Raw genomic sequence first — 121896 nt, 5'->3', positions numbered from 1 at the left:
AATCAACAGCCTAGAAAAGGAAACTCAGAAGGTTCAAGATGCTAAGGACCGGAGCCAGGATGTGAACTGGTGGCCTGACTTCAGAGCTCATGTGCTCAACCACGCTGCGGTTCCACCACCACCAGGGTGAGTGAAGGGCTTAGCACGCACCTGACCCATAGCTACCTGATTCTATTGAGTGTGGGGCTGTCCCCTCTCTTGGTGGACCATTAAGATGGGGCAGAGAGAGAGGGAGGGAGGGAGAGGTTCATCCTCCATAGAAATAGACTTTTTCACACACACACACACACACACACACAATTAGGAAGCTATTTTAATTTCTGCATACATGTACACTTTGTGTTTTACAGTTTAAGTATTGTTTTTATTTTCTGAATTACAGACTAGGGATGCGCCATGTAACTTTTTCAGGTTTGGAGCCTCCAAGGTCATCGTCTGGGCCTGCATCTCTCCCAGCACAGCTGGATGCTCTGTGGGACCCTCAGAGATGATGAAAATTCCATTCTTGTTCTGAATCCCAAATCTGACTCCCACAGCTCCCAGGGCCCCTCCCTTCTCTGCCCTGGAAGTGTCTGGCCCCTGAGACTTGAAGTTGGTGGTCAGTGGTCATAGGTCCAGCAATGCCCACAAGGTGGTTTCAAGTCCCCCTCCCTCCATGGTGCAAACTACCTTAAATGAACCCAGGACGTGTCAGAGAACTCATCAAACTTCCTAGACTTGCTGGTGGCCTAGACTGGAAGAGGAGGTACCACCTAGACTGTGTCCTGTGCCTGAGCCACCAGGGGGCGCCCGACTCCGACCAAACTCCAGTCTGGCGCTCAGGAATCCGCCTTTTCAAACTGTCCAAGGTGGTTCTAATACAGCCATTTCCCGGCCGCCGCCCCCCCCCCCCCCCCCCCCCCCCGCCCCACACCTCATCACAGCCAGTCTGCAGACCAGCCCACTGGGCTAGCCGCCCACCCGTTCCCTCTGTGGGTGGCATCAAAGCCGTTGCAGATGAGAACAGTTCCCTCCTCACTCCCACCAAATTCCTTCTTCCTTGGGCTCCCTGGATCATCTCAGGGTTTTGAAAAACCCTCTACCACCCATAATCTACCTCATCTGATTCTCACAGCTGCAGAAGGCGCTGGGGCAGGGGTTATAGTCTCCTTGGCAGATGAGACCAGGCCCACAAAGAGGGAGTGACTGGCCCAAGGAGACACACAGCAAGTCAGGGTGACACTTGGAAGGGAACCCAGGGCTCCTGATCACCAAATCACTCCAGGACCTGCCTGAACTAGGAGCCTATGAGAGACACCCTCTCCCTGCAACCATGTGCAGGGGGCATCACTGATTTTAAGGGACCCTTAGTGGAAAGTGTTTACCCACAAATAAGAGCACTGCTTTCCTGCTATTCCTGCCGGTGACCTGCTGTGCGACCATGGGCAAGTCTCTTCTCCTCTCTGAGCCTCTGTGTGATGATGGCCTCTGAGTCTCCTGACTGAGACTTCCTGTGACTGTATAACCGGTGCCTGAATCATCTCCACCCCCTGGGGCTTCCAGGGTGCTCAACCAAAATGCAAGAAGGCTTAACAGTGAGATAATGACAATGTTGTTGTGTGCCGTCGAGTCGATTCTGACTCACAGTGACCCTATGGGACACAGTAGAACTGCCCCATAGAGTTTCCTAGTCTGAAATCTTTATGGGAGCAGAGAGCCAGGTCTTTTCTCCCGCAGCAAACTGCTCCTATAAGGATAGGAGCTGCTGGTTGGTTCAAACCACTGACCTTCCAGTTAGCAGTCAAGCAATAACAATAAGACGACAAGTCTTCATTTCTCAACTGCTTTCTACTGCTGAGCTTTACAGAGCTTTGCCACTTAATGTAATCCTCATTACAACCCCAGACGTAGGTGCTATTATTATCCCCATTTTATAGATGAGGAAACTGAGGCTCACAGAAATGAACAGAATGACTGAGCCAGGACTGGAGGCCAAGGTGATCGGACCTCAAAGGACAGGCCCTTTCTTTTACTATACCTTGCTCAGAGAAACTTCTGGAAGTCTGCTTTAGAAATACAGGCTGTTCCCTGGAAGTTCTGTGGCCTTCAAGCCTCCCCTCCAAGATTGCCCCTCAGGAGGCACTATGGGAAGTGCAAGAGAAAGGGCCGGGACAAGCAGGACACACAGTTCCCCTGCCTCTCCCCTGCCCTCCTGCACCCAGTCCCTCATCCCGGGCCCACAAGCAGACACTGCAGCCTAGCCGGAGCCTGTGAACAGACGCGGGTTTATTATTGCACCGACTGCAGCATCTTGAACCCTCTCCCCAAACACCAGCCCCAAGAAGGCCCAGGAGCTCAGGCATCTGAAGGCTTATCCCAAGCACTGGACTAGACCCCAAAACCTGACCTCAGAGCCAAGACCTGAAGCCACAGCCCTGTCAGCCCTACGCAGGGCCCCATCCAACCCCCTCATTCCCCAGGAGCCCAGAGGAGGAGCCGGGGGCCTGGCTGGCTGAGGATGGAGAATCTGCAGGCTTCTCTCTGCAGAAAGGCAGTCCAGGACTCCAGCTACGCCACGGGGCCCCAGCAGTGCTGGCAACAGCCAGTGTGAAGCTGGAGGAGGAGGGGCCCATGTGTTGAGAGGGGAGGGAAAGCTGACCCCATCTTCCAGTTGCAGAGCTGCCTGGGAGGCTGGCTGAACTGCCAAAGCCCCCAAGATCCAGAGAGGCAGAGGCAGGAAGCAGCAGCCCCTCCAGCTCTGTGGGGTCAGGCAGCCCTTCCCTCCATCCTCCTCAGGAGAGAGGCACAAGCCCTCTCCACACCGCCCCCCCCACCTCCACCCCCCAGCCTCCACCCTCCCCCCCAGCAAGCACCCAGATGCAGAGGCCCGGCGTGGTACAAAACATCTTCAGTGAGGTACATGCAAGCATCGTCTTCTGCCAGGCAAGCCAGAGGGACACCCCAAGCACCCAGTGGGAGCCTCAGACCCTCTCTGGGAAATGCTTCTTGACAGGCAGCCTGTCCCCAGCACCCGCCTGGCAGTTTGCCCCAGGGACATCAGGCAGCTCAACCCCTGAGCCCGTGGGGGGCCTGGTGGGGAAGCAAACAAGCCAATCACAGGGCATTGTCGCAGCTGGACTCCACCAGCCTCAGGGGACAGCAGGGCGACCCCTCACAGTAGCTAATGCAAGCCCCATCTTGACCCAGACACACTCAGGAACAGGGACGATCATAACTGTCCCCTCCCTTCTTCCCACCCACGTTCCTGGCCACGCAGTCAGTGGCTTCCCAGCCAAAGGCTCCAGTTCCTCAGATCTCCCCTCTTCCACTGGTCCAGATGGGAAGCTCCATGGACCCCTGGGAGGAGAGGAAATGCAGACTACCTTGTCCATTCCTCTTCTGTCATCCAGGGCAAGTGTAACCAAGGGCAGGTGGGCGCGGGGTCAGGCTACAAAAGGCAGCGCGGGTCTGAGGGTGTCCCCCTTGTGGCTACAAGGGATCACATCACTCCCTCCGCTTTCCTGGGAGGCCTCAACCCGCCAGCCAGAGGTTTAACAAAAGCGGGGCGGAGGGGGGCATAGCAGAAAGAGGGACAGGATTTAACATTAATCTCCTGATTCAGTGGCTTCTCCCAAAACACACAAAGGCCCAGGGAAGGTCGAGGAAGTGGATGGGGACGAGGGACAGGCGCAGATTGGGAAGCTCAAAGGGCCAGGGCTCATCCCCTCAGGGCCTTCCCTGCGACGGGGTGGAGAGCTTCCGGGGTGGTCCAGCACATTCTATTCCTCTTGGTACTGTCCACCACCTAGCACTGGCACAATGGGAGGCCTCCTTAAACGTCTGTGGTGTAAATGTGAGCTGGACCCTGGTCCAGAGTCCAGTCTTCCTTGGCCACCCTGCCTGGTACTGCAAAAAGAGGGGTCCTGGCGTCCTCAGCAGGAACTCCTGGCTCTGCAGAGACAGCAAGAGGGTCAGGTGAGGGAGGAGGGTTCAGCTCGCTGCAGGCCTTGGGATTGACCTTCCCTGGGGCAGATCCCATAGCCTCAGGCCCCCAGGCAGATTTACTGCTCGGCTCTGAGGCTCAGCGAGATCAGAGACTGGCCCTGAGGGGTCGCCTGCCTCTGGTTATTTGCACGTGTTCTCTTCCATACCCCCTCTACTGTCTTCTGGTTCAGTCCTTCTCATCCTTCAGGTCCTGCAGGAAGCTTTCTCAGATCCCCTACAAAACACGGAATCTACAGGGTTCAAGCCCAGGGCAGCACCTACCAGGCTAATATTGTCATCAACTATTTCCATGGGCAGGAGAAAGATGTGGCAGTCTGCTCCAGTAATGACTTCATCCTAGGAAACCCTATAGGGCAGTTCTACTCTGTCCTATAGGGTTGCTATGAGTCGTAATCAATTCGACATCACCCAACATTTACATGGAACTGGGCAGGAACCCTCTGCTGTGTGTGGGGAGGGGTCTGGGGTAGGGGTTCCAGTCTGCACTAAGCTGGGCTGTGGGAGGAGTCTTTGGTGGGAAGGAGGGGAAGAAGCAGAAACTGTTAGTATCACCCAGCACAGAATTCAGGCTGTAAGGCTGTAAAGGCAGGTCCTAGCAGCAGAAAGGTCTTCTTTGCCAGGTAGATACTCACACTGAGGCCAGTGAGGGCCACTTCTCTTCGGCCCTGCTGACCTCCTTTTCTCAGGGCTGCACCAAGCCTCCCAGTTCCATTATGGGAGAACAGGGAGCTGGAACCAATAGGCTGGCAGCAGGGTTCCAGGAAGGGAGGACAAAGGGGTGGAGTGGGATCTGGGAGCAGAGGGACTAAAGACTGAGGTGGGGTGAGAAAGAAAGAACAGGCCATCCCAGGAGGATGCGTCTAGACCTCTGGGGGTTGTGAGGAGGGAAGCAAGAACCACTTTTTAACGACAGGACTTTTACATAATGAGCTATAAGCTAAGGGGCTCCTCTCACAGTGGTCAACTCAGTTTCTGAAGGCAGGAGTGAGGCCCTGCTGTATGCCCAGCTCCCAGCTGAGCAGCTGTTCAGTAAATGTTGGTCGAATGAATGAATGAGTGAGTGAAGTCCCAGTGAACCAAAGCCTGACAGAGCAGGTGCTCTGCAAATGTCGAGCTAATGAGAGGAGTGTGTAGTGGGGAGCAGGGGGTTGATCAGTCAAATCCCAACTGCTAGGTCAGTGTTTCTGTGGGGGATGTACCTCCATGAGCTCCTGGATGGATGCCCAGTAGGCAGTGGGCCCCTCTGCCCAACACCCTCGTGCCCAGAACTCCTTAAAGGCTACCACCCCATCCTCCCAGCCACACCTGGCAGACAAGGGTCAGGTCAGGAGGTGAACGAAGAGGATGGCCAGGCCGATGTTAAGCAGGATCACCATGCAGATGAGGACAGTGTTGGGGACCTGGGAGTGGTGGAGAAAGGCTATGTGAGTGCCCTGGGCCTCTTAGGCACCCCCCACCCCCACCCCAGGTCACAAGGCTGGACAGAGGAACAGTAACTGGATGGATCCTCCTGAGAGTATCCCCCGTTTGTTCACTGCTGTATCCCCAGCCCCTGGACCACACACCACCAGAGCTGGAAGGGTTTGGGAACAATGAACCCAGTGCCTCTGGGACCGAAGAGGGGCAGGAACCTGGAGAGAGCTGGGCCTGGACCCAGGTGCCCTGCCTCCATCCAGACAGGTGCACCATTCCCAGCTGCTCCTGGCTCACAACTACCTCCTTCTCCAGAAAACTGCTCTCTCCTGATGGGATGCCCAGGGCACCTCCTGCCTCAAGGCAGCGATGGCTCTAAGGTGGATTTATGCCCCAAAGTCCCTGTGGATCAGGTCACAGCTGCCCGTGGCAAAGCCCACGTCTCCACTGGGGTCTTCCCCCTGCCCTATCCTGCTTCCATTACCCTCTCTAGAGGTGGAAGAGGGAACTTGACCTTCCGAACCCTCCTCTGCCACCAGTCTCACCTCTGCCACCAACCTTACCTCTTCCACCTCGACCTCGGGCTCTGCCGCCTCTTTCCGAGCCTTCTTCTTGGCCTTGGTCAGCCCTCGGGCCTCCGTCTTGCGGGCCTTGGCCTTGGGGACGATGGGCTTGGGCTCCAGCTTGGCGGGCGGCTCGGGCTCGGGGTCCTGGGGCGCAGGGGCCTGAGCGGGGGCGGTGGCCGGGGACGAGGGTGCCGAGTCGGACCCGGAGACCTCGGCTTCGGGCTCGTCGTCGAAGGGCGGCGGCGCGGGCGGCCCGGTGCGCACGGCGTAGCTGTGGTAGCCGCGGTAAAGCGCCACCTCCGGCTCCCGCGACGGCGCGGGCGGCGCCTGCAGCGCCTCGATGGCCATGTGCTCGGTGGCCTGGCGCGCCGGGCTGCGGCGGTCCGCGCCCTCGGACGGCGTCACCGACCGGCTGCCCTCGCCGCCCGGCTCGCCGTTCCAGGCGCCTGGGCTCAGCAGGCCGTCCTTGGGTGCCCCCGGCCTGGGCCGTTTGGGCTGTGGGGGCGTCCCTGTTGGCGACGGGGGGCCACCCTCGGGCCGCGGGGTCTCCCGCTCATGCAGCTGCGGGCTCTCGCGGGGAGGCCCCGGGAGCCCCATGGCGCCAGGACCTCGGTCGGGGGGCTCCAGCAGGCTCTCCGAGTTCTCCAGGATCTCCTGGAGCAGCCGGCGCTTCTGATATTCCGGACCTGCCCGGGGCGGCGGGGGGGTGGGGGGGGGTGGAGAACACAGGGATGATGGATTCGAACCCGGTTCCACCTCTGGGTGATCTTGGGCAAGCCACTCAGCCTCTTGAGCCTCCGTTTATTTACTCCACCAGAACTCCCATAGCACTGACCAAGTGCCAGACACTGTTCTAAGCAATTCTAAATATTAACTCACCTTTTTAATAACCCTATGAAGTCGATAATTGGAGCCCTGGTGGCGCAGTGGTTAAGAACTCAGCTGCTAACCAGAAGGTGGGCAGTTCCAACCCACCCAGCCGCTCTGCAGGAGAAAGACCTGGCCATCTGCTCACCTGTCCATCTGCACAGCCTAGAAAACCCTATGGGACAGTTCTACTCTGTCACATGGGGTTGCTACTAGTTGAAATCAACTCACACGCACCTAACAATAACATGAGGTTGATGCCATTATTAACCTCCATTTTACAGATGAAGAAACTGAGGTTCTGAGAGGTCAAATCACTTGCCCAAAGCCATCCAACTGACCAAGGGCAGAGCCAGGACTAGAACCCAGGCAGGCTGACTCCAGAGTTTATGCTCTTAAGCCCAATACTGGTCTCTTTCTATTCCCTTATCTGTAAAAGAGGCCTAATAATATCTTTTATAAATACCATGGAAAGATAAAATGAGAAAATGCACGTAAAATGCTGAGCATCGTGCCTGGCACAAGCCTAGTTCCAGCTGTTACTGTGACCAGCCAAAGCCTGGTCGGCCCGCCCTGGTCATTCTTCCTGGGACCAGCAGGGGGACTGCCGTGATGGGACGTGACCTGTGTAAATCCCACTCAACCTCCCAGACAAGGTCTGTGCTCAGTGGTCTTTCATCTAGTTTTTCCTCCAGTCTCTCTTTGCTGAGCCCAGAATCATGTTTAGAAAACACAAATAAAATCATGTCGCTCACCTTAAAAACCCTTCCATGTAGAGAACACCAGCGTCCTGCCCCAGTGACTACCCGTGGCTCTACCCAAGTGTAATATCTGTATCAGAGCCAGAGGCTCCTTTACTCTGTGGCCTCATTCCACCACCCACTGCCTAGTTTACAGTCTAGCTTCCCTGCAAGCATTCTGTTCCCACTCTCTGTCCCTTTCCACTTCCAGTCCCCTTCTCTTGATTCACCCATCGTACGTAGCACTACCTACTGCAGTGGTTCTCAAAGTGTGGTCCCCAGACTAGGAGGCAGCATCAGCATCACCTGAGAACTTGTTGGAAATGGAGACTCCTAGGCTCCACCCTAGGCCTACTAAATCTGAAATTCTGGGGGTTGGCCCAGCGATCTGTGTCAAGTTTGCGACCCGCTGACCTGGTGAAGTCCTGTTCAGCCTTCAAGATTCAGCTCCCATGGCCTGTTCTGGGGGAAGGCCTCCTCTAACACCTCCCCTGGCCTGACAGGGTTACGTGCCACCTAGGAGCCCCCACGGCCCCTGCTCTAACCACACAGCACTCACCGTGCTGTTTGCAATTTAATCATAATAGTGAAAAAACAGCCAGTTACTAGGAGCTTACTGTGGACTACAACGTGCTGGCACCCTCCATGCATTTAGTCCACAAACCAAAAATGCAGGCCCCATTCTCACTCCCATTGTACAGACTAGGAAACTGAGGTTTACAGAGGTTAAATAACTTGCCCAAGGTTCCAGGACTGGTAAGTGGTGCAGTCAGGGTTTGAATTCACACTGAGTCTGTATGCCTCATCCCCTGCTCTGTTGTCTTTGTGACTCTGTGCCTCTAGATTCTGGATCCCTGCTATGTATGCCTCAGAGCCCAGCACAGTGCCTGACACTTGGGCAATACTCAATTAATGCTTGACTGCAACTGTTGAGCAATTGCAGGAAGGCTTCCTGCCCCCTCATCACCCAGAAACCCTTTCCTCCTCTAAGCCTCACCAACTCCAACTGTCTTCCCTGTTCTGAGCAGAGAGGACAGCCTGAATGGTGGCCAGTCCACAACTGGGAGCCTCGGATACCCCCATAACAATCTCAGTAAGGTAAAAGCAGGAACGTGTCTCCCCTATAGTCCCCTTGCGTCATACCATCCCATGTATGCACTATTGCCCAGAGTTTCAAAAGCTCACAAACATCCACAAACCTGCTTAGGCTTATCAGCTTTCCAGCAAGCAAAGTGCCCACCCATCCTGTTCTAGCTGGCCCTACCTGGCTGGTAGAAGTCTGGAGCCAGCTCCCTGGCCAACGTGCGGGCGATGTTGGACTCTTGGTTGGCGGCCAGGGCGGCCTGTTCTGCTGCCTCAGCTTTGGCCCTGGCGTGGCTTGTCCTAAGGAGACAACATGGCAGAGGCCTCAGGATCCCTCCAGAGAACCACACCTCTGCCCCTCTCCCCAGCCCACAAAGAGGACACCATAGATAGAACATTCATTCACTCAGGTTGTCAGTGAACATTTTTTGAGCGCTGTGGCCCAAGGTGCTCATTACCCAGATTGCTTCCTCTTCTTTCTGGACTTACCGATAGACTACAGTTAGGTGTGGTCAGGTGACTGACTGTGGCCAATGCAATATGGGCAGATGTGCCTATGTTATTTCCAGGCCTGGCCCATAAAAATCTCCCCTGTAATCCACCTTCCCTGTAATCCTCCATAGAGCACTGGTGGCGCTGTGGTTAAGTGTTTGGCTGCTAGCCAAAAGGTCGGCAGTTGAAATCCACCAGCCACTCCTTAGAAACCCTACTGGGCAGTTCTACTCTGTCCTACAGGGTCGCTATGAGTCTGACTCTATGGCAACAGGTTTGGTTTGGGTTTGGTAATCTTCTATGCTCTCTTCTTCCCCTCCCCAACAGCTGATTGAATGCAGAGGAGGCCAAGGCCCTAGAACAGGGTTCTTAACTTTTTTTGTTTCATAGACAGATTCCTCTGGCAGTCTAGTGAAGCTATGGATCGCTTCTCGGAATAACGTTTTCAAATGCATAAAATAAAATAAGCAGGACAATAATACTTTGGACATGTTCTCAGGAGGGATCAGTTCCTGGGAAAGGACATCATGCTTGGTAAAGTAGAGGACTGGTGAAAAAGAGGAAGACCCTTAATGAGATGGACTGACACAGTGGCTGCAACAGTGGGTTCAAGCATAGTAACAATTGTGAGGATGGCGCAGGACCGGGCAGTGTTTTGTTCTGTTGTGCATAGGGTTGCTATGAGTTGGACTGACTAGACAGTTCCTAACAACAACAACAGGACAATAAAGGAATACAATTATATTGACACACTGTTATCAAAATATTTCAAAGAAAAATCTGTAATGTAATAATGTATATCCTTCTTTATTAAACAAAATATCTAGCAGGTCTACTAACTACCATAATTTTATGAACATAAAGGATATTTCAAGAGTATCTGCAACAACAGTAACATGACATGAAAATATATGTGGTCTCCATTGGTGACAAAGAGATGGATACTGCTGATACCATTACGGTTTATTGCCTACTTCCATAATTGAAGAGAATGCTAAATTTCACTTAGAGATCAGTAGAAACAGAGACACAGTTTTTCCCATCTGCAGTGGACACTTAAGAGGGCAGTGGTAGTTCAGTGGTAGAATTTCTGCCTTCCATGTGGGAGACCTGGGTTCAATTCCCGACCAGGGCCACCCATGCACAGCCACCATCACCCATCTGTCAGGGGAGGCTTATGTGTTGTTATGATGCTCAACAGGTTTCAGTGGAGCTTCCAGGGTAAGATGGGACTAGGAAGAAAGGCCTGGTGATTTACTTTCAAAAATCAGCCAGTGAAAACCCTATGGATCACAATGGTCCAATCTGCACCTGATCGTGGGGATCGTGCAGGACCAGGCAGCATTTGGTTCCATTGTGCACGCGGTCACCATGAGTCAGGGGCCGACTTGGCAGCAGCTAACAACAACAACAGTAAACACTTTGGTGCCCTGGCCAGGTCCCTTCACTGGGCAAATGCCCCTATTCCCCAGCTGCTGTGCGTGCTGGCTGCTAATAGCTCACTGTTGCCCCAGAGCATTAGAGCAATGCAAGCCACCTTGTCCCAGAGGTGAAAACACCCACCCACCCACTCACTCGCCCCCATCCAAGCAGCCACAACCAATGGCCAGCCTTTTTGCCCAAAGGGGAACCAACTCTGTGATGTAGTTCCTGCACAGAACTCCTCATGGGATCAGCCTGAAGCTAAATTCCAGCTGAAACCCTGTTTTTGTTCAGCTGCTTCACTATCCTGTTCACTTCTCTCTCTTCCCTGCCTCCAGAGGGGTGAAGAATTAACTTTAAGCAAAGAGTTTGGCCTTGGTTCCTGGCTCTAAGGTGGTAACCTCTAAACCCTTGGATTTTCCCAAGAGGTTGGAGTGTCTTTGTTATACAGGGAAGGCTCCAGACCACGCCTGAGAGTTTATGCTAATGAGATGACTCAGAATGGGGGCTGGCCATGCCAGAAAGATCCACCTCTGGGGGGTGGGGAGAGCTGAAGATTGAACTCAATTACATGGCCAATAAGTCAATCAATCAATCATGTTTATGTGATGAAACCTCAAAAAAAGCTCTGGTGAGCTTCCTGGTTGGTGACAGACATCAATGCACCAGGAGGGTAAAGCGTCCCTGGAGACATAGAAGCTCCGGCTTTGGGACCCTCCCAGACCTCACCCTCTGTGTCTCTTCTTTTGTATCCTTTTCGCTATAAAAATATTGTAAGCTTTCCTGAGCTCTTTGAATCATTCTAGGGAATTATGAAACCTGAGGGAGTACTGCAAGCTCTCAAATTTGTAGCCAGCAGGTCAGAAGTATCATAGTCATATTGACTGGTCTTCCCTGTAGACATATGGATATTACCCTGTCGCTGACAGCATTGTACTTCAGGATATATCCTGAAATGTTCTTTCTGATGGTGAATGCTATACTGTTCCTCTTTAATTTGTTGTTCCCAGCAGAGTAGACCATATGATTGTGTCATAAAAAATGGCCACTACCAGTCCATTTCAGCTCACCAATGCCTAGGATATCGATCTTCAAGCTTTTCATTTCATTTCTTTCCATTCCATCAATTTTCCTTGATTCATACTTTGTACACTCCACATTCTGATTATTAATGGATGGCTGCAGCTGTTTCATCTCATTTTGAGTCATGCCACATCAGCAAATTAAGGTCTTAAAAGCTTTACTCGATCCACGTCATTAAGGTCAACTCTGCTTTGAGGAGGCAGCTCTTCCCCAGTTATATTTTGAGTGTCTTCCAACCTGACCGATCATCTTCCAGCACCATATCAATGTTCAGTGGCTATTCAGAAGATTTTCACTAATTTTCTTTTTTTTTTTTCAGAAGTAGATAGCTAGGTCCTCCTTCCTAGTCTGTCTTAGTCTGGAAGCTCCACTGAAACCTACCCACCTAGGCGACCCTGCTGGTATTTGAAATACCAGTGGTATAGCTTCTAGCATCACAGCAACACACAAGCCCTCACGGTATGACAATCCAAGAAGCTGGACTCTATGAAGAAGAACGTGGCATCGGGATTGGAGGAAGGCTCATTAACAACCTGCGATATGCAAATGATACGACCTTGCTTGCTGAAAGTGAAGAGGACTTTAAGAGGACTTCAAGACTATAGCCTTCAGTATGGATTACACCTCAACATAAAGAAACCAAAGGTTCTCACAACTGGACCAATAAGCAACATCATGATAAATGGAGAAAATACTGAAGTTGTCAAAGATTTCATTTTACTTGGATCCACAATCAAAGCCCGTGGAAGCAGCAGTCGAGAAATTAAATGATGTATTGCATTGGGCAAACCTGCTACAAAAGCCCTCTACAAAATCTTAAAAAGCAAAGATGTCACTTCGATGACTAAGGTGTGCCTGACCCAAGCCATGGTCTTTTCAATGGCCTCACATGCATGTGAAAGCTGCACAATGAAAAAGGCAGACCAAAGAAGAATCGATGCCTTTGAATTATGGTGTTGGCAAAGAATATTGAATACACCACGGACTGCCAGAAGAATGAACAAACCTATCTTGGAAGAAATACAGCCAGAATGCTTCTTAGAAGCAAGGATAGTGAGACTTTGTCTTGCTTACTTTGAACATGTAATCAGGAGGGACCAATCCCTACAGAGGGACATCACTCGTGGTAAAGTAGAGGGTCAGTGAAAAAGAGGAAGACCTTCAACGAGATGGACTGACACAGTGGTTGCAACAATGGGCTCAAACATACCTACTATTATGAGGATGGCACAGGACTGGGCAGTGTGTCGTTCTGTTATACATGGGGTTGCTATGAGTTGGAACCAACTCAGTGGCATCTAACAACAACAGGTCAGAAGTATGGGTGTCCAGCAGACCCCTGAGCTTGCAGCTGGTGTCATGAAGAGGTAGAGTGAACCCCCAAATTTGTAGCCAGTTGGTCAGAAGTGTGGATGGCCTGGGAGTACCTGAACTTGTGTTATGGATGGTGTCTGGCGGTGTGGAGGACTGTGCCCTTAGGCACGAAGTTTGATCCTAACTCAGTGAGGGTGAGATGACCTGACACTAACTCCCTCCGTAAATCACATGCACAAGAATCCCTATCTCAAGCTCCGCTTCTAGGAAGGGTGTGAGAAACTTACAGAGCTGGTAGGTGACAAAGCAAGGGTTCAAACCAAGGCCTTCTGGGATCTAGACTCTGTGCCCCAAACCACAGGTGACTTCCACTCAACAAGGAGGGGTGGAGGAAGATCTCAAGCCCAGAGTTGTCTGATTTCCAAGCCCTGGTCCTCTCCACTATGCCACACTGCCACAATAAGGTTTATTGAATGAAAGGATAATTGGATACGTATGGGCAAGGAGGCAGCATTGAGAACAGCAAGAGCACAGCTTTGGAATCAGCAGCCCTGGATTCCAGTTTTGGCTCTGCTAGGGAGAGGTGAAGGAGCCTGGTGGCACAGCAGTTAAGCACTTGACTGCTAACCGAAAGGTTGGCGGTTTGAACCCACCCAGCAGCTCCGAGGGAGAAAGACTTGGTGATCTGCTTCCTGAAAGATTACAGCCTATGTGGGGACCATGGTCTTGGGGAACATCTAGCTCAATTGCCATAACATAGTTTATACAGAAAATGTTCTATACTCTTCTTTGGTGAGTAGTGTCTGGGGTCTTAAAAGCCTGTGAGTGGCCATCTAGGATACTCCACTGGTCTCACCTGGTCTGGAGCAAGGAAGAATGAAGAAAACTAAACATACAAGGGAAAGATTAGTCCGAAGGACTGATGGACCACATCTACCACGGCCTCCACCAGGCTCAGTCCAATACCTAGATGGTGCCCGTATACCACCACTGACTGCTCTGACAGAGATCACAATAGAGGGTCCTAGACAAAAAAAAAGCTGAAGAAAAATGTAGAACGAAATTCTAACTCACGCACACACAAAAAAGACCAGACTTACTGGCCTGAAAGAGATTGGAGAAACCCTGAGAGTATGGCCCCCAGATACCCTTTCAGCTCAGTAATGAAGTAACTCCTGAGGTTCACTCTTCAGCCAAAGATTAGACAGGCCCATAAAACAACATGACACTAAAGGGGCGCAACAGTCCAGGGGCAAGGACTAGAAGACAGAAGGGGACAGGAAAGCTGGTAACAGGGAGCCCAAGGTCAAGAAGGGAGAGTGCTGACATGTCGTGGGGTTGTTAACCAATGTCATAAAACAATATGTGCACTAACTGTTTAATAAGAAGCTAGTTTGTTCTGTAAACCTTCATCTAAAAAGTACAATAAAAAAAAAAAGACAGAGTTTCCCATAGACATTTGCTAAACCAAAAAACAAACAAAGAAGATTACAGCCTAGAAAACCTTATGGGGCAGTTTTACTCTGTCACACGGGGTCAGTATGAGTCAGAATTGACTCAATAGCACCTAACAACTTGACAACAGGGAGAGGTGAGTGAGGCAGGCATCTCAGAGGCAAAATTTAGAGAGATGCCAAAAGCTTCAGTGATATTTTCTAAAATTATAGTTTATTATGTTTTCGGTGAAGGTTTACACAGTAGTTCAGGTTCCCACTCAACAATTTCTACACAAATTGTTCAGTGACGTTGGTTACATTCTTCACAACGCGTGAACATTCTCATTATTTCCATTCTGGTTGTCCTGTTTTCATTAATCTAGTTTCCCTCCCCCCTTACATTCTCATCTTTGTTTTAAAGTAATTGTTGACCATTTGGTCAATAAATACTATTTTAATGTAGTATTTTTAAAAGTTAAAAAAAATCCTTGGTGAACAAACTATGAATAAAATTTGTAGACAGATCAGACTGTGCACTGGCACAAATCACCCCACTAGCCTTCCCCTAGTCTCGGCCCTACCAGAACTCCAGGACCTGGCGGAAACCTCTTTATGCCTCAGTTTCCTCATTTGTAAAGCAGAGATAACAATTCTTCCCTCTTGGAGTTGCTGTGAACACTAAATGAGAGACGGCCTGTGAAAGTGCTTAGCCCAGGATGGGACCTCCAGGACGCAATCTACCTCCAGTAGCGATGACGATGATGATGATGATGGAGGACGAAGAGAAGAGAGTGGCATTTGTGACATTAACACTGTGTTTGGTACACGCATATCCCCGGGCTCATTTTTCCCTGCACATGAGTGGGTGTGAGACAGTGTCCTGCGCTTTTCAGAACAACTTCCCTGGGAACCTGAAACCCAGGTTGGGGGAGGAGGGCAAGGGCTGGGCTGGGCAAACCCTCAAACTGCAAAAACAGCCTTTTTTGGTAATGTGAGTTGGGAGACTTCTTTCCTGGTGCCCTGAGAAGCTGTGCTGCAGGGCTCTTTCTGCTGGAATGGCAGCCTCCACCTAGAGCCTGGAGGATTCTGGGGGATCAACTGTGTACCCTCCAGGGACAAGGGTGGGGCCTCCTGTAGATGGAAGGGTGGCCACCCAGCCCAAGGCAGTGCAGCTGCTGTGGAAGGGAACACGCTCCTCTGCCCTCCATCCACCAGAGCCTGAAGCCCTCAACCAGCCCCACCTGTGTTGTGTCTCTGATCTCAGGAATGTCACTCCAGCCCTCCAACCAGGAATCCCAGTGTTCTCCCAGACCCTGCCCATGTCCACCACATCCACATTCAATCAGTTGCCAATGCCAGTCTCCTCTGCCCCCTCAGTAGCTCCTGCATCTACCCAGCCTCCCCATCCCTCTGTCACTCTTCCTGTAATCCCCCATCCGTCTTCTCCCTGCCCCCAGCTGCTCCCGACAACCAATGCTGCACACAGCGCCACTGTGAGTTTCTTAAGCCATACATCTGATGGCCTCACTCCTTGCTTAAAATCTTTGCAAGGCTCCCTCGTTGTTAGCTGCCATGGAGTTGCCCCTGACTCATGAGGACTCTTTGTAATCGATGGGGTTTTCATTGGCTGATTCATGGAAGTAGACCATTAAGCCCCTCTCCCTAGTCTGTCCTGGTCTGGAAGCTCCACTGAAACCTGTTCAGCATCATAGCAACATACAAGACTCCACTGATAAATGGATGGTGGCTGTGCTTGAGACGTGTTAGACTGGAATCGAACTCGGGTCTTCCACGTGGAAGGTGGGAAATCTACCACTGAACCACTAATGCCTCTGTAAGGCTCTCTGTTGTTGTTATTGGGTGCTGTTGAGTCGGTTCTGACTCATAGCGACCCCATGTGAAGGGGCAGAATTGTGCCATAGGGTTTTATAGGCTGTAATCTTTATGGGAGCAGATCATCAGGTCTTTCTCTCTCGAAGCCGCTGGGTGGGTTCGAACTGCCAACCATTCAGTTAGCAGCCAAGTGCTTACCTATTGTGCAACCAGGGCTTTTTGCAAGGCTCCCTTCTGTGCTCAAGATAAAGTCCAAACCACTTAGCACAACACTCAAGACTCTCCAGTCTGGATGGGGTATGGGAGGCAGCTCACAGGCTGTTCCCAGGGACCATGACTCTAGTCCAGTGCTGCTCACAATCTGGTCCTCAGGCCACCAGCATCCTCATCACCTGGGAGCCTGGTAGAAATACAGATTCTCAGACTCCACCCCAGACCTTCTGAGTCAAAGTTTCTCGAGAAGGAAGCCAGGAATCTGTGATTTAACAAGCCCTCCAGGCTTCTCTGATGCTCACTGAAGTCTGAGAAGCATGTGCCAGACAGAGAGAAAGAGGAAACCCAGCTCCATCTGGGGCTACTCCCAGTCTGCCCAACCCTCCCGGAGCCTGAAGTACTTTTCTTTAAGTGCCAGGTTCTTTTCTCTAGAAGTTCCTGGGTGGTGATGGGTGGTGAAACAGTTAATGTGCTTGGCTGCTAACCGAAAGGTTACAGGTCCAAGTCCACCCAGAGGCACCTTGGAAGAAAGGCCTGGTGATCTGCTTCTGAAAGATCAGCCAGCCACTGGAGTACAGTTCGACTCAGACACACAAGGGGTCACCGTGAATAAGAGTTGACTTGAAGGCCACTGTTGCTGTTTTGTACTTTTCTTTAAGTACTAGGATCCCTTCTTGAGTTGAAGCCCTGTCAGGAAACGCCGGAACCATTTCTTCTCCTACGGCCACTTATGGTGTCTGGGCCAATGGCCCTGGGTAAGGGTCTCCCAGGGCGGCTCTGACCCTGCTGGGGGAAGGGAAGGGAGCAGGAACTGGGGCAGGGGGAGGGGCAAGGATAAGCCGCTCTTCTTGATTTCATTCAGCTTCTTGCTCATCAGCAGGGTTAAAAATAAGGCTGGCAGTTCTGGGATGGAGCAGAGCTACAGCACACCCGAACCACAACTGAGAGCACCCACCACCCTGGCCTCCGTTCCCCACCTCTGTCCCTACTGCATGCTATAGCGGGCCTGGTTTCCCAGTGGTCTCACCAGGCACGGGTCTCTTCATTTGGCCCAAGGCAGAAACTCACCGGACTTACCCCTGACTCCAGGCCTTTGCTCAGGCTGTTCCCCTGCCTGGATGCTCTCTCCTTTCCTTCCATCCTCCCAGCCTTAAAGGGCCATCTCAAGCCCTATGCCCAGGTATTGGTTCATTCATTTAACACCTACCTATCTGTGGAAGGCTTGGAGTCTCTGGGTGGTTTGAACAGTTAAGCACTTGGCTGCTAACTGAAAGGCTGGAGGTTTGAGTCATGCCTCTGAAGAAAGGCCTGGCAATCTACTTCCAAAAGATCAGCCACTGAAAACCCTGTGGAGCATAATTCTAGTACGACACACATGGGGTTACCGTGAGTCGGAACTGACTCAAAGGCAACTAAACACATTGCCATCGAGTCGATTCCGACTCATAGTGACCCTGTAGGACAGAGTAGAACTGTCCCATAGGATTTCCAAGGAGTAGCTAGTGGATTCATGCTCCCAACCTTTTGGTTAGCAGCCAAGCTCTTAACTACTGCGCCACCAGGGCTCCAAATGAGGGCAACTGGTTGGTTAAAATGAGAATATGTACAGTCCCTACCTCAATGGGTTGCTGGGATCATAGAGCAAGTTCATGTACATAAAGCATTTAGAGCAGGGTCTAGCACACAATAAGCTCCAGGAAAGTGTTTACAAAATTTAAAAAGTGAATTTATCCAGTTAATGTGGCGTGGTGGAGGAGGCTCTTAGTCTGGGAGGCTGTGCCATCCTCTCACACCCCTATACTGAACCTCCTACCCTGGAAGCCCAGTGGAAATCCCCAGACCATGGTGGTTTGAGGCCTCTTCCAGATTATGTTTTATGGTGACCCTTCTCCCCTTCTTAAAGAAGAGCCCCGGCCCAGCTGATAGGCTCCTCCAGTGAGTGAGCGGGTAGGTGACCCCCCCAGTCTAGAAGGTGGGAGGCATAGTAAGAGTTACTGTTTACCGAGTGCTGACCACATGCCAGACACTTGACTTATGTGATAGGCTGAATAATGGCCCAGAGACATTGAGATCCTAATCCCTGGAACCTGTGAATGTCACTTTATATGGCAATAGGGATTTTGCAGTTGTGATTAAATTAATTTTGAGATGGGCGGATTATCCTGGATTAGAATGGGGGAGCGCTAAATGTAATCACAAGTATAAGAGGGAGGTGGAGGGAAATTTGACAACAGAAGAGAAGACTATGTGATAATGGAAGCAGAAACAGGAGTGATGTGCTTTGAAGATGGAGGAAGGGGCCATAAGCCAAGGAATGTAGGCAGCCACTAGAAGCTAAAAAAGGCAAGGAAATGAATTCTTCTCTCAGAGCCCCCATAAGGAACCAGCCTTGTTGATCCCTTGGCTTTAACCCGGTGAAACCGATTTCGGACTTCCGATTTCCAGAACTGTAAGAGAATAAATTTGTAGTAATTTGTTACAGCAGCCGTAAGGAACTAATACAACCTCCATGTCATTCTCAAGACAGCCACATGGGGAGGTATTATCCCATTGTACAGGGGAGGAGTCCCTGGGTGTTACAAATGGTTCACGCGCTCAGCTGCTAACAAGAAGGTTGGAGGCTCGAGTTCACCCACAGGCACCTCAGAAGAAAGGCCTGGTAATCTCACTTCCAAAATATCACTGAAAACCCTACGGAGCACGGCTCTGCTCTGACATACATGGAGTTGCCATGAGTCAGAATCGACTTGACAGCTGCTGATTTTATAGGCGAAGCAGCACAGGTTCAGAAAATCATTTGCTCAAAGTTCGTAGCTAGTTAGTGCCAGAGCTGGCTCGAACTCAGACCCTCTAGCACCAAAGCCTTTGTTGCCCCATGCATTCTGCTACAATGCTTCAGCTCAAGTCCACTTTCCAGAAGGGCCCAGCAGCTGTGACTGGCCGCAACCCAGCCTCTCCCCCAGGGATATTGCGAGGCCCCAAGTTTTATACTCCCAGCATACATTCTGCCTGTCTGAGAGGGCCCAGGGCTGCTGGTTACTAGCAGTGATGCCTCCCACCCTCTTAAGGAAAGGCTGGTCCATCGGGGCCTGGGAATCGTCTGGTTATGTCAGTTGGTAAAGTTCTGGAATATTTTGCACCAATTACTAACCATCAGTGCCCTGAGCTCCCTGTGTGATCCCCCTGTTGCTGTCCTGTCCTCCTGGCCCCTGGCCCAGGACATCAGAATCTTCCCCAGGCTCCGGCAACTAAATGGTTAACCACCTGGAACAGCAAGGGGGCCTCCAGAGCCATTCTGGTGTAGAAATACACCCCCTCCCCCACACACACCAATTGTCAGATACTTTTAATATCTTCCCCCTGCCTGTATCTCGAAACATCAGAAACATCCAGAACATACTCTATTCTCTCTGGGCAGGGAGGACGTTAGGCTGGAATAGCCTCCAGACTTATCTCATACACAGCAGAGAGGTTTAGCGCAGGCTTTGAAGTCAGGCAGACCCAGTGTTCAGTCCCCACCCAGCACTTCCCAGCTGCGTGGCTGCCTGTGAATCATGGTCACGTTGCCTCTGGAAGCCTCATATTCCTGTCTAATCAGTGCATATACCTACACTTTAGGGTTGCTGTGGAATCCCTGGGTGTCGCAAAAGATTAAGCTAACTGAGAAAGGTTGATGGTTTGAGGCAGCCCAGAAGTGCCTCAGAAGAAAGGCCTGGCAATCTGCTTCCAAAAGGCCACAGCCTTGAAAATCCCACGGAGCAGTTCTACCCTGCACACAGGGGTCGCCATGAGTTGGAATCAACTTGATGGCAAATGGTTTGGGTTTTTTTGTTTTTAGGGTTGTTATAAGGAATAAATTAAACCATACCTCTAAAGGCCCCTTCCAGCCTCTTGCTCTAGGGAACCTAGAAGGCTTCAGATGGGCTGTTGGTGTTGTAGTTGTTGCTAGTTGCCACTGAGTCACTGCCCCGGTGAGCCAGCCTGCAGTGGTGTCCCCCAAGGCCCAAGGCAGCAGACAGCTCCTGACTAAATAAGGACAAGGCAGCCAGGAGAGCTTTCTGTGAGCCAAGGAATGTGACAGCCGAGCCCTCCCTGCCCAGCACACACTCCCCCGCCTCCGGCCCCTCCCCAGGTGGGGCTCAGGGACAGGGATGGTATTCCAGCTTTCACTAGAGCAGCCCCCAGTGCCACTGACAGCCCCTCTTGCCCCAAGCCAGGCTGCTCTGAAAACTGATAAGGAGCCTGGGAAGGAATTCTAGGCAGCTCCATCTGCTCCTGGGGCTGGCATGCCTGCTGCCACATGGAATGGGGAGGGAGAAGCCACATTTAGTCCTGGGGCGGGGCTGAGTCCAGCCCCCAACCCTGGAAAATTACATCCCTTGGTTCCAAATGTGATTCCAGAAATCCACTTGGCCCCAGGTGCTGTGCCAGCCACTAGGCCTCCAGAGGAGATTCCGACCCCTCCTGTGTTCACGTCACAAAACCGTGTGACAGCAGCCATGACTGGTTAAGGCGTGGCGGGGTGGCAGGGTGGAGGGGAGCCACAAAAGACACATTCAGTTGAGAGCATGGGTCAGGCAAGACCTCTCAGAGACTTTCTTGCCCAGGTAGCAGTTGAGCAGGAGAATTTTGGCACCAGATGACCTGGGTTCAAATCCTACTCCTATTTCTTCCTAGTTGTGTGATCTTGAGCAAGTTGCTTAACCACTCTGTGCCTCAGTTTCCCCATCTGTGAAACGGGGATGATAATAGTACCAACCTCATAAGGTTAAAAAAAGACCCACTGCCGTGGAGTCGATTCCAACTCATAGCAAGTCCACAGGACAGAGCAGAACTGCCCCACAGGGTTTCCAAGGAGCATCTGGTGGATTCGAACTGCCGAGCTTTCGGTTGACAGCCATAGCACTTAACCACTACACCACCAGGGTTTCCCTCATAAGGATTAAAGGAATTGGTATTGGCAAAATGCTTAGAGCAGTGGTTATATCCTAAGGAATCTGTTTGTTTTGGGTGCCTGGAGAGTTTACTGCTCAAACCAGGGCATCTGAGACCAGAACGGGGGCTGTTAATACTTACACGCACCATGAGCTAGTGCTGTCCCGGGTATGCAGGGCCAGGTGGTCACCTCAGCCTTGTTGGCCACACTAAGGAGCCAACTGAGGCTGAAGATCACGAGGGTGGGGACTACGTCTCCCTCTCCTCTATAACCCCTGCAGCAACAAACACCACATTCGACACATAGTGGGTGCCCACAAGGAGTACTGAAGTTTTGCTGGCTTTAACAGATCTGACCTTCAGATTGTCCAGGAAAAACAGATTACTCTTAGGATGAGGACATTTAAAACTGAGACTTGGCCTAGGGTCCAGAGGGAAATTAGGAAATTCAGTCCATTAATTTAGAGTTATCTATTTTTTTTATTGAAGGGGGCAGTGGTGGTTCAGTGGTACAATTCTCATCTTCCATGCAGGAGACCTGGGTTCATTTCTCAGCCAATGCACCACCCATCTGTCAGTAAAGGCTTGCATGTTGCTATGATGCTGAACAGTTTTCAGTGGACCTTCCAGATGACAATGGACTAGGAAGAAAGGCCTGGTGATCTATTTCCTAAAATCAGCCAGTGAAAACCCTACGCGTCACAATGGTCTGACCACACAACCCATCACGGATGGCAGCGTTTGTTCTGTTGTGAACGAGTCAGGGCTGACGACCGCAGCTGACAACACAAGTTACCAAGCAGAAAAAAGATATTAAGTCCTTCTTTTGGGTCCACGCCTGGTCCCTGGGATGGCTGGATGAGAGGGGAGGGGCAAGAAGTATCAAGAGCAAACAAAACAAAGAGGTACAGGATTCCATTCCTGGCGAGACCACAGTTGACAGAATAATGAGGAAAGATTTGGAGACAGGGCCCCAGACATAGAGAAGATGCCATCTGGGAGAGATCAGGTCTTGGGTGGGCCTGAGGGATATGTTCAGTGGGAACAGATCGAATGGGGGAGAAGGCACTCTGGGGGAAAGCGGGGGGAACAACCTGAGCAAAGGCAGTGAGGTGGGTGGGAATGGGGCATGCTGGGTAGGAAGGGGTATGTCATGATGGCTAAGAGCACAGGCCCTGGGACTGAACGCCCGGTCTGAGTTCCCTGTCCACCCCGTACCCCCTGGCTGATCTTCACCAACTCACATGACTCTCTTTGTCCTCACTTCCCACTACAGTAAGATAGCCACACAGAGATAAAACAAGATGATGCCTGGGAAACTCCACTCCGTTCGTGGAATATTGCAAACGCAGAGCCTACGCTTGTGAAGGAAGAGATTTCTGTCTGTTTTGTTCACGGTGAACCCCCAGAGCCAAGAACACATCCTGGCCCAGAAAAAAAAAAATTTTTTTTTGCCCAGAGGAGGTACTTAATAAAAGTTTGTTGAATGAATTAACAGTTGTTGTTGTTACGTTAGGTGCCATCAAGTCACTTCGCACTCATAGCGACCTTACGCACAACGGAACAAAACACTGCCCGGTCCTGTGCCATCCTCACAATCGTTGTTATGCTTGAGCCCACTGCTGTAGCCACTGCATCAATCCATCTTGTTGACGGTCTTCCTCTTTCTCACTGACCCTCTACTTTATCAAGCATGACATCTGCCTTGGTCATCTAGTGCTGCCATAACAGAAATACCGCAAGTTGATGGCTTTAACAAAGAGAAACTTATTTCCTCACCGTAAAGTAGGCTAAAAGTCCAAATTCAGGGCATCAGCTCCAGGGGAAGGCTTTCTCTCTCTGTCGGCCTTCTCATCAATCTTCCCCTAGACTAGGAGCTTCTCTGCACAGGGACCCCAGGTCCAAAGGACACGCTCTGCTCCTGTCTCTACTTTCTTGGTGGTATGAGGTCCCCCACTCTCTGCTTGCTTCCCTTTCATCTCTTGTAAAATAAAAGGTGGTGCAGGTGACACCCCAGGGAAACTCGCTTTACGTTGGATCAGGAATATGACCTTAGTAAGGGTGTTACAATCCCACCCTAATCCTCTTTAACATAAAATTATAATCACATGTCATGGACTGAATTATGTACCCCCAAAAATGTGTGTATCAGTTTGGCTGGGCCATGATTCCCAGTATTTTGTGGTTGTCCTCCATTCTGTGAAGTACTGGAGCTGACCCACGATCCAATTCCAGAATGTTCTGGCTTCTATAAGAGGGCGCACAGAAGAAAAGGGAGTCCCTGGATGGTGCAAATAGTCAATACGTTCAGCTGCTAACCAAAAGTCCACCCAGACGCACCTCAGAAGAAAGGCCTGGTGATCTTCCAAAAAATCTACGTTGGAAATCCTATGGAGCACAGTTCTACTCTGACATGGGGTCGCCGTGAGTCAGAATCAACTTGACAGCAACTCGTTTAGTCTGGGGTTTTGTTTTTGTTCGTTTTGCTTTGTCTCTAAAGTATGGGATGGTGTCAAGAATGTTTAGGTAGTGCCAGTTCATTAGGTAACACTGTTTCTTTAAAGCTATATTTCAACCATCCTGATTTCATCAAGAAGAAAGTGTCGCTCGGTGCTAAAAGGTCTTTCAACAGAGAGAGAGAGAAAGAAAAAGAGAGTGAAGAACAGCAAGCAGCCTTGAATCTGAACTTGTAGTACTGAGGGAAGATTTAATGATGTTTTGCTTCATTGTATTTTTCTTTTTTTGGCTAACTTCTTTTTGTCCAATACTGGACTTCTACTTATGGTAATGGTCTAAAGTTCCTTTGTAAAAATAAATCTAGGTTTCAGAGAGTTAAAAGATTTTAAAGATAGGAAAGGGATAATTATCCAGATGGCAAGTGGACCTGGCAAGGCTCAGGAAGGCACGTCAGTGACTGGCATGTGGAGAACCCTGCCTTGCCCCATGCTGTCACACCTCTGTGCCTTTGCCCAGGCTGGTCCCTCTGCCTGCTTTTCCATGCTGACCTCAGCTGCTGTCTTGGACTTTGTCCCAACTGAGGTCATCACTCAGAGCAGCCACAGTACAATAGCTCACGTGGCTGGGGCGTGGGAAAGGTCGAGCATGGAGGCAAATCTGGGAAGGCTATTTTTCCCAAGGACAAGACAAGGAGAGCTCAGAGCTCCAGGAAACACAGGCCCAGAGAGGAGTGGGGACTTGCCCAAAGTCACTCAGCAAGTCCCCAGCAGATGCCTTCTCCCTCTCAAGCAATGTGGATGGGAAGATAAAATGGAATGAGCAGCACAGAGAGCCACAATTGTGCTAATGTATTCCAGAGATATACGGCCCCTGAGTGAAATGATGTACGTACTTTATCTAGCACACCGTTAAGTCTAGAAACCACCCAAACAACCATGCTCTACAACAGGGGCCCAATCAAATAAATTATGGCATAGCTAGTACAATGTGAGTATTAAAAAAGAAAAGAGTCAAAAAAAACAAAGAAACCTGATAAAATATTCATTTTACGTTTTGTGAATTTCACTTCAATAAAAAAAATAATGATAAATTTCTTTGGAAAGATCTCCAATACATAGCAAGAAGAAAAAAACTAAGGCTCAGGATAGTATGTATAATAGACTACCTTTTGTGTAAGAAAGGAGTCCCTGGGTGACTAGACTACTAACTGAAAGGCTAACGATCCAAACCTACCCAGAGGTGCCTTGGAAGAAAGGCCTGGTGATCTGTTTCTGAAAGGTCACAGCCTTGAAAACCCTGCACAGTTCTACTCTGCAACACATGGGGTCGCAATGAGTCAGAATTGACTTGATAGTAACTGGCTTTGTTGTGTGTGTGTGTGTGTGTGTGTGTGTGTGTATAAGAAAAAGGGAAATAGGAATCTAAATACGCATTAGCCTATATTAGGTCGAATTGTATGAAGCTGCCATTTCATAGGTCAAACGTGGTCAAATATCAGTAATTTCATATGTTCCAACTTAATATATGCATAAAGTAACTTTGGAAGGGAAGGAAAGATAATAGTTGCCTATGGGGTGTAGAAAGAGCCCTGGTAGAGCAGTGGTTAAGCCCTTGGCTACTAATCAAAAGGTCGGCAGTTAAAACCCACTAGACGCTCTGTAGGAGAAAGATGTGGTAGTCTGCTTCCGTAAAGACTTACAGCCTTGGAAACCCTATGGGACAGCTCTACTCTTCCTGTAGAGTTGCCATGAATCAGGACTGACTTGATGACAAGGGGTTTGCTATGGGGTATAGAGGAAAGGCTCTGCGTGGTGCAAACAGGTTAAGCACTCAGCTACTAACTGAAAGGTTCGAGTCCACCCAGAGGCACCTTGAAAGGCAGCCCTGGCTTCCAAAAGATCACAGCCATCGACAGCCCTATGGTGGGTAGTCCTACTCTAAAACACGTGGGGTCTCCATGAGTCAGAACAGACTCAATGGTAACTGGTTCGATTTTTTTTTTTCAATGGGTGTGGAGGTGGAAACAAGATGGAGACAGGGGTAAGAGACAAGTTCTTTACATTTTTATGACTGTGGGGCTTTAAACCATGTGAATGCATAAACGATTTAAAAATTAAATTTAAAAAATAAAGGGAGAAATCATTAGGGCCTCCAGTCCAGATTTTCTGCCCCATGATGCTGTCTCTATATCCACCCCAGCTGGGGTCGTCGGGGAAGAACTGTGCAGGCCTGGAGCCCGGGGGGATGCCCCAGTTTAACCTCTGACAGATTTCCTTCTAGAGAACCATTTCCAACCCTCTGCCTGGTGGGTCAGAGCCCCAGGGGCCCCCACTCCTTTGCCGGGCTTCTGGCTAGGCGACAGCAAGTCCTAAAGGGGTCACATTTTGGGCACAGAGCTGCTGTGACCTTGTGGTAATACCCCTTCCCAGATAGGGTTGCAGGAAGCCAGGGTTGAAGGGAACAGTGTTTCAGCAGTAATGTGATAGGCCCCCTGCAAGGGATACGGCTTAGCCAAAGGAGGCTTTGGAGGTGGCTCCAGACTGCAGCCCCTCTTTCCTCTCTGTGTCCCGTGATACACCCATCTCAAGACATAAGGAGAGAGGGTCTTCCTGGGAAGACTCCTTAGGATGTGAAAATACCTGGGTGATCCTGGCAGAGAGGTCGCCCTGTCTGGCCTCTCTGATTCTCAGCCAGTAACACCAGAAATAATCATTACAGGGACACTAATAAAAGGAGTCCCTGGGTGGCGCAAACGATTACGCGCTCCACTACTAGCCAAAAGATTGGTGGTTTAAAACCACCCAGAGGCACCTCAGAAGACAGGCCTGGTGATACACGTCCAAAAGGTCACAGCTTTGAAAACCCTGTGGAGCACTTCTCCTTTGCACACGTAGCAGTCGCGGTGAGACAGAAGCAGCTCCACCACAGCTAACAACAACTAACCACTATAATAATAAAAACTATAACAACTGAGACTACTGAGTGCTTAGTGTGTGCCGGCACTGTGGTACGTACTTCTCTCACTTTGCCCTCACAACGCCACATTTAACAGTGGGGAAACCGAGGCTCACCAAGTGACTTGCCCAAAAAATGAGTGCTGCTGACCCCAAAGCCTGTGCTCCTGACCACTAAGTGATTTCTGTGCCTCTGTTTTTCCATCTGGAATATGGAGACAGTGAGAAGACCTGAAAAGAGATGCTGAGTGAAGAAACTGGGCATATTTTGACCAGAGAAGACTCAGGAATGTTAAGGTGACAATCTCTAAACCTCTAAAGGAATGTCCAGGGGCAGGCATTGCTAGCTGCTCACAAATATCCATTCTCTCCTTCGTCCCCACTAACACAGCCTAATTTTTTTCAGGAAGTGTCTGCCTAAACATATTCACCTTCCCAGACTCCTTTGCAGCTAGGGAGGGCCATGTGACTCAGTTCTGGCCAATGAGATGTAGGAGAAAATCCCTGGAGTGGGGCGTTACTTCCTATGAAGAGAAGCTTTTACATTTTGTCCTCTGCTCTTCCCTCTTCTTCCTGCCTGCATGCAGAGGTGAAGCTAGGGGTGCAGCAGTCACCTTTTGAGTATGAGGACAAAAGCCACATCCTAAAGCTGGCAGGAGGAAGAGACAGGTGCCTGAGGACATCATGGAGCTGCCACACCAGCCTGTCCAATCTTCGTATGTGAGAAAATAAGCCCAATGGCTAAGACACTATTGTCGTTGTTGGTAGCTGCCGTCAAGTCAGCCCTCAACTCATGGCGACCCCACGCATGATGGCATCAGACTATTTTGCTACACAGGGTTTCCACTGGCTGATTTTTTGGAAGTAGATCACCAGTCCTTTCTTCCTAGTTTAGGGCAGGTTCTTACATGCAGCCTAACACAGCCCTAACTGATACAGTCCTCAAAAGCAGAGCTGGAACCAACAGGTGGAAGCTACAAAGAGGCAGGAAGTTCTTCCAATTTTTAGCAAATCCAAAAATTAAAGCAGCCCAAATATGGCCTGAATTGTCTTGAGAGAGGTGAGTTTCCCGTGCCTGGATGTCATAGGCTGGACCAAATGACCTTGAATGCTCTGATCATTCCCACTTGGGGAGGTAGGAAAAGGATCCCAGGATGTGTGCCCAGTTAGGTACGGCCAAGCTTGTCTGCCCCACAGTGACCTGCAAAGCTCTGATACAGCACTGTCCAAAGAACTTTCAGCAATGGGGGGAATATTCTAGATCTGCGCCATCCAGTGCAGGAGCCTCTAGTACCACTGAGCGCTTGAAACATGGCACTTTTCATTTATTTAATTTTAACTAATTTAAATAGCCACAGCTGGCTAGTGGCTACCATACTGGACAGCACAGAAATATGCCCTCCTGTCCCCACCCCACACTCTATCTGGCCTCTTCTCCTGATACCGTCCTCCCCCTCTCTACTTTGGCCACACTGCCCTCCTGGCTATTCCCAGAGCACAGAGACACATGTCCACCATAACCTTTTACTTGTCTTCTGTCTGCTGAGTTGCTCTCCCCCAGATGTCCCCAAAGCTAACTCTTCCAATCCCCTCATGTCTGCTGAAGTGTCACTTTCTCCTTGGGGCCTACTTGAGCACTGACAGTAAAACCTGTGAAAGCTGGAACCAGTGTAAGGTGGAAACCTGTCAGAGAAGGAAAACAAATATTTTCCACTAAATAGCGAGAGAAAAGTGGTGACTGCACCCTGTCAATGGCAGAAAACTTGCAGGACCTGGAAAAACCAGGCAGTCCCGTCAAGTCCCAGCACTCACAGGTTTCACTGTATTTAAAAAGGCAGCTTGACCCCACCACCTGCTTTCAGCCCCCTTGATCCCCAATACTCTGCTTTAGCACCCTCTAACATGAATATACCATGGACTGCCAGAAGAACGAACAAATCTGTCTTGGAAGAAGTATGGCCAGAATGCTCCTTAGAAGCAAGGATGGTGAGACTTTATCTCATGTACTTTGGACTTGTTAGCAGAAGAGACCAGTCCCTGGAGAAGGACATCATGCTTGGTAAAGAAGAGAGTCAGCAAAAAAGAAGAAGACCCTCAATGAGATGGATTGGCACAATGGCTGCAACAATGAACTCAGGCATAGCAACAATTGTGAGGATGGCACAGGACTGGGCAGGGCTTCATTCTGTTGTGCCTAGGGTCGCTATGAGTCAGAACTGACTCGACAGCACCTAACCAACAACATGCTCTACACCCGATATATTCTGTCTGCTGTCTGTCTCCCACTAGGATGTAAGCACTTTGTTGAATGCGTTTGAAGTCTTAAATGAGTAAATGGAGGATCATGCCTCTGTACTCTGGGTTTTCATTATCAGATGATCAGATGTTTGAGACCTAACATTAGTCAGGCAACAACCACTTCCTGAGCCTTCCTGTGTGCTGCATGCAATGCTAGATGTTGGCACCTGGCAGTGAACATGGCAGGCTGGGTCCCGATCATCAAGGAGTTTACAACCTAGCAGCAAAGACAGAATGAGAACAGACAATGGGGTGGGGGGTGGGCAGTTGAGGCAGGAGAGCACAGAGTGCCAGGGACACATACAACATGGAGCCTCAACTAGATGGGAACTCAGAGCTTCCCTGAGGAAGAAGCGTTTGCACTGAGCAACGCTGATGAATGAGCAGGTGTTGGCGAGGTAAAGAGAAAGGGAAGAGCATTTCAGCAAGTGGAACAGCATGTGCAAAGAACTGCAGACAGGAAAGAAAACTGCCATTGGTAGGGACTGTGGCTGAAGGGACATGATGGGGAGAGTGGGAGATGGGGCTGGTGGGGTATGAGGGAACCAGCCATGAGGGGTCTTATGGGCCAAAATGAGGAATCTGGAATTTCTCCTAAAAACAGGCATTCCTAATGTCCACACCACATCTCCTCACTCTGCCTCTAATTCCGCCCACAGCTGCGGCAGAGACTTGCATGTGAAGTCAGATTCACCTGGCCCTACCAGCACCCCACCCCAAGCACAGCTTTCCACTTTCTGCCCAGAGCCTTCCCTGCTGCTACAGGAGGCCCCTCACTCATCCCACCCTCTCTTACCCCCAGCCCCATCCACGAGCAAGTACAACCCAGAAGTGGAGGAGATTGATACCTGCAGGGAAACCCTCAGTGAATGGGGGACCAGAGCCAATGGATAATCCTTCCCGCCCTGAAAATCTGAGAGTAGTCTGTACAGAGGTCCCAGACAAGTCCAGTCCCTGTGGTCTGCAGCGATGCCTCAATAAGACACATTCACCTTGGCTATGGAGTCCCTGGGTGATGCAAACGGTTAACACATCTGGCTGCTAGCCAAAAGGCTGGAGGTTTGAGTCCACCCAGAGGTGCCTCGGAAGAAAGCCTGGGCGATCTACTTTCAAAGATCAGTCATTGAAAATCCTATGGGGCGTAGCTCTGCTCTGACACCCATGGGGTCACACATGGGATCACCATGAGTTGAAATCAACTAAGTGGCAACTGGTTTTTCCTTTCACTTTTCCTTTTTCCCTGTGTCACTCTCCCGACTCACTCCCTCTCACCTCCTCCTTTCCTGGCATCGCCTCCCAAATAAACTACCTGCACCCAAATCCTTATCTCAGGCTCTGCTTTTGGGGGAACCCAAACAAGGGGCCCCCGAAAGTTTTACACACCAGAGTGATGTGATTAAGTCAATGTTTTTAAAAGGTCGATCTGATTGCTATGTAGGTAAGAGTGTAGGGGCAGGAAGAGAAGCTAAGAGGCTCTGAGGGGCCCTTGCAGGGGTGCAGAAGAGAGGGGATGGTGGCCAGCACCAGCTGTTGTGGAGAGAGAGAAAAATCAGGGACGCTTGGTTCCCCCCAAGTTGGGTAGACGTTGAGGCCTGGCCTGGCTGCAAGAATCACCCTCACCTAAGTCCATCCCTCAAGCCCAGCCTGGCCCCACAGACTTATTTCAAAAGGGCTATTTTTAGAGAGCTGAGTGTTTACTTGAATGATTTGAAGACTGGGCTTTATTTTTAACTCCCCTCCTGGTGGCAGGGACTTAGGAAGTCAAGTGGAAGTTGGACTAGGCTTTGGAAACCCAGGGAGAGAATGGCCTGCAACTGGGGGAGGTTGAAGTCTGGAGGAGGAGCCTGAGTCTCTGGCTAACAAGAACGATGATGGTAAACCTGGCCATGGCCTCCACTTACTGAGCACCGCTGAGTGCCTCCAGCATGCGAAGTCCTTTAAAATAGCCCTCTGAGTGACCCCACTGTCCCCATTTGTCATGGATTGAATTGTGTTCCCCCAAAATATGTGTCAACCTGTCTAGGCCTTGATTCCCAGCATTGTGATTGTCTACCATTTTGTCATCTGATGTGATTTCCCTATGCATTGTAAATCCTACCTCTATGAAGTTGATGAGGCAGGATTAGAGGCAGTTACGTTAATGAGGCAAAACTCAATCTACAAGATTAGGTTGTGTCTTAAGTCCATCTCTTTTGAGATATAAAAGAGAGAAGCCAGCAGAGAGACATGGGGACCTCATACCACCAAGAAACAAGAGTCAGGAGAATAGCGCATCCTTTGGACCCAGGGTCCCTGTGCTGAGAAGCTCCTCAATCAGGAAGACTGATGACACGGACCTTCCCCCAGAGTCAACAGAGAAAGCAAGCCTTCCCCTGGAGCTGGCGCCCTGAATTTGGACTTCTAGCCTCCTAGACTGTGAAAGAATAAATTTCTCTTTGTTAAAGCCATCCACTTGTGGTATTTCTGTTATAGCAGCACTAGATAATGAAGACAGCATTCTATGGACAAGGAAAGTAAGGCTCAGAGAGGCCCAGGACACCCAGCGAGCAAGTCACAGAGATGGGATTTGAACCTAAATTTCTCAGTCTCTCCAGCCTACGCTTGCAGCGGCTCTGCCATACAAAATGGATGGCCAGGCACCAAAGGATGGCCAGGCACGGTATATCAGACTGCCAGCATAGTAACCTAAAACGTTAGCACTGAAAGACTTTCTCTTCCAACAGTGGTTAATCAGCGAATTTGAAGCCAGTTATTTTGTGTTCATTATTCTGTGACTTTGGGCGAGTTTCCGCTATAATGGGTTAAGTATATTATGGATTAATATGGATTAATATAATTAATAGCACCTTCCTCATAAGGGTTAGGAGTTCCTGCGTGACAAAAATGGTTAAGCTCTCGACTACTAGTCGAAAGGCTGGAGGTTCAAACCCACCCGGGGGCATCTTGGAAAAAAGGCCTGGCAACCTGCTTCCAAAAGGTCACACCTTTGAAAGCCCTATGGAGCACAGTTCTACTCTGCAACACATGGAGTTGGAATAGACTTGATGGCAACTGGCTTTCTGGTGTCGTAAGGATTAAGTGAGATGATGCTTATACAAGGGGTCTTAGCAGAAAGCCTGGCCTGGGTAGTCAGAATGGGCACTGATTCTGTGCCAGGCACTGTCCCAGGCATATTTGTGAATACCTGCTTGATCCTTGCATACACCTCGTGAGGTAAGATCTCTTATGATTCCCATTTTAGAGATGAGGAAATGGAGGTACAGAAAGCTTAGGAGGAAGCCACTTGCCCAAGGCTATGCAGCCAGCTAGTGTCCAGGACTAGAACCCAGGCAGCCCAAACTCTCAAGCCCCACCCTAGGGCAGCCACGATCGTTGCCATGATGATTGTTATTCCGACACTCTCATGTCTGGCCCTTCCAGCGCTGACCCCTGCGTCTCTGGAGCTGCTGAGGCTCAGCTCAGGTGCCAGGGCTGGAGCAGCACTGACTTCATTTGGTCAGACCTTTCACCAGGAAATGGGGAAACCATTCACCCTGGGGGGAAGAGCAGGCACTTTTCTTACAAAGGCACAAGCTGTTGGTCTGTCTGCCCTCCAGCTCTGCTATTCGGGCTAACAAATAAAGCTGGAAGGGTTCTGGAACTGGGTCCCTAAGCACAGCTTATGGGGCAGAGTTGTGGGGATGGGGGAGGGGCATTTCCTTGCCATATCCCAGAGCCATGTCCTCTTCCTATTTGATTTATCAAATGTGACCAAGAAGCCCACTGGCTTTTAATGAGAGCGTCCCACACTCTAACCTCCAGCCTGACCCTGACTCCCTGCATGGCCCTGGTGATTGCTGCCCCTTTCTTGGCCCCAGGTTCCTCATCTGTGAAATGACAACGTTGGGCTGCGCCCTCCCTAACGTACCTTTTTCTGAGAACTGATGGGAGTATGCTGGGTCTTTTCCCTAGTTCTCCACTCTGCAAGCTTGGAAGGTCTGGTTCCTCCAAACACATTTCTTCATAGCTTTAAAGTCTCCCCTGCTGCCAGGGGCTCTGGCAAGCTCTTCCCTCTCTTTAGACCACTCAGCTCAGTGGCTGGCCTCGGACCCACAGCTGACTCATGTCTGTCACAAGAATGCAGCCCTGACAAGTCAGGAAATTCCATTCACCCCAGTCTTCAGTCTGGGAACAAAGGGATTTTGTTCATCTGGTGATTGGTGAAGTATGGACACGATGGGGGGCAGGAGTCTAGGCTCAGGGTGTCTTTCTGACATTTCAAGACTATCCCCAGGGAGAAGAGGCTAATCCCCTCAGTGAAAGCTGGTATCCAGGAAACTCAGATACCAGAGACGGAGAGAACAAGGACAAACTTTTGCCTTGATGGGTATGGACAGTTGGTTGGAGGGAAGTGGCCACTGGGTTGATGGAATACCTGACTATCGTCAAACAATTTGGCAAATATGTGGCGCTGTGGAGGGTATGGGGAAAACCTTCCTTTTGTACATGGTTGGTAGAGGTGGGGGAGGGTGTGAACTTGGTACTAGCCCATTGTTGTTGTTGTCAGTTGCCATGGAGTCAATGCCAACTCATGACGACCTCGCGTGTGCGGAGTGGAACTGCTTCACAGGATTTTAAGAAAGAGATCACCAGGCCTGTCTTCTGAGACACCTCTGGGGGGATTCAAAACGCCAAGCTTTTGGTAGTAGTCAGGTGGAGGTTAACTTGGGTTCGGATAATAATTAAAATGCATATTCTATCTGAACTTGAAATTTCACTTCTGGGAATTTGACCCATAAATGTAGGTCTGTGCAGAGACAGGCAAAGATGTGGAGCCAGGTTAATAATTTGGCACTCCTTCCAACCATTACTATCCTTAAAATATTTGTTGAACATACACTGGGGCTGGGGTGGAACACTGGACAGGAGTGGTTTGGGTTTTTGCTCATTTGTTTGTTTGTGTTAACCCACTCAGGGTACTGTCGAGCTTGTCAGGAAAGGGGCCACCAATTTACAGTTGGACAGTAACTGTCAGGAGTCATCTCTTGCAGAGATCTAGGTTACTGGCATTATATTTTCAATTTATTCCAATGATGTTTGAATGCCCTTGATAAGACAAGTTGCCTGCTGGGCCACCCTTTAACAAGCTCCACGAGAAAACACGAGTTCAAGGGTGTTCCTTACTGCCTCATCTGTAATCAGGAAAACATGAAATGGTTTCAATCTCCATCAGGAGAGATCTGGTTAAATACACTGCAGTACAGCCAAACTATGGAATATTAAAAAGCCAAAAACCAAACACATTACTGTTGATTTGATTCCGACTCATAGTGACCCTATGGAACAGAGTAGAACTGCCCCACAAAGTTTCCAAGGAGCACCTGGTGGACTTGAACTGCCGACCTTTTCGTTAGCAGTCGTACTTCTTAACCATTAGGCCACCAGGTTTCCGTGGAATATTATTGCTATGGATTGAACTGTGTCCCCCCAGAAATACGTGCCAACTTGGTTAGGATATGATTCCCAGTATTGTGTGGTTGTCCTCCATTTTGTGATTGTAATTTTATGTTAAGAAGATTAGGGTGGGATTGTAACACCACCCTTATTCAGGTCACCTCCCTGATCCAGTATAAAGAGAGTTTCCCTGGAGTGTGGCCTGCACCATCTTTTATCTGTCAAGAGATAAAAGAAAAGGGAAGCAAGCAGAGTGGGGGGCCTCATACCACCAAGAAAGAAGCACCGGGAGCAGAGCATGTCTTTTAGACCTGGGGTTCCTGCGCAGAGAAGCTCCTAGTCCAGGGGAAGATTGATGAGAAAGACCTTCCTTCAGAGCCGACAGAGAGAGAAAGCCTTCTCCTGGCGTTGATACCTTGAATTTGGACTTTTAGCCTACTTTACTGTGAGGAAATAAATTTCTCTTTGTTAAAGCCATCCACTTGTGGTATTTCTGTTATAGCGGCACTAGATGACTAAGACAATGATGCGCTGTCAAATAATGAGGCAGAATTATGCACACTACGATGGAAAGATCTCAAAACACGTTAAGTCAAAAGAAGTCAGCTGCACCCCTGAAGTCCGCTTAAAAACCAAACAAAGATCTCAAAACACGTTAAGTCAAAAGAAGTCAGCTGCACCCCTGAAGTCCGCTTAAAAACCAAACAATAGTGTAACCTCCCTAGTAAAAAAGGTCTGTCTTGAGCATTATGCTCTTTTAAGAACTATCTATGCGGGATCAAATTGACCACAGCAACTCAAAAGATGAGATAGGAGCCTTAGGGGGCAGTAAGTTTATGTTAATAGGGGAGGAACAACTCAGAAAAGGGGGGTGAGAATGGTTGCACAACTCGAGGAATGTAATCAATGTCACTAAATTGTACACATAGAAATGGTTGAATTGGTATGTGTTTTCCTGTGTACATTCCTAACAATAACAACAAAATAAATAACATTTTTTAAAAAGAGCAAAAAAAATTGAGTATGTTTTACTACTAAAAAAACAAAAAACAAGCCGCAGAACATTATGTAAGTGGTCCTAATAGTACAAAAAAAAAAAAAAAACAACAGACGTGTGTGAATGGGTGAATGGAAGTAAGGCATCAGTAAGCTGTTAGCAATGACCTCAGAGGTGCAACTGGGGTGGAATCAAATGGGATTTTATTATCTTTTATTTTTTATCATTCTGAATCCCCTTAAATTTTAACAACAAATAGTTCTTTAGAACACTTATTTTTTTTAAAAGGGGATAAGGAGGAAGAGGGAAAGGGGAGCCACTGTTTGGGAGGCAGTGAGTTTCTGTTCATGGTGGTGGGAAATAAGGCAATGATTATGGCGATGCTTACACAACATGATTAATGAGGTTGCTATCACTAGTCTAGATAAAAAGACACCAAAAAACGTTGAATTGGCAAATCTTGTGTTATATATATTTTTATAACAACAAGGAAAGAACAGACTATTGGGGGAGGAAGGAGCTTATTGAAGGGAAGAAGCTGTAGGGTAGGATAGAGGCCAATAACACAGACTCTGGAACGAAAGTTGCCTGGGTTTGAATCTCAGCTCTACAACTTATTAGCTATGTGATGTTGGGCATTTTTTTTTTAATTCCTGTGCCTCTGTTTTCCCATCTGTAACATGGGAATTCCACGAGTTACCTCAGCTAAGCACTTAGAATAGTGTCTGTCACAGCATGGTAAGTCCTCAGTATAATGCTATCCAATAATGTCAACCATTGTTATCCAAGATTTCATGTGAGCTGCTGAGACAGGTGGGGCTCAGAGGGGTATCAGGTGCCTTCCGTGTGCGTGTATGTGTTGGTGGATTTTCCTGTATGGATGTGAGAGCTTTAGTATTAACTGAGAGATGTGTTAGGTTTCTCTCACTGTTGCTCAGTTCAATTCCCTGATGCTCTGCCTTTCCCTCTTTTCTCCCCCACCCCTCCTTCACCAGCTCCTCCTCCTCTATTTGCAGCCCTGCCTCTGCTCTCAAACCAAATCCCCTACTTTGTCATATAAAACAATAATTAGCCTCCCTTCAACTCAAGCTCCCAAACTCAGGTCTGCCCCTTGGGTATTTAAGGACTTACAGAAATTTGAAAAGCTTCTTAGGGTCTAATTAAGTCTGTAGCCAAAGGCCACCCTCTCCTCTCCACTCCCTGGGTGGGGTGAGCCACACAATACTCTCATAAAAAATGTGAATTAGCTGCCAGCACTTAAGAACTGGAAGATTTCAGGTCAGCTTGTGTCTATTAGGTGCCTCCTGGTATGATACAATATTAACTACAACCACTCCTCACTTACTGACATGGTGAGTTCCAAAGACTGGGTCATTATGCACAAATCAGTGTTATAAGAAAATGGAGGATGGCCACATAAGATCACAAAATGGAGGATGACTACATCATTACATAACCGCCAAATTACATTGTAACGTAACTGCCAAACCACCGAGAATCATGGCCCAGCCAAGGTGACACATAACCTTAACCATGACAGCCAGCGTTACTTTCACCAGACGTACATCATTAATGTGCAAAAACAGTCAGATAGTAGACCAGCTCCTCAGTTATCGGCTGTCTCGTTATCTGACATCTTGCATTTACAATAGTTAAAAAAATCTATTCGATTATTTTGTGCATTAATGACTTACGTTATTAATTACTAGGGAAATGCAAATCAAAACCACAATGAGATAGCTGTTCACATCCATTAAGATGGCTAGAATTAAAAGATGGACAATGATAAATTTTGACGAGGAAGTGGAGAAATGGGAACTCTTGTACATTGCTGGTGCAGCCAATGTGCAAAAACAGTTTGACGGTTCCTCAAAAAGTTAAACGTAGAGTTATCACATGGCCCAGCAATTCCGCTTCTGAGTACATGCCCAAGAGAAATGAAAGCTTATGTCCACCCAAATACTTGTATGCAAATGTTCAAAGTAGTGTTATTTATAATGGCCCCACAGTACAAGAAATTCAAATGTTCGTTGACTGATGAACAGATAAGCAAAATATGGTAAAGCTATATCAAAACCAAACCCAGTGCTGTCGAGTTGATTCCAACTCATAGCAATCCTATAGGACAGAGTAGAACTGCCCCACAGAGTTTCCAAGGAGCGCCTGGCGGATTTGAACAGCTGACCCTTTGGTTAGCAGCCATAGCACTTAACCACTACGCCACCAGGAATGGAATATTACTCGGCCATAAAAAGAAATGAAGTCCTGATACATGCTGTAACATGTATAAGCCTGGAAAACATTATGCTAAGTGAAATAAGCTGGACACAAAGGACCATATATTGTACGATTCCATTTATGTAAAATGCCCAGAACAGGAAAATTCATAAAAACAGAAAGTAGATTAGGAATTCCAGTGAATAAGGAGCGACTGATAATGGGTCAAGGTTTCTTTTTTGGGGTGATGAAAACGTTCTGGAATTATATAGTGGTGATGATTGCACACCTCTGTGAATATATGAAAAACCAATGAACGGTATTCTTTAAAAGGGTAAATTTTATAGCATGTGAATGACATCAATAAAACTGTTATTAAAAAAAATACATTCTGAAGAAAGAAGAGACATAGCTTCTCATTTGAACAAACCAGATTTAAAATGTATTTTGGGAAAAATAGAGGATGAAGTTATTGTTTTTTTATTGTACTTTAGATGAAGGTTTACAGAACAAACTAGCTCCTCATTAAATAATTAGTACACATATTGTTTTGTGACATTGGTTGCCAACCCCACGACATGTCAACACTTTCTCCTTCTCAACCTTGGGTTCCCTATTACCAGCTTTCCTGTCCTCTCTTGCCTTCTCATCCTTGCCCCTGGGCTGGTGTGCCATTTAGTCTTGTTTTGTTTTATGGGCCTGTCTAATCTTTGGAGGAGTGACTTCATTACTGAGCTATAAGGGTATCTAGGGCCCATACTCTCAGGGTTTCTCCAGTCTCTGTCAGACCAGTAAATCTGGTATTTTTTTGGTGTGTGTGTGAGTTAGAATTTTGTTCTACATTTTTCTCCAGCTCTTTCCAAGACCCTCTATTGTAATCCCTGACGGAGAAGTTGGTGGTGGTAGCCAGGCACCATCTATCTCACTGTGCTAGACTGGGTCTGGTGTAGGCTGTAGGACTTGTGATCCATTAGTCATTTGGACTAATCTTTTCCTTGTGTCTTTAGTTTTCTTCATTCTCCCTTGCTCCAGATGGGGTGAGACCAGCAGAGTATCTTAGATGGCCGCTCACAAGCTTTTAAGACCCCAGACACTATTCACTGAAGTAGAATGTAGAACATTTTCTTTATAAACTGTGTTATGCCAGTTCAGCTAGGTGTTCCCCACAGCCCTCAGCCCAGTAATTCAGACAAGTTGTGCTGGTTTCCCCAGGATTGTGTACTGTCTTATCCTTCACCAAAGTTACTACTTACCTATTGTCTATTTAGTGTTTCTCCAGAGGATGAAATTATTGTTAACCGGTTAGGTATGGTCATGGTTTTAGGGTTAGGAAGGAAATGTGTTTATCTTTTAGAGGTGTACCTTGAAGTATTTAGAGATGAATTCTCGCCATGTCTATAATTTTCTTTAGAATAAAATTTTCTTTAGAATAAAATTTTCTTTAGAATAGTTTAGCAAAAATATTTTTTAAGATGAAGCAAATATGGCAACACTGTTAACAACTGCTAAATCCAGTTAATGGGCATATGGGTTTTCATTACACCAGTCTCTCTGTTTTATGTATGTCTAATTTGTTTCCATAATAAAAAGTCAAAAAGGAGGAAGATTTTATGCCAAAGTGCGAATTTCTAGCTTCTCTTGAGAAATCAGGAGACTTGTAGCTGCTGGGTCCGCGTTCCTGCAGGACAACCATTAGCTGGAGTTACAAAGCAGCAGCCCCTTTCTCAGGAGTATGCCAAGGCCAAGTCTCCATGGTTCCACCACCCGCTACTGACTGGGACACAGGCCTGACACTGCCCAGCCCTAGTAGGTATTTTAGTTCGAAACTTAGGCTCCTGCTCTTTAACCTGGCCTTCAAAGTCCATCCCCACCTGGCCCCAGCCTGCCTTCCCAGCCCCATCTCTAATCGCTTTCCCCACCCACTCTAGCTCTCTCAAAGTTTCACCTCTCCAAAAATACACCACACACATTCCTACCTCCATGCCTTTGCACATCCTAGTTCCTCTACCTGGAATGACCCTTCCCTCCCTCTTCTCCACCTGGCAAGCTCCCAGCCAGAAATCACCACCTGCGGAGAGCTTTCCCAGACCACTTGAGGACGGTTAGTTGCTCTTTAGCTTTAGGCTCTCACTGCTCCCAGCTCAGTCCTCCCTCTAATCCACCCCTGGTTGTGTTGAATCCTGTTTGTCTTGGCCAGTAGGCTGTGAGTCCCCGGAGGATGCTGACCATGCTGATCCATCACTGGGTTCCCAGTGCCCCAGTGCAAACCTGGTACAGCACAAGTGCTAATAAAATTTTATGGAAGAAAATCAACCAAAGGTCAGATCATGGTTAAGAACATTCTAGAACCAAGTCACCTGGCTTAGACTCCTAGCTCTGCCACTACTCACCTATATGACTTTATTTAAGACACATAACTCTCTGTGCCTCAATCTCCTCATCTGTAAAATGAGGATAATAGTACCTCATAGAATAGTTTTGAGGGTTATATAAGTTAACATATGTAAGGTACTTAGAATTGTGCCTGGCTCCCAGAAAGAAACACTATATGCATGTTTGTTAAATAAAAATTAAATAAGCAGGCTCAAACATGGGTAATTACCAAGATCCTCCCTTAGGCCTGATCCCCCTGGGTGGCCTGCACACTTCAGTGGGCTGGAAATGAATGTGCAGTATGAAGTCACGGCCCGAAATAACACCAAATTCATTCTTGTCAGTCAAGAAAAAAACCTCCGTTAGGTGCCGATATGTCTTTCACACCTCTCTATCTCTTGCCAAAGTCTCTTTTTAACAAAAAGAGAACAGGCTTCAGGCTCAGCACCTTTGGCCAACAGCAGTTTGACCTCATGCTGGAATACTATTGTTCTGTTTTCAGGGTATATTTTAGTGGCTACATCCCAAGATACATCCCAAGATATTGGTTTCTGATTTATGATAGTGTTATAGGTTCGATTGTGTCCCCCAAAAATGTGTGTCAACTTGGCTAGGATATGATACCTAGTATTGTGTGGTTGTCTACCATTTAGTGATCTGATGTGATTATCCTATGTGTTATAAATCCTAACCTCTATGATGTTAATGAGGCAGGATTAGAGGCAGTTATGTTAATGAGGCAGGACTCAATCTACAGGATTAGGTTGTGTCTCAAGTCAATCTCCTTTGAGATATAAAAGAGAGAAGTGAGCAGAGAGGTAGGAGGACCTCATGCCACCAAAACTGAAGAACCAAGAAGGGAGCGTGTCTTTTGGACCCAGGGTCCCTGCACTGGGAAGCTCCTAGACCAGAGGAAGATTGATGACAAGGATCTTCCCCTAGAGCCAACAGAAAGAGAAAGCCTTCCTCTGGAGCTGGCACCCTGAATTTGGACTTTTAGCCTCCTAGACTGTGAGAGAATAAACTTCTGTTTGTTAAAGCCATCCCCTTGTGGTATTTCTGTTACAGCAGCACTAGATGACTAAGACACAATAGTGATTAGAAAGTTTTCCTCTTCAATAAATGTATTTTTAAGTAAGTTAATTTAAAGATAGAGAGAGGCAAAGTAAGAAAGTTAGTAGAGGTGGGGCGTGGACGTAGTAAAGACTGGGATAGTGACACGAGGAAGATGAAAGTTTGCAACACAGCTGTGGAGACTGAGAGAAGACAGGGCCTTCCCTCAGGTGATTCCATTCTCTGAGGAGACTTCCAGGTCAGTAGAGAATGATATAAAATTCATAATAACAGCTTACACTTCCTTGCTTGCCTCCGAAGCACCAGGTACTTTATATGGTCTATTTCTTTCACTCTCTGCAACAATACTTTGAGGGAAGAATTACTATCATTCCCATTTGACTGAAGAGAAAAGTGAGGCCCAGAGAGGTGAGGTAGCTTGCCTAACGTCTAGCAAGAAGCTGAACCCAGATTGAAATGTGGGTCCATCCAATGCCACAACCGAGGCTCTTAGCCACTGCACCATATGGGCTCCTGCTCACCAGAGAATTGCAGGTCCCAGCAAATCGTAAAGCCAGTTCTAACCCTAGTGCTCAACTTTCAAGTTTTCAGGGCCAGCCTGGGGGGAGATGGGGTGGGGATAGGGATGTGGAAGATAGAGCAGTTCAGAGGTCCCTGTCTTCAGGGCCACACTGATGATACCCTGGTACAAGATTGAGGAGAAGAATACTGGACAATGGTAAGAGCAGCTAACATTTATTAAACACTTCCTGCTTGCCAGTCCTGTATTGAGTGCTGTGTATATAGCCTCTGATTTAACCCTTGTGAAAATACTCCAAGGTATAAAAAAAAACAAACCAAACCCACTGCTGTCAAGTCAATTCTGACTAAAAGCGATCCTATAGCACAGAGTAGAACTGCCCCATGGGGTTTCCAAGCCTGAAAACTTTATGGAAGCTGACTACCACATCTTTCTCCTGAGGAGCGGCTGGTGGGTTTCAACCACAGACCTTTTGCTTAGCAGCTGAGCACTTTAAGCACTGGCCACCAGGGCTCCTTTTTCTCCTTTTAGAGATAAAGGAATTAAGGACTGGAGAGAAGATGAGATACAGCAAGGGAGAGACAGAGCCAAAGCCCCCACTCTTAACCACTCACTGTGCTCCTTCCAAAAGGGAACCATATATGAGGGCGTTGGCGTGACAACCAGAAAAGTTTAGGCGCCTCCTCAAACATCCCAGCTTCCCTCCATTGCCCAGTATCCATGACCTTAAAAGGCATTACAAAAAGAGCTCTTGGCCACAAAATCAGAAGACATGAGTCTAGTTTCCCCTCAATCACTTAGTGGCTGTGCATACATCTTTGCGTCTTTCTGTACCTCAGTATCCCCATTTGGTATGTGAAGGGGTTGAACTGACCCCAAGGGCCCTGCATGGGGTTTAGAGCAGCACTATCCAAGAGAAATATAATGTGAGTCACATATGTAACTTTAAATTTCCTAGGGGCTACACTCAAAAAAGTAAAAAGAAACAGGCTACATTAATTTTAATAATATATTTTTTCTAACCCAGCTATCTAAAATATAATCATTTCAACATGTAATCAATGTAAAAACTAATAGGTTACTTACATATTTTTTCACGAGTCTTCAAAATCCAGTGTGTGTTTTACACAGCACGTCTCAATTCAGACTAGACACATTGTAAGTGCCCAAGAGCCACATGTGACTACCATATTGGATAGTGTGGGTGTAGAATATTTTTCTAACCATAGCTCATTTAGGGAGGTGAGACTTCTCAGTTTTCTCCCTTCCCCCTGCGAAAGATGTTCTGGTCCTAGGCTCTGAGCTGCCAAGTCCACACAGGCCTGGGGCAAGAGCCTGGAAGATAAAATGGAGAGAATCCCCAAGCCCACCTAGGGGTGAGGATGGGGTGGCCACTGGGAATGTTTCCTGTGTCTCTCCAGCCAGCTTGCTCACCAAAGCCTTGGGGACAGGGACAGGGGAAGAGTCTCTGAGTAAGACAGCCACAGTCTGCTTCTCCTCCTAGCTCAAAGATTCCCTTAATTGGAAATTCAGCCTGTGCACAAAACTGAGCCAGGCAGCTACCCCTCCCCCACATGACACCAGCCCCAGGGGCACACAGGATAAACAGGAGAAAGCCAAATCTCCCCTGGGCTCCCCTCTCAAGTAGAGGAAGCTGGGCACCAACTTCTCACTGCAGAGGCCTGGTTCCAGGTGTGGGCCCAGCAGTCTTCTCCGTGGGAGTGCAGTCTTGGCAGAAAGGGCAGGGAGGGTGAGGGAAGCATGGGGGCAGAGAAAGGCAAGATTTTGCTCCCCAAATTCTCACTGTGGTAGCATAGGGGAATCTTTCCTCCTCTCCAAGGTCCCATTTCCTCACCTTTGGAAAAGAAGGTTAGATGATGACAATGCTTGATTTACTGCTGGCTGCTCTGCCAGGCATTGTACAAGCATTAGCTCATCTACTCCTCACAGCAACCCTATGAAGAAACGAGACCCAAGGTCCAGAGTGGTGAAGCAACTTGGGCAAGATCACACAGCTATTCAGTAGAATAGCCAGAGTCTGATTCATGGTCCTCCAAATCAAGAGCCCGAGCTCTTACCCACCCGACTCTGCTGTGTCCCAGAGTGGCTCAGGACAGTCTGGTTTATGCCTGTTGTAACTATATATAAACAAAAAAACAAATAAAAAAATCAAATCAAACCCGTTACCATCGAGTCAATTCCAACTCACAGCAACCCCATGTGTTAGAGCAGAACTGCTCCTTAGGGTATTCTTGGCTGTAATCTTTATCAAAGCAGATTGTTAGCCCTTCTTCTGCAGCCCCACTGGGTGGGTTCGAATCGTCAACCTTTAGGTTAGTAGTTGAGTGCAAAATGCAGCACCTAGGGATCTCTGCAAGGAGCGCTGATGGCACCATAGTTAAAGCACTTGACTGCTAACCAAAAGGTTGGTGGTTCAAAAACACCAGCGGTTCTCAGAAGAAAGATGTGGCAGTCTGCTTCAGTAAAGATTGTTGTTGTTGTTCTTAGGTGCCGTTGAGTCTGTTCCGACTCATAGCGACCCTCTGCACAACAGAACGAAACACTGCCCGGTCCTGCGCCATCCCCACAATCGTTGCTATGCTTGAGCCCACAGTTGCAGCCACTGTGTCACTCCACCTCATTGAGGGTCTTCCTCTTTTCCGCTGACCCCTGCACTCTGCCAAGCATTATGTCCTTCTCCAGAGACTGATCCCTCCTGACAACATGTCCAAAGTAGGGAAGATGCAGTCTCGCCATCCTTGCCTCTAAGGAGCATTCTGGCCGTACTTCTTCCAAGACAGATTTGTTCGTTCTTTTGGCAGTCCATGCTATATTCAATATTCTTCACCAACACCACAATTTAAAGACGTCAACTCTTCTTTGGTCTCCCTTATCCATTGTCCAGCTTTCACATGCATGTGATGTGACTGAAAATACCATGGCTTGGGTCAGGTGCACCTTAGTCCTCAGGGTGACACCTTTGCTCTTCTACACTTTGAAGACGTCCTTTGCAGCAGATTTGCCCAATGCAATGCGTCTTTTGATTTCTTGACTGCTGCTTCCATGGCTGTTGATTGTGGATCCAAGTAAAATGAAATCCTTGACGACTTCAATCTTTTCTCCGTTTATCATGATGTTGCTCATTGGTCCAGCGGTGAGGATTTTTGTTTTCTTTAGGTTGAGGTGGAATCCATACTGAAGACCCTATGGGAATCGACTGGACAGCAGTGGGGGTGGAGGGACCTATGTAACATTTTAAATAATTACTTCAAGTTAACTACATACACTTGACATGATTATTTAAAATCCACTTGACCTAATTATTTTAAATGTTCTCTTTGTAAGAAGGGACAAATCTTCCTTACAGAAGAATTCCAAACAGTACAAGGATGTGTGTAAGGAGTCGCATTCGTTGCGGTAGTTATGAAAGTCCCCGAGAATCCTGAGTTAACGAATACCAAATCAACTTCAGTCACCCTCAGCTGGAAATTTTTCACGGTTCTATAACTGCCTGTGAGAGTGGCATGATTATTTTTTAGCGCACAGGCTGGTTCGAGAATACAGAATCCACAAATAATGAGCAGCAACTGTATATGTAGGTGCGCCCCCATCCAAAATGTGGAGCTTAATTCCCCACCCGCCCCCCTCGAGTACAGGCTGGACTTACTGCCTCGATTCCACAGAACACTATATAGAAAGGAGACAATAACAGTTTAACTATACAGCAGAGGACCATGGCAGACACCACCTTATCCAAGTGGACAAGGCCAGCATTGCCAAGGATAAATCATGGTGATACCATGTGCCCCCTGACAGGATGAGAAGGGCATGCCACCTCTGTGGTCTTCTTCTCCCAAATCCACAACTCCAGTCCAATTATGAGAAAAACATCAGACAAGCTCAAATTGAGGAACATTCTACAAAACACCTGACCAATTCTCCTCAAGACCATCAGGATAATGAAAAACAAGGAAAGAATGAGAAACCATCCCAGACCAGAAGAGACTAGGGAGGCATGATGACTACTTGCATGGGGTGTCCCGGATGGGATTCTGGAACAGAAAGAGGACATTAATGGAAAAACTAGTGAAATTCAAATAAAATCTAGAGTTTAGTTAACAGTACCTACCAGTGTTGGTTTTGCCAAACGTATTGCAGTTAAGTAACAAGTTAACTTTAGAGGAAGCTAGGCAAGCAGTATATGGGAGCTCTCTGTAGTATCTTTGCAAGCTATCTGTAAATCTAAAATTATTCTAAAATAAAAGGTTTCATTTTTTAAATAGTGCCTCCTTTTACTCATGAAAGTGTCCAGGTTTGAAAAATAAATTATATGGTTACCCTGGTCAAAAGCCTGGCCCTGCCCCTAACCAAGAAGTCTTAAAGGAAATCACTTATGCTTCTCTCTCTCCTTTTCACCCAATGATACTAACTGCTCACACATTAATGGGAATTTAAAGTTTAGAGATAACTGGATGCGCTGATTAGAGCTTTGGAGTCAGAAACCTAGGGGATGAATCCCTAGTTCTCCCATTTGCTAGCCAGGTGGTTTTGGGCATGTTATATTCCTTCTCTGGGTCTCAGTTTCCACATCTATAAAATAAGTTCACTGAGGGCGACAATGACTACTAATATTTTTTGAGCCCTTGCTAGGCATTCAGCACTGTAGTGAATGCTGTCATGCGCCACCCAGATTCCTCTTTAGGACTAAGGACTAATCCCCCCAGCTGCTCAGAGTCCTGAGGGCTGTCAGCCCTCTCCAGGGACTACCCTTGGCTGCAGAGAGCCGACCAGCCCCAGGTCATGCCTCTTTCCTGGAGGGTAGCCTGCATCCGATGCAGAGAGTAGAAAGATCCAGCCCCCTCACCTTGAATTGGGACATCTTTGAAGGGCCATCTCCATTCCAAGCTCCCCTTGTGGTCACCTGAGACCTTCGTGGAGACTGCATCACAGCTGAGCGTCTCCCTCTGCCCAGCCCTGCATCCTTAACTCCCCGACAAGTACTGATCCTGAGAATGCTCCCCACAAACTCTTTGCATGCTAACCTCCATCTCAGAGTCTGCTTCCCAGGGAACTGGGAAGACAATGAACCGTTAGACCTGCACTATCTTTCTTAACCCTCAGAACAACCTCACTTTTATAGGTGAAACAATCGAGGCTTAGAGAAGAAAACTGATTTGCCCAAGGCCATACAACTAACAAATAGTGGCGCCTCAGATGGGGAAACTGGAGTTCAGACAGACAACTGATTCGCCCAGGTCACTGAATTAAGAGTCGCAACCGACTCTACAGCAGTGGGTTTGGTTTTGATTTAGAGCTGGGATTAGAAGCCCTGGTGGCGCAGTGGTTAAACTCTTGGTTGCTAACTGAAAGGCCGGTGGTTTGAATCCACCAGTCAGTCATTACATGGAAGAAAGATGTGGCAATCTGCTTCTGCAAAGATTTACAGCCTTGGAAACCCTATGGGGCAGTTCTACCTTGTCCTATAGGGCTGCTAGGAGTCGGAATCAGCTCAGCTGCAGGAGGCTTGATTTGGTTTGGTCTTTTGGCTTTAAGTCTGCTTACTTCTGAAGACCACGTGCCACAGTCCCCAGGCCAGGCCATTTAGGACACCAACAAGATTGCTATAGGCACTGGGACAGGCAAGTGCCTTTCAGCACCATCTTGACATACCTGCTGCCATCCCTCTAGCTCACTCCAAACCTAGGTTTCCTCATTTGCAAAATGGGACTAATAAAAAGACCTACAACAAAAGGATTTTCTACAGGTTAAATGAGTTAACACGTGTAAAGACCTCAGAACAGTGACTGGGACCAAAACTAAAACCCACTGCTGTTGACTCGATTTCGAATCATAGCGACCCTACAGGACAGAGTAGAACTGCCCCATAGGGTTTCCAAGGAGTGGCTGGTGGATTCAAACTGCTGACCTTTTGGCTAGCAGCCATACATTGTTGTAGCTCTTAACCACTGCGCCACCAGGGCCCCTTATAAGTGGTAGCTTAAAAACGAATCACATAAGCAAAGTGAAGTTGCAACTGGACACGTTCCAAGAAGATGTCTATACAGTCGAGTGAGAGTCTGCCTGTGACAGGGGACTGGACCTCGTCAGCTATCCAAGGAAGCCAGGTTTGACCTCAGCTCTGAAGAAGAAGTAGGAGTTAAGTGGGCAGCAAGAGGAAGGAAGAGCAGTCCAGGCAGAGGAAACGACATGAACAAAAGGCCTCTCACAGCAGGAACTAAAGAAGGACAGATAAAAGGCTAGGGTGCCTAGCACAGAGGCAATCCAGGTCCAGAGCAAGAATGGTAGCAGATGAGGCTAGGCAGGACAGAAGAAGCCAGATGATAAAGGACCACTCTCTAACTGGATGATGTGTGGCAAGTCACCCTACCTCTCTGAACCTCAATTATCTCATCTGCAAAATGGAAATAAAATCAGTACCTGTAAGGTTGTAAAGGGGACCTAATGAGTCAATACTTGTAAAGCACTTGAAATAGCATCCTGCAAATGGGCAAAGGACTTGAATAGGCATTTCACCAAAGAGGACATTCAAATAGGCATCACACACACGAAAAGATCCTCGGCGTCACTAGCCATCAGAGAGATGCAAACCAATACCATTTCACTCCCATTAGGATGGCTAAAAAAAAGGAAATAACAAATGTTGGTGAGGATCTGGGGATATTGGAACCTTTATTCATTACTGATGGGAATGCAAAATGGTACAGCCATTGCAGAAAACAGTGTGGTGCTCCCTCAGAATACTAAAAATAAAATTACCATGTGACGCAGCAATTCCACTCCTAGTATACAACCAAAAGACTTGACAGCAGAGACTCAGAGACTTGTACACCAGTGTTCACCGCAGCGCTATTCACAGTAGCCAAAAGGTAGAAACAATCCAAATGCTCATTAACAGACGAATGGATAAATAAAATGTGGTACATACATACAATGGAATACTACTCAGCAAGTAGAAGAAATGGTGCCTTTTTTTCTAAATTTTATTTACTTTGTTGTTCTCGTTGAAAATACACAGTAAAACATACACAAATTCAACATTTTCTACATGCACAACTTAATGACACTGATTACATTCCTCAAGTTGTACAACCATTCTCACCCTCCTTTTCTGTGTTGTTCCTCCCTCATTAACATAAACTCACTGCCCTGTAAGGTTTCTGTCTAATCTTTCGAGTTGCTGTTGTCAATTTGATCCCATGTACATAGTTCTTAAAAGAGCACAATACTCAAGGCAGACATTTTTTACTAGTTAAGCTAAACTATTTGGTTTTAGGAAGACTTCAGGGGATATTTTTGGTTTAAGGTTTAAAGATTGTCTCAGGGTAATAGTTTTAGGGGTTCATCCAGCCCCCTTGGCTCCAGAAAGTCTGGAGTCCATGAGAATTTGAAATTCTCTTCTGCGTTTTCCCCCTTTTGATCAGGACTCTTCTATAGAATCTTTGATCAAAATGTTCAGTAACGGTAGCTGGGCACCATCCAGTTCTTTTGGTCTCAGGGCAAAGGAGGCAGTTGTTCATGGAGGCAGTTAGCCACACATCACATATCCTCCTCCTGTTCCTGACTCACTCCTCCTTCCTCTGTTGCTCCAGGCACGTAGAGACCAATTGTCCTGCCTTGGGTGGCCCCTTGCAAGCTTTTAAGACCCCAGGCACTACACAGTGAACTAGGAGACAGTACAGAAGCACTAAACACATCATTAGGCCAATTAACTGGGATGGCGCATGGAACCATGACCCTAAGCCTCCAAACCAAGCAAACAAATCCCATGAGGTGTTTATGTATGTAGTCTCAGCAACTACTCTTTTTTTGCTGTCGTCCTGAATATATCTATCACACGACTTTTGCCAGTTCAACTTTTTACAGGTTGAATTGACGGCAACTACAAATAACTGGCTGTGTAACGTACCCTTAATCAATGCAATTTTTTCATCACCATTGACCCCCCTTTTCCTTCTCCCTACCACCCCTGGTAACCACTAATAAACTTTGGTCTCTATACATTTGCCTTTTCTTGTTTTTTTATATAAGTAAGGTCATACAATATTTGTCCTTTTGTGAGTGGCTTATTTCAATCAGCATAGTGTCTTCAAGCTCCATCCATATCATAGCATGTATCAAGACTTCATTTCTCCTATTGGCTGAGTAGTATTCCGTTGAATGTATGTACCACATTTTGTTTATTCATTCATCTGTTGATGGGCATTCAGGCTGTTTCTACCTCTTGGCTATTGTGAATAGTGCTGCAATGAACATTGGCATACAGGTCTCTGTTCGAGTCTACCTTCAAGTCTTCCGGGTATATACTTAGGAGTGGAATTGCTGGGTCATATGGTAGTTCTATTTTTAGTTTTTTGAGGAACTGCCATATTGTTGTAACAACACCTATACTGTTTTACATTTCCACCACCAGCAATAGATAAGGGTTCTCATTTCCCCACATTCTCACCAACACTTGTAATTTTCTTTCTTTTTTTTACCCATTCTTACCTTTTCTTACCCATTCAAGTAAGAGTGAAATGGTAACTCATTGTGGTTTTGATTTGGATCTCTCTGATGGGTAATGACACTGAGCATCTTTTCATGTGTTTGGTGGTCACCTGAATGGCCTCTTTGGTGAAATGTTTATTCAAATCTTTTTCCCATTTATGATTGGGTTGTCTTTTTGTTAAGTTGTCAAAATTTTCTATATATCTTAGTTATTAAATTCTTGTAGGATATACGGTTTCCAAAGATATCCTGTCAGTCAGTAGCTCGTCTTTTCACTTTTTTGGTGAAGGCTTTTGATGAACAATTTTTATGAGGTCCCATTTATTTATTTTGTCTTTTGCTGTTTGCGCTTCTGTTATGTTAGGTAATCCATTGTTGAAAGCTAGGCCTGACAGCATTGCCCCTTCTTGTTCTTCTGGAAATTTTATGGTTTTAATTTGCACATTTAGGTCATTTTTAATTTGTTTTTGTGTATGGTATGAGGCATGGATCCTGTTTCATTTTCCTGTATGTCGAAATTCAATTTTCCCAGTACCATTTATTGAAGACTCTTCTTTCCCCGTGGAATGGATTTAGCACCCTTGTCAACAATCAATTGAAGGTAGATGTGTGGGCTTATTTCTGGACTTTCAATCTGATTCCTTTGATCTGTATATCTATTGTTATATTAGATCAAGGCCATTTTGATTACTATAGCCGTAGGATATGTTTTAAAATCAGGAAGTGTGAGTCCTCCTACTTTGTTCTTCTCTTTCAACATTGTTTCAGCTATTTAGGCCTCTTGCCATTCCATATAAAGTTGACGATTGGTTTTTCTATTTCTGTAAAGAAGGCTACTGGAATATTGATTGGAATTGCATTGAATCTATAGTTCACTATAGATTCAATACATAGAGTCACCATAGTTCACAACTATAGCATTGACATCTTAACAACATTAAGTCTTTCAATCAATGAACATGGAACACCTTTCCATTTAAGTCTTCTTTAATCTCTTTCAGCAGTGTTTTATACTTTTTATTGTGTAAGTCCTTTACATCCCTGGTTAGATTCAATCCTACATAATTTATTCTCTTAGGTGCTATTGTAAATATAATTGTTTCCCTAATTTCCCTTTCAGATTTCTCATTGCTGGTGTATAGAGAGCCCTGGTGTTACAGCAGTTAAGAACTCAGCTGCTAGCCAAACGGTCAGCAGTTTGAATCCACCAGCTGCTCTTGGAAACCCTATGGGGCAGCTCTACTCTGTCCTGCAGGGTTGCTATGAGTCAGAATTGACTCAACAGCAATGGGTTTGGTGTACTCTGCAACTTTGCTAAATTCTTCTATTAGTTCTAGAAGTTTTCTTATGGATTCTTTGGGATTTTCTATATACATAAATGAAGTCTTGATACATGCTACAATATGGATGGAGCTTGAAGACATTATGCTGAGTGAAATAAGTCAGTCTCAAAAGGACAAATATTGTATGACCTCACTTATATAAAAAGACAAGAAAGACAAATGTATAGAGACCAAAGTTTATTAGTGGTTACTAGGGGCAGGAAGAAGGGGAAAGAAGGGTTAACAGTGATAGAAAAATCACACAGATTAAGAGTAGGGTTACACAGCTGATTATTGTAATTGCTGTCAATAAGTCATACGCCTATAAAAAGCTGAACTGGCAAAAGTTGTGTGATAGATATATTTATAACAGTGACAAAGAAAAAAAAAGTAGCTGCTGAGGTTCCTTATATACAACCAAAAACTTCACAGGATTTGTTTCCTTGGTTTGGAGGCTTAGGGTCATGGTTCCATGCGCCATCCCAGTTAATTGGCCTAATGATGTGTTTAGTGCTTCTGTACTGTCTCCTAGTTCACTGTGTAGTGCCTGGGGTCTTAAAAGCTTGCAAGGGGCCACCCAAGGCAGGACAATTGGTCTCTACGTGCCTGGAGCAACAGAGAAAGGAGGAGTGAGTCAGGAACAGGAGGAGGATATGTGATGTGTGGCTAACTGCCTCCATGAACAACTGCCTCCTTTGCCCTGAGACCAAAAGAACTGGATGGTGCCCAGCTACCGTTACTGAACATTTTGATCAAAGATTCTATAGAAGAGTCCTGATCAAAAGGGGGAAAACGCAGAAGAGAATTTCAAATTCTCATGGACTCCAGACTTTCTGGAGCCAAGGGGGCTGGATGAACCCCTAAAACTATTACCCTGAGACAATCTTTAAACCTTAAACCAAAAATATCCCCTGAAGTCTTCCTAAAACCAAATAGTTTAGCTTAACTAGTAAAAAATGTCTGCCTTGAGTATTGTGCTCTTTTAAGAACTATGTACATGGGATCAAATTGACAATAGTAACTCGAAAGATTAGACAGGAACTTAGGGGGCAGTAAGTTTATATTAATGAGGAGGAACATCTCAGGAGAGGAGGGTAAGAATCAGGGGAGGGTTATCCAATAGGCAAGGTAAGCACAGTGCTTACCTTACTTACCAGATGGTCTGTGTGAACAATTTCACATCAAAGATTCTGTTTCTAGGTATGGCTGGCATTTTCTCTCTCCCAACCCCACACACCTTCCTACAGAATCAAAGCCTCTTTCAAATTTGCAACCCATGACCGAGGCAGATGACCCAGTAAGCAAGGGAAGTATGGACTTACTTGTGCTTACTTACTAATCTGTAATGAACAATTGCACATGGGTTTCACCACATCTTTGAAAGATTCTATAGAAGACTCCTGATCAAAAGGGGGAAAATGCAGAACAGAATTTCAAATATTCATGGACTCTAGACTTTCTGGAGCCAAGAGAGCTGGATGAACCCCTGAAACTATTGCCCTGAGATAATCTTTAAAACTTAAACCAAAAAATATTCCTGAAATCTTAAAACCAAACAGTAGTTTAGCTTAACTAATAAAAAATGTCTTTGATGGGGTAAAACCCATGTGAAATTGTTCACTACAGATGATCTGGTAGGCAAAGTAAGCAAGATGCTTACTTTGCCTACCAGATAATCTGCCCCTGGTGAGAATGGTTGCACAACTCAAAGAATGTAATCAATGAATTGTACATGCAGAAATGGTTGAACGGGTGTGTTTTGTTCTGCATATTCTGAACCACAAAATTAAAAAAAATAGCACCATGCATTTTTTTTTATAAATGCTTTTTTTTTTTTTTTTTCACAAAAACATTAGAGCTTTAACTGAAGTACAATGAGAAGACAGTGGAGTTTGAATACGTACGGGGCGGGGTGCTGAGTGGATGGGAGGGTGGTTGAATGCACTATTGGTTAGATGAGTGGGGTGGTTGAGTGGCTGGAAGAGTGAATGGACTGTTGGTTGGAGATATAATACGTGATATAGGTGGTTGATGGATGGGTGGTTGGATGATTGGGTGGGTGGGTGACAGTGGATGTTTCAGTGGATAGAAGTATAGTTGGGCGATAGGAGTAGTTGGGTAAATGGAGGTGACTGGATAAACGGGTGGGTGCCAGGATAGGAGCAGGTGAGTGAATGTGGGTGATTGGTAGATGAGGGAATGGTGAGTGGTTGGATGGATATCTGGGTGGTTGGATGGCTTAGGAATGGATGGCTGGATGAGAAAAAAGATGGAAAGATGATTGTTTAAATGGGGGTAGATGGCCAGGTGGATGGATAGTTGTTCAGGCGGATATTAGAAAGCTTGGACAAAGGAATGGTTAGGTGAATGGAAGGTTTGGGTGGATGGGGAGTAGTTGGATGGATGTAAAGGTGGGCAGGTGAACAGGTGGCACCAGAGCCTGAAGTGCCTCCAGTTAACGTCCTAAAGGTCATGGAGAGCCTCTGACCATCAAAGAAGCAGAAACAGGCTCAGAGATAGGACCTCCTAGGTTGCCTGCCCCAGGACCCTTTCCCCGAATGGGGACCCCCCCATCTGCCCCCATCTGCCCCCACGCGGGGTCCTACCTGGACGCTGCGATCTCTGCCTTCTGGCGCGCTATTGCGGCTGCGCGCTGGGCGCCCTCCACACTGTGGTCCACTTTCTGGCGGACCTTGTTGCTCTTCAGCGGCAGCACGCGGCGCTTAGTGCCCTTGACCAGCACGTTGTAGCGGTACTTGCCCTCCTCGCGGTGGCCGTCGGGCAGCGTGGTGCAGCCGTAGCCGTGGCGCAGGTTGTCCAGCCACTCGCCTTCGTAGCGGAGGCCGCTAGAGCGCTCGCTGACGCCGAAGCCCGAGCGCTTGTCATTCTTCCACTCGCCCATGTAGGTCTCGGTGGTAGTGGCGTCGATGTCGGCCTCGAAGGGCGCGGCCTCGTCGGCGCCCTCGGCACCCTCGCCCAGGCTCGCGGTGGAGGCGGCGTCGCTGGCGCCTGAGCTGAGGTCGCTCTTGAGGAAGCTGACGCGGCTGCGTTGACTGCCCACCGACGTGCGCGACTCGGCGCGCCGCAGCTTGCCCAGTAGGGCGCCCCGCTGAAAGAGGCCGCCGCCCTTGGGTGCCCGGGCGGCCGCCTCGGCGTTGGCCAGGAGGCTGAGCGCGAAGCCGCTGCGCGGGATGGCGGGCAAGGGCAGCGTCGGGCCGTCCGAGGCCGGCGAGGTGGGCGAGTCCGGGGCCACCGTGCCGTTGCTGTGCTCGCTGCGCAGGGACGACAGGGATGTGCGCAACGGCGAACGCACCACCACGGCCATCCCGTAGGGCACGCTTTGGCGCACGCCGTAGCCATGGCGCATGCCATTGGTGAACTGGCCTTGGTAAGTCCCTGCGGGCGAAGGGAGGATGAGTTAGTGGGATGGCACCATGGGGTCCCTGCGTGTGCACGGTAACTTGAGTGTGCAAGGGCAGAGCAAGGCCGGGTGGGGCTGAGAGAGGGAGCAGTCCATCTGAGGGCCAAAGAGTGATAAGTTATGAATGCAGGCGAGGCTCCATGAGTGTGTATGAGTGTGCAAGATCAGTGGGCAAGGCAGTAGGAGGTTGTGCAATGGTATGAATGCTTGGTCGGTGCGAGTGTTGCGAGGTCACGAGTGTGTGAGGTAGCATGAGGGTGTGTGAGTCAGTGTCAGTATGTGAAGTTGTGTGAGCAGGTGAGGCCCCAGGAGTGCATGAGGTACACGAGTGTGCAAGGACAAAGTGGGCAAGCCCAAGGGAGTCTGAGTGATGGCGTTGGTATTTCTATTGCTGGGAACGTGCCAGGTCACAGGTGTGCAAGGTAGGATGCTACTTGGTCTACTTTTCCCTTTTTTCCATAGCTCTTATTACCTTCTAACAGACTGTATGATTTATTTATTATATTTATAATATAAATATTTATCTATGATAGTAATATCATATATATAATATAATATTGTATATTATATCTATTGTATTTATTGGAAACCCTGGTGGTGTAGTGGTTAAGTGCTACGGCTGCTAACCAAAAGGTTGGCAGTTCGAATATGCCAGGTGCTCCTTGGAAACTCTATGGGGCAGTTCTACTCTGTCCTATAGGGTTGCTATCAGTCGGAATCGTCTCGACGGCACTGGGTTTCTGGGTTATTGTATTTATTGCTTTTCTCTCCCTTCTGGAATGGAAGCTCCATGCGGGCAGGGACCGTCTCTATCTTTTTCTTCCATTACCTAGAGCATACCTGGCTCCTAAAGGTGCTCCATAAGTATTTGTTCAACGATGGGCAGAACCTGTCCAGAAACTCCATCTAATTGTGTTACCTTAGGAAACTCCCTTTCTTTCTTAAGGCCTCAATTTCCCCATCTGTCAGTGACATGTTGGGCGTGAAGCTCTCTAAGGTCTGGCCTTACTCTGGGGTGCAGGGGTCCTAGGAATTGGGGCACTGTGACTCAGGAGGCCAAGGACAGTGCCCAGATACTTCCTTACTGCCTGGTCCCTCCAGCTACTCCAGCTCAGGGTTGAGCTGCACCCACACCAGCCCTCTCTGGTTGAAGAGCCTCCACTAAGGAACTCGTGCAGTGCACAGCCTCTCCCCGGTCCTAAGAGGCAGGTCCCCTGATTATGCTTATTTACAGAAGAGGAAGCTGTGGTTTGAGAGGTTAAATGCCTTCACCAAGGAAGCAGGATCCAAACCCAGGCCCATTTGATGCCGAAGCTCACGCTCTGAGCGGCAGTTCTCAATCCTGGCTGCGCAGTAAAAGCGCTTAGGGGAGCTTTAAAAAAAATGTTGGTTCCTCAGCTCCACCCCTAGAGATTCTGATTTAATTTGTTGGGGAGTGTCCCTAGTGCGCCTACTGTCCATGAAGATCTTGAGCAACTTTCAGCCCCTCTGTGTGGCAGGCAGGAGCAGCTGGGAAAAGAGGGACATCAGGACTCTTCTTGTTTCAATAACCAGCCATGGGAAACTAATAATCATGGAATAGCAGCTACAAAAGGGCCAAACGGAGACGGAGGCAGACAAGAAGAGAGGAGAGCACTGGGCATGAATTCATGGAGAAGATGAAGTATCTCCATTTCGTAGGTAGATTGATGTTCAGAAAGGTGATGTGACTTGCCCAAAGTCACACAGCAAGGCAGAGCAGAACTGGGATTCTGTTAAAATGTACGTCAGATCACGTCACCGCTTCCAGAAATTCTCCTTCTCACTCAGAGGAAAAGCTGAAGCCCTTAGTGACCCACAAGGCCCTATCTGATCTCACCTCTATCACCTCTCTGTCCTCATGTCCTCCCATTCTCCCCTCTCCCCCTCATTCCTCTCTAGCCACAAAAGCCTCCTTGCTGTTCCTCCTGTACCAGCCATGGTGCTGCCTCAGGGCCTTTGCATTTGCTATTCCCTCTGCCTGGAATATTCTTTCTCCAGATATCTGCATGGCTTGCTCCCTCGCCATCTTCAAGTCTTTACTCAGTTGGCAGCTCCTCAGTGAAACCTCCCCTGACCACCCTTTTTAAAATCGCAATCCCCCACCCAAAATTTCCTGTCTCCTTTCCTTGCTTTATTTTTCTTCATAGGATGCCTCATATAACGTGTGTTTTGCTCTTTATTTTGTTTCTTGACTATCTCCCTGACCAGAATGTAAGCTCCATAAAGGCAGGAATTTCTTTTTATGCACTGCCGCGTCCTCAGTGCCTAGAACAGTGCGTTAGTATTTGTTAAATGAATGAATGAATGAACAGCATACATTCGAGAAGAGACTCTGTATTCTTCCTGTGACAGCAGTCTGAGCACAGCCCTGTGAAAATGAGCAGACAGGTATTTTACAGTTTTTTTATAGGAAAAATCTAAGGCCCACCAAGGGCAAAGGACTTGCCCAAGATAACACAGCTAATAAACGTGTCAGAGCCAAAATACACATCCATTTCTAGCTGTGCTCCTTTCACATCTCAGAAGAAAGAAAACAAAGACATAAAAAGGAAAAGTGAGCAAGAAGAGAGCAGAGAAGCCAGTGTTTAAGACAGAAAAGAAAGAGAGAATACAGCTAGTCTCTGGATCCGAGCGAGCTTGTGAAATGGAATCAACCAACCTGCCTGTAGCTTTAATTGGTGTGAGATGGGCTGACATGGTCCCTTTAAGCCCGAGAAAGGCTGAGATTCCAACAGGAGAGTAACTTGGCCACCAGTTGGGGAGGAAACGGCCAGGCTATATTAGGAAACTTACAAGCAAGTGGCAAGAGGCACAGACAACCAGGGGAGGTTGAGAGTGACGGCGCACTGAGAACAGGGAAAAGCTAAGTGCCCGGGCCATCCTCAGCCCGACTCCCTCTAAGACAGGACGGTACAGGGCAATTCTCTCTGGGAATGGGAGGGACACAGCCAGGAGGGAGAGAAGGAGGCCCCTGACTGCAGCCATCTGCTGAGAGGGGCCCTCGGTGGAAGGAAGTGGCGATACAACTTTGGTCTGGCTCCTCCGTGGCCGTGTAAACCCTGCAGTGCTTCCCCAGAATAAGGACCAAGATCCTTAGGGGCCTACAAGGCCTGGAATGGGCTTCCCCCACCTGCCTATCCTACTTCACCTTGCCACACTGGGCTCCCCACTTCAGGGTCTTTGCCCATGCTTTCCCTTCTTCTTGGCCTACTCTTCCCCTCCTTATTCCTCCGCTCAACTCCTGTTGACATTTCGAGTTTTGGCTTAAATGTGACTCCCTCCAGGAAGGTTTCTCAAACTGCTCAGGACAGCCACAGGCCACCATGTCACTCTACACTTCTTGGCACTTTCCCAATTGCAACTAAATAATTACTGTGATCAGTTGTTCCCCGCAAGCCCTCTCTGCTAGACTTTGGCTTCTATGAGGAGGGAGCTGTGTCTAGCTTATTCCCACTGTGACCCCAGCATCGTTCCCAGGCCCAGGGAAGCCCTCGGTAAACAGCTGATATATCTCTGAGTGTCTTCTCCTGCGTGACACTCTTAACATTCTTCAAGGAACATAAGGAACCACATCTTCTCTTTTCCCTCGTGACTCAGCACGCAGTAGGTGCTCAGTCACGAATGGCAGTGGCTGCCAAGCGTGTTCAGGTCTAGATTTAGCAGCTCAAACCCTGGGAGTTGTTGGGGTACATATAAAGGCTGGCAAAGGCCGTGACCGTGGTAAACACAGTCCTGTCCCTCAGATGGGGCTCCTGAATTATAAGATCTGAATGTACCCTCTTTCCCTGGTTTAGTATAGAATGATCTGGGCTTTAACCTTACCTCTGACACTAGTTCTAAAATATGTATAAATTACTTCAGCCTGCTGAGCCTCATTTTGTCCTTCTGTAAAATGGAGCTAACAATACCTGCTTTCTGTGGTTGTTCGTTCATTCCTTTGAATTTGACAATTATTTGCTGAGCATTTACTCTGGATCGCACGTTCATTATGCTAGGTGCTGGGAAGACAGCAGTGACCCAAATAGACATGGTCCCTGCCCATGACGGGCTTGGAGTCTAGTGCCAGGGATACGTTAAATTTAATCAACCAGTCTCAAAAATGAACATTAGGAAGCCATAGCCAGACAAGAGATAATGGTCCAGGTCTTGGGTGGCAGTGGAGTGGGGAGGGTTGGTTGACCTGTGGATTAAGTGAGCTAGCAAATGGAGGCAGCTAGCACAGTGTGCCAAGGAGCTATGGTGGCACAATGGTTAAGTGCTCAGCTGCTATGATGGGTTCAAACCCACCAGCTGTTCCATGGGAGAAAAGACCTGGCAATCTGCTCCAGTAAAGATTACGGCTTAGGAAACCCTATGGTGCAGTTTTACTCTGTCTTATACAGTTGCTATGAGTTGGAATCGACTGCACAGCACACAACAACACAATGTCTGGTACACAGTAAGTGCTCAATAAAGACCAGCTTTTTGGCAGGTTAGAGTCTTTGCTTGGAAAAGCTGGCCCAGAAAGGATTAACTGGAAAGATGAAAAGGAGCCAGGGAGGACAGAGAGAGCTTGGAGGGAGAGAACAAGGCCAGCTTCAATTTTCGGCCTGAGTCTGGTTGCTTGTGTGAGCACCCCTGGGCCCCGGGATTCCAGGTTTCCCTGCTTTGGCTGCATCCTTGGCTCGGGGAGAGGCTTCAGAGCTTTCATCTTGGAGAGAAAGAAAATATTGGGGTCTGCTCATCAGTGAGACCTGCCTTCACATCCCCTAACACACAGGGTGGCTTCGGGAAGCCACATGTACACTATAAGATCTGCCTTCCTGGCCAGAGATTATGACTTAATTCAGCTGGGCACTGGACTCTTTTTTTTTTTTTTTGGCTTTAACAAGCAGACATTTATTTTCTCACAGTTTAGGGGGCAAGAAGTCTGAATTTAGGGTGCCAGCTCTAGGGTAAGGCTTGCTCCCTGTCCACTCTGGGGGAAAGTCCTTGTTCCTTGGTTCTTTCTTTATGCCTAAATCTGTTCTTTTATCTCTCGAGGGAGATTGATTTAGGGCACTGGACTCTTTTACAGCACCCCAGATGATGCCAACATTCAACCTGGACTGAGAGCTGTAAAACCTCTCAACTGACCTCCAATTAACCAACTAGTCAGATGAACCGCATGCTTCATTCCTTGTAAAACCTGCTTGCTGATGTCCTCAGCACAGTGATGCTTCTGGCACACACTTCTGTACCCACCTGTGGAGCTGTATGTTTGTTTTAAGCCTGTTCCCAAACCTGTTTACTGCAGTTGTCTCCATTATTGAAATTATGTGGCTTATTAATATCTATTATATGATGTTGTGGAGGTGGTTGTTGTTGTTGTTAAGTGCCATTGGGTTGGTTCCAACTCATAGCGACCCTATGCAAAACAGAACGAAACACTGCCCCATCTAGCACCATCCTCACAGTCCTTGTTATGCTGAGCCCATTGTTGCAGCCACTATGTCAGTCCATCTCATTGAGGGTCTTCCTCTTTTTCACTGACCTTCTACTTTACCAAGCATGATGTCCTTCTCCAGGGACTGAGCCCTCCTGACAACATGTCCAAAGTATGTGAGATGTAGTCTTGCCATCCTTGCTTCTAAGAAGCATTCTGGTTGTACTTCTTCCAAGACAGATATGTTCATTCTTTTGGGAGTCTGTGGTATATTCAATATTCTTCTCCAACACCACAATTCAAAGGTGTCAGTTCTTCTTTGGTCTCTTTATTCATTGTCCAGCTTTTCACATGCATAGGAGGCGATTAAAAACACCATGGCTTGGGTCAGGCGCACCTTAGTCTTCAAGGTGACATCTTTGCTTTTCAGTGCTTTAAAGAGGTCCTTTTTTTTTTTTTTTTTTGCAGCAGATTTGCCCAATGCAATGCGTCTTTTGATTTCTTGACTGCTGCTTCCCTAGATGTTGATTGTGGATCCAAGTGAAATGAAATCCTTGACAACTTCAATCTTTTCTCCGTTTATCATGATTTTGCTTATCGGTCCAGTTATGAGGATTTTTGTTTTCTTTATGTTGAGGTATAATCCATACTGAAGGCTGTGGTCTTTGACCTTCATCAGTAAGTGCTTCAAGTTCTCTTCACTTTCAGCAAGCAAGGTTGTGTCATCTGCATAACTCAGGTTGTTAATGAGTCTTCCTCCAATCCTGATGCCCCGTTCTTCTTCATATAGTCCAGCTTCTCGGATTATTTGCTTAGCGTACAGATTGAATACGTATGGTGAAAGGATACGGCCCTGACGCACACCTTTCCTGACTTTAAACCATGCAGTATCCCCTTGTTTTGTTTGAATGACTGCCTCTTGATCTATGTACAGGTTCCTCATGAGCACAAGTAAGTGTTCTGGAATTCCCATTCTCTGCAACGTTATCCATAATTCGCTATGATCCACACAGGCGAATGCCGTTGCATCATCAATAAAACACAAGTAAACATCTTTCTGGTATCCTCTGCGTTCAGCCAGGATCAATCTGACATCAGCAATGATATTCCTGGTCCCTCACCCTCTTTTGAATCTGGCTTGAATTTCTGGCAGCTTCCTGTCGATTTTCCTGTCGATATACTGCTGCAGCTGCTTTTGAATGATGGTGATTAGTTGCCATCAAGTCGGCTCCAACTCGTGGTCACCCACGTAAAACAGAATGAAACATTGCCTGGCCCTGCACCATCTTCAAAATTGATTGTTGGTATGTGTAAGTCCGTAGTTGCAGCCATTGTGTAGTGCCTTCCAGCCTAGGGGGCTCATCTTCCAGCACTGTATCAGACAATATTCTGTTGTGATTCACAGGGTTTTCAGGCTAATTTTCAGAAGTAGATTGTCATGCCTTTCTTCCTAGTCTATCTTAGTCTGGAAGCTCCACTGAAACCTGTCTACCGTGGGTGACCCTACTGGTAATTGAAGTACTGGTGGCATCATAGCAACATGTAAGCTGCCACAGGATGACAAACTAACAGATGGGTGGTGGATTTACCATATAAACCAATGGGATATAAGTGTACAAAGAAAGAGAGTTGTTATTTCTCCAAAAACAAGCTGAATGCTTTTGGACATCCATAAAGGAGAGTCCCTAAAAAATTGCTCTCAAATTAGGTATGAATAAGGTAACGATAAAAGACTGGAAATGAAATTATAAAAATATAGACATTTTCTTCACTTGGATTGCTTTGCAAGTGTCTTTAATTTCTTGCTCTGCTTTAAAGAAACCAAAAGAAACTCGAAATTAGAGATGATGCATTATGGGAGTACAAGAAAGATGATGAAAAACTCCATTCAATAAGGATCTTATCAAACGATTAGTGAATGAGAAAGAAAAATTGAATGGCTATACATATATATGATTTAAGTTAAAATAAAATTATGAGATGTGTTTATCTTTTTTTTTTAATGTTTCCCCCTTTCAACTGACTTATTTGAGTAACCAACTGACAACTGATATTGATGACATCAGACAAATGTATTCTTTTATCATCAGTCTGAATAAATTTGCCTTGACAGAGAGGTATGTCCATTTCAGAAGGGAAGACACCAGATGGATCACCATGGAAAAGGCAAGGAAAATAAGCAAATAACCATAGGCAAACAGTCTTATGTGAGACTTACCCATAGAAAGGCTTGGATGAGTTCAGTGAAGAGGACACTACTTTTTGTCCTTCCTCAGGGAGAGGACAGTTGTGGCCTGAGCCACTAGACGCTCTGTCCTTGACCTGGTCTGTAGGAATTACCCCAGTGTGTTTAGTGCAGGTCATTCATTCCAACCACATGAGACCAAACTGGGGGCATGAAGCCTGTGGAGAATTTTCCCTGTTGTACAACTTAATAATCCATTAGGGCGGGATCTCCAAAAATATGTTCCTCAAAACTTATATTAATAGATTTTATCACGAAAACAAAGCGGGGGCGGGGGGAACAGTCCTGAGGTCAAGTAAGTTTAAGAAAATCAAGGTTGAATCAAAGATTTCTTTATTGTAGGACTTGTCAGAACTCTTAATGTGCTCACTAGTGCTGTGGTCTCCAAGACGGGGAAGTTCTTCAATCAGAAGACCCATTTTTGCAGAACACCTTTCAGGATTCGTGGTCCATGGAACCCTCTTTGGAAAACTACCTTAAGGCTTGACGTCATTTTCACATTAGTTCAGCTTGGTGAGGTCGGAGGAGCAGGTATTGTGCAGACATTGTTGGTTGTTGCTTGCCCAACAGCAAATTTCCACTTCTTCCCTGACAGAACCTCAGTTTTGTTCCAGTGGCCAGTACTCCTCCGTATGATTCAGAGAAGGTAAGCCTGTCGCCAGCTGCAAGTGTAAATCCTGATTCCTCTAAGTCAAACTTTCAGGTCTATCCACCTTGTCAGTGATTGGATTATCCATGAGCATGTGATGAAATTTGGCATTGAGACCTAAGAGAAAGTTTGCTGGGAGTTTGGGGGGTGGGCAGGAAAGAGTTCCTTTTTCTTACAAAAAGATACATGCAGAGAAATGCTCTCTCTTCTGCCGAATGTTACTGCCTCTGGGGGTGACGCCTGGAGTTGTGGCAGCCATCTTGGAACCATGAGGGGAGGTAGCTAAGAACAAAGCTGATACTCTTTGAATGGCAGAGCAAAAAGATAGCGGGAACCTGGTTCTTTGTTGATGCTGCTGAGCCTCCGAATTAATCAATCCTGAAGCCACCCTGGAGCCCTGGTGGTGTAGTGGTTAAGAGTACGTCTGCTAACAAAAAGGTCGGCAATTTGAATCTACCAGCCACTCCTTGGAAACCCTATCGGGCAGTTCTACTCTGACCTGTAGGATTGCTATGAGTTGGAATCAGCTCGATGGCAATGGGTTTTTGATTTGGAGCCCCCCCACCTCTGGATTCTGGTTATTATTTATGTGAGATAATAAATATCTTTATTAAGTTTGTGCTATCCAGTATGATAGTCACTAGCCACGTGGTTTTTGAATACTGAATTTTGAAGACTGTACAAAAAGGGATGTACAGTGAAACCTGTGAGAGCTGGCACTCAAGGGGACTGCCTTGTTTATCTGGCTCTCACAGATTTTCCACCTTTGACAGGGTATAGTCTTACCCCTTTTGTATCATTCGTTTTGCATTTTCCTTCTCTGATAGGCTTCCGTCATACACAGGTTCTGGCTTTCACAGGTTTTACTGTAAAATATTTCATCAGTAATCATATATTGATTACATGTACAAATGATAATTTGGATAATGGGTTAAATCAAATATATTATTAAAATTAATTTCACCAGCTTCTTTTTCTTTTTTAATGTGGTTACTAGAAATTTTAGATTACATATGTGGTTCACATTATATTTCTATTGGAAAGTGCCAGATTCAGTCATTTTGAGCTAGAGTTTTCTGTTACCTGCAGACAAAAAAGATCTAAAAGATACAGGTATCATTCTGATCACCATTCTGATAGGAATATTGAGACTAGGAATGCCAGCCTCCTTTGTCATGACCACACAACAAGCTGTGGCAGGTGTTGGCCGTCACGGCCAAGTGTTCTGACTGGTATTTTTCCCTCTGCACCTTCAAGACTCTGAGAACATCCCTTGTGAGCTAAAGTTCATAGGTCCTCGCCCAAAGCTCCATGTTGAGAAGAGTTGCAGAAAGCTCAGCCATTTCAGAAACCCAAGGGACACCGTCTGTGAGATTCAGAGTTCACTTTGAGACAGAGAAGACACATGTGGTCCAGATCAGGGATGGATTCTGCCTCCAAATACAGAAAGGATCTGAGAATACCACCCATCTGGCCAGCGATGACTTCCTGCTTCTAGGAAACTGTCTCGGGTTGGAAAGGCAGAGTCCCTGGGGGACTGAACGGAGACAGAGAGAAAGGAACCAAGGCGGGATCCTCTCCAGGGGCCCCCACTGCCTACTGAAGCCCTTAACCTGATGGTCCAGTTCCTTCACGATCTGGTCTCAACTCACCTTCCTAGCCTTGTCTTCCCAAATTCTCCAAAGCCCAGTTTCAAAGCTGCATCCTTCAGAAAACCTTTCCTCCTTCCTCCAACCTCTCATCGCCTAAGGCATTTGTAACTTCTTCCCTCCCATGGCAGCTGTCTTGTCTATAACTTGCTGATTTTGTCTAACAACCATTCCTGATCCAAGTCCTCTCACAGATTTTAGCGTGAAATTTTGGGGCAGAACCATAAAAGTGTCATCAACAGGAAGTCTCCGAGCAGGCCAGGTTCCCTGTTATAAGCTCATAAACTCTTCTATTTTCCTTTCAAATTACTTATCACACTTTGTAATTAAATAATTATTGGCTGAATGCTGGTCTCTGCTTCTAGAAGGAACATTTCGGAGGGCAGGGACCAAATCTGCCTCGCTCACCCTGGTGTTCCCTGCACTCAGTGCCGTAACTGGCCTATTGAAGGCATTCAACAGAATGAATGAAGGTGTACCTGGCCTTGAACAATCCTCTGAGTCTATCTCCTCTGAGTAAAGCAAGCATAACAATTTTACTTTGCAGGGTTGCTACGAGTATTACAAGGATCATCTAGCAGAGATCTCAGGCTCTCAAAATGTGTTGGCTCCCTTCCCGTCAGGGGAAAGGATTGTAGGGTGACCAACTGTGATGGGTAGATTTATGTGTCAATTTGACTAGGCTATAGGAGCCCTGGTGGTGCAGTGGTTAAGAGCTCAGCTGCTAACCAAAAAGTCAGCTTTCCAAATCTATCAGCCACTCCTTGGAAACCCTATGGAGCAGTTCTGCTCTGTCCTATAGACTTGCTATGAGTTCGAATCGACTCAGTGGCAATGGGTTTGGGCTTGTTGTTGTTGTTGTTTTATAGTATCCAGTTATGTAATCAAACAATAACCTAGGTGTTGCTATGAAGATATTTTTAAAATCTAAAGAGCCCTGGAGGCACAGTGGCTAAAGCACTTGGATGCTAACTAAAAGGTCAGCGGTTCGAACCCACCAGCGGCTCTGCAGCAGAAAGATGTGCAGTCTGCTTCTCTAAAGATTTACAGCCTCGGAAACCCTATAGGCAGTCCTACCCTGCGCTGTAGGGTCGCTGCGAGTTGGAATCCACCGACGGCAGTGGGTAGGTAACATCTCCAATCCGTTGACTCTAAGGGAATTACCCTTCATAATGTGGGTGGACCTCATCCAATGAGCTGGAGTGAAAACTGAGGTTTCCCAGAGAAGAAGAACCCTCCTTCAAGACTGAAGCATCAACTTCTGCCAAGTTTCCAGCCTGCCCGCCTGCCCTTCAGAACCTTTGAGGGTGCAAACGGTTAAACGTGCTCAGCTGCTAACTGGAAAGTTGGAGGTTCAAGTCCACCCAGAGGCACCTCAGAAGAAAGGCCTGGTGATCTCCTTCCAAAAAGTCAGCCATTGAAAACCCTATGGAGCACAGTTCTACTCTGACACACATGGGGTCTCTATGAGTCAGAACTGACTTGACAGCAACTGGTTAGCACTTCATTGCATGGGCTCATGATTAATTAAACAGGCATTTTGGACGGGCATTTAGATTGCTCCACGTTTTTCCTGTAATAATCCCAAGGCCTTGCTCCCTGGCTTGTCCGCAAGGCTGGCATCAAAGTCCCTTCCCAGGGCCCCCAAATGCCGCTGCCCGTCAAAGCTCCACTGTCTCTGGTTTCCTGGGATCACTAATAGGCAACTCAGAGCAGAGGAGCTGGCGGCATTTGTGAGCAGCTCCCAGGAGCAGGATCGGGTTGCAGTGAGTGTATGACAAGCTCCCTTAGTCTGCAGGGCTCTGCCACCCCCACATCCAGCCTGCCGCTGCCTGGGATGACGCCCCAGGGCTCACACAAGAAGCAGAGGATTAATCAGGCGACTGCACCTGCGTGCTGACAGCTCTGGGTGAAAGCCTCTTTGCCAGGCCCTGGGTCAGCTCAGCAACCCTCAGGGCTGCCAGTATTCCTAATGTCTTTGGGAAGCAGAAGTGGTTGGGAGTGGGGGAGGCAAAAAGGGTGAGGGTCTGGGTTCAGAAGGCGGCCCACCACTGGGCATTGAGGCAGCCCTGTCTGTGCCCATGTGGCATGTCTAATGGGCATCTCTCACCCACAACGTCCAACACTAAGCTCCTGATCTTGCCTGCTCACACCCGCGTCCCATGTCGGTTATGGCAAGGCCGTCCTTGCGTGGCTCATGCCCAGAACCTTGGACCATCCTTGACTCCTCCCTTTCTCTCATTCCCCATCCAATGTTTCCACAGAATCTGTCGCTCTTCCTTCAAAATAGAGCCAGAATCCGACCACTTCTCATCACTTCTGTGGCTACAAAATGGGGGTCCAAGCCACCATCGTACCTCTTACAAGTATTACTACATTGAACTCACTCCATGGTTTCCCCACTTCTGCCCTGCACTCGCCCTCTGCCATCAGTCCCTGCTCAACCCAGCAGCCAAGGGAATTCCATTAAATGGGAGTCAGATCACGTCGTTTTTCTGTTCTCCATTTTTCTCAGACTAAAAGCTGAATCCTTAGAACAGCCCACGAGTCCCATCATGACATGCTGTGTCCCTGAGCTTTTTTGGCAGGAACAGTATATAAATGATGCTGTGCGTTTCCTGCATATCCCTACACACTAGGGCACATAACGCCACGTGGATGTTAAATTTGATTACTTCTCAATGAGAATGTTAAAATCCATCTCAAAAATATGAAGACAATGGAATGAGATGAGGCATATATGTAAGGCACTTAGCATAATGTTATCATTTTGTTAAGATGGCATCCATAAAGGATGGTTCAAATTTAATTCAACATAAAAATAATAAAGACATTGCCCAGGTCAAGCAGAGCACCGCCTGTAGGCTGGACACAGTCCTTAGTCTCAGTGTGGACCCTGCTTTACACTGTCCATAACAATGGTCAGCAGGAAATGCTTGAACACCTCCAGGCACAGGGTGCTCACTACTGGTCTTCGGAGGGGATTCTGGAGTTCCTACTGCCCCTGGATGGTCTGTGGATTCTGCCAGCACAGGTCTGCGTGAGTCAGTTCATCAACTCCCCTTAAGCAGGGAGTGGAAGTTATGCTGGAACAAGGAGGGTCCTGGATGTTCCACTAATGACCAGATCTGATCTGCCACCTATCCTGTGACTCTGGCTTGGGAGGGAGAAGGGGAGATCAGGATGGTTGATGGCAGGAAGCAATCCTGCCCACCGCCCCCCAAAATGCACCCTCAGCCAGGGCCTTCAGAAAATGAGACTCAACATTCTTCATAAGGGTGTGGCAGGTGAGGCATGGCCCAGAGAACAGCTGCTGGGGTACGGAATTAGCAGGCGCTGAAAACCAGCAAGCTCCGCACATCCCCAGGGCCTGGCCTTGGATGTGCCACACCTACGGAGATGTGGTCAACTGGACACGGGAACCCCAGAAAGCAAAGCAGCAGAGAGGAAAGACTAGTAGCGTCTCCCCTGTCTTGTCCTCTGCTTTCCTGGGATCCCCAGATAAAGCCAAGAAGCCACCCTGGCAGCTACTTGGCTAGCTGTCATACTGGCCCCTGGCTGTGAACTGGCCCAGAGACTTTCAGGATGAGGTTAAATGATGCAGATTCTACCTTGGAAATGGAGTTGTGCCAACACAGTGTCCATCTATACTGACAGAACTCAAGGCAGAGCTAAGCAGATCAAACTCTTGGCTTACTAACTTTCCCAAAGTCAGAAGATAGTTTTTGTTGTTGAAACATTCTCCCAAAGACAGGGACAGCTGTGGTTCAGGCCATGCTGAATTAATTCACCCTTTAGCGTGGTTTTTTTTTTTTTTTTTTTTTAGCGTGTGAAGGAAACAAAGGAAGGAGATTGTGTATTTGGGCTTGTTCTATGTGCCAGGCATTATATTAAGTGCTTTACAGGTAGTCCCTGACTTACAACGTATTTGAGTTACAACAAACTGCACTTACGACCGTCAGTGTATCTAGAATATTGCATCTTCCTGGGAGGAAGTTACATGAAAATGCATGTAGCCCCAAAAACCCAGTGTCGTCAAGTTGATTCCGACTCATAGCAACTCTATAGGACAGAGTAGAGCTGCCCCACAGAGTTTCCAAGGAGCGCCTGGCAGATTCGAACGGCTGACCTTTCAGTTAGCAGCCATAGCACTTAACCACACCACCACCAGAGTTAACATGTAGGAGATATGGAAAAAATTGCAGAGTTATGTGCACACATTCCAAGCATTTGATCAGGATAATACGATGGAAGACATTGGTGGAAATTCATCCATATGGCAAGAACGCTGAATTTAGAATGTGATATCGCTGATGTAGAATGTCTTATAGATCATGAAGAAGGGGAATTGATGGATCAGGACTTAATGGATTTTGAAGAGGAAAGAAATGCTGATGAAAAAAGAAATAATGAGGAAGAGGAAGGATAGAAGTTGTCAAAAAATTTTGCAGTGAAAGGATTAGCTGGAGTTTTTTCTAAATTAGATCAGGAGCTTCAGTTCCTTGAAAACAGGGACCCAAACACTGATGGCTGTACTAAAGACAATAGCCAGATACAGGAAGCAGTGAGATGTTACTGCAAAATATATGAAGAGAAAAAGAAAAGGGCCATACAGACAACTCTCACCAATTTTCTGACTGGAAACACCATCCGCATTCCCAGGGATAACCCAGAACCCTCCACAAGTGGAATTATTACCACAATTGACAAAACGCCAATTTTGTTCAACTCTTCTTCATTGCTGGAGTAAATTTTTATGATTTGTGTATTTTTTTATGTATACTGTGTTCAAATATACCTACAAACTTATATATAATGTTTGCAACCCCCAAAGACAAATAAAGATTGGATTTATAAACATACTGATAATAAAAAAGTCAATAATAATGAAAACTAAGAAAAAAAAAAGGTATTCCACTTGTGTCACAGCCAACTTACCACAGAATTCTCAGAATGGAACCCCTTCGTAAGTCAGGGACTACCTGTTTATGTATTGTATTTTGAGGTAGATTTTAACATCCTCAATGGAAAAAGGAAAATGAAAGTTCAGAAGTTACATGATAAGCCAGGTTTACATGGCTAAGAAGTGGCACAGCTAGGATTTGAACTCAGGTCTGGCTACTCCAAGTCCCACATGCTCAAGCACCATGTGTCTCCCTTTTGTAATATCAGGTTCTCTTAGGACTTCTACACTTGATTTTAATAGCAAAAAAATTAACATTAAAAGACATTCCTTTGAAATCTGCAAAAAGCCAAACATACACATACACAGTAGAACTAATAAATTAGCGAGAGCAAAGGATTCAAAGCCAATATCAAAAATAACTGTATTTCGATAAACCAGCAATGAACAACTGGAAAATGAAATTTAAAATGCCATTTACAGAGCCCTAATAAATGGCATAACAGAATACAAACCATAACTAACAATGCACAGACACCAGAAGAAAAACTAGATAACTAGAAGCTCCTAAAAATCAAACACTTATGCTTAGCAAAAGACTTCACCAAAAAAGTAAAAAGACAACCTACGGACTGGGAAAAATTTTTTTAGCTACCCCATATCCAATAAGGGTCTAATCTCTAAAATCTGCAAGATACTGCAACACCTCAATAACAAAAAGACAAATAACCCAATTAAAAAATGGGCAAAGAATATGAACAGACACTTCACCAAAGAAGACATTCAGGCAGCTAACAGATACATGAGGAAATGCTCACAATCATTAGCCATTAGAAAAATGCAAATCAAAACTACAATGAGATACCATTTCACCCCAACAAGGCTAGCACTAATCCAAAAAACATAAAATAATAAATGTTGGAGAGGTGGTAGAGAGACTGGAACACTTATACACTCTGGTAGGAATGTAAAATGGTATAACCACTTTGGAAATTGATTTGGCGCTTCCTTAAACAGCTAGAAATAAAAGTACCACACGATCCAGCAATCCCACTCCTTGGAATATATCCTAGAGAAATAAGAGCTGTCACACGAATAGATATATACACACCCATGTTTATTGTAGCACCGTTCACAATAGCAAAAAGATGGAAACAACCTAGGTGCCCATCAACAGACAAATGGATAAACAAATTATGGTATATTCACACAATGATAAAGAACAACGATGAATGCACAAAACATCTCATAACTTGGAAGAATCTGGAAGGTATTATGCTGAGTGAAATTAGTCAGTAGCAAAAGGACAAATATGAGACCACTATTATAAGAACTCAAGAAAAGGTTTAAACACAGAAGAAAACATTCTTTGATGGCTAGGAGGGTAGGGAGGGAGGGGAAGGGGTATTTACTATCTAGACAGTAGGCAAGAATCATCTTAGGTCAAGGGAAGGACAGCACACAATACAGGGGAAGTCATACAGCTGGACTAAACCATAAGCTGAGAAGTTTCCTGAACACAACTAAACACTTCGAGGGACAGAATAGCAGGGACGGGGTCTGGAGACCATGGTTTAAGGGGACATCTAGGTCAATAGGCATAACAAAGTTTATTACGAGAGTGTTCTGCATCCCACTGTGGTTAGTGGTGTCTGGGGTCTTAAACGCTAGCAAGTGGCCAGCTAAGATGCATCAATTGGTCCCAAGCCACCTGGGGCAAAGGAGAATGAAGAACACCAAAAACACAAGGAAAATATTAGCCCAAGGGACAGAAAGGGCCACATAAACCAGAGACTCCATCAGCCTGAGACCAGAAGAGCTAGATGGTGCCCGGCTACCACCAATGACTGTCCTGACACGGAACACAACAGAGAGTCCCTGATGGAGCAGGAGAAAAGTGTGCAGAATTCAAATTCATGTAAGAAGACCAGACTGAATGGTCTGACTGAGACTAGAGGAACCCCAGAAGACATGGCCTCTGGACTCTCTGTTAACCCAGAACTAAAACCATTCCTGAAGCCACCTATTCAGACAAAGATTAGACTGGACCATAAAACATAAAATAATACTCGTGAAGCTTGTGCTTCTTAGTTCAAGCAGATACACAAGACTAAATGGGCAGCTTCTGTCTGGAGGCAGGATGAGAAAGCAGAAAGGGACAGGAGCAGGTTGGATGGACATGGGAAACCCAGGGTGGAAAGCGGGAGTGTGCTGGCACATTATAGGGATTGCAACTAGTGTCACATAACAATATGTGTATAAATTTTTGTATGAGAAATTAACGAGCTGTGAACTTTCACCTAAAGCATAATAATAAAAAAAATAATAATAAAGTGCCATTTACAATAGCATAAAAAATAAAATACCTAGGAATAAAATTGGCAAAAGAAGCACAAGACACTAAAAACTCCAAAACATTGCTGAGCGAAATTAAAAAAGTCATAAACAAACAGGGAGAGACACCATGTGCATGGGTTGGAAGACTCACTACTGTTAAGATGTCCATTCTTCACAAACCGATCTATAGATCTACTACAATCCCATCAAAATACCAGCAGGCTTTTTTTGTGGAAATCCACAGGCTGATTTTTTAATGTATGTGGAAATGGAAATGACCTAGAATAACCAAAACAGTCTTGAATAAGATGAGCAAAGTTGAAAGACTTACCCTGTCTGACTTCAAGACTTACTCTAAGCTACAGTCACCAAGGCAGCGTGATATTGGCATAAAGGTAGACAGATAAATAGAAAAGACATTCCTGTGGGGAGCAAATGAACAAATGTGGAGATGAAGTTCCTTCAGACTTTCTCTGTAAGGAACACAGAGCCACAGGCCCAGGTCACATGACACCAGGTATTGCTCAGGCCTCTATCATGGCAAATTGATTCAACAACCACGTTCAGAGACAAATGGGTAAAAATGAACTTAAGTCATCGGCTTTGAGCAGGAGGAAGAAAACTGGATCCAAAGTGCAGAAGCCTGAATTTTTGACAATTATCATAGTTAAATGTAAAAATCAGCCTCATCTTTTTTAGCATGTTAAAGTAGTAAGCAATAACCACATGCCAGGAGTCCCTGAGTGGCAAAAACAGTTAAGTGTTTGACTACTAGCCAAAAGGTTGGCAGTTCGAACCCACCCAGAGGCACCTCAGAAGGTCTGGTGACGTGTTTCCAAAAAGGTCACAGCCTTGAAAACCCTATGGAACATTTCTGCTCTGCACATGTGGGGTCGCCGCGAGTTGGAATCCACTGGAAGGCAACTAACAACAACCACATGACAAACTCTATATGCTTTACATATATCAGGTTGTCATATAATTCTCTCAGCAAAATGGAATTAAAAAAGAAAATAGTAAGCAGTGCATATAGGGAGGGAAATATTGTTTCATGAAGGTTTGTTTCAATTTTATATTTTTGTAGGTGTGTGTGTTTAGGATTGCAATGTGAAGCATGTATCTTACTGTGGGGAGCTTGCTACACAATGATTGCTAGTAAAAAGTAGCAGTCAATAAAGTTGAAAGCCACTAGTGTAGGAGATAAAAAAACAGTTGCTGTCAAGTCAATTCAAACTCACAGCCACCCCATGTATGTCAGAGTAGAACTATGCTCCATAGTGTTTTCAATGGTTGATTTTTCAGAAGTAGATTACCAGGCTTTTTTTCGAGGCACCTTGGGTGGCCTTGAACCTCCAGCCTTTCGGTTAGCAGCCGAGTGCATTAACTGTTTGCACCACCCAGGAATTGCTAGTGTGGTAGGTAAGAGGGCTATTAAAGCCTAAATAATATAATGCATGTAAGATTCTTAGCACAGAAATCAAAGACACAATAAAGAATAAAGAGTAGATGCATACTCCAACAAATTTGAAAACCGAGAGGAAATGGACAAATTTCTAGAAACACACTAACTACCTAAATTAACACAAACTGAGGTAGAAAAACTAAAACCTGTAACAAAAGAAGAAATTGAAGAGATAATTTTGAAAAAAACTCCTAACAAAAAAAAAGCTCTGGCCTGGATGGCTTCACTGGAAAATTCTACCAAACTTTCAGAGAAGAGTTAACACCACTACTACTAAAGGTATTACAGAGCATAGAAAAGGAAAGAATACTTGCGAACTCATTCTACGAAGCCAGTATAACCCTGATACCAAAGCCAGGTAAAGAAAGATACCACAAAAAAAGAAAATTACCGGCCAATATCCCTCATAAACATAGACGCAAAAATCCTCAACAAAATTCTAGCCAATAGAATTCAACATCATATCAAAAAAATAATTCATCATGACCACGTGGGATTCATACCAGGTATGCAGGGATGGTTCAACATTAGAAAATCAACAATGTAATCCATCACATAAATAACAAAAGATAAGAACCATGTGATCTTATCAATTGATGCAGAAAAGGCGTTTAACAAAGTCCAACACCCATTCATGATAAAAATTCTCACGAAAATAGGAATAGAAGGTAAATTCCTCTACATAATAAAGGGCATTTCTACAAAGCCAACATCATTCTAAACAGAGAAAGACTGAAAGCAGTCCCCTTGAGAATGGGAACCAGAGAAGGAAACCCTTTATCACCACCTTTACTCAACATTATGCTGGAGGTCCTAGCTGGAGCAATTAGTCAAGAAAAAGAAATAAAGCGCATCCAAATTGGTAAGGAAGAAGTAAAAGTATCCCTATTTGCAGATGATATGATCTTATACCCCCCACATGTCTGTCAGTTTGTCGTACTGTGGGGGCTTGTGTGTTGCTGTGATGCTGGAAGCTATGCCACCGGTATTCAGATACCAGCAGGGTCACCAGTGGAGGACAGGTTTCAGCTGAGCTTCCAGACTAAGACAGACTAGGAAGAAGGACCCGGCAGTCTACTTCTGAAAAGCATTAGCCAGTGAAAACCTTATGAATAGCAGCGGAACATTGTCTGATATAGTGCTGGAAGATGAGCCCCCCAGGTTGACGCCTTTGAATTGTGGTGTTGGCGAAAAATATTTAATATACCATGGACTGCCAGAAGAACAAACAAATCTGTCTTGGGAGAAGTGCAGCCAGAATGCTGCTTAAAGGCAAGGATGGCGAGACTGTGTCTTACATACTTTGGACATGTTGTCAGGAGGGATCAGTCCCTGGAGACGGACATCATGCTTGGCAGAGTACAGGGTCAGCGGAAAAGAGGAAGACCCTCAACAAGGTGGATTGACACAGTGGCTGCAACAATGAGCTCGAGCATAACAACGATTGTAAGGATGGCGCAGGACCGGGCAGTGTTTCGGTCTGTTGTGCATAGGGTCGCTATGAGTAGGAACCGACTCTATAGCACCTAACAACATGATCTTATACACAGAAAACCCCAAAGAAGCCACAAGAAAACTACTGTAACTAACTGAAGATTTCAGCAAAGTATCAGGATACAAGATAGACATTAAAAAATCAGTTGGATTCCTCTACGCCAACAAAGAGAACTTCAAAAAGGAAATCACCGAATCAATACCGTTTACAATAGCCCCCAAGAAGATAAAGTACTTAGGAACAAATCTAACCAGAGATTTAAAAGACCTGTAAAAAGAAAACTACAAGACACTACTGCAAGAAACCAAAAGAGACCTACATAAGTGGAAAAACATACCACGCTCATAGATAGGAAGACTCAGCATTGTGAAAATGTCAATTCTACCCAAAGCGATCTACAGATACAATGCAATCCTGATCCAAATTCCAATTACATTTTTTAACAAGATGGAGAAACAAATCTCCAACTTTGTATGGAAAGGGAAGAGGCCCTGGATAAGTAAAGCATTACTGAGGAAAAAGAACAAAGTGGGAGACCTCACACTACCTGATTTTAGAACCTATTATACTGCCTAAGTAGTCAAAACAGCCTGGTACTGGTACAACAAGAGATACATAAACCAATGGAACAGAATCGAGAACCCAGAAGTAAATTCATCCACCTATGAGCAGGTGATATTTGACAAAGGCCCAAGGTCTGTTAAGTGGGGGAAAAGACAGTCTCTTTAACAAATGGTGCTGGCATAACTGGATATCCATCTGCAAAAAAAAAAAAAAAAAATGAAACAGGACCCATACCTCACACCATACACAAAAACTAACTCAAAATGGATCAAAGACCTAAATATCAAATCTAAAATGATAAAGATCATGGAAGAAAAAATATGGACAACACGAGGAGCCCTGATACATGGCATAAATAGTATACAAACCATAACTAACAATGCACAAACACCAGAAGAGAAGCTGGATAATTGGGAGCTCCTAGAACTCAAACAATTATGCCCATCAAAAGACTTCACCAGAAAAGTAAAAAGACAACCTACAGACTGGGAAAAACTTTTTGGCTACCCCATATTCGATAAGGGTCTAATCTCTAAAATCCACAAGTTAAAACACCTCAACAACAAAAAGACAAATAATCCAGTTAAAAAATGTGCAAAGAATGTGAACAGACATTTCACCAAAGAAAACGTTCAGGTGGCTAACAGACACAGGAAATGCTCACAATCATTAGCCATTAGAGAAATGCAAACCAAAACTACAATGACATACCATCTCACCCCAAAGGTTGGCACTAATCCAGAAAACACAAAATGATAAATGTTACAGAGGTTGTGAAGAGATTGGAACTCTTATGTGCTGCTAGTGGGGATGTAAAATGGTACAACCACTATGGGAAATGATTCGGTTCATCCTTAAAAAGCTAGAAATAGAAATACCATATGATCCAGCAATCCCACTCCTAGAAACATACCCTAGAGAAATAACAGCCGTCACAAGAAGAGATATATGCACACCTATGTTCGATAGCAGAAAGATGGAAACAACCTAAGTGCCCCCCCCCATCAAATGGATAAACAAATTACGGTACATACACACACAATGGAATACTATGCAATGATAAAGAACGATGATAAATTCATGAAACAGCTCACAACATGGATGAATCTAGAGGGCATTATGCTGAGTGAAATTAGTCCCAAAAGGGCAAATATTATATGAGACCACTATTAAAAGAACTCAAGAAAAGGTTGAAACACTGAAGAAAACATTCTTTGATGGTTATGAGGGTGGGGAGGAGGGTGATTCACTAACTAGACAGTAGACAAGGATCAACTTCGATGAAGGGAAGGACAACACACAATATAGGGGAAGTCAGCAAAACTGGACCAAAGCAAAAGCTAAGAAGTTTCCTGGACACACTGAAACACTTCGAGGGACAGAGTAGCTGGGGCTGGGGCCTGGGGACCATAGTTTTGGGGGACATCTAGGTTTATTAAGTTTATTAAGAAAATGTTCTCATCCCACTTTGGTTAATGGCGTCTGGAAGATATTAGCCCAAGAGACTAAAGGATCACATGAACTAGAGACTACACCAGCCTGAGACCAGAAGAACTAGATGGTGTGTGGTTAACATCAATAAACGCCCTGACAGGAAACACAACAAGAGAGTCCCAAATGGAATGGGAGAAAAGTATGGAACAGAACTCAAATTCACATAAAAAGATGAGACTTAATGGTCTGACACACACTGGAGGAACCTCCAAAACTATGGCTTCCAGACATATCATTAACCCAGAACTAAAACCATTCTTGAAGCCCACTCTTCGAACAAAGATTAGACAGAAATGTAAAATAAAAAATAACACACGTGAGGAATGTGCTGCTTAGGTCAATCAGATACACGGGACCAAATTAGTGGCCCCCGTTGGTTAAGTGCTATGGCTGCTAACCAAAGGGTTGGCAGTTCGAATCCACCAGGCACACCTTGGAAGCTCTATGGGGCAGTTCTACTCTGTCCTATAGGGTCGCTATGAGTCGGAATCAACTCAACGGCACTGGGTTTGGTTTTGTTTTTTGGTCCAGAAGCAGGATGAGAACGCAAGAGGGAATAGGACCTGATCGAATGGACACAGGGTACCTGGAATGGAAAGAAGGAGTGTGCTGTCACATTGTGTGGATTGCAACTAATGTCACAAAACAATATGTGTATAAATTTTTGTAGTAAGAAGTTAACTTGAGCTGTAAACTTTCACCTAAAGCACAATTAAAAAAAAGGAAATATAAATAAATAAATGGTAAATGCAGTTGTTACTATTATCAGGGCCAGCTTCACGGCCATTGGACTTGTGGGTCACACAGGGCTCCACTCTTAGAAAGGCCCCTGTTGCCACCTTGAAATTCTTACTTTCTTTTATTTATTGTACTTTAGATGGTTTACAGAACAAACTAATTCCTCATTAAATAGTACACATATTATTTTATGACATTGGTTAACAACCCCATGACATGTCAACACTCTCCCATCTCGAACTTGGGTTCCCTATTACCAGCTTTCCTATCTCCTCCTGCCTTCTAGTCCTTGCCCCTGGGCTGGTGTGTCCCTCTAGTCTCGTTTTGTTTTATGGACCTGTCTAATCTTTGGCTGAACGGTGAACCTTGGGAGTGACTTCATTACTGAGCTAAAAGGGTGTCCAGAGGCCATACTCTCAGGGTTTCTCCAGCCTCTGTCAGATCAGTAAGTCTGGTCTTTTTTTTTGTGAGTTAGAATTTTTTTCTACATTTTTCTCCAGCTCTGTCTGGGACCCTCGATTGTGGTCTCTGTCAGAGCAGTCAGTAGTGGTAGCCGGACACCCTCTATTTGTACTGGACTCAGTCTGGTGGAGACCATGGTAGATGTGGTCCATTAGTCCTTTGGACTAATCTTTCCCTTGTATCTTTAGTTTTCTTCATTCTTCCTTGCTCCCAAAGGGGTGAGACCAGTGGAGTATCTTAGATGGCAGCTCACAGGCTTTTAAGACCCCAGACACTACTCACCTAAATAGAATGTAGAACATTTTCTTTATAAACTATATTATGCCAGTTGAGCTAGGTGTTCCCTGAGACCATGATCCCCACAGCCCTCAGCCCAGCAATTCAATTCCTCAGGGAGTTTGGATGTGTGTATGGAGCTTCCATGACCTTGCCTTGTACAAGTTGTGCTGGCTTCCCCAGTATTGTGTACTGTCTTACCCTTCTCCAAAGGTACCACTTATCTATTGTCTATTTAGTGTTTTTTTATCCCCACCCATGCCCTCACTCGTAACCATCAAAGATTGTTTCTTTTTGTGTGTAAACCTTTTCATGAGTTTTTACAGTAGTGGCCTCATACAATATTTGTCCTTTTTCGACTGACTTATTTCACTCAGCATAATGCCCTCCAGATCCATCCATGTTATGAGATGCTTTACAGATTCATCTTTGTTCTTTATCATTTAGTAATACTCCATTGTGTGTATGTACCGTAGTTTGTTTATCCATTCATCTGTTGATGGGCATCTAGGTTGTTTCCAATCTTTTTGCTATTCTGAACAATGCTGCAGGCAGCATGGGTATGCATGTGTCTATTCATGTGATGACTCTTATTTCTGTAGGATATATTCCTACGAGTGGGATTGCTGGATCATATGGTATTTCTATTTCTAGCTTTCTAAGGAAGTGCCATTTCATTTTCCAAAATGGTTGTATCATTTTGCATTCCTACCAGCAGTGCATAAGAGTTCCAATATCCCTACAGCCTTCTCAACATTTGTTATTTCCTGTTTTTTTTATTCGTGCCAGTAATGCTGGGGTGAGATGGTATCTCATTCTGGTTTAAAATTGGTTTTCTCTAATGGCTAGTGATCCTGAGCATTTCCTCATGTGTCCATTGGCTGCTTGAATGTCAACATCATTTTGTGTTAGTTTGGGTGTGTGTCTAGAAATTTGTCCATTTCCTCTAGGTTTTCAAATTGGTTGAAGTATAGTTTTTCATAATACTCTGTTATGATCCCTTTTATTTCAGTTGAGTCTGTTGTAGTGTCCCCCATTCCATTTCTTATTTGGGTTATTTGTGTCCTCTCCTTTTTTTTTTTTTTTTTTTTTTTGTCAGTTTGGCCAGTGGTTTGTCGATTTTGTTGATCCTTTCAAAGAACCAACTTTTGGGTTTGTTGCTTCTTTCTATTGTTTTTGTATTCTCTATTTCATTTATTTCTGCTCTGATCTTTATTGTTTCCTTTCTTCTGATGGCTTTGGGTTTCTTTTGCTGTTCTGTCTTTGTTCAATTTGTGTAGCTAATGTTTTGATTTTGTCCTTTTCTTCTTTTTTTAATGTGTTCATCTATTGCTATAAATTGACCTCTGAGGACTGCCTTTGCTGTATCTCAAAGGTTTTGGTATGATGTGTATTCTTTCTCATTTGATTCTAGGAATTTTTTTATTCCATCTCTGATTTCTTCTACTACCCAGTGGTTTTTAAGCAGGGTGTTATTCAGTTCCCATGTAACTGATTTTTTTTTTTTTCTTTGCTCTTCCTGTTGTTGATTTCCACCTTGATGGCATTGTGGTCAGAAAAGATACTTTGTATTATCTCAATGTTTTGGATTTTGTTGAGGGTTGCACTGTGGCCTAAAATGTGGTCTATTCTGGAGAACGTTCCATGTGCGTTGGAAAAGAATGTGTACTCTGCAGCTGTCGGGTGGAGTGTTCTATATACGTCTATGAGGTCAAGTTGGCTAATTGTGCCCTTTAGCTCTTCTGTATCTTTGCTGAGTTTCTTTCTAGATGTTCTGTCCTTTACCGAGAGTGGTGTGTTGAAGTCTCCTACAATTATTGTGGAACTGTCAATTTCTCTTTTCAGTGCTGTTTTTGTTTTAATTATTTTGGAGCCCTGTCATTGGGTCTGTAGATGTTTATTATGGTTATGTCTTCATGATGGATCGTCTCTTTAATCATTATGTAGTGCCCTTCTTTGTCTTTTATGGTGGATTTTGTCTTAAAGTTCATTTTATCTGAGATTAGTATTGCTACTCTTGCTCTTTTTTTTAGTAGCTGTTTGTTTGATGTATTTTTTTCCATCCTTTGATTTTTTAATAAATTTACATCTTTGTTTCTAAGGCGTGTGTGTCTCTTGTAGACAGCATATTGATAGAGCCTTTTTTTGTTTTTTTAATCCGTTCTGTCACTCTCTGTCTCTTTATAAGTGCATTTAGGCCATTTACATTCAGTGTAATTATCGATAGGTGTGGGTTTATTGCTGTCATTTTGTAGTGCTTTTTTTTTGTGGTGCTGACGTTTTCTTTGTTCCTCTTACTCTCCTGTGCCGAATTCCTTTTGTTTGTGGATTTTTTTTTCATTTCTTTTGTTTTCATACATTTTGTTTTTACTGAGACTTTGTCTTTCTTCTTTATTTTGATAAGTAGGTTTGTTACTTCCTTTGTGCTTACCCTGAAGTTTACCCTTATCTTCCATGCCTTCCCCTCCATTAAAAAGTTCTGTACCTACACTGTTTATTCCCTCTTCTATTGTTCTGACATTGTTGTTATTTACAGATTAATCTTTCTGGTTCCCTGTTGTAATTCTTTTGGTTTTGGATAGTCTTTGAGAGTTCATTTCCTAGGTTGGTATCTGGCTGGTACAATCTTGCATCCTAGATTCAGGCTGTGATGTGATGTTGCATGTTCTCAGACCGAAGAACTCTCTTTAATAATTTTGGAGAGTTTGGTTTGGTTTTTATATATTCTTTTAATTTCTGTTTATCTGGAAATGTCCTAATTTCACCATCATATTTGAACAAGTTTTGCAGGATATATTATTCTTGTTCAGCAATTTTTTTTTCATGATTTTATATATGTCATCCCATTGTCTTCTTGCCTGCATGGTTTCTGCCGAATAATCAGAGCTTAGTCTTATTATTTCTCATCTGAATGTGACTTTACATTTTTTTCAAGTTGCTCTCAGGATTCTTTGCCTTTGGTTTTAGTGAGTGTGATTATGATATGCCTCGGTGATTTTCTCTTGGGGTCTATCCTATATGGGGTTTGTTGAGCTTCTTGGATGGTCAGCTTTTCATCTTTCATGATATTAGGGAAGTTTTCTGTAAGCAATTCTTCAATGATCCTCTCTGTGTTTTCTATTTTCTCCCCCTGTTCTGGAACTCCAATCACTCGTAAATTTTGCTTTTGATTGTATCCCACATAATTCTCAGCGTTTCTTCATTTTTCTTCATTCTTTATTCTCATTTTTCCTCAAACAGAGTAGTATCCAAGTGTTTGTCACGATTTTGCTGATCGTGTCTTCCATCATTTCAAACCTGCTCCTCAGCCCTTCTATGACAGTCCGTTTCTGAAATTTTGTTGTTTATCTTTTGGATTTCTAATTATTGTTTTTGTATGCTTTCTAGTTGTAAATTTATTTTGGCATTTTGTTCCTGTATTATTTTCCTTAATTCTTCCATTTTTTGGTCTGTATTTTCCATGAATTTGTCTATTTTTTCCCTCATTTTTGTCTGCTCTTTGCTTCAATTCTTGGATAGCTCTGAATATTAGAGATTCAGATTCCCTATCAGGTAGTTCTAGTCCCTTTTCTTATACTGGAAGGTCATCTGGTGTTTTATTTTTGGATGGCTACTGGAACCATTCTGTCTTCTTTTTATGTTTTGGTACTTTCTGCTATCTTTGGGACATTCAGTAGTTATTTTGTTTATTGATTGTAGATTTGCTTGTTTCATCCTGCTTTTTTGTTTTATTTGATTATGTCTGAGCAGGAAGGCTGTGCTTTCTTTGTTGTTTGCTCATCTGTGGGCATGATACTTTTCACCTCCTTGTCCAATGGTCAGGGCCACTTGCTCAGCTATGATGCAGCAGGGAAGGTCCAGCTGAAGGGGAGGGGCTGGGATTAGTTGTTCATGGCACATACTAGGGCCAACAGGGCAGGCCGGGAATCAGTTCAGGGCAGGTTCTGGTAGGCCGTGCCTGTGCTGCTTGGAGATGTGATGTTCAGTGCACAGTGCAGGTATGCAGGAAGGAGGGGGGAGGTTGTGATGTGTGGGTATGGCAAAGAAGAGAGAGAAACAGGAGCCAAAAACAAACAAATAAAAAAGTGCTAAGGAAGCTTGCCATTGGAGTGGGGAGATGAGAAACTGAGAAATGGAGAAAAACAAAAAGGGGTGAAAAAAGGAAAATAAATAAAAATTAGAAAAAAAAAAAAGAAATGAAACCCCCCAGGGATCCCACCAGCGCAGCTTCGAAAATCAGGGATGTAGCTCCCAGGCCATGCAGTACAGCCTGGTTAGAAGGGATAGAGATGCCACTCAGCACCAGATATTCAGGAGACAGGAAAAGAAGGTAAGTATAGAGAGATGAGGAACTGAGAAATGAAGAAAGACAAAAAGGAAAAAAGAAATGCCCCCAGGGATATCACCAAAGCAGCAGCGATAACCGGGGAAGTAACTCCCAAGCTGTGCAGTACAGCCCAGCTAGAAGGGGCTCACAAGTCGTGAAAAGAAAAAGAAAACAAAACAAAACAAAAAAAAGCAAAAACAAAGCCCCGGGGATCCCACCAGCATGGCAGCATGGGCTGGGGAAGCAGTTCCCCAATTGAGTGGTACTTCACAGCCTTTCAAGAAGAAGAAAATATGGCACATGGAGCCAGGTGTTCAAGAGAAAGGAGGGGGAGGTGGTGAGAGGCATGGAAGAAACCAAAAGAAGTGAAAAAAAGCAACACCAGCAACAAACAAATGGCACTTCGGGAGCTGGCCAGTTTGGATGGGGAAAAGTCAAGCGGCATGAGGCCAAAGCCACTGCCTCCTGGCCAAGAGACTGTGGCTGGCAGGAAGTAGAGGAGGCCGAGCAGGGGGAAAGAAGGGTGGGGGGCAGGAAAGCATATATTGCAGGTTACCAGCTGCTTTGTCTCCTCTTGGGAGCTCCTTGAAGCTGTTTTCCCATACTCCCTGTTCACTGATCTCCGATGTGGGTGGGACGAATCCAAGGAGCACAGACCTTGCACTTCCCAGCCAGCCTAGCAACTGCAGCCAGCTAGGAAGTGGCAGAGGTAGAGCAGGGAAGAGAAGGATGGAGGGTGGGAAAGTGTATATCGCTGGTTACCGGGTCCTCTCTCTCCTGCTGGGAGCTCCATGAAGCTGCTTTCTCGTACTCCCTGTCTGCAGATCTCCAACAGGAGTGCAAGATGGCAAATCCGTGCTGCATTAGCTGATAGGGGACCTAGCTCTCTGTTTTCTGTCAGTTTCTTATTCCATTTGATGCTTGGCTGACTTCTTCATCTCTTCATTTGATGCTTAAGATTCCAGTACTGACATTTGTCTCTCTGTTACTTAGTTTTTCAGGTCTTTGCTGTGGAGGGTTGGCGTGGTGCTTCCGTCTATTGTGCCATGTTGGCTGGAAGTGAAATTCTTACTTTTTGAACAAGCAGCCCTGCATTTTTCATTTTGCACTGGGCCCTACAACTTATGTAGGCAACCTTGACTTATGTATAGTTGTTCACCACTTCCTAAAATATTTATTTATTGATAATATGAACTATTTATTCTCAGTTCTTATTATCACACTCCATCTCTGCCTCTTACTAGGTAGAGGACCTTGAACAAGATTACTGAAATTATCCATGACTCAGTTTCTGCATCTGTAAAATAGGAGTAATAACAGTACTGTCCCCATGAGGTTCATGTGCAGGTTTAAATAGCATATGTAAAGTGCCAAGAGCAGTGCCTGACACATAGTAAGCACTCCAGAAAAGTTAAATATTATTATTTGGTTTATGACCTTGGGGAAAAAGTCAACCCTGGACTTGGTTTTCTTACTGCACCTTTTGGGGAAGGATTTATTAAACCTACTGGAGCTCTGGGCTACTTTGAGAAGCTGATTATTGTTGGAGGAAACACCTCCCAGAAAAACACAGAGAGTCTATGCACACACAAAGGAGCTTGCCTGCAGTTTGAGGGCATTTATGGACCTCTGAGTCCAAGGAGCCCAGATGGCACAGTGGTTAGGAGCTTGGCTGCTAATCAGAAGGTTGGCAGTTTGAATCCACCAGCTGCTCCTTGAAAACCCCATGGGGCAGTTCCTCTCTGTCCTGTAGGGTCACTTTGAGTCAGAATCAACTCGGACAGCAGTGGGTTTGGTTTTTTGGTTTGAAGGCCAAGGCAGGAGTCCCTGGGTGGTGCAAATGGCTAAGTGTTCAGCTACTACCAGGAGGTTGGTGGTTTGAATCCACCCAGAGGCACCTCAGAGGAAAGTCCTTGTGATCTACTTAGGAACGGTTGTTGTTCTTAGGTACCGTCGAGTCAATTTTGACTCATAGCCACCCCATGTGACACAGTAGAATTGCCCCATAGGGTTTTCTAGGCTGTAATCTTTATGGAAGCAGATCCCCAGGTCTTTCTCCTGCAAAGCTGCTGGGTGATTTCAAACCGCTAAGCTTTCAGTTAGCATCTAAGCACTTGAAAACCCTGTGGAACGCAGAAATACATGGGGGTTCCATGAGTTGGGGTTGACTAGAAGGCAACTGTTTTTTGTTTGTTTTGAGGCCAAGGTAACAGCCCCGGGTGAAAAACTCCGGAAAGCAAAAGATCACTAAGGGCCCTGCTAGTGCTGGAGTCTGAGTCTCTGGGGTGGGGACAGCCAGGCAGCCGTGTAGCACATTAGGACTCACAGGCCAGGCTGTTGGAGCTTTAAATCAGCAGCTATTTTTAGCTTTCCTATATATGGCCAGGGAGGAACATGGGCTATAGGAGGTGGAGGGATGCCAAGAGGCTTACAATGAGGTCTGGGGAGGCCAGAGCTCCTGTGTCTCCCCCACCTACCCCTTCCCGCTGGAGCACTGGAGAGCTTAGCCTCCCACCAAGGCAACAGGCATGGAGGAGAGGGAGGGGCTCATGGAGGTAGGAGTGGCAGGGGCTTCATTGGAGATGCCAGGGCATGGCCCTTTACCACAGTGATTTTCAAACTTTTCAACCATGACCCTCAGTAAGAAATACATTTCACATCATCACACACACACACACACACACACACATATATAAAAATATATGTCTCCCCACATACATGCACAATAAATGTTTCAGAAAACAATACTTTATTAAAGTATTCTTTGTGAAGCACCTTGAGATTTTCTATTCTATTCTTTCATTTAAAAAAAAAAAAAACAGGTCAGGACCCACTAAATTGATTTCACTACTTTTTTTTTTTAATGGGTCAGCACCTCTAGTCTGGGAAATGGATGCTTTCTTTGGTTCATAGCAGGCAGTCACCTGCCAGGGGAGGTGAGGAGTGGAGGAAAGGAGACACGATGGCCCGTTAATCAGTCCTTCTCAAGACTGGGGACAGGATGCACCTTTCAGCTTTATCTCCGACTGGGTGGCTAGTGTGGGTCCTCCTGGCTTCTGTGCATTCTGTTCTCTCTCCCTGGGGCACTTGTCCTCCACTCTTCTCTCCTGACTCACTCCTGCATGTACTTGAGGGCTCGGCTTGTCACTTGCTCCATGAAGCCTCCCTGAATGCCTAAGTCCTGGTGAGCTGCCCACCTCTCACTTCTTTAGTTCCTGTATTTCCCCTGCCTAGCACCTGCACACACACACACACACCAAACCCATTGCCGTTGAGTTAATTCTCACTCTCAATGACCCTGTAGGACAGAGTAGAGCCGTTCTATAGAGTTTTCAAGGCTATGATCTTCACAGAAGCAGACTGCCACATCTTTCTCCCAAGGAGCAACTGGTGGGTTCGAACCACCAACCTTTAGGTTAGCAGCCAAGTGCCTAACCACCGCGCCCCCCGGGCTCCAGAGCACCTGCACACTGTAGTATAATTTCCTGTTAAATTCTCTGTGAAGGCGGGGCCTTTTTCTTCTGTTCATTTCTACACCTCCCAGAGTGGTGCAGTTTTGGCTTTGGGATAGTTACTCAATACATTTCTGGAGTAAATGAATAATAACTAATAGTAATTATACCCCTGTTGCTGTCGAGTCGGCTTCAACTTATAGGGACCCTATGGGACAGAGTAGAACTGCTCCATAGGGTTTCCAAGGAGCAGGTGCTAGATTTGAACTGCCAACCTTTTGGTTAGCAGCCAAACTCTTAACCACTGTGCCACCAGGGCTCCAAAAGCAATAACAACTACCACTTATTGAGTTATCCCCTAAAAATCTTCAGAGAGATTAGTGTAGATCCATTTTATCGATGAGGAACCTAAGGCCTAAAGAGATTAACTACCTTGAGCAAAGTCATTCAGTGAGTAAGTAGTAGGGCCAACATAATAATCCAGGGTGGCCCAACTCCTAACCTTCCTAATCTCAGGATCTTACTTGTCCACATTCCCCTCCAAGTTACCCAGGCTAGGGCAAAGGTCAGGTCCTTAACAAACCCTGGGGAGACTGATGACAGGATGATTAAAGAGATTTTCCAAAGCAGTGGCTGCATCTAATTTTGGATAGTGGCACCTCGTGTGTGGCCGGAGAGAAAGGACCCGTGAGGCATCCATTCTCTGAGGATGTGGGGCCATCTCATTCGGAAGAAGAGTCTGGGCTTCCAACAAGCCAGAGGAGCACGTCTTCCCTGGCCTGGAAGGCTCCTGGCACACCTGGGAAAAAGCCCACACCATCTGGCCCGTGCCCAGGACTCCACCCTCACTTCCTACCTGCTCCCCTCACTCTGTCCTGCTACCCAGCATTATTATCGTTCCTAAAACACGCCAAGCCCAGTCCTGCCTTGGGCCTCTGCAACTGCCATTTCCTCTGCCTGGAAGCCCCTTCTTTGCATTCCTCCCGCCCTGCTTCTCAGACCACCCTGCCTCAAAATACCACCCCTCACTCTCTGCTATTTGTTTCATATCACTAGCAGCTTCTGGAAATGACGTATGGGTTTGTTTTCCTGTTTATTCCTGTCTTCCCCACTCCACAGGAAGCTCCTTGAGGACCTTGCCTTGCTCACTGCCCTGGCCCCTAGAACTTACTGTGGGACGGTGACCAGCACATAGTGGGTCCTCACAAATTTTGGTGGCATGAACGAATGAATGGGTTTTCTCTCTTTCATACATATTGGGAGGTCAGCCCATAGCTTCCCATGCTCACCTTGACCGAGACGTGTGTGTTCCTGTGACTACCATCCAGGCCTCCCCACACACACACCTTGGTTTGGGTAGAGGAAGGAGGGAAGGGAGCTTACATTCAGCCTGCTTGGTACCCCTTGACATCAGTAACTGAGGCCCTGTAAACACTGAAGTATTATCTCCATTTTGTAGCCGGGAAACTGAGGCTTGCTCTCTGCTGCGTCTCCAGGGCCTAGCACAGTGCCTGGCACACATATCCAGGAAGTTGAATTACACTGAGTTGGAGAGGTTCAGAGGAGCCCTGGTGGGGCAACAGTTAAGTGCTTGGCTACAAACTGAAAGGTCAGCAGTTCAAACCCACCAGCTGCTCCAAGGGAAAAAGATGTGACAGTCTGCTGCCGTAAAGATGACCCATTTTCGCTGAGTCGATTTGCTATGAGTCAGAACTGACTCGATGGCAATGGGTTTTTTGGAGAGGTTCAGCAAAGAGCTCAAGGTCACTGAACTAGGCAGAGGTGGAGCCAGGATTCATCCTCGGTGCTGTCCTGCTGCAGCCAGTGCTTTTGTACTACACTGTGTAGCCACCAAGAAAACCTGGTGGTGCAGTGGTTAAGAGCTACCGCTGTTGACCAAAAGGTCGGCAGTTCAAATCTACCAGGCGCTCCTTGGAAACCCTATGGGGCAGTTCTAGTCTGTACTGTAGGGTCGCTATGAGTCGAAACCAACACAACGGGTTTGGTTTCTGGGTTTTGTGTAGCCACTATAGGCACCTACGGAAGCTCTAGGGACAGTACCTAGTTACCATCCAGACACCCAGCAACCAGCAACCCAGACATATGCCCACTCTGTACCTGAGGCTGCTCTCAATATGCCCATGGGCCTCGGCTGAGCAAACCTTCCACCCTGGGCTGCCTGGTGCCCTACGTGCCCCTGCCTCCCCACCCCCACCCAGCCCACTCCCAGACTGCCCACTTCCTGCCCTCCATCATAACGAGGAGAGGCTAGTGACAAATATATTACAAATGCCTTTGGATGCCAACCATGTTTTTTTTTTTTTTAATTAGCCCCAGTTTTGTCTGTGTCAGCTTCTCTTTCCAACGCGGCACTAGGACGACTTCATAGAATTATCCTGAGCTAGAAGGGACCTTATTGACCCTTTAAAGCAGGGGCCAGCAAGCATTTTCTGTGAGGGGCCAGATAACAATAAATACTTTAAGCGCTGTGGGCCAAGAGGCAAAATCGAGGACAGTTTATGTGGACATTTTCATGGAATTTTTGTGTGTGACAAAATATTGTTCTTCCTTTGATTTCTTTTTTTTTTTCCCAATCATTTAAAAATGTAAAAACCACGCTTAGCTCACAAGTCGTACAAAGACAAATGGCAGGCTAGATTTGGCCCAGGAACCATAGTTAGCTAGCCCTGACTTAAAGCAGTACTTCTTAAACTTTAATGTGCAGAAAACCGCCTGTTGAGCTCATTAAAACATTCTTGGGCCCACCCTCTTGTTCAGTAGGTCTGGGAAGGAGGGGGGACCCTTAAATTTGCATTTTAACATGTGGACAGGCCATGCTGGTACTGCCGGTCCAGCAACACCATTCTGAGTAGTGCCAATGTTCTAAGCTCCCCATTCTATGGATGAGGAAATTGAGGCCCAGAGAAGTGACACGTCCAGAGTTACAGCCCATGGACCAGGTAATGGTAGTCACACCACCACAGAGCTGTCACAGAAAAGCGCCTGTTTTCTTACCCCACCGAGTACACTCCTGCTCCTAAGTCTTTGTACACATTCCTCTCTTGGCTAAACTATTCCCTGCTTGCCCTTCACAAATGCAATTTCCCACCAAGATCCAGCTCAGAGGTCACCTCCCTAAAGCAATCCCTGACCTCCTCAAACTTACAGGCTCCTTTCTCAGGGCGCCCCCAGCACTCTGCACATACTCGTCTATAACGATTTGCCCAAGTGCCTCTCTGGAAGCCAGGGAATGGATCTTACTCCTTTTTATAGCGAACCCTTTGTACAATGCCTAACAAATAGGAGGTGCCCCATAAACATGCACCGAAAGAAAGGAAGAAAAGGAGGAAGGAAGAAAGGGGGGGATGGGTGGATGGATGAATGAATGAACACTCTTCATGATCTATTGCTTGAAAGTAGTTTTCATGGCAAAGCTGAGACGAGACCCCAGTTTTGCTGGTGCACAAGCCAGAGTCCAGTCCACGGTTGTTAATATTCTCAGCTTCTAAACAGCACCACTTATATCCTACTCAGTACGTATTCTAGGCTAGCCTTTGTGCTAAGCGCTCCTGGGATCCTCTCAATAACCCGTTGTTGGCCCACCTTTACTAACAAGAAAATAGGTGCTTGGACAGGCAGAGCAGCTAGCCCACCGCCTCCCTGCCTCTCCTCTTCCCGCCGTCCACCAAGGCCATCACCCTCCGCCCGCCCCACCCCTGCAGGCCCCAGACTGGGCTCACCTCCATCGGCATAGGTCTCCGTGCCATAGCCGTCCTGCAGGCCGTTGTTCCAGGTGCCCTCGTACTTGGCACCACTGCTGGTGCTCTGCCGGGTGCCATAGCGCCCCTTGAAGCCGTGCGTCCACTCGCCCTTGTACAGCCAGCGCCCCTTGGTCTCTATGCCCAGTCCATGCCGCTTGCCCTGGCTCCAGTACCCCTCAAAGGTGTTCCCGCTGGGCCAGGTGTACACGCCTGCCACCTCAAAGCCAAAGTTCCAGGAGCCCGAGTACTCGCCCTGGCCCTTGGGGCCCGTGCACAGCCCATGCCCATGGGCCTTGCCCCCCTCCCAGCCCCCGCAGTATGCCCCGCCATCATCAAAGTCAAAGCGGCCCCCACTCATCTCATCATAGCCTCCAACCACCTCCCTGTTCTCCAGCTTAGGTGGGGAGGGCGGCAGGGGTGCCAGCAGCACTCTCCAGGTGTGCTGGGGGCTGGGCCCCCAGACTCACCAAGGCGCCCCAGGAGGGGGACAGCCAGCTGCCACCAAAGGCTGAGAGAGCCCAGGAGCCAAGTCAGCACTGGGCCAGCTGGTCAGTGCCATGCCTGGGAGGCCCCCCAATGAGCCAGAGGCAGGCGGCCAGCTGGGAAGGCAGCAGGAAGGAAAGATTCAAAGTCCCCCAAGCGTCCCAAGTCTGGCTTCCACGGAGTCAAAGGAAAAGCGGTGTGATCCCTTTAAGAAGCACATTAAAAGGGTGAGGTGGAGGGCCCCCAGTCCAGGTCAAAGAGGGGGAATCCCCCTCAGTGCCAGACCCCCAGCCTGAGGCCGAATTCCCGACCTGCTGGCCCCCTTCTCCTCCACCCAGTGGGCGTGTGGGGCTGTCGGTCCCCCGTCGCTGCCCCGCCCCTTCTCCAAATCTGCCCTCCTCCTCCGACAGAAAGGTCAGTGTTGCCCTAACAAGGCCATCGGATTTCAGAAGCTGCTCCCAAAATAACCCCCCTGGCCAGCCAGCCTCCTTCAAAGAGGGAGGGGGTGTTTCACATTGGGCCTGTGCTTCAGGCCCAGGGAGTGGCTTGAGGGATGAGGAAGGGAAGCTGAGAACTAAGTGTAGGCAGCCTGGCAATTCAGCGTCTATTCTTCCCGTGGGTAAGAGCTCACTCCCACCCTCGCAGTCCCCTGAGCCTAAGGGCAGGGAGGGAGGAGAGGGGGAGGACAGGAGGGAGGGGAGAAGAAGACTAGCAGAACATCCAGTCCTGGAACACTTCGAATCCCCCAGAGCATGGAGGTTGGCAGCTCTCAGCCCACCACCACTCGCATGCCACAACAGGGCCCGGGGCTACCGCACCCTGCCAACGTCGCGAAGGAATCCAGTGACCTAGAGAGAAAGGAACGGGACGGCTGCACGTATACCTTTGAAAGCCCAGGAGGGAACTCCGAAAGAGCGGAGGCTCTGGGCACAGCCTGGAAGATACACACTGCAGCTCTGAGGCCAGCACTCCTGCACAGCCCCCCAAATTCTCCTCAGAGAATCACTGACTGCAAGAAGCCTGGAAGACATGGCCCCCGGACTCTCCGTTAACCCAGAACTAAAACCATGCCCGAAGCCAACTCTTCAGACAAAGATCAGACTGGATTATAAGACATAAAATGATACTGGTGAGGAGCGTGCTTCTTAGTTCAAGTAGACACATGAGACTATGTGGGTAGCTCCTGTCCAGAGGCGAGATGAGAAGGCAGAGGGGGACAGGAGCTGGTGGAACGGCCACAGGAAATCCAGAGTGGAAAGGAGGAGTGTGCTGTCACATTAGAGAGAGAGCAACTAGGGACACATAACAATGTGTGTATAAATTTTTGTATGAGAAACTACCTCGAGTTGTAACCTTTCACTTAAAGCACAAGAAAAAAAAATTCTCCTCACCCCTGGGAAGAACCCAGAGCAAAAATCACCGTCTGCTCCCTTTCTCTCTCCCACAAAGGGTAAATATCTTCTCTGAAGCCGAGGGTGGGGGTTGTGTTGAAAGGGGGTCATCTCAGAACTACGTGAGGATCGCCATTTTTTTCCCCCTTTCCAAGCTCTGGTGTCCTCAGAGCTTGTGGGGCTGACTTCAGAAGCTCTTGGGGCAGGGTCAAAAGAAAAGGGCCTGGGTGGATTCCCAGTACCCAGGTTCCCACCAAACTCCAGCAAAAGGGACTAATAAATCTCCATGACATGAAGCTGTGGACAGGACTAATGGCTAGAAATTCCAAGTGAGCCCAGGGTTAACAGGAAAGTAATTCTGAGAAAGGTAAGAGCCACCAAGAATAGGAAGCTGAGGGAGAGGGGAGTGTGTGTGTCTCGGCGTGGGTTTGAGGGAGTGGGACAGAGGGAGAGAAATCACTAAAGAAGCAGGCACAGAAGGCACCTGAGAACACTGGGCTTCTCTGACTTCACCTTACCAGACATATGCCAAATCTCATGGTGACGTAGGCCACTTTAAGTCACCATAGGGATTTTTTTTGGTTCCTTCACTGTTCACAGCCCCTGCCTTAAAGAACCCGCTCTGCGTCCACCTTTCACCACCAGGTAGAAATATGAAGCCTCTCCAGCTTACTATCAATGTCTGTTTGCCAAGCTGACTGGCAGCAAATAGTAGCAGATGAAGACTGTATTGTACCGTGTGGGTAGTTTGACTCACCACCTGGCCAGTTTGACTGACAGCCTCTTTGCACAATTCACTAACAACACCTTAATGCTGCCTCCAGAGTTCTGTGTGCCACTTCTCTAAAAAAAGTTGTCAATGATTTCATTCCAGTTGGATCAACAAACCATGTCCATGGAAGCTGCAGTCAAGAAATCAAATGGCATATTGCATTACGTAAATATGCCATTTGATTTCTTTTTTTTCCCCCCAAAAGACCTCTTTAAAGTTTTAAAAAGCAAAGATGACTTTGATACCTAAGGCCCACCTGACCCAAGCCATAATCTTTCCATTCGCCTCATAAGCATGTGAAAGCTGGACAATGAAAAAGAAGACAGAAGAAGAATTGAAGCATTCGAATTGTGTTGGTGAAGAATACTGAATATACCGTGGACTGCCAGAAGAATGAACAAATCAGTCGTAGAAGAAATACAACCAGAGTGCTCCTTAGAAGTGAGGATGTCGAGACTTGGACTTGTTTTCCTTGGACACATCATTAGAAAAGACCAGTCACCAGAAGAGAACATCGTGTTTGGTAAAGTGGAGTTTCAGTGAAAACGAGGGAAACCCTCCATGAAATGGATTGACACAATAGCTAGGACAATGCCCTCGAACATACCAGCAATCACGAAGATGACACAGGACTGGGCAACGTTTTGCTCTGCTATACATAAGGTCGCCACGAGTTGGAGTCGACTCAATAGCAATTAACGAAAACAACTTCTCTAGGTCTTCAGAGAATTACGAGTTTCCTTTCAGCTCTGCACTCCAGGGAAGGGGGGATTGCACTTCCAACTAGAAGCTAGAGGATTGGGGGTTGCCTAAGTTCAGTACCCTCTGTAGTTAAATGCCGGGGAAGTCACCATAATCCTGGTGGCTAGATGGCTGCTGTGGCCCCTCGCCAGCTGTTCTACCTACATAAATGCAGCCACTTTTCATCCATAGACACTCCCTACGAGGGTTCCCGGGTACATGGTAGAATCACCCATAGAACTTTAAAAAAGGATCCAGAGCTGCACCCAGACCTACTGAATTCGATTGTCTGGGGGAGGAGACTCAGGCAGGTACATTTTTAAAAAGTTCCTCAGATGAATCTAATTCTCATCCCTGGTTAAGAACCACTGCAAGTCTTCAGATTAAAAATCTGTTACTTAGCACGGACAAATTCATAAATCCACTTACTACAGGCTGCACAGGGTTCAAATCTGCATAGGGTTGTGTGACCTTGGACCTACTGTTACTTTCTCTAAGCTGCAGTTTCTTCATCTGTAAAACAGAAGGCAGAAGAGTACCTACCTTAGAGGATTACTAATACTAATATTAAGAATAATAGTGTCTACCTTATAGGGCTGGAAACCCTGGTGGCATGTGGTTAAGTGCTACAGCTGCTAACCAAAAGGTCAGCAGTTTGAATCTACCAGGTGGTCCTTGGAAACTCCATGGGGCAGTTCTACTTTGTCCTACAGGGTCACTATGAGTCAGAATTGACTCGACGGCAACAGGTTTGGGTTTTTTTGGTACCTTGTAGGACTAGTTGAGGAAACCCTGGTGGCGTAGTGGTTAAGTGCTACGGCTGCTAACCAAAGGGTCGGCAGTTCGAATCCACCAGGTGCTCCTTGGAAACTCTACGGGGCAGTTCTACTCTGTCCTATAGGGTCGCTATGAGTCGGAATCGACTCAACAGCACTGGGTTTTTTTTGTTTTGTTTTGTTTTAGGGCTAGTTGAGAATACTAGAACAAGGCTAAGAGCACAATAATACCTAATAAATGTTAGCTGTTATCATTATTATTTTCACATGATAAGGTGCTTTTAAGACTATTATGCTTAATAAAATAGCCACTGAAAGAGAGACCATCTTTCAGTACTAAATACCTTGACATTGAAGCGCTCCTTACTGTCTCCCCAATACACGTTAACATTTTTGCCCTGTCGTTTCTAATTTTTTAAACTGCTAAACTAAGTTACTGGTAAAGGGCCACTTTGACTTAAAAGTTTAATTAAATTCTTTACCAAAGCTCGTGCTGGTTTTAGCCGACCAGTGTTGATCTTTTTGACAAGCCATCACTTTTGTCCTCTTCAAACCAGCGCATTCGAGTCAGGAAACAAATAAAAAGGGGTCAAGGACGACCTCTTGTGGTCATATGTGTATTACAACAGATTTTCCATAAGCAAAACAAACTTCTTCAGATCAAATGGAATTTACTAAACTTAAAATGAATTTTAAACTTTTTAAAAGATACTTATCCTGTTCTCTCTCATTTCCAGGTCTTTTCTTACGTCATACTTCTGTTCTTTGGTCAGAGGATGCAGTCATTTCCTCCCTCTGTTTGCTTTCCAACTTCTCAAGCGTGGCTGCTCTCCGGGGAGTGTGGAAGGAGGGAACAGAAAATCCAGAACAGAGACCACTGCACACAGAAATCCACCTGAGTTCTTCTCATCCATTGAATATTCAGCTGAAGAAGACTTACCTCCCCCAGGAAACCTTTCCAGACAAGTTACCTGGCCGGGTTAGGTGCCCTTCCTACATGCTTCTCGAACTTTATCAATGTATTTCATTTTTTAAAAAAATAATTGCTGAGGAACAAAGTGGGAGGCCTCACACTACCTGATTTTAGAACCTATTATACTGCTGCAGTAGTCAAAACAGCCTAGTACTGGTACAATAACAGATACATAGACCAATGGAACAGAATTGAGAACCCAGACGTAAATTCACCTATGAGCAGCTGATATTTGACAAAGGCCTAAAGTCTATTAAATGGGGAAAAGACAGTCTCTTTAACAAATGGTGATGGCATTGGATATCTATCTGCAAAAAAATTAAACAAGACCCATACCTCACACCATGTATAAAAACTAACTCAAAATGGCTCAAAAACCTAAATATAAAATCTAAAACGATAAAGATAATGGGAGAAAAAATAGAGAGAACATTAGGAGCCCTAATACAGATAATAAATAGTATACAAACCATAACTAACGATGTACAAACACCAGAAGACAAGCTAGATAACTGGGAGCTCCTAGAACTCAAACACTTATGCTCATCAAAAGACTTCACTGAAAGAGTAAAAAGACTATCCACAGACTAGGAACAACTTTTTGGCTACCCCATATCTGAGCAGGGTCTAACCTCTAAAATCTATAAGATACTGCAAAACCTCAACAACAAAGACACAAATAAGTCAATCAAAAAATGGGCAAAGGTTATGAACACTTTATCAAAGAAGACAATCAGGCAGCTAAAGGATACATGAGGAAATGCTCACAATCATCAGCTATCAGAGAAATGCAAAAGTCAAAACCACGAGATGCCATGTCACCCCGACAAGGTCAGCACTAATCCAAAAAAATACAAAATAATAAATGTTGGAGAGGTTGTGGAGAGACTGGAACACTTACACACTACTAGTGGGAATGAAAAATGGTACAACCACTTTGGAAACTGATTTGACGCTTCCTTAAAAAGCTAGAAATAGAAGTACCATAGGATCCAGCAATTCCACTCCTTGGAATATATCCTAGAGAAATAAGAGCCATCACATGAATAGATATATGCACACCCATGTTCACTGCAGCACTGTTCACAATAGCAAAAAGATGGAAACAACCTGGGTGCACATCAACAGACGAATGGATAAAAAAGTTAAGGTCATGCACACAATGGAATACTACACAACGATAAAGAACAATGATGAATCCATGAAACATCTCACAACATGGATGAATCTGGAAGGCATTATGCTGAGTGAAATTAGTCAGTCACAAAAGGACAAATATTGTATGAGACCACTATTATAAGAACTCAAGAAAAATCTAGAACACTAAAGAAAACATTCTTTGATGGTTACTAGGATGGGGAAGGAGTGAGAGGGGAATTCACTAACTAGACAGTAGACAAGAATTATCTTCAGTGAAAGGAAGGACAACACACAATACAGGGGAAGTCAACACAACTGGATTAAACCAAAAACTAAGAAGTTTCCTGAATACAATCAAACACTTTGAGGGACAGAGTAGCAGAGGCGGGGGTCTTCAGACCATGGTTTCAGGGGACATCTAGGTCAACTGCCATAACAAAGTTTATTAAGAAAATGTTCTGCATCCCCCTTTGGTTAGTGGCGTCTGGGGTCTTAAAAGCTTGCCAGTGGCATCTAAGATGCATCAAATTGGTCCCAATCCAGCTGAAGCAAAGGAGTATGAAGAACACCAAAGACACAAGGCAAATATTAGCCTGAGAGACAAAAGGGTCACATAAACCAGAGAGTCTATCATCCTGAGACCAGAAGAACTACATGGTGCCTGGCTGCCACCAATGACCGCCCTGACAGGGAACACAACAGAGAGTCCCTGATGGAACAGGAGAAAAGTGTGGTGCAGAGCTCAAATTCACATAAAAAGACCAGACTTAATGGTCTGACTGAGACGGGAGGAACCCTCGAAGACATGGCCTCCAGAATCTCTGTTAACCTAGAACTAAAACCATTGCCGAAGGTAATTCTTCAGACAAAGATTAGACTGGATTATAAAACATAATACTTGTGAAGAGTGTGCTTCTTAGTTCAAGCAGATACATGAGACTAAATGGGCAGCTCCTGTTCAGATGCAGGACGAGAAGGCAGAAAGGGACAGGAGCTGGTTGTATGGACACAGGAAACCCAGGTTGGAAAGTGGGAGTGTGCTGGCACATTATAGGGATTGTAACTAGTGTCACATAACAATGCGTGTATAAATTTTTGTAGGAGAAATTAACTTGAGCTGTAAACTTTCACCTAAAGAACAATAAACAATAATAATTGCCAGTATCTGGCTCTTCCTCTAAGCTATGAGTTTTTTGAAACAAGGATGTTTATCCCCCCACAAAAAAAAAAAAAAAAAATACATGAACACCTACTATGTGCCTGGCACTCTGGTTTATCTTCATACATACAGTGCTTGCACATAGTGCTCCTTGTCTTTCCCTCTCAACAGCATTTGGCAGCTAATCACTCCTTTCTTGAAACGCTTTTTCACTTGACTTTCAGGATCCCTAACTGGTCTTTTTTTTTTTTTAACTGGAGTAGCAGCACCTACTCCGCCTTTTGCTAGTTCCTCCTGGCCTCTAAAAAAAAAAAAACCAAAACAAAACCTGATTCCGACCCACAGCAACACTACAGGGCAGAGTAGAATTGCCATAGGGTTTGCAAGGAGCAACTGGTGGATTCGAACTGCTGACCTTTTGATTAGCAGCCAAGTTCTTAACCACTGTGCCACCAGGGTTTCCCCTGACCTCTAGACCTTGGGAATTCTCTAGGACTTTGTCCTCTGACCGTTCACTTCCTATGTATGGCTTTAGATAACATCCATATAATGATGGCTCCCAAATTTGTATCTCCAGCTTGTAACTCTCTCCTGATCACCAGTTATATACTCAACTACCTACTCAACATCTCTGCATGGGTATCTCATAAACACTGCAAACTGGACAAGAAAGAAACCAAACTCCAAATTTCCCCTCCCAAATATGTTCTTCCTATCTTTCTCACACTCCATATCCATCAACAAGTCCCTTCATCTCTACCTTCAAAATGAGTCCAGAATACATCTTATCTCCACCACTGCCAAGCATCAAGCCATCAAAACCCATTGCCTGATTCACTACCATAGCCTCCCTTCCCCTTCTCCCCGCCCCTTAGTCTACATATAGCAGCCAGTGCTCTTCAAAAAAGGAAAGTCTGATAAGTCAATCACAAAAGGACAAATATTGTATGAGACCACTATTACAAAAATTCAAAAAAATGTTCACACACAAAAAAACAATCTTTGATGGTTACGATAGAGGGGAGGGATGGGGCAGAAAATCACTAACTAGATAGCAGATAAGTGTTAACTTTTTGGTGAAGGGAAAGACAACACACAGTATAGAGGAAGGCAGCACAACTTGACCAACTCAGAGTCGCAGAAGCTTCCTAGACACATCCAACGCCTTGAGGAACTCAGTTACTGGAGCTGAGAGCTGGGGACCATAGTCTTGGGGGACATTCAGGTCAATTGGTATAATATAGTTCATAAAGAAAATGTTCTATATCCTACTTTGATGAGTAAAGTCTGGCGTCTTAAAAACTTGTGAGTGGCCATCTAAGATATATCTATTGGTCCCAGCCCATCCGGAGCAAAGAAGAATGAGAAAACCAAAGACACACGAAAAATATTAGCCCAAGAGACAAAAGGGCCACATGAACCACATCTTCCACCAGGCTGAGCGCAGAACTAGCTGGTGCCTGGCTACCACCACCGACTGCGCTGACAGGGATCACAACAGAGAATCCCCGAAAGAGCAGGAGAAAAAACAAAATTTACACTCACAAAAAAAAAAAAAAAGACCAGACTTACTGGTTTGACAGAGACTGGAGGAACTCCCAAGACTATGGCCCCTGACACCCTGCTAACTCAGAATTGAACCCACTCCCAAAGTCCACCTTTCAGCCAAAGATTAGACAGGCCTATAAAGAAAAACTAACACACGTGAGGAATGTGCTTCTTGGTGCAATCAAGTATATGAAACCAAATGGGCAACACTTTCCCAAAAACGAAGATGAGAAGGCAGGAAGGGACAAGAAAACTGGACGAATAGACAAGGGAACCCAGAGGGAAAGGGGGAGAGTGCTGACACATTGCAGGATTGCAACCAATGTCACAAAACAATTTGTATATAAATTTTTGAATGAGAAACTAATTTGCACTGTAAACTTTCACCAAAAGCAAAATAAAATTAAAAAAGAAAGTGACAACTGGACTAAATTGAAGTAAAGAAGTTTCCTGAATAAACTGAATGCTTCGAAGTCCAGCAAAGCAGGGGCAGGGGTTTGAGGACCATGGTTTCAGGGGACATCTAAGTCAATTGGCATAATAAAATCTATTAAGAAAACGTTCTGCATCCCACTTTGAAGAGTGGCTTCTGGGGTCTTAAAGGCTAACAAGCAACCATCAAAGATGCATTAATGAATCTCAAACCACCTGGATCAAAGGGGAATGAAGAATACCAAGGTCACAAGGTAATTATGAGCCCAAGAGACAGAAAGGGCCACATGAACCAGAGACTACATCATCTTGAGACCAGAAGAACTAGATGGTGCCCGGCTACAACCGATGACTGCCCTGACAGGGAACACAACAGAGGACCCCTGAGGGAACAGGAGAACAGTGGGATGCAGACCCCAAATTCTCATAAAAAGACCAGACTTAACGGTCTGACTGAGACTAGAAGGACCCCAGTGGTCATGGCCCCCATGCCTTCTGTTGGCCCACGACAGGAACCATTCCCAAAGCAAACTCGTCAGATATGGATTGGACTGGACAATGGGTTGGAGAGGGATGCTGGTGAGGTGTGAGCTACTTGGATCAGGTGGACACGTGAGACTATGTTGGCATCTCCTGCCTGGAGGGGAGATGGGAGGGTAGAGGGGCTTAGAAGTTGGCAAAATGGACACCGAAAAGAGAGAGTGGAAGGAGGGAGCAGGCTGTCTCATGGAGGGGAGAGTAATTGGGAATATGTAGCAAGGTGTATATGTTTTTATGTGAGAGACTGACTTGATTAGTAAACTTTCACTTAAAGCACAATAAAAATTATTATTATTAAAAAAAAAAAAGTGAATGTGACCACCAATAGGAAGTCGCACCTGGCAATAAACAATACTTTCCTATCCTTTCAGTCATTTTGTGTGGAAGCCCTGGTGGCGTAGTGGTTAAGTGTTACAGCTGCTAACCAAGAGGTCAGCAGTTCAAATCTACCAGGCACTCCTTGGAAACTCTATGGGGCAGTTTTACTCTATCCTATAGGGTCACTATGAGTCGGAATCGACTCCACGGCAACAGGTTTGGTTTTGACACATATGTGTATATGTTGTAGGGGGATGATGGTCCGATGCAATTATCAAACTATATTATTATTTAAAACAACTTTCTAGAGTCAACGTATACACAAATAGATGCTGACATACGCAACACGAGGGACATAGAGTCCTAAACCCCTGACAAGGGCAGGTGGAAATTGACTTGACCCTATCTATTTACAATTACCATGATTTGGTTATAGTGAGAAGCCATTTTGAACTGTGAAGTTTGTGGTATTAAAAAAAAAGGCAATTCTGATTATGTCTCTCCTCTCAGAAGCCCTGGTGGCATAGTGGTTAAGAGCTACAGCTGCTAACCAAAAGGTCGGCAGCTTAAATCCACCAGGTGCTCCTTCGAAACCCTATGGGGCAGTTCTACCCTGTCCTTTAGGGTCACTATGAGTCGGTATGGACTCAACAGCAACGGGTTTGGTTTTTGGTTTTCTACTACAACTCCCTCAAGTAAGAGCCCAAGTCTTTAAACTGGCCTGTAACACCTCCCTGATCTGTGCCCTCCCATACCTCTCCGACTTCACTTACTCATGCTTTCCCCTAAATATCCACAAGATTTGCTCCCTCAATTCCTTAAGATTGCTGCTCAAATGTTACCTTATCAGAGAAGCTTCTGTAACCACACCAAAATAACAGCAACTCCTAGAAGGTGCAACCAGTTAACATGCTTGGCTCCAAAGGTTGGCGGTTCAATTCCAGCCAGATGTGTCTTGGAAGAAAGGCCAGGCAATCTACTTCCAAAAATCAGCCACTGAAAATTTCATGGAGCACAGTTCTACCCTGACACATGTGGGGTTGCCATGAATCAGAATCGACTCAGTGGCAATTGGGTACCCCATCTCAGTACTTCCTATCTCCCAATTCTTTTTGTCTCTATAGCTCTTCTATGAGAGTTCAAAAATTGAGGCCCCTGACTCGTATTGGAATGATCAGCCCAGGTCTGAACCCCGACTCCATCTTAGCTTTTGCTTATTTCCCCTGCAACTGTCAAACCCTTAGAGGGACATAAGTACATAACAAAGGAAATGTTTTTCTCTGTGGTCAAACTAAAGATATGGAAAGAATGTTCCTAAGTGAGGGTCTTGACACAACATCCTAATCAGAAATTCCCTCAGCAGCCCTCAGGAAATGTTTTAAGATAATTACCTTATGACCACCCTATAACCGCCCCCCCAGTCATGTATTTAAACTAATCAATCCAAATAGCCCACATTTGTGTTTCCAACCAATCACCGTAAATCTCCCCCCCCTTTTTTTTTTCTAGTTGTTCTGCCTCCTGCTTGCCTAATCTTGCAATTTCCAGTCAGAATGTTGTATTTTTACCTAATAAAAATGCTTTTGTATTTCCACCATTTTTGTAGTATTTAGTTTCACTTCATGAGATCAGAAGTGTCTCCGGTTCGAACTATCTTGAACTTTCAATAAATCTCTTTGCTTTTATTTTTAACAGAGTATGCATTCTTACTCATTGACATTTTCTGGTGTCAGATAAGTGGGATTCAAAGGCGCATTTCCTCTGGTAGGACATCAAGGACCTGGAGCTTCAGTGCCAAGCATGAGTCCCTCGAAGCTCATCCGTCTCCACTAATTCCTGTGAGTTGTCCCAGGTAAAGGGACTCTCCCACAGAGCTCACTTCCTCGCATTGAGTTCGAGATTTGTTGTTGGCTTTCTCTTCTGCTTTCATTTTCAGCTTGCCCTAAGTGTTCAAAGGGTTCATTGCCAAATTAAGTTTGGTGTGGCTGTTATCACAAGACTCCTAAGTGTGATAAACACAGACTTTGGGAGGATCAAAGTCTCAGTCCATTAAGTTTGGACTCACCTATTTTCCTTTAGTGCATATTCAGATCTTGTAGCATGTGCAATTCATTATTTTAGGAAGGTGGGGAATGCCAGTTCTAAGGATTCTGCAGAACTGCCTTTGGGCACATCAGTCACTCACATCAATGTTTTGACCCCTGTACCTGCCTGTTTCTGGACAATCTTATGTATTCATCTACATGAGGAAAAGGACATTATTCTGTTTACTGTTCCATTCTGAGCACCTAGGATGGTGTGCCTGGTGTGTAGTAGGCATGCAAATAATACTTGTTGAATAAATGTTCAATGAATAATTAAACGAAGGCATGTGGAAATCAGGATGGTACTTTTCAAGCATAAATTTTAAACAATACCTCAATCTACAATCCATTTTCTAAGGTGCATTAGAGAAAAATCAGTTCAGTAAATCACACTCACAAAAGGTCAAATGTTTGAACAAGGGGCCCTAATACTCAAGATGGACAATTGGTGGCACAGTGGTTAAGAGCTCGACTGCTAACCAAAAGGTCAACAGTTCGAATCCACCAGCCACTCCTTGTGGGGCAGTTCTACTGTGTCCTACAGGTGCCCTATGTCGGAATCAACAGCAACAGGTTTTTTTGGGGTTTTTTTCCCTGTAATATCAGGGATGGACTGTGTCTGAGCAGGGTAATTTTCAGCTTCAAGATTCCCGTTCTGAGGGAGATTTGGACTGATAGACATACTTAAAATTCATTCAAACAAATCTGGAATGCCTAAACGTCTATCCAAGTTTGGATTTCTTCGGCAGGTTTCTAGGTTATTGGAACTTTGTCCTTTACGATCCTTACACCTCCTCTTCGTAACAGGTCATTGGAACTTTGCACTTTTCAATCCTCACACCCCTCCTCCTGACAACTCCCTATGGAAAAAATATGCATCATTCTTCATTCTCCAGTAGCTATTCTGTTAACAAAGAGCATTAACGATAAACAATCAGACCACTGGTTTGAAAGACAAACTAAAAGGGCTCAAGCTTAACCCATCCTAATTAAGTTGTGGGTGGGGTGGGACACTGCCTTTACAGATATAAGGTGTAATGGCCTAGATGACTGCTTCTCAAAAGGTGGTCCGGGAACCCCTGGAGTCTCCAAGACCCTTCCAGGGGAGCTTTGAGGTTAAAACCGTCTTCATGATACTGTTTGAAAACACTATTTGCCTTTTTTTCCCTGGGCATTCATTCACTAATGTCCAGGAGTTTTCTAGAGGTCACAAAATACGTGATATCACAGAGCCTGAATACAGCAGCAGATACGGGAATCCAGCACTTTTCTAAAAAAGCCAAATGTTGAAGAGATTTTCAAAATTTTTAAAACAATGCCAATCTTCTCAATTTTTCTTTGGCTTTAGAAGTTATTTTTCATTAAAAAAAATGCTATATATGGTAACATAAAATGAGCTTATTTTTAAATGAAGTTAACTTAAAAATTTCTTAGTTTTACTTTCTGGTAAATATTGATATAACCCACATTCAACGCCCATAGCAGCAGCAGTCAAGATATCAATGTTTCACATTGGACAAATCTGCGCAAAAGGCTTCCTTATGTTAAAAAGCGAAGATGTCACTGAGAACTAAGGTGCGCCTGACCCAAGCCACAGTGTTCTTGATGGCCTCAGATGCATGTGAAAGCTGGATAATGAATAACCAAAAACCAAAAAGACATATTGATGCATTTGAATTATGGTGTTGGCAAACAATATTGAATATACCACAGACTGACAGATGAACAAACAAATCTGTCTTCGAAGTACAGCCAGAACACTCTTTAGAAGTGAGGATGGCAAGACTTCATCTCATGTACTTTGTGGACATGTTATTGGGAGGGACCAGTCCCTGGAGAAGGACATTATGGTTGGTAGAGGGTCAGGGAAAAAGACAGAGATTCTCAATAAAATAGGCTGACACAGTGGCTGCAACAGAGGCCTCAAACATAGCAACGATTGTGAGGACGGTGGATGGGCAGTGTTTCACTGTTATACACAGGGTTGCTATGAGTGGAACTGACTTGATGGCACCTAGCAACAAAGCTCTTTGGTAACCCCAATTTTTAAGTGGACAGGCATCCTGAGAACTGCTGCCTTGGATATATCGAGTAGTATGCCTCCTGTTGCCCTTAGTAAGAGATATCTCAGTTACAGCTCTCTCGCTTTAATCACAGCCTCCGAATGTTACTAAATCCACACTACATTAGGAACCAGCAGGAGTCTCCCACTACTTCAGTTGGCGGCTTTTCTACTAAATATCCTTCCCACCCCTCCCCAATACAAACCATCTATTTGTACAGCCCAGATCCCACTGTCCAAATGGACCAAACAGCCAGTGAAATATTTTAGTAAAAAAAAAAAAAAACGGTAAAATGTCCCACATTATGTTAAAATGGCTGGATAAATCTTCACTCAGTTTGGTGAGTATGCTTAGAAATGTTATGTGGCATACACAAAATTCATTCTGGAGCCACCCGAGACGGGGTTCATCCTCCAGCTGAAACTGAGGACAGGTTTTTTCCAAACTGTGGAGGGAATTTTGGGATGGTCTACCAGAAATACCGGATACCGGATATAGCATATATGAAATTCACTTTTGGGTGGCTGGGGGTGGGATGACACCTCGAATGAACGGTCATCATCTACAATGTTTGAAACTGGGGTATGAGAGGCCTCTATTACAAGTGATTGAAAGAAACACACCATACCTATCATTACGTGGATGGAAATGGAGAAGACATACCAGTTTCAAATATTACACTCCGTCCCCCAACTGAAGCAGCCCACTACTCTAAGCTGCTTCCCACGAGAAACGTCCTGTAACATGCCTCAGGGTGAGGAGCAGAGGGCTTTATTGAGTGATCGTTAATGATTCTCTCAAGCAGTATCGGGCAGGCCGGCTCGTTTATCTCTTGCTTAACGGTAACATAAGAAACCTTTAAAGACAATCAATCTTGCATTAAGTCAGAAATGGTTTAAATCGGTCACATAACTTCTAATATTCTGGGCTGGCGACTACAGCATGACAAATGTCCAGTTTAGTTACGAAGCCACATCTGATTTTCCTTGATCACTGAAACTTAAACAGGTCTGAAAAATGCACTGTTCTACAAAGGCTTTTACCATATAGCCACCGCTTCCAGGCTCAAGGAATGAAGCTTTCTCCATCTCCCAGGAACATTCCTAGGAGAGATCTGTTTTTGAGATCTGCTTGCCTTGGCGGGAATGTAAGAACCCAGAAAAGAAGTTTAAAGAATGCAGATTAACTGAGATGCCAAGACATGTTTTTATTGCAAGCACAGTGAGCAGAAGGAGATGTCTTCTCACACAAAGTGGCCGCAAGGTCTGCCATTAACTAAATCTCTCTGACAACCCCTCATTGGTTTAAAGCACATTAATTAACTTCTTGCTATCAAGTGTACATCATTTCGGCCATGTGGGACATTTTCTTGGGAATATATAAGTAATATTCCATGTAGCCTGACAGGTCCTCAATGGTCACATCATCCACATAGACTCGAGCTTGCTCAGAACAGGAACGGGGAGAGCCAGACAGAGTTCTGGTGTGGAGCGATTGAGAATAGTCCTCAAGCGTGGATCTTCGTTCTGGGGCCAAGGGCGGGACATTCTGCAGGCCTGAAAAGGAGTACACTTCCATATCATACCATCTCTTACACTGGCACTCCTTGCCTACGCATGCACATGGCTTGCCCTGGTTTAACTTGGAAACGGATTGAAAGTCAGAGAGATCATTGGCCTTGAGACTTGCTTGGGAGACTTGGGTAGCATCAGAGGGGTCTTCCTTTTCACTCTGTGATGGGAGCCCTGGAACCGAAGTTCTCAAAGGCCCAATGACTGCCCCTGGGTGATTAGCATCAGGAGGAGAAGCAGCACACTCTCCTGCATTGAACTCTTTAGGGGCTGAAATTCCCAGCCCACTGCTGCCATCAGGGGAGTCAGTCTGGCTTTTGTGCTTTAGCTGGTTGCTGGAAGCAGCAGCTATTGTACTGCAATGTATAAACTTTGGGGGATGAAGGACAGGAGACTTAGAACGTCGGCGACGCTGGGTTCTTACTGCTCCTCGTGAAGACTTCCTTGTAGACCTAAGAGGAAAAAAATACACAAGATGGTGGGATACGGAGCCATCCTAAATAGGTTTTTTATGTACAGTCGAGAATTTACCTCCTCTCAGATTTATGAGGCTGTTATAAATTTCCCCTAAAGAGATGTACTGTCTCCATTTTCAAACTGCCCAAGTCTCAGAAACGTCAACACCCACTTATCTGCAAGCTATAGGAACAACTGAAATAAAGGGCAGATCTTACTGAATCTCTTTAGCCAAACATTCAATGTAGAACCCTAGGCATGAGAACCTTGACCAGTGGGTCTGGGGAAGCACCCTGCACAGACAACTTAACTGAAGCTGTAAAATCTAAATGTTGTGCCCCAGGCCCTGAGTACAGTAGCTTCAGTATCACTGTGAGGCTAAAGCTGCAAGTGGTTGCTAGTCCATTAATATGAAACAGGCAGCAGATTTAAGATTCACGGGTACCTTCTAACAGATTTAGGCTCCCTGAGGTTTTCAGTTACTGGGAATTATCAGATACATTATATAACTTATTTATAAAACACTGAAATAAAAGAGCTGACCAAGAAAAGGAGACTATCAAAACTGCCAAATTTGAAAAAAGAATCAAATAGAACTTTAAAAAATAAAAAATGTTATTCTTGAAATTAAACTAAATAAAACCCATGGATGGGCCAAATAGCAAAATACACACAGTTAAAGAGAGATTTAGTAAACTGGAAGATAAATCTGAATTATGCACAACAGCAGTCGGCAAATTACAGCCTGTGAGTCAAATCCAGCCCCCCACCTGTTTTTAGAGAGCCTGCGGGCCCTGCTCCAGTGGGCTAGCACTGTGAACCACAGAGACCAAGCAGGGGCATCCTCCTCCACTCCTGCTCTCCCCTGCACTCCCCACACCTGCCTTCCTGGACATGTCTCACCACTGCCCAGGACCCAAACTGATCACCATCTACATGTTGGAGCCCTGCAGTCAGCAACTGCTGGACACTGAGAGGTAGAATCTCAGTCCAAGAGCCAGTCCAGTTGCCCAAGTTGGAATGGCTAGGTTCTCCAGAGGAGAGAAAGGCATGCTGGGATCTAGGTGTTACCAGGACAGAAAGCAAAAATGATCCCAGTATTGCATCCCCACTCCACCCAAACAGGCTCACCTTCAGGCTGGTAATTTTGTTCCAAGAATGTCTCAGCAAGTGAGCACCAAGTGTGCCCACCATCCAGGATGGCCCATCTCAGGCAAATGGGACCGAAGAGGGCAGGACAGAAGTTCTCTCTCTTGTCATGTGAATATCTACATAATAACCTCAATTTTGCCAGCTGGCCTCTAAAGCCTAAAATATTTACTATCTAGCCCTCTGCAGGAAAAGTTTGCTGGCTCCTGTCCTAGAAGGTAGCACAGAATAAGCATTTGGAAAAAATGTAAAAGACGACACAGAAGACAGAATAAGCCTGGAGTCTCCAAAGGAAAGCAGCAGCCAGAGTCTAAGGGACAGATCATTCCTAAAAGGACAACAACTGGTTAAAAGTAGGCTTTTCAATATCTTACCAATAATAAAGCCAGAAGACAAAGAATAGCACTTTCAAATACTAACAGAAAATAAATGTCAACCTAGAAATATGGTTTCAGATATATCAAATCTATCTCTCAAGAACAAGGATGAAATAAAGATATTTTTGGATAAAGCAAGGCTAAGTATATATACCAATAGGATATCATGCTATACAACACCTGGGAGCACCATTCGCATGTATTCTATATGGAGTTGTATAACACGGGAACCGTTTCACCAATAGACCTTCACCAAAGGAATTTCTGAAGAAAGTACTTCAGAAGAAAGAAAATGATCCTATATGGAATGTCTGAGATGCAAGAACGGTGAGGAAAGACATTATAAACGTTACTGTTGGGTGCTGCTGAGTCGGCCTCGACTATAACCACCCTATGTACAAAGGAATGAAATGCTGCTCAGTCCTGTGCCATTCTCATCATTGTTGCTGTCTGAGCCCATTTGCTGCAGCCACAGTGTCAATCCATCTCGTTTGGATAAATCTAAACAAATACTGCCTATTTAAAAAAATAATAACAAAACCTGACTTGTGAGATTAAAATGAACTGACAAAACTAAAGTACTGGGCAATATAAGTCAGGAGGCCAGAATAAAAGAGTTCTAAGGAAGAGGGTTAAAATACTAACTTTTATCTCTGTTACACCCAAGGTAAAAATGTAAGGCTAACTACTAAAAGAACAGAAACAAAGTAGATAATTTCCCAATCAGTAGAGGAAAAAATGGTAGTGGTGGTGGGGGAGACAACAGCAAAGAAGCCCTTTCTAAGGATTTGAAGAAAAAAAAAAAAGAGGAGAAAGAAAACAAACAAACAAACAAAAAAAAAAACAGCAAAAAGCAGGGCAAATAGCATGAAGTAAAACAGTAGAAATAGGCCCAAATGTACTCATCAAAAAAAGTGTCAATGCACTAAACTCACCAGTTTAAAAAACCAGATCATCAGATTGAATAAAACAAAACTTAATCATACCATTTATAACAGATACACTTAAAATTTAAAAACATGGAATAAATGAAAGTAAAAGAATGGGAAACGATATAGTAAGCAAACACTAACTACAATGAAACTGGATTAGTTATGTTAGACCCAAACAAAACAGACTTTAAAACAAAAGCTATATAGTGGAATGAAAAATGTCACTACATTATTAAAGTTTTGATTTGTATGAACCTAAAAACAGTCTCAAAATACATAAAGCAAAAATATAGAACTTAAGGGAAAATTTCACACACCCACTCCCATGGGAGAGATTTTAACAAACTTCTCTGTTATTGATAGGTCAAGCTGACAAAAATTACTAAAAAAAATTCAAATGGCACATTTAAAAGCTTGATTTAATAAACATAACATAGAATTCAAGATGCAGTAATTAAAGAAGACCCACTCTTCTCAAGCACACATGTTGTTAGCTGCTGCCGAGTTGGCCCGTGTCACGGTGACCCCATGCACAACAGAAGAAAACACTGCATGATCCTGTGCCATCCACACGATTGGCTGCAGACAGGACCATTGTGAGCCACAGCATCTTCAGTGACTGATTTTCAGAAGTAGATTGCCAGGCTTTTCTTTCATTCAGGCACACATAGAACATTTATAAAAACCAGGCCATAGAGCAAGTCCCAGCAAATTCCAAGAGTCAGTATCATAAAACACAACTCTCCAAATAAAGTATCTTCCATCATTGTTTCAATACTACTAATATTCAGAACATACTCTTCTGGGCACTCAGAAAGAAAATCCAGTAACATTTTAAGGTACTGGGATGAAAACCATCTGCAACAAGAAGCTCTTACCCGTGCCAGCTGTCTTTAGACGCACACGTGGTTTTGGGTTTGGCATCATCTGTAGTTGTTCTGACTGATGTTCTAACACTTGTACCTTCTCCAACAGACAGAGACACTATGGACCTGAAAGACAAGATCGAAGTTCACTGCTTTAGAAAACCGTAAAAGGAGAACTCACTGCTCTCACCTACTCAAATACAACTTTCATCAATAACTTTATTTGCTTTTTAGTTTGGATTTCTCAAAAACTGCTCAGCTTTTAGTGTGATTTTCCCTCTAAAACCAAATTTAGAGGATCCCTAAAAGCTCACGATTGCAAAATCACGTAAGCCAAGGACTGATTCTTAAGTACAATCAGCAGCGGACTATAAATAGCCTTTATCTGGGGCAGACCAGGCCTTACGTCCAGCGAGAATGTTCGTGACACTGACTGCATGTTTCACGCTGGCAGACTAGAGCTACTGGAGCTAAGTTCAGAAGTAAAAACTAAAAGACTCAGTCTAACTTGAAAAGGAATCCATTTCCAAATATTACAACTTTAAGAAAAATAACCTAATCATTACAACTAATAAACTTGAAATATTACTCAGAACTAAACCTTTGTGGTTTAAAATTATGCAGGTAATAGTAAAGAATGTGCAAAAACTTAAAAGAGGAAACAATCATCTATAATCTCACAACTCAGAGACTACCAACATGAACATTTTTGCATAAAATCTTCCGGACTTGTTCAATACACATACACATACGGAGATCTTGCTAAGCAGGCTATGGTACTGATAAAAATCTGTTACAAAGGAATATTAATCTACTAATGCAGAAAAACGTTCACTAAAACATAATTTTAAATAATTGGGAATAACCTAAAGGTCCAATAATGAAAAATACTATATTACATGTAAAATATGGCACATCTGTACAAAGGAATATTAGGAATTTATTAAAAATTAACTGTACAAAGAATTTTTAATGGTATGACAAAATGCCTGTAATAAAACATTAAGAGAAAATAGCACAGATGAACACCTTTATCTACATTATGATCTCGACTACGTGAAAAAAAGATGCATGGTATTACATACAGTCTAGAGAGAAACCACCAAAATGCTAACAGTGGTTATGGTAAGTTGTTATTTTTACTTCCTTTTTTACTGTAAATTTTTCTACCACAAGTGTGTACTATTTGATAGCCAGATAAAATGAACTTATTCATTTTATAACATATTGATTTCTCCTGGTAAGATAAATAATATTAATATCAGGAATCAAGACCAGTTGAACGGGATCGCAGTAAATTCCTGGCAAGGCCTGGGTAGTTTGAGTCAGTCCCTCAGATGCCCCATTTGTAAATCAGCAACAATATTAAACGATGAGAAATGTAGGATGCATATACAAGTCTCTTTCTGCTTAGTCATGGTAGTGACTCACTCCTTCCACTCTATTTGGTTCTCTCAGATGTTCTCTATTGTTCCTTCTCTTTCTAAAATTTTACCCCAGGCAGGTCACACGCTACAAATATATAATTTTGGACCACATATTGTACAGATGGGGCAACGAAATAACTTAATGTTATGTTCCAACTTCTTAAAACATCCAGAAGGAAGTCTGTGTACCAACAGTTACTTACGTAGGTTCATACACTGAGATGTTTGTATGTATGTGTGTGTATATATACATTCCTAGTATTTTCCTGATTATTTAAAAAACCGTTTCTGTACCAGATATGCCGTGACCACAATCTGGAAACCATCTGCTTCTATGATTTGTTTCCCAGTTTCCCAAAATGATTTATCAAAGTACTAATCAATTAATGGCAAAATGACCATATTGGATAAACCATTGGGAGAAGGTACTAATTATCATGGAAGCAAAATGTGAGTACCTGTAGTACCCACTATGCAAACCTATCAGTTTAAATCTTCTCATTTCGTAGACCAAAAATCGTACCAGGATAGGCAGCTATTAAAACATCTCACATATATTTTAATATGTGTCAGGTACTGCATGTATTCCTTCACGTCATCTTCAAGGCACCAAATGAAAGAGTGGTTAAGATTCTGAAGACAGGCTGCTTGGGTTCAAATCCTGGCACTGCCACTTCTTAGCAATGTGACCTTTAGTAAATGAGTTAATTTCTCTGTCTATCTGTAAGCTTGAATTACAACAGTATCTATCTTCGAGGGCAGTAACGAGGATGAAATGAAATAATGTATATGAAGCATTTCACCCAGTGCTTAGGGATTCAGTGGGTTAGTAATAAATGTTAGTGATTATTATTATTGCTTGTTGTGTGTAGAATGTTCTACTCTGAGCTTCCAACACTTAGCTTCCATCCATGACAAGAAAAATTCTTACAACCATGACAAATCTGAGATCTCTTCAGGTCTGGGGCAAAGTGTGGGAGTGTGAAGAGTACGGCACAGAATATTTTGCAAAGACTGATATATTAACACTCAGACGGCAGCTGGTCTCTAGGTGCTCTAATTAGTCTGGCCAAAGGGTCCGAGATTATTGATCTCAGTGACAGAACCCTACTGAATAGAGGTTTCCATAGCGATCAGCTCAGCAATCAGAGCCCATGAAATCTACAAAGTCTTTACAGATTTCTATTGAGGCAATCCACTTTTAGTGAAAGACACTGGGATTCCCCTGAGATGTACGAGGCAATCTCTGATGGGACAATGCTCAATAATCTCTGATTAAGAAGAGAGAAGGGCAAATCCTCCTCAAAGTTAAGGGAGAACAAAACACCCAATCTTGGGGTAGAAACAAACCGCGACTTTTCAAATTTTAACTGAAAAGAAAAATTAAGTAAAACAATGCCGTGGAGAATCTGGCATGTTAGCCTTCTAGGAATAAGGAGAAATTTTGGAAGAGGAAGAGCTCTTCAGAGGTAAAGGCCTTTAAATCTAGTAAATAATTCCCGAGTGATACATGTTTCATTACCCTGATGCATCCACTCTTAACTTCTTGAAAGCAGTTTGTAGACTCTCCTCCTCCCCGTCCTTGGCTTCAGATTTCATTGTGAAAGTCTTTACACTACTGTGGATGTTCCCGTTAGTACTAAAAGAGAGAATGAAAACAAGATGCACAAAGTGAAAACAGGTGGGTTCAAAAGTATACTTCTGGGAAAACCCTATATTCCTAATACTATTACTACCTATCAGGAAAAAGAAAGCAAATTTCTAAAAGGATATTTCTATGCTAGCAATTAGGGAACAGCAAATAAAGAATTAACAGGAAACGAAATCAAACAGAAAAATGTGTATTTGTTGTAGCATAATTTTAACTGTCTAAATATCTGACATCAATATTCAATTACAAAGTTTTGGAAACGAGATCATCTAAAATACTTCCACATTTCAGTATGCTGTTTAATAGAGGCGGAAGAGCTCTCTAGTTGAAGGGAGCCTAGGATCCTACAGACAAAATCACCTTTGCATCAGAAATAAAAGGGAAACCTAGAGCACTCTGATTCTTAAAAATGCTGAGCAGTTGTCTAATCTAACCTTAATAATGCCAGTTATGACAGCATTTCCCTAAGGCAATTCAGGCCTAGATATTAATATTCAGGAAGATGTGTTTTAGTGAACAAGACGTTACCATTATTAAGTCAAGATAAAAGCATGATTAGAAACATATGTCAATAATTACCCATTATCCCTCACTCTATCCAGTAAGACTGATACCTTGATTTTGTTTTTATTTATTGCTTTGAATGGATATAAATGAACTGAACTAGCGACTCAAAAAAATAAAGAACAAAACAAATTTAGTAAAAAAGAAAAAAGGAGGCAGTAAAAACAAAATATAAACTTCTGTTCTGTAGATGTACCCTTAAATGATGCCCACTTAATCAAACAGCTTGATTAACTAAAGTTCTCCATTTCTGCCATCTAAACAAGGAGGTGGGGGGACCAAGCAATGCAATAAAAAACCCACAGATTAATAAACTCTTTGGATCTAGTCTCCCAATTATTTCTTCACCCAGGGTAATAAATCTTGAACAGAAAGTAAGCAAACCAGTATCTACTAGCGTATCACAGGGAATCAGAAAGAATAGATGGAAAACAAAAAGAGGAGGAATTTTCAAAGCAAAAGATTCACCTCACTTCTTTATTTCTAACCTCTTACCCCAACATCACCCCCCACCCCCTCAGGCACTCGCAGAGGGAGCAGTGCCTCTCTGTGGACCCTTGGGTCCACTGTGATTTCCTACCTGCTCATTTCTCAGAGGCAGGTTTGATGTTATTGTGAGACCTCTAATATTCCAAAAGTCAGGGTGTCATGATGTTTGATATAGTGTAACAATGTTATACCAGTGAAGAATAAAAAACGCAAAGACTCAAGACTATTCTACTAAATTTATTTATTTATGTAACTAGGTATTTTGGGCAGATCTCTCTGGGGAGTACTGAAAACAATCTCAAACGAATTCATCTAGCTTTCACCTCAACTTCTTGAGACAGAAAATTTAAACGCACTCTCTACACACAGTTTGCTGGTTACTTGCAACAACAAACAACCAGTGCCATCGAGTCGATTCCGACTCATAGCGACCTATAGGACAGAGTAGAACTGCCCATAGAGTTTCCAAGGAGCGCCTGGCGGATTCGAACTGCCGACCCTTTGGTTAGCAGCCGTAGCACTTAGCCACTACGCCACCAGGGTTTCCTATTAAGGAGTACAAAAACATAGGGGAAAATTTATCTATCCAACTGTGTACTTTACCAGTCTCTAATTCTGAATTTATTGTAGGAGGCCTATATACCTGGGGGAGGAGAACAAAGAGCAGGCATTGGAATATTTTGAAGCTTCACAGCCTCTGAAAGGGCACTAACATATGCTGTAAACAAGCTCTTCCTGCTGACCAAACAAAATTAAAGTTCAACTTATAGTTCTCCTCAATTACCTTATGACCAGTCGCTAAATGCTTGACCTATTGGCCCTTGGAAGCCCTGGTGGCGTAGTGGTTAACTGCTACAGCTGCTAACCAAGAGGTCGGCAGTTCAAATCCGCCAGGTGCTCCTTGGAAACCCTATGGGGCAGTTCTACTCTGTCCTGTAGGTCGCTATGAGTCCGAATCACCTCGACCGCAGTGGTTTTTTTTTTTTTTTTTTTATTGGCCCTTAGAGAGTTAATCATCTGAACCAGCCTCCCCAACAGTGAGCCCCCTCACAGGCCTGAAACTTGGGAAATCAGTCAACACCTAAGTACACATTACATCTAAGTATACGCTGCTGAATTCTATAGGCAGAAATTCATTTCTTCCACAAATACTTACAGAATGTATGTGGCACTAGACTGGATGCTAGGGATATAAAGGTGAACCTGACACAGGCAGGCTGTGAGCCCCATTCCTTCAAGGACTGGAATCTCACTCCTGCCCTGTAGGAACTTACATACGCTGTAACACTAAGCTGAGAAGCTCTGCACCAGGTATGTTAACTTTTAATTACATAGTGTTGACTTAATAAGCTTTGCAGGTGACCACTGTAAATGTTAATACAAATTTAGTTAACATCCTTGTTGATCCACTAAAAGAGCTATCATTTAAAAACCCAAACAGACCAAAATAAAAACCAAACTCCACATTAAAACTTCAGGAGCAGAGTTCCATCTAAACTATTTACACTTGTCCAGCATTTTGGTTACTTTAACCAAAATAAACCTAGTTATTTTAACCCTGAACAAAGATGAGTCTCAGCCATGACCTTAGGAGCTGGGTCAGAGCAGGTTTGTAATTACAAAAGACTTACGCTCCTCTGTATTCCTAGTCTTCCGTGCACTCCAAACAAGAGCCTACAACTCACTGGGATAATTGGTTTTGTCCTTCTTACTGATTTCACCGCACTGACTTCTTGAAGCTAAACAATCTCCAAAGAAATCACACCTCTAAAAGCCTATTATTAGTTACTTTGTATTGTTTTAAGTTAAATCACCCCGGGTTGGATTCCCTCCCCCGCCAAACTTTCAAAAACAACAAGGAAAGTTCTTCTAAATTCCTCCATCAAAAGGGCAAATTTCTGGCTTCCCCTAACTTTCGACGGATAGCACGTGTCACAATCCTATTTATATCTTGCAGCTTTAACCAAGACCTCCTCCAACCTGAAGCCCAAGTCCAGACTTCCAGGCCCCTGAGAACAAGGATTCGCGCTTAAGTGTTCATCATCGCAAACGTTAAAAAGATGTAGAAACTTTCCCAGATCACGAGAAAGCGTAGGGCCTGGGGAGGAACCCCAGTCCAACACCTCTGGACGACGTAAACAGGATAAGGTCGAAACCATCAACCCCGAGGCAAAACACCTCCACTCCCCTTTCTCCACACCGACTCAAGCCCTACACTCACAGCGCTGGCTGAGAACGACGTTAATTCTTTCCACCCAGAATCTGGGGGTCTCGCGGCTAAACAAGATCGCGGGAAGGTCAGAATCTGGGGGGGGGGGGGCTCAGAGAATGGGGACAAGGCCGAGCGGGGAGCTCTCCAGGGCCCTCAGTCTGCCTGCCCCAGGGCTCCAGCTTCAAAGTTCCTCCCTGAGGATGCTCCCCGGACCACAACAAGAGGCTCGAGTCCGGCCGAGGCTCAAAGGATGCAGAACGAGACGGGAGCGGAGTTGAAGAGACAGCCAACGAGACTGGGGCTCGGAGACGAGCGGGAAAGGGCGGGAAGGGGCAAAGGGCGGCCGAGGAGGCTGAAAAGGGGAAGCTACGGACGGGCGGGAGACGGCGGAGGAGCAGGGCCGGGCGGCGGCAGCGGGAGGACAGGAAGGCGGGAAAAGGCAAGAGAGCAGAGCCTGCGGAGATCCAGGCCACGGCTGCCGAGGGGGCACCGACAGGCCCAGGCCCGGCCCTGGCAGTCAGCGCCGGGAGCCGACGCGGCGAGAGGCGGGAGTGCCCAGAGGTAACCGCCCGCGGCCCGGCCGGGCCTCCAGGCCGAGACGTGATGCCGCGGCCCCTCCCTGTCCCGTCAGGGCGCTCACCTCCTCGCAGCTGGGGCGCTCTGTTGATCCGGTGCCGTCAGTTCAGATCGTCTATCCCGGATCGCGGCGCCTGACTGACCCGGATCCAAACCCGCGGAGGGGACGGCCCGCAACTCCGGAGTCGCACTGCGCCTGCGTCACTCGGGCACGCGTCCCGCCCCTTCTCATGCTCCTCCCACTCCGGTGACTCGACAGAGCAGCCGGCCGCGACTGCGCAGGCGCGGGGCGGTGCCCGCCCCTCTCAAACGCCCCGCACCCGCCCCTCTCGGAAGCACGTGCGCTGACATCATTTCCTGTTATTCTTTTCGCTCGCTGCCCCATCCGTAGAGGCTTCGTTCTGGACCAGCTTTTGGGGCGTGCCTGCTTCCTCCTCTCAGGTGCAGGAGTAGGCGCTGTTCGTCGCTGTCGTCCTAGCGCTTCCACTTCCCCGGATCTCTTTTTTTCTGGTCCTCTGCTTGGTGTCAGCAAGACAACGAACTGCGCGGGTGAGGGCAGAGTGGGGGAGTCTCTATGACAACGAGCCCCATCTGGGCGCTGGGCCGGAGTCTCCTTGAAGATGGAATCCGGACGGCCTGCGACATCCCCTGGGCTCGAACATCAGCCCTCGCCTTGTAGGGATCTTTCAGGGCCTGCAGAGAAGGGAGGAAGGATTGGGACGTGCCGGGGCCATGAATATGAGGCTAGAATTAAAATGCCTTCGGCATTAACGTTCCTGCTGTTCGACTTAAGGCAACTGCCCTTTCCTCTGGGCCTCAGTTTTGCTATATGTTGTGTGAAGAAGTTGGGCTATATCAGGGAACTTTTGAGAATCTGGTGACAGCTATAGATCTTTTCTCCAGAGAAATGCACATACGCACCAAATTTTGCAGAAACATTGAGGCAGTTCATCTAAGTAAGTGATTTTAGGGCCTTTCCATTTTTGTATCACGGAGCCCTGTTGTCGCAGTGGTTGAGCGGTGCAGCCGAAAGGTGGTTGACCCTACCAGCCGCTCCGCAGGAGAAAGATGTGGCAGTCTGCTTTGGTAAAGATTACACCCTATGGGGCAGCTCTACCCTGCCCTGTGGAGTCGCCATGTATCAGAATTGACTGACGGCAACGGGTTTGGGTTTTGTTTGTTTTTCGTTTTTGTAATTGTGAAGACTGTTCAGGCGGCAGGCAGGTGTGATCTGTGCAACAGCTGCCGCCCCCTGCATCTCCGGGGCTAGTTCTAGTAATGGAGCTGGGCCTCTCCTCTCCCCAGCTAGATGTCTGCCCTTCTCAGAGCTTTGTGGGAAAAGATGTCTGTCTTTGACAGAGTTGGCTTAGAGCTAGTCCTGGTCTAGCCCTAGGATGAAGGTTGTTATCTGAACCAGATCTTGCCCCCACATACTGCTATCCCTCAATAAACGTAAAAACCAAACCTATTGCTGTCCATTGGACTCCGACTCATAGCAATTCTACAGGACAGAGTAGGACTGCCCCATAGGGTCTCCAAGGAGCAGATGGTGGATTTGAACTGCCGACCTTTTGGTTAGCAGCAACCGCTTAACCACTGTGCCACCAGGGCTCCTATACCTCAATACCTTAGGTATAATCACCTAACTGCAGATAGGCTAGGGGTTCCTGGCTGGCACACGTGGTTAAGCGCTCAACTACTAGCAGAAAGCTTGGTTCAGACCCATCCAGAGGCACCTCGGAAGATAAGCCTGGTGATCTGCTTCTGAAAGGTCACAGTCCTGAAAACCCTATGGAGCAGTTGCCATGAGTGGGAATGGACTTAACAGCAACTAACTACAGATAGCCAGCCGAAGATGGCTTAGCTGTATCCAATTTAACTAGTTAGGCCCTGGAATACCTGACCCTTGTCTGGGAGTGGAACCTATGGTTTCACTGTATAAGGCATAAAGCATGTAGTGAAACCAGAGTAAAACATTTTAAATTCTCCTTCATGGCAGAGGCACAGTAACTGATAGGAGATAAAAGAAAACTGTTAATTGAAAAATTCCAGCATCAAACTGATGATGCTATTAATGGCTGCCATTTACTAAGCAGCAGACGTGTCAATGTTCTCTGATTTAATTTTCCTGCGATTTTACACATTCTACAAATGAGAATAACTGGGACTCAGAGAAATTAGATAACTTGTTCTAGGTGCCTTTGTCCTATACCAAACAGCCCTAGTAAGTGCCTGAGTCAGGATTTAAACTTTCTCAAAAGCCTGTTCTTCTCTGCTACCCATCTCCCAACATCTCTTAGAAAAGACTAAGAGAGGAGGATATGATACTTATTTTTCTCAGTAGTTGCCAAGTGAATTAAAACCAAATAATGTGTTTTTAAGCTGCCATTCCAAAATATAGTTTCAGGTAAAATCCCATACATCCTTGAGGTTAGGGACTGTATCTAGATCACTTATGAATTCCCAAAGCCTAACACAGAGCCTGGGGCCACAGTAGACAGCACAGTACACTTTTGGTGAATTTTACCTTCTTTCTTCCCTTTATGGCATTAAATACTAAAAACTAAAAAGTTGAAGCAGGGAAAGACTCATTTTATGTAAGCAAGTATCCACCACCAAGTTAAATGCTTTCTGAGGATGTGACTGCTTATTTAGGGAATACATGAACAGTGAGCACTTCTTGGGAATACTGAAGTCTGTTAACCCGTACCGTTCAGATGTGGCCTGGAATTTCAAGTCCTTATAGACAGACCTGGCTCAGTGTACATGACGACTTGGGATAAGAGAAGCTACAGAGCATGTGACTTGAGTGAACAAAAAGCCAGACCTGCTTCCTGCATCAGCAACACAGGATCTTTCCAACCATGGGAAAAAAAACCCAGACTGTGTGTGTACTTTAATTGCAGGAAGTTGACTTGGTATTAATGCACATGACAATGCCATCGAATCAGAAAGCTGTAACAGTGGGAAATTCCTATAACAGTGTTTCCTCCATATTATATATGCTTTATAAGTGATTGAGGAGGAGAGACTGAATTCCTATTGAATTATACTGCGAAAACAATTCCATCTATATAGGAAGATAACTAGATTTTTAAAAATGACTTTGAAGAAGGCAAATTCAAAGCCTAAAAAAAAAATTCATTTCCCTAACGACATGATTGCCATCCTATCAGTTAGTGCTCTGGGAGAATAGTCTTAAACGTTTTAAGGTTCAAATAAATTCCTGTATTCGTTGTTTTTGTTGGGTGCCGTACAGTCGGTCCAGACTCAGCGACCCCGTATGACAGAGCAGAACTGCCCCACAGGGTTTTCTTGACTGCACTCTTTATAGAAGTAGATCACCAGGTCTTTCTCCTGTGGGGCCACTGGGTGGGTTCGAAGTGCCAACCTTTCGGTTGCTAGCCAAGTGCTTAGTAACCATCGTACCACCAGGGATTGATATAATTAAAAAATGATTTTGGAGTTGTTGTTGTCAGGTACCTTTGAGTTGGTTCCGACTCATAGCGACCCTGTGTACCACAGCATGAAACACTGCCTGGTCCTGCACCGTCCTCACAATCGTTAACGCTTGAGCCCACTGTTGCGGCTACTGTGTCCGTCTATCTGGTTGAGGATCTTCCTCTTTTTCGCTGACCCTGTTACTTGACCAAGCATGATGTCCTTCTCCAGGGCCTGATCTCTCCTGATAACATGTCCAAAGTATTTGAGACATTGTCTCGCCATTCTTGCTGCTAAGGAGCACTCTGGTTGTAGTTCTTCCAAGACAGATTTGTTTGTTCTTTTGGCAGAAGTTGATAATAATAGTGAACATTTGTGTCTCAGTCTACAAAAGTTATCTCATTTAATCTTCATAGCCAACTTGTGAAGCAGGTACTTTTATTATCCCCATTTTATACCTGAGGAAACCAAGGCTCAGAACAGCAAAGTAACTTGGGGTTCAAGTTACTTGGGGTTCAAAGTAACTTGACTCTGCACCTGCGCTCCTGAAAACTGAGTTATACTTCTTTTCTTAGCTCCCCTCCCTAACTTGATCAGGGATACCTGCTGTCTTAGTCATCTAGTGCTGCTATAATGAAAATAGCACAAGTGGATGGCTTTTACGAAGAGAAATTAATTTATCTTCTCAGAGTCTAGTAGGCTAGAAGTCCAAATTCAGGGCTTCAGCTCCAGGGGAAGGCTTTCTCTCTCTGTCGATTCTGGAGGAAGGCCCTTCTCATCAATCTTTCTCTGGCCTAGGAGCTTCTCCACACAGGAACCTGAGGTCTAAAGAACACTGTTCCCAGCACTATTTTCTTGGCAGTATGAGTTCCCCCTGTCTCTCTGCTTGCTTCTCTCTCTTACATCCCAAAAGAAACCGGCTCAAGACAATGCAGCCCCGAAGACTGAGAAGATTGGGTCCCATCTCATCAACACAACTGCCACCCATCCCCCCTCATTAATATCACATAAGTAGGATTCACAACACAGGAAAATCACATCAGATGACAGAATGGTGGACAATCACACAATGCCAGATATGACCCAGCCAAATTGATACACACATTTTTGGGGGACAGAATTCAATCTATGACACCTGCTCCCACCTAGGGAATACCACTGAACTTGTGGAAATGGGTCTGGGACTACACTCCAGCTATACCTGCCTTGCATTCCCTTGAACCTACCAGATGTATTTCCCTCTCAAATTGTTTGTATTTGAGGTTGCCTCTTTTTTTTTTTTTTCTACTTGGAACGTTGCTTATCCGCAATTCCTCTGATCATTCAGGTCTCTGCTCAAATACCACTTCCCCACAGGGATCACCCCAGGCCACCTCAACTAACACAGCAGTCCCTTTCAGTCTGTATCGCTTTATCCTGCTTTACTTTTTGTTATAGCCCCTTTTTTTTAAAATAATTTTTATTGTGCTTTAAGTGAAAGTTTACAAATCAAGTCAGTCTGTCACATATAAGCTTATATACACCTTAGTCCATACTCCCACTTACTCGCCCTCTAATGAGTCAGCCCGCTC

General features: G+C 45.5%; 2 protein-coding genes across 2 annotated transcripts; both read right to left on the bottom strand.

Moving 5' to 3' along the window:
- Positions 1-2843: 2843 nt before the first annotated feature.
- JPH2 (junctophilin 2) lies at positions 2844-91029 on the bottom strand. Its single transcript, XM_049868709.1, has 6 exons — positions 90174-91029; positions 54141-54930; positions 8835-8953; positions 5961-6649; positions 5290-5384; positions 2844-3930 (listed from the first exon to the last, which is right to left on the bottom strand). Exons 1-5 carry the CDS (start codon positions 90550-90552, stop codon positions 5304-5306), a joined length of 2058 nt encoding a protein of 685 aa, XP_049724666.1. The 5' UTR covers positions 90553-91029; the 3' UTR covers positions 2844-3930; positions 5290-5303.
- Positions 91030-105801: 14772 nt separating this feature from the next.
- Positions 105802-117079, bottom strand: OSER1 (oxidative stress responsive serine rich 1). Its single transcript, XM_049868719.1, has 4 exons — positions 116949-117079; positions 112915-113031; positions 109978-110091; positions 105802-106637 (listed from the first exon to the last, which is right to left on the bottom strand). Exons 2-4 carry the CDS (start codon positions 112989-112991, stop codon positions 105947-105949), a joined length of 882 nt encoding a protein of 293 aa, XP_049724676.1. The 5' UTR covers positions 112992-113031; positions 116949-117079; the 3' UTR covers positions 105802-105946.
- Between the last annotated feature and the right edge of the window lie 4817 nt (positions 117080-121896).

This window comes from Elephas maximus, chromosome 25 (assembly GCF_024166365.1).
Source record: "Elephas maximus indicus isolate mEleMax1 chromosome 25, mEleMax1 primary haplotype, whole genome shotgun sequence".
Lineage (NCBI taxonomy): Eukaryota > Metazoa > Chordata > Mammalia > Proboscidea > Elephantidae > Elephas > Elephas maximus.
Note: the sequence above shows the minus strand (reverse complement) of the source record. Positions and strands in the feature narration are given on the sequence as shown.

Excerpts from the sequence above, each read along its gene's own strand:
- JPH2 (XM_049868709.1), bottom strand. The coding sequence starts at position 90,552 with ATGAGTGGGGGCCGCTTTGACTTTGATGATGGCGGGGCATACTGCGGG. Across the intron at positions 54,931-90,173 it reads GGAGACCTATGCCGATGGAG|GGACTTACCAAGGCCAGTTC; the intron begins GTGAGCCCAGTC and ends CTTCGCCCGCAG. Across the intron at positions 5,385-5,960 it reads CCGAGGTCGAGGTGGAAGAG|GTCCCCAACACTGTCCTCAT; the intron begins GTAAGGTTGGTG and ends CACCACTCCCAG.
- OSER1 (XM_049868719.1), bottom strand. The coding sequence starts at position 112,991 with ATGAAATCTGAAGCCAAGGACGGGGAGGAGGAGAGTCTACAAACTGCT. Across the intron at positions 110,092-112,914 it reads TTAAGAGTGGATGCATCAGG|GTCCATAGTGTCTCTGTCTG; the intron begins GTAATGAAACAT and ends CTTGTCTTTCAG. Across the intron at positions 106,638-109,977 it reads TCTAAAGACAGCTGGCACGG|GTCTACAAGGAAGTCTTCAC; the intron begins GTAAGAGCTTCT and ends TTTTCCTCTTAG.